Here is a 133,400-nt window from a genome sequence, read left to right as displayed (position 1 = left end):
TGAGTGGGCAGTTCAATCTCCACTGGTACCCAATCAGAGACAGATGGCCCAAGGCTATCACTAATTAAGCGGTACGCAGTGAAGAGAGACGGCTCAAATGTGCCGCCATCTCGTGGTCTCTAACCCTAACACAATATATTTAATGTCTGAAATAATGTGGGTTCTACGGTCGATTTTCTTGAGTTTACAGGACGAAAAACCCGAGTTTCCGGGAGGAAAAACCTGCTTGCCCGTGCCAGAGATCGACTAACTCGGGAACCGGTCGAAAAAAGGCTTAGAAAAATTTCCTCTAGTCGCCGACTAGACTCGAAACCAAGACTTCCTTCGTGCGGCCTAGCGCGGTGGTGTGCAAACGCCACATCCACTGAGCTACACAGGCTCTAGAGGTTTAAAACTAGAGCGGTTTAAAACTACTACAAAACTAAGAATTTGAACCGCTGCGCCATCTGTACATGTTTTCGAAGGGCTAAAAGGTGTATGTATTTTGAGCGCACACCCGGGCTATTAACGCGAATGTGATGCAATGTTTACGCGTCGAAAAGTGTCCTTTTCATTAAACATTATTATATCGCGTTTACTTTTAGGAATCATGCGAAGGTTGGAAACAATTAGGGAAATTTTTAAGGGGAATAAATGCAAAAATATAATATCGGTGATATTGCTATTCGGTGGATGAACACCGCACACCTAGCCAGTAGCGCACTCACGATTTAATCTTGAGGAAGGGGGGGGGGAGTTCAGCAGACGATTTGAGAATACACACTAAGCATAACATACGACCTATGACTGCGCATCTGCAACGATCGCTAATGTATAGAAATAGAAGACACGACACAACATAAATAATTTAAAAAAAACGAATGTACTCTTCTATTGTAAATTTCATAAACATGCAGAAACTTCTATCGCAAGCATTATCACAAGCAAAACAAGTGTTATTACATAATGAACAAAAGACAATCGATAAAAAGATAAATTCACCGGGAATAATTTTCGATGCCCTAAAGTTATTTCACAGTGAAGTTATTCTTGTCACTGGAGCAATTGAAAATGTATTTTGCTCTTCATGAAAAGTGGTAATTATTATTGTATGAACGAAATTAAAATTGGTCAACAATTTTTCCTTAAAATTCTTAGATATCAAATATCATCAGAATCGGTTCTCGTATCTTGAAATTGTTTTATACAAAACTACTAGACGTATAATGCAACAAATAGAATCTATTCTCATGCAGAAAAAAAAAAACATAATAATTAAAAATGAAATAAATAAATAATTATATAGTTCGACACTCACCTCATATCACCTCTAATACTTGTACGTATGGTAATATCAAGTTTCTAAGCACCAATGAAACGATATTTATTTACATATTTAGAAAAATACAATGAGCATCGTAATATTCATAATTTCACCAACACTTCTTGCTGATTTATATCATCTGCAGAAATCACACTATTATAACATCATCTCTATTTAAATAAGAATTTAATTAACGATGAATATCTTAGGTAATATTAGCGATAAATTTTAAATGGCATTCATAAGCATTCCAAAAAAAAACTGTTCTTGTTTAGAACCTCAGGAATAACGTTCTCTGACTAAAAGAAAATTCCATACATCATTTATTACACCCATGTTCGCCTTACAGTGCGTGAAGCGCAGTTACCCTCTTTCATATTTGTAGGAAAGCCACCACACCTGTCTTATTCACGAACTAAAGCCACGTGTCCTTATTGAAGTAATTCGTGACTGAACAATTCACCTTTACGGGCCACATACTTCGTACACGTTCTGTTCAACTTCATATGCAGGTGTTCTCCATCCGCGGTTGCAATGTCCACTATTGATAAGATGTCTAATCTCGTGCTTTATTAGAACAATGTTTCGGAGCAATGTTAAGAGAGCTCTACCTATTCCGAAAGAATAGGTAGAGCTCGCTTATCTCTAAACTAATGTTTTTGGAAATCGGTGTGTACACGGTCTGAGTGCTCAGTTAACGGCAGTATTTCAGTTCATGGTGTCCAATAACCTTGAAAACCTCGATGAGAGGGTATGACAGATCACTGCCTCTATGTAGTGATCCTAAATGGTATTATTATGAGTGTTTTCTAAATATATATTTTTTATTTGCCGCCTACAAATTCTAGTTTCGAGGAGAAAATCTTTACTTGTCTCTTCTAAATCTCAGGTAACTCGTAACTATCGTAAAAAAAAGACTAAAAAAAAATTCCACGACTATTATTATTATTTGGCATTATAAAAATAATTTAAATTTATGTTAAAGCATTAATTGAAGGACAAACATCTAAATGAAAGATGTTTTATTACTTATGTTTGAAACATAAGTTTTCGGTTTCAATTCATTTTAATTTCACATCCCTTAAAACCTAAAGAAACATAAGAAATGGGATTGTTCTTAAATAACAATAAAGCGCACACAACGAAATGATTTTTTTTATCAGTATACGACGAAGTAATTTAGAGAGAAGCCACTATGTTTAAAAGTTAAAACGTATTTCATATTTCTGGATGGGGTAATTTTATACCCCATTCACATGCTCATACTACTGTTTCTAACCATATCAACTGGATTCGAAAGATGAAGGAGACTTAAGACATTGATTTCCCAGGGAGAAAGCAACTCTTATCTCTTGTTGACATAAAATATTTGAGTTTTGTTCGCGTTGGAATATACTCTTATGAGCCAAAACGTTATGACCACTTATCTAGAAGTATGTTCGACTCTCCTTTGGCCAAGATAATCGCTTGTACCTTGGCATTCACTCCCCTAGAACACGGAAGGGATCTTGAGGTATTTTGGACCAACTAGGCAGATTAGCATCCCAGAGATGGCGTCCGAGCGAGGTAATGGCGTCGACCGGCGAATTCTACTTTCCATATGATTCCATAATGTTTTGGCACTGTAGACTGAACAGGTACGTTTATCCTGCTCGAAGACTTCCGGAAGAGTGTCTGAAACAAGGCAAGAGTCTGTTGTTTTCTAACTCAACAGTGAACTTTATGGCGGGAATGCATGTTGCTAAGATGATGAAAAAAAGTCTTTTAAATGTGCTGCTCAGCGGAAGACGTATGATGAATATATCACTACATAGCCAAACCAAGATCATATGTTTATGTAATATTTGTTATGTGGGACAAACAAGCTGGTCAAGTGAGATAAGCATGTCAGACCGCATCACAGATGTAGAGAAAAGAAGAAAACTTATATAAATCAGGACTAATAGCAATTACGACTGAGACAAAAGCATTGAGTGTTTTAGCAGTGTATGGAAATGAGTTACATTGATTACAATTTCTATCTCAGAGCATCCAAAGAATCATTTAGAAATGTTAACAAAATCCTAATCAGTAAACAAGAAATTATCAGTATCGCTTCGGTCAGAATATAAACTAAGAGAAATATCGCACAACTCAAAAAAGATAATCTACCAAGTATGAACAAAAAACTACCCACACAAAGTCAACAACAAACGATGTATTTTCCACCCGTAACAAAACTGGAGCTGAAGGAAGCGCTTTTACAGCTAAAACCAAAGACCATTCCAAGAATAGACAAAATCTCATAAACATTTTAACACACTTTAAAAAATAAATCCAATACTTTCGAGACTCGTGACATAATATTCGACACTGGCATTATTCCACAACAACTAACTGCGATAATTACGCCAATTTGCAAATATAGTAAAAGAAACGATACACAGAACTACAGACCAATAGCTATCCTACCACTCATCTCAAAAATTCTAGAAAAAATAACCCACACCAGACTACAGAACTATTTACAGAAGTACAACATTATCTCACAAAACCAATACGACTTTCAGAAAACAAAAAGCACCATCACTTTATTAGAAGACATCGCCGACGCCATAAACAAAGCCTTCGATAAAAACAAGTACGCAGTCCTTATACTGCTTGATTTAACCAAAGCTTTTGATACACTTGAACATGGCATACTGTTCTCACTATCTCTCAAACAGAACACAAGTAACAAAAATAGGTACATGTTACAGCCGGGGTATACAACTAAAACACGGTGTCCTACAGAGCTCAATGTTATCACCTACTCCATTCAACATATACATTAACGATGTTCATAACCTGGCCTCACGAAGTCAAATATTTCAGTACGCAGATGACACCACACTACTAGCGATTCGCACAGACATCAACACGACTCTCGCTAAAGCACAAGACCTAAATGAAATCATAACTTACTTCTACCAAAACTCAATTGTAATCAAAGGCACCAAGACGCAGATGTTAATTATACATAATCCTAGAATCATGCACCCGCACCACTGTCGTTACACTGTCACACATACAGCTGCATTAACTAAAAAATTCCTGTCAGTGTCCCGAAATCACACCTGTAACACATGCAAAATACCTTGGCCTTTACATAGATTGCCACCTTAAACGGACAAAACATATAGATTACCTACATACTAAACTCGGTACCGCAACAAAACTCTTCCAAGTTAAACAAGCGATTCCATCTAAAGTAGAAAACCTTTTATATGACAGTATTTGCGAATCTCTACTCAGATACGGTATAACGGTCTGCATAAGCACATCAAACAGCCACCTTATACACAACAGCAAATATCCGAAACGTTTATGGCGACACACAGAATCCTGAGCATTAAAAATCTGAAACACTACACAACGTTACTAAGAAATTACTTCAACATCGCCTATCGTAACGACAGAGACACATATTGCATAACAACTCTTTACATCCCCAGACCCTTCAGCAACTCATACGGTTCTTTTGTGAGATTACATCCGATATCCACGCTACTCAACAACCAACCAAGAAATTTAAAACAGATAGACAACTACAGAACATTAAAAAACGAACTCTGGAAACTATACAACGCAGTTAACATAGCATTAATACGTATGTACACATGACAAATCACCAGCATCCAACGCCTAGATTCCATCCATATACAGTACCAAACAACATAAATAGCGAAGGCTAATCCCACTTTCTTCATAAAAGACAAATGCACAATTGTGTTCATGTAATGTATTATAAATATTATATATAAATAATAAGGCGATTGAAAAAAAAAATCATCATCATCATCCATTACAAATGCCGTTAGCTCACTTGTTGCAAAACCCAGTCATATCAGTTTAATCTTTTGTATTTTACTCCCTTAAAAAGGTGTACTCTATTATGTACAAGCAACTGGTCAAATTAAAACTTACGTCTATCAGTCTCTACGTTGCTTAGATACCGGAGATAAGCGTTCAAACGAATGTAAATGATTTTGATAAGTTGCCGATGCCATGCTATAAAACAAAATTTACCAGGTTTTTATTTTGCAATTAAATGAAGAAATTTTTCTAGAAACAATAATATGGATATTACTTATATGGATATAATATTTTTAATTAATTCTTAAAAAATGTAAAAAAAAAATTAGATTTTTTAAAAATGATAATTAATACACCTTTACGTTTTTAATATCATAATGTACTTATTACATTATGACAAAAAAGCAACAATCCATCCATTTCAATAATACATTGTGTTGTGAAATGTGGAATACGTGCGTTGCGTATACATGATTTCACTTGTTTTTGTTTAGGAACGTTTTATAGTTGGTACTAAAGTTCATTTCTTGTGTGTTTAGAGATCTAATTAGGGTCTTCCAGATCATGTTCAGTGTTGTTTTGTAATAATTTATAATTAGAATACGTTGTGGAGTCTTCTCAATATTTCGGCGTGAATTAAGTTATATATATATATATATATATATATATATATATATTTCAAAAAATAGATTTAATGGACTCCAAGACCGAGATAACATATAAAGATTTTAATGATAAATACTACTAGTTTCGGCATATAGCAGCCTTCTTCAGGTATTTATAAAGGAAAGGAATACTAATAAACATTGAATTATTTAAATAAACAAACTGGAAATTACAGGTACAAATTGCCTCACATAATCGATACATAAAAACGTTGTATTTTTCAAGTTGTTCCAACTGGCGTGCCATTGTTTGTTGCAATTGTGCGTGCAAGTTCACGTGAACGCCAATATTGAATAACTGCAGCATGGCTATCTGGGATGTTATAACTTAAATTATTATTTAAGTGGACCGGGTTCAGTAGGATTTCCCGTGATTCTACGATTTTTCTTTCAAACTCATCTTCACAGCGAAAAATATTTTCTGATCTATTCCAGCATACAGAGTGGCTTTGTTGGTCATCATTAGGATTATTTGAAAAAAGAACATGACTGGATAAAGCAGTTGCATGAGATCTTTTGTATGAGATGTCTCTCTTATGCTCTTCTATGCGTTGTTCAATAGATTTGTTAGTTTGACCAAAGTATGGGATATTGCAATCACACCACAATTTATATACTCCAGGGTACTTAAGGTTGTGATGAGTAGGTTTTGGATGGCTGATTAGAGAGCGGATTTTTGGAAGTGTGGTGAAGAAGGTCCTGATATTATATTTTTTAAGGACTTTAGCTATTTTCTTAGAGACTGTGCTAATGTATGGAATAGAGATGCTACCTTTAAAATTAATAGTCTCTGTTGTGCACTGCTATATAAATTGTGGTGTGATTGCAATATCCCATACTTTGGTCAAACTAACAAATCTATTGAACAACGCATAGAAGAGCATAAGAGAGACATCTCATACAAAAGATCTCATGCAACTGCTTTATCCAGTCATGTTCTTTTTTCAAATAATCCTAATGATGACCAACAAAGCCACTCTGTATGCTGGAATAGATCAGAAAATATTTTTCGCTGTGAAGATGAGTTTGAAAGAAAAATCGTAGAATCACGGGAAATCCTACTGAACCCGGTCCACTTAAATAATAATTTAAGTTATAACATCCCAGATAGCCATGCTGCAGTTATTCAATATTGGCGTTCACGTGAACTTGCACGCACAATTGCAACAAACAATGGCACGCCAGTTGGAACAACTTGAAAAATACAACGTTTTTATGTATCGATTATGTGAGGCAATTTGTACCTGTAATTTCCAGTTTGTTTATTTAAATAATTCAATGTTTATTAGTATTCCTTTCCTTTATAAATACCTGAAGAAGGCTGCTATATGCCGAAACTAGTAGTATTTATCATTAAAATCTTTATATGTTATCTCGGTCTTGGAGTCCATTAAATCTATTTTTTGAAATGTATAACAACCGAGTAAAAACTAATCGCCACATATATATATATATATATATATATAACTTAATTATATATAAAATAATAATAATAATAAAGATAACATAATATACTAAAATAAATAAAATATAATATAAAATGGAGAAGTAAAATCCATCATCCAACCTACCAAATCCATCATCCAACCTACCAGAATATACTGCGTACAATATTATGAACTTTTTATTGCATTTATGCAAAGAAGTTTTGAAGACTACACCCGTTACGCATCTCAAATAAGATATATCTTCAATTCTTCTGTCAAAAACGTTATCCTTGAGATGTCGCTTAGATTGTTTGAGCAACACCCTCTTCTTGTGTTACATATTCGACCAAAATGAAGCATGAAAAATAAAACGTGTTATCTTTCTAGTAGGTTGTTAGCTAGTTGCTAGACATTATGTACTAGCAACTAGCTAACAACCTACGGAAGCTTAACCGCAAAATGCAACCAATCTTCTTATTCATCTGTAGTTTATTTATGTTTTTTCTAGAAATATTTAAATCATTATAGATCGTTGCAAAAACGTTCATTTAACTATTAACCCATTTTTTGAAATAAACGGGAAAAAAAGTACGTCAAATGGACCTATTCATTGCTAATGAATCTAAAATGAGACATTTTAAGTGTTCGCGAAACAAACATTCTCCAAGGAAAAAAATTCGTAATAGGAAACAACCCCTTCCTGCTGACATTAAAACCCGGTAATTTCACAGCAGGGTGTGGGAATTAGGCGACACCTATATAGGCGTTAACTTGTGTTAAACGAAGCAAAGGCTTTTCTTACATTCCGATTTAAATAGGTGATTATGTTGTCAGGTGTTCTGATTTCGCAATTATCGACGGATGTCGCTTCTCCCTTCGCGAAAAATGTAGGTTGTAGCTGGTCAAGGTCTATGGTGTTCCGAAGCAATGAAATGTATCGAAGAAGAAGCTAGAGGCTGTTCTAAGGACGCTTCCTGGTCTTTTATAAGGAAGTCGTAATAGTGAAGGTAGGAGGTAAAGTAGTCAATAAACTTGCATCGCTTCCGTGAGCAATTGGGCTACTACTGAAGGTGGGAGAAGGGTACGAGTGAAATGATGCTAGCATTGGTGAAAGAGGACAATACGTCAATTATTATTTTTCTTCTTTTAAATTGACGAGTGCAATACATCATTCTTACTCATATGATTTCTGAACCTCTCTTAACCATCTCTAATGCTATTATTTTGATTCAGGATTTTTGATAATATTTTACCTCTTATTATTTTGATGTTTTGATAATATTTCACCTCATATTATTCTGATAAAGGATTTTGATAATATTTTACCTCATTATTTTGATAATATTTAACTTCCTATTATTTTCATACAGGATTTTGATCTTTTGATGATATTTTGTTTCCTATTATTTTGATACTGTTTTACCCCTTAATATTTTAATATAGGATTTGAATATTGATAGTATTTTATCTCCTATTATTTTTGATGTTTTGATAATATTTCACCTCATATTATTCTGATAAAGGATTTTGATCTTTTGATAATATTTTACTTCATTATTTTGGTATTTTGATAATATTTAACTTCCTATTACAGTATTTTCATGCAGGATCTTGATCTTTTGATGATATTTTGTCTCCTATTATTTTGATAATATTTTGTCTCCTATTATTTTGATAATATTTTGTCTCCTATTATTTTGATAATATTTTACCTCGTATTATTTTAATACAGGATTTTGATAATATTTTATCTCTTATTATTTTAATACAGGATTTTGATAATATTTTATCTCTTATTATTTTGATACAGGATTTTGATAACATTTTACCTCTTATTATTTTGATACAGGAGTTTGATAATATTTTACCTCTTATTATTTTGTTACAATATTTTGATAATCTTTTACCTTATTATTTTGATACAGGATTTTGATATATTGATGCTATTATTTTGATACAGGATTTTGATATATTGATGCTATTATTTTGATACAGGCATACTCCGGTCATACGATACGTTAGTTTCTAGACCATATAGCAAATTTCGTCGTAAGCTAATCGTATAGCAAATTTCGTCGTAAGCTAATCAGTGCTTCCCCCCCCCCCAACTTGTAGACTTGTAATAGTTTCATAATGTTTTTAAGCAGTCTATGCACGTAAATTACATAAAAAATAGCATCACTTTACATCAAGTTACGCAAACGAAAAATTTAGAAGAATTTTCGCAAACATTATTCTGAATAGCTCGGCTTAAGCAAATATGTCAACCAGAAAATCTGGTTGACATGTTGATATGCAACAACGATAGTGTGACATAAAGTTTTGGAAGCTCTCTTGTTTTTGTGTGCTTCCTAATAAATCATGTAAGCAAACGTTCGTGTGTGTGTGTGAAGAAAATATCTTTAAAAAATTTTTCAGATGTCAAAAAACAAACAAAAGAGAACTGTATTATTATACAAATATTGCGCTATACTATATTTCTGTTATGTATAACAAATTAAATTCTTGTAGGCAAAAATATATGAATGAATTATGTTTAACGTTAACTGATTTTTAGATGATTTATCAAATCATCTCGCAGTCCAAACCTTACAATCCAAAACATCTTTTAGTGAAGAGACAGAATATTGCGAAGAGAACACTGTTTGAATAATTGCTAGGCCATCGATATTACTATCGAAGACCGACACGTTCCAGAGACATTCTGCAATCAGAATTGCCAAACTGTTGAGATTTGATCCCATCTCAACAGTTTGGCAATCAGTCGTAGTATGTCTACCATCGAACCAATAAATACTAGAACAATGGCAATAACTGCTCACTGGAAAGAATGTTTCACCAATAGTATTGATATCTGTGAAAAGTGGGTGTACTTTAACTATACGAAAACAAAATCAATACATTAAATCGGAGTGAAGAAACGTTTCCAGTGCTCATAAGAAATCAGTTCGAGAACAAGATGTTGTACGTAGACTACTTTGAGTCAGCTTCGGAAGGGTGGGCCATCGATGACACCTATAATATGAACAACTAGAAAGAGTGCACGCTGTTGTTGTGCTGTACCACAAGGAAAAAAAAAAAAAAACAATTGGAGTTATGGTACTTCTTCCTCACCTGGCATATAGTGATAATCAGATATGGATCAACATATCTTATAGGAAATCTTGCCTGGGTATCCAGAGAATATTTTGCCTTTAAGAAAGTTATTGTTTGGACTTACCAAACCAACTAATGCTACAATATTGTGTCTATTAATTGAGAATGATGAAAATCCTTTTACCCCGTATGCGACTAGTTAATTCCAATTCAGCAGTCCTTTTAAAAGATTTGCAACCAAGACGGAATCAGAACCAAGCCTTTCTAGCAAAAAAGGCATCGTCAAATCTTCAAAAAAATTGATCAAAAATTAGAATGTTGTCTATAAGTCATGCGCGAAACTATCATAAATTTTCCAAGACATTAAACGAAAAGAATTAAATATAAAAAATTCTAGTGGTCAAAGCTTGACGAGCATTCAGTACACAGAGATTTCATTAGAATAATTACTGACGTTAATCTAACAAATCATTGACTTTTATGCTTGTCTTCTTCTTCTTCAATCTTTTGGTTCTGTACTGCTGGGGGAGATGGTCTTCTCCATGATTTTCCAGACCACTCGGTTTTCTGCCTTTCCCATCCATCTTACTACTGCAATTTATTCCAGTTCATCTCTCCACCTTCTTCTCGGTCTTCTTCTTTGTCTTGCTCCATCCATTGGTCTCCACTCTGTTGTTTTTCCAGTCCATCTCCCGTCACTGCATCTGGCAATATGGTCAGCCCATCTCCACTTAGCCTGTTTAACACTTTCATTGCCAAGCTGAAAATTGGAATTTCGTGTGGTGGGCAAATTTTTTTTATTTTTATTTATTTTTTTTATTTAGTTAGCGATGTCCACGCGATAACACGTGATCGGACGTTTGGTGAGAACTCGCATCGCGTGATCGCGCGATATCGTTCATTGCCAAGCTGAAAATTGGAATTTCGTGCGGTGGCCAAATTTTTTTAATTTTTTATTTAGTTAGCGACGTCAACGCGATAACGCGTGATCGGCCGTTTGGTGAGAACTCGCATCGCGCGATATCGCGTGATATCGCGTGATGCGGCAATGAACGTGTTAATGTATTTTACAATGTCCATGACACTTGTTTGAGATCTTATCCAGGTATTTGTCTTCCTATCTCTTAATGTTATTTTTAGCATACTTTTCTCCATGCGATGTTCATAAGCCATCCATCCAAGGTGAATTCTTCGTTCAGTCTCTTTTCTTTGGCAATCTTCAAAGGATAACAATTGGCCCAAATATACATATGAAGTAACTTATGCCTGCCTCTTATTTATTTATATGGAGTTTCCTCCCTTTTTTCTCCCCAGTCCCTATTGGGGCGAGTTCAGCCCCTCATGGGGGGTAAGTATTTATGGCTGTAGATCCGCGTGTGTTCACGGGGTCGGTTTGCCTGCTCGCGGGATGAAAAACGCCAGATAAACTGGCGGAAAAGACCCTACTGTCGACGACCAAGACCGGTTAACTTCCTTGGCTATGGCCGAGGAAGATTCTCAAATTCCTCACGTGTTCGACGGGAATCGAACTTGGGACACTCCTTCCCCACTCATATGGTTGCGAAGCGCACAGCCACTAGGCTAACCGCGCGGACAAAACCTTATTGAGATATCCATAATATTGGCTACAATATAGGATTCTAGTCAATTAAACAAATGGTGATTGATTATGATAAAACTAATTCCTGAACGAGTTTTTAATAATAATAATAATAAATAAATAAATAAAAACAGACTTGCAAATTAGTTGTCGTTTATTTTTACATTATTCAGACGATGCAACGTAAATGTTAAAGATATATAATGATAAAAAAGAAGAGAAATAAAATTGATAGAAAAATTGCAATAACAGTAAAAATCTGCAATGAATATTAAGCATTTTTTTCCCCTTTTTTTCCATTTTTCGTTTTAAAATTACATGACATGCGCATTGTTGCTCTCAATTATCATTTGTGCGCAGTACAGCATTTCATTGAAACTCTATTGTTCGTCTGCTTTCTCTTAGCATTGGGAATATGTTTATTGACGATAAAATACATGCACAAAAATTATTTTATATATTATTATTTATTATATATAATACATAATATTGTATATAATAAATATTATATATAGTACATAATATTATATATAATAAATATATATATAATATTTTATTATTTATTATGTATAAATTATTATTAATTGAGAAAAGAGGTTTAAATGACTGACTTTTTATTAGTAGAAGGAAGAACAGATTTGTTTAACCCTCATGTCGTTAGTTCCGTGAACACTGAGGTCAGATTTATTTTCTCTTCCTCTCTATTATCGGGTACTTACTGGTGAAGCTAACAACTAACGCACTGTAAAAGCAGCATTGTTTGGTATGAAGATAATTAAGTATAAAATGTGTTTTCCGAAAACATACTATTAGTTACCTATTTTAATCTTCATCATTATTAACTTATTTCACATTTTCTGTTTAATAGTGTATTCCAAAGGTAACATCCTATTCTTGACTTACATTGTTTATTCAAGTATGTAAATTGGTGTACTTATTCACAGGTGATACATTGAGACACTTATAAAAAGCTCACTGTTACGTAGATCTTTTGAACTTCGTTCTTCCCACTCCTTACCTTTTCACCTCCCCCTAAATATAACCCCGAAATAGGCATTTAATTACTGCCCTAACAGGTGCACCACTATATTTCACGCCTAAGGTCCGCCTCTTTGAATACATCGCCACTACCTGTGACCTGTGTAATCTGGGCTTCTTTTACGGGTCATGAGCGCCGCTGGTCGAGAAACTTGTCATGCCTGCCCAGCCCTGTAATTGGCTCAAGAGTTATGTGACGTCACATAGCCGTAATGGAAGTTCACGATGGTCTGTCAGAGGGAAGTGTTTGTATTCACGGTGGTGTGTTAAGACGTTGCAATTACTGGATTACTCATAGTGACGGTGTGCTTTGGGTGCAGACTGGAATATGTGGTTCTTCCTTTTAATGTTGGTCACTGAAGGTAAGTTCGTGTACTGGTTGGCCTTTTAAAAAACCTAGAAACTTTGTAATGATAGGGATAGTTTAATAAGATTTATGTTAATTGATGATACTAAATGATAATTTTTACAATTAATCTTATTGTAATATTATGCTGTTAAAATACCGGTAATTCATTAAAATATATCTCTTTATAACAGTTTCAAAAAAAAAACAAATTAATCTCTTCTATACATTATAAAACATTCACATATATACAATATTATAAAATAGATGATTCCCCTGTATATATCGTAAAATAAATTATAATATACATGAGTACAAAACAGATTAATCTTCTATGTACATCATGAAAAACAAACGATCTTTCTCTAAGATTCTTTGCTGCAAGTACCATTTTCTTTTACTCTTTTATGTGTTGGTTCTTTCAGTGCTGTTCAGGATTCTCATCTCCGCAAAGTCTGTTTGGATATTATCCTTCCTCTAGGTTGAGGAGATCTGGATATCAATCTCCTCAACCTACAGGAGGAGATCTATAGAGTTACTATAGTTCTTGATTATGTCCCTTCTTCTCCTCATTCTTCTGTGGTGTTATCTCTTACAGGTCCAAAGACTTTTCTAAGAATTTTATTTTCAAAGATCTGCAAGGATTTTGCTTCTTGCAGATCTTTGTATGAGACAAAATCCTTTATTTTGTATATTTCTATTTTAACTCTGCTTAATCGAATTTTGAAAAAAAAAAAAATAAATAAATGATGTATAAATGATGTACAACTTGAAAAACAAATTATGAATATTTTTTCATGCACACTGCTTTTTTTTTTTTTGCTAGATGTGTAAAGCAAGAATGATTTTCATATTTCTATTTATTTGTAGAAGGAAATGTACGGATGGGGTGTTGTTGAGCTATAAGCTCTGGTCTTGGCGGAGTAACAGCAATAGCAGAGCCTCAGTCAAAACTTCATTAGATACAGTCCATTACTCTCTGGAATCCTTATAAGGACTGGCTTAAAGGGGTAAAGCAAGAATGCTTTCATCTTCCCGGTTATCTGTAGAAGACAGTATAGGGATAAGGTGTTATTGAGCTATTAAAGCTCTGATCATGGCAGGAGAGTAACAGCAATAGCCGAGCCTCAGTTAGAACTTCATTGGCTATAGTATTGCCATCCATTACCCTCCAAGGGTCGCTAAATCCTGTCATCTCATATCTGGAATCGCATAACGCATAAAGGTACTGACTTGATGGGTGAAGCACAAATGCTTTTCATATTCCCCTCCATCTGAAAAGGAAAGTTCTTTGGGTGGAGAATTATTGAGCTTGAAGCCCACCCTGAAAGGGCAGTGAGATTAACTGTGTTCAGATGAGCATAGAATTGACTCGGGTCTCTTGTATTTGCAGAAATCTGCTTCATTATAGTCTGAAGCTTGCTTGATCAGTGGGTTCGGATGATTAATTGTCCTATTTAAGAACTTTTCAGCTAGATCATGAAGAAGAGATGTGATGTAGGGAATGCTGACGTCTCTGTGAATTTGGGAGTTTCTGATAAACCACGGAGCATCCAAACTCATTCTCAGACATTTGTTTTGTATTCTCTGCAGCTTCTGAATATTTGTTTTCGAAGTATGACTCCACGCAGGAGATGCATAAGTTATGACTGGGCGTATTACCATCTTGTATATGAGCAGTTTGTTTTGACTATCGAATTTGCTTTTTCTGTTGATCATGGGGTAGAGCTGCGCTATTGCTTTGGATGTCTTTGAGCTTATGTGTTCTATATGGTTGGTGAATTGTAGTTTTTTATCCAGAATTACTCCAAGGTATTTGACTGTATTCTGCCATGGGACTTTAACACCTAGTAAATGTATATCTTCCTTGATTTGAGGCTTTTTTCTGGTGAACAGTATGGCTGAGCTCTTCTGTGGATTGGTTTGAATTCTCCAGTCCATAAACCATCTTTCCAGCTTGCGAATGTGCTTTGGAGTCTCTTAATAGCTAGTTTGGGGGTGAGAGATCTTACTAATAATGCAGTGTCATCAGCATATAATGCAGTGATGTTGAACTTAGGTTTTGAGGGACATCAGCAATATAGATAGAAAACAGCAAGGGGGCCAATAGTGAACCCTGCGGCACTCCCGCCAGAACCTTGCGTCTGGTTGATACAGTTTCATTTATTTTGACTTGCATGTATCTGTCTCTGAGGTAAGAGTGAATTATTTTAACTAGATTAGTAGCCATATTGAATGTGATGAGCTTGTAGAAAAGACCTTGATGCCACACCTTTCAAAAGCCTTTGCAGCATCTAAAAAGACTGCAGCTGTATGAAGGTTCCGGTTAAAGCCTCCAGAGATGTATTCGATCAGCCTGTGGATCTGCTGAACGGTGGAGTGGTTTTTTCTGAATCCAAATTGCTCATTTGGGATTATATGTAGTTGGTCCGTTTGTGATTGAAGCCTAGTAAGGACTACTTTTTCTGCAATCTTTCCAAGGTTAGACAGATGACTGATAGGTGTGTAGTTTTCAGGGAGTTGAGCGTTTTTCCCCATCTTTTTGATTGGTGCGACATCTGCCATTTTCCATGTTAAAGGGAAATACTGTAGTCTGAGAATGGCATTAATTATGTTGACTAGATGTACAATGGCTTTTCTGGAGAGTAGTTTAATTATTTTGTTTGTAATTCCATCTGAGCCTGGAGCTTTATTGTTGTTCAGGTGGGTTATAATGTTTATAACTTCTGTTGGACAAGTAGGTGTGAGAGGTTCTAGGTCATCTTTTTGTTGTGTTATGGCCTGTCTAACTCAGTGGTGAATCTTGTAGATGAGATTGGTGTTCAAATTTTCATATCAGGGGTTGCATTGACTTTCCAAGCTGTCGGCCAGAGCCTCTGCCTTTTCTTTATCAGTGTGAGCTATTCCTTTCGAGGTTTGAATTGGGGTAAAAGTTGTCGTTTGGTGCAGAAGGTTCTCAGAAATTTCCATATGGAGTTGTCTTCAGGGTTTAATTTTGTTAGCTTAGATTCCCATTCTTGGTTTCGATGTTTATGGAGGGCTTCACGTACTTGTCTGTTTAATTTATTCAAATTTGCTTTATCTTGAGGGTTATCTCTTGTGTTATGATACCTCTTTCTGGTTTTGTTTTTCAGTCTAATTAAATCCATAATTTCCTCGGGGATCCGTCCACTGGGGTGAAAGACTGTAGTTTGGGTAATTGACTTTATTACATTTTTAATTTGACTGGTAAAGTTGTTTGCAGCCATTTCTATCTCCTCTTTAGTGTGAATAGTAGGGACTGGGCCAATGTGATCAGGTAGGATTCTGGAGAGTTTGTCCCAAGATATGAAAGAGTGGGGGAGGGGAGAATTATTTTTGTGTACCAAGTTGAAGCAGAATAGGGTTGTGATCTGATGAAAGTTCATTTATTGTTTCCAGCTGATATTGATATCTGATGTTTTTGAGGACAACTATGTCAAGTACATCTGAACTTCCAGTTGATCTGTGATGGGTGGGCTCTGTGGGTCCGGTTACCACAATAGAATTTTGCGTTGAGTAATGATTTAGAATTCGACCTTTGTCGTTGATTGTGGAGCTATGCCAGGCTGTATGTTTGGCATTAAAGTCACCAGCCATGATGATGGAGTCAATGAAGTCGAAAATGGAGTCCAAGTGAGATACCAGCAATGGAATGCTGGGTGGATTATATACAGCATAGATTTTGATATTGCCGGCATTGTTGGTATTAACTTCAAAGCCTGTTGTCTCTAGGTTCTTGGTTTGGGGATTGGTCAGAACATTGTGGCTTAAGTAGTTTTTAATGTATATAGCTGTTCCTCCTCCGCTCTCGGTTATTCTATCTGTTTTGTACATAGTATAGTTCCGTAATTTGGGGTTATTAGCTGGTCTGAGATGTGTTTCGTTTACTAGAATTATATCAGGAGTGTATCTGTAAGTGAATTCTTGTAGTTCTAGAATTTTGTTTTTGAGTCCGTTGGCATTCCATGAGGTGATCAAGAGAGAGTTGGGATGGAATTTTCTTTTATTCATTATTGAGGGCTGTCAGAATTGAGTGGGTACCTTGTAGGATTCTTTTTGTGGAGGATGGCGAAGGATTCGTCATACTGAATTCTTGTAACATGGTAGCTAGTGAGACAGTTAGTACTGATGTTAGATTTGAGCCTATATGGTCATGAGATGGAGTAGCCTTTGTTCGTGCTGCCTCTGCATATGTTTTAGGCATTTGTTTCCTTTCTTGAGTTGTTGGGCTAGAGATAGTGTGGACTGGAGTGTGAGTAGCACGGCTGTCTTGAGCATCGTTGAATTGTGTTGGAAGGGTAGTTTTTCGTAACCCTCGGTTATTTGGGTGTGTAATGCATCCCTTGTAGTTTGCGGGGTGAGGTCCTCCACAATTGGTGCATTTAGCTGGAGTGGATTTTGGTTTTGTACATATGACGGTCTGGTGGCCCTCGCCACATTTTAAACACCTGTAATTTGCCTTGCAAAGTTTTTGGGCATGGCCAAACCTTTGACACCTATGGCAGTGCCCAGCTGTCGACTTCTTTCTTAATGGTTCAGTAGAAATTCTGAGGCCACATATCGTTGTTAATTCATAAATCTCTTTCTGTGTCTTATCAATTTCTACGAGTATCAGTGGCATTGGCCGTTTATCTGCCCTGAGCATCCTGCTCACTTTCACAGGTGTTAGGTTCCGACTCATAAGATCAGCGGTGACTTCTTCACAGGTGACACCCTCGGTCACTCCGCGAAGCACAACCTTGAGATTTTTCTCACTGGGTAAAGCAAAAGTATGATATGGAAGACTCTTGTTATCCATTAATCTTGTCAGCTGTCTGTAGTCAGTGACTGAGGCTGGTTGGATTTTGACTCCTTCATCTCGATTTTTAGCCCAGGAATATGCAATTTTGTGTTCCTTAAGGGCTGTTGTGACAGTGGTCCATTTGTCCTTGTCCCTTAGTATTACTGGTGGAACCTTTTCGGTGTTCCTTGGGACTTCTAATGTTGGTGCGTCTTCATCCATCTGGTCTTATACGGTTCTTCTTCTTTTGTTAGAGTGCTCCCCCTTGAGAGATGTTTTGACAGGGGGATTTTGGTGACAGAGCAGCAATGAGATCCTCTTGTGAGATCTCATTCTCCTCCTCCTCTCCATCCTGATTATTAGAGTGAATATATTCTTTTATGAATCCTGGGCAGTCAGATTCTAACTTGCTTATTATTAGTTTGAGTACCTCTAGAGACTGCTCCTTGTTAAAGATCTAGATGTGATCTTTGATGGTGTCCATCTCAAAATGGCGATTTCCTGCCAGCAGATATGGGTTAAAAGCAGTATAATAATCCCGCAGGGCCGGGGGCCTGCCAGCAAAGTATCCTGTAGACCTAGACGGACTACTAGCAATGTATAATCCCGCAGGGCTTTAAGCCTGCCAGCAAATGTCCTATTGACTGAGTTGGTCTACTAGCAAAGTCTTCTTAGAACCTACTAATTTGGGAAAAGGAGTATCAATATCTCACTTGGTCACAGTTAGAAACCTACCTCCCTATAAAACCTTAATACCACCACTGGTCCTCATTGCGGGTGGGGGTCTGCCGGCCATTTGACCTCTTGCACATTTCGTGCAGAGGGGGAGACAGGAATCACACTGTGTTAGCACCAGTGCAATGTGAGATTACTGAGAAACCTCGTATACAATGTAATCAGGCTCAGTCTAAAGTAACACGTCAGTTCTCATCAAAATCTTCGCGCCTTCCTCTCTGGAATCGCAGGACGCAGGACATATATGGCGCAGAGGGTGAAGCTTGACGCTTTTCATATTCCCTGTTGTCTGTTTCGGGAGCAGTGATGGGAGAGATTTGTAAGCTATTTTAGTTCGCCCTGAGTGGGCAGAAGTGGTTATACGTCGTTGAGTGTTAGGATGGCTTTCGGTCTTTTATGTTTCCAGTGGTAATTACCGTCATAATTTCCGGCTTGCTGTATTAGTTGGTTTGGATGCGTAGATGTCTTCATAAAGAATTTCTCTGCTAGGGAGCGTAGTAGTGAAGAGATGTAAGGGATATCTATGTCCCGGTGGATCTGGGCATTCCTTATGAACCACTGGACTTTAGAGTTTTAGAGAAGGAGAGTGGAGTGATGGCGGTTGCCAAGTGTTTATATATATGATCAGTGATTTTGATAGTTGTTATGAATAATATGGAGTGTTGATTCAGATTTTTGATATAAGCGGAAAGCGAAAGTAAACAAGTAGCTGATGGTTGTGTTGTTAATTAGTGATTGCTGCCTCGCGATAATCCTTTAGTGTGTTATATTTTGTGCTTATACGCTATACGGAAGTCCTTGAGATCTAGCTCAGGTAAGCATATATTTGAATATTTTAAACATGAGCAGTTTAAGTCCCGACGACTTTATCCAATCGTTTGATAAGAAGCTGGCGCTCGACCTCCTCAAAAAACTGTTGAAAAAATTTGAGATAGAGTGGCCAGGGTTTCTAAACCTATATTCAGCGACAGATGACTCCACAGAAGGGGACAACTCAACATCAGGAGAAGAAGGGAAGATGAATTTGATAATCTCTGCTCCTACTCCAAAACATGATACAGAAACCCATGCTCGGAAAAAACGTAATACAGCGGAGACTCAGATAAACGAGGGGATGGAAGAAGATACCCCAACACTGACCTTCCCACACCCAACAACGAAAAAGTTCCTACGGGAAAAAGAACGTTGGACGGCCCTTAGGCCTATTATGCAAAACCACCAAATTGCCTATTCACGGGCAAAAAACGTAGACGACAGAGTTAAAATCCAGCCTTCCGCAGTAGGCGACTACTGGCACCTCACAAAAACCATGGACGAGTCAAATATTAAACATCATACTTATTCACTGAAGTCGGAGAAAAAATTAAAAGTTGTACTCAGGGGAGTAACAGAAAACATCTGCACAGATGAAATTACTGAAGACCTCTGCCTCCACGATCTCCCACCTGTCCAGGTTAGCAGAATACTACTGGCTGACAAGAGTCTAATGCCCCTAGTACTCGTTGAGATACTAGGGGCATTGGACTCTTGTCAGCCAGTAGCATTCACAAGAACCCAACACACACAAGAACATATAAAACTTAACAACGATCTGTGGTCTGAAAATCACAACAGAACCACTAAGAAAAAGAGCCTCGTCAGGCCAGTGCTACAGATGTCAGAAGTACGGACACGCACAGAAACTCTGCGGAGCAGACTACAAATGCCTCAAATGTGGGCAAAACCACCCCACAGCAACCTGCTCAAAACCCAGGGCCTCACCAGCCAAATGAGTGAACTGCGGGGACCCCACCCGGCAAACTACAGAGGCTGCAGTCACTACCCTAAAAATAAAACAGACAACAAAAGGAAACAGATCTCTCAACCCTGTCCACAGGCACCAGAGTTGACGGCTCCCTAGTTGCCTGACACCCAACAAAAGACAACAAAATACCAGCTCTCACAAATGGAAAATACCAACAGTCTGGAAAGCCACCGTCGAAGCAGGACATACGCCGCAGTAGCCCGCTCATCCAAAGATATCCAGCAGGACCAAATTCTTCCAAACATGACAACAGTCATCACAGCCTCATTGGCAAACATGCTTCAAGACTTCAGTAAGTCAAACCCTTCATCAAACTCCACAAAAAGATTTCTAAAAGAAACTCAAACAATATTATCAACTCATTTAAGACCTGCGGACAATCCAAAACTGAGAGGCTCTCTGGAATCCTTATAGTCCTTATATAAGGACTGGCTTAAAGGGGCGGAGCAAGAATGCTTTTCCTATTCCCCCTGTAGAGGACTGTGTAGAGATAAGGTGTTATTGAGCAATTAAAGCTCTCATCATGGCAGGAGGGTAACAGCAATAGCCGAGCCTCAGTTAGAACTTCATTAGCTACAGCATTGCGATCCATTACCCTCCAAGGGTATTGAATTGAATGAATCAATCACCGTCTCTCTGGAATCAAGATCGAATTAATCTTATATAATAATTGATAAGAAAATAATAATGGTTTATGATATAATATTTTAATTGATTTCTAAAATTTGAAAAAAAATGTAGAAACATTTTTAATTTTAATATTATATTATAGTACACAAAATATTATATTTGTATTTTTATGTAAATTTTAAGATCCAATCCATATAAGATAAAAAAAAATATTTATATTCGCTTTATTAATCTGCAAGTAATAAAATCTTAAATAAATAATGTGTTAGAAAGCCGTCTTCATTTATAAACATTCTAACATCGAATACTATAAAAAACCGATTTTTTTTTCTAACAGAAAAAAAAAAAAAAGTAAATATTAGTGGAAATTCGTGAATGCAATGAGATATAGGAATGGACACTGAAACATGAGCTTAAAACTCTTTAAACAAGATGGCGGGTGAGATTCTAAAAGTCGTCTGCCATCAGAGAAAAAAAAAAAAAAAAAAAAAAAAGAAGGAATACCATTATTTATATATAACAAAAATAAAACTATAGATTTATGCTAGCTAGGTAATACTGTTTGTTGACAAATGATGGATTTTACCTTTCTCACAAGATAAATATTCTTTTTTTTTGTGAAAATAATATTTCTTTCACATTAAGATAAAATCTTGTCTGCTTTTTTATTGGGAAAAAAAAAATTTTTTTTTCATTCTCAAATATTTCTTTTTTTTTATCATCGACTATTTGTGGTCTCATTGCTTAGTCTACTGCATCTGTTTGGCCTAATTTAGATCCCTCGTCACTCCTTCAAATATGAACTGTCTAGGTCGACATGCTCCATTACCAACTGAATATCATTTGAATTTGCAGAGCGACTGGTTACGCCTGGATTATTATTGCAATGTCTTAAACAGTCAGAATATTGTTTGCTTTGTGTAGAGTTTGCCTATTTTGAAATAGTTCCCTCTTTTTTTTAATTCTTTTATTAAAGAATTATTTATTTAATTTTATTAAATTTTCAACAAGATAGTGTATTATTTAGGTGTCTTTAAAAGTTTTAAGAAAACTGCACGCTGAGGGAGACCAGAAAAGTCACATACGTAGAACCGGTTACTTCATTCCAATACTTCCTCGGCTCATAACTGTACTATATATATGCACAGTTTTTAGCTGACGACAACTTGGATGTGATCCTACCACTCCAGAATATTCCACAGCAGTCCAAATATCCTTCATAGTGTTGCCAACACACATAAAATACACTGCCGACTTGCTGGATTATTATTTTACAGGTGTTTCGACATTATTTCTTCTTTTGTAGAACTGCTTATTTAACTTTTTGGCTTCACTATGAAATTCTGATGTTTGAATTCTCGCAGAAAATTTCACCATATACGTAACTCTCAGAATTAATCAATAATTTCTTCCTCATTTGTCATAAAATCTTAAAGATTTTGTATAATCTTTAGTTTTTTCACTTATAATAATTGTATATTTGAGTCTATAGTTTATCTCCAAAAATTACGCGACTTTGATTCTTTTAAAACTTTCTTACACCGTTTTCTTTATAATATGATATTCAGTTTTATTCTAATCAAAATTTTTGTTTGCTGTTATCCTTTTTCCATGGATACTTCTAATTGTATCCATCTATATCCATATGTCACCTTGTTTATTTCATTTGTAACATCATGTTTGTGTGTGGTTTATGGAAATACAGTAACGAAATTTGTTCGGTTAAATCCCAGATTGCCAATCGTTCCTCCTTTATTCTTGTATCCTAGAATCGTAATAAAGGAGGTCACCAAGTTAAGGATTAATATTGGGTCAGAAGCCCCAAATCTGTTCTCAGCCAGCATCATTTACATACTAAAATAAGTATTGGAATAATACCACTTCTAAATGCTTTGTAGATCAATCTCGTGATGTTCTTTTCACCAGTATAGTCTTTGAGTGATTATGTCTTCGATTCGTGTGCTGAATCAGTGCTGAGATTTCTGTATGTCCCTTCGGAACATTTTTTAATTATATTGTATTGATTTCCGTTCCTGTTTTTTTTTTTTTTTAGCAAAAATATTATTTTGTTATAATATTTTAACGAAGTCTGTAAATTCGTTTTCATATGTCACATGATAATATACGTATGTAGAATCTCTTTTATAGATATTTTAATCCATCCTATAAAGCAATATGCGTGCTATGATGTTTCATTCTAAACTAGGGTTGAATATTCCAAGTTACTTATTTCAATCTAGAGTGCCTTGCTTAGTTTGCAATCACAGACAAACTTTAAAATACTGCCTTTATACCTGGCTATAATTTGTTCTTACCCGATGTAGTAAAAAAAAAAAAAAAGTTGTAGACTGCACGATTAATTTTCTTGCTAATTGTTAACTCTGTAACATTCCACACGTTTAAATGAAACCTCTGAAAGAAAGCTGATTAATAATTGAAATCCTTGGATTCGAATAATTAAATTATCGTCACAACGTCCGCAACTGCATAATGTGTAATTTCGAAAATCATAGTAAGTACTCCTCATTAAAAAAATCGTATTCGCTATAAAGTTCATTTTGTTTTTATACGATTTATCCAGAAACATTATTTTGCTTATTTTATTTTCGTAAAACTAATAGTTAAACTTAAATTTGAATAAAAATCTTTAAATTGTTAAAAATACGAAAAAAAATAAAAAAAATATTAAAACACCTTTTAGTATTTAATATCAGTTATAGTTTTAATGAATTTCATATATAAATTCTTTGAATAAGTAAAAGGCTGGTTATATTCCACCAATTCGAGTACTTCTAGATTCTAGATATTTTTTCAGTGTTTTGGAAATGGCGTTCTAAAGCACCTATTATTATGAGGACAACTTTCGTTTTCTTTTGACAGATTCTTTCGACTTCGATTTGCAACTCCTGATACTTTGTAATTTTTTCTGTTTCTTTTTCGGCAATTCAGTTATACTGATATTTCTATAAACTGAACACCCTCGTTTTCACCTTTTTCAACTACTGTGATATAGGCACTATCTATCACGCAAAAAAGGAGGTAGAGGATTATTACAAGTAAAGCAAGTTATTGAAGAATTTGAATGATTATCTGCAGCAAACAACGTAAGGTCTACCAACGGAAAGAGGGTTTAATTAAACCGATGGAGACAAAATTGGAGTACCAGACCAAACAAGTAAAAGTGAGAACTGAAAGATTGAAAAATAAGGCATTGGATGGAAAATACCTTCACAACATAGAGGACAACGCTGACAGCAACTTGACTTTGCAATGGTTGAGAAATAAAGCACTAAGAGTTGGTTTTTTGCAGCACAAGAACAGGCCATTAAAACCAACATTACGAAAGTAAAAATACAAAAAATTCAAAAAGAAAGACAGTAAATGCAGATTGTGCAAAGAAAAGGAAGAAACGGTAGACTATATTATAAGTGGGTGCGACAAAATCGCGCAAATTGAGTACCGTAAAAGGGCACGATAATGTGGCTAAGATAATTCACTGTCATTTATGTATAAAGTACCGGTTTAAAGTATCTAGTGTCTATTAGAAGCATAAAGTTGGCCAAAAAGTGATTGAGAATGAAAAGCTAAAATACTCTGGGATTTCAAAATCCAGACTAACAAAAGCTTGGAATGTAATACGTTGTAATGTCACTGCGAGGATTGAGGGCATGGTTCACTATCATTAATTTTCGAGTTTTTTGGTCTAAATTATCCAACTTTAGTTGGATCCATTCAACAATGCCTGCTAAATATTTCAGAACAGGTATGGCCCAGGTATTAATTGCGTTTATCAAATTTCCAGCGTTAAGCATTGACTTAAGGAGTTTTCTTAGTTTGCCTTATGTATTCTGCTCCAGTTTTTTTCTTTGATCTTTTTGTGTAGAATTTCTAATGCTTCTAAAATTCCCAAATATTTGTAGCCATCTTCGAGTTTTATTGCTTTGATTTTTTTCGCCATTGAGCAGCTCGATTTCGTTCAGATCTTCAAACTTTCCTCCTGTTATTCCAGCAATTGCACATTTGTCGAAGCCAAAATCCATTGATATATCTTGACTGAATATGCACACAGTATTAAGCAATGATCCAAGTTCATTCTCTGATTTTGCGTACACCTTCAGATCGTCCACGCATAAAAGGTGAATATCTTTGCACTTTTTTTTTGCGCAGATTGGTAACCATGAGCAGTTTTATTTAAAATTCTAGTTAAGGGAATCATCGACAAGATAAACAATAAAGGAGATAATAGATAATGAGTCTCCTTGAAAGATACCCCCTCTTTATGTTTACCTCTCCAATTTCTTCTCTATTCAGAACCAGCGCTGTTTTCCAATTTTTCATGCTGGTTTGGAAACATTTTGTACATTTTCACTAATACCGAATAGTTTTGTGCATTCATTTTAAAATCCAGTTATGAAGCACTGAATCAAATGCTTTTTTATAATCTATCCAAGCCATATGAAGGCTAGTTTTTCTACGTTTGCAATTTTTAAGAATCGTTTTATCAATCAGCAATTGGTCTTTTGTGCCTCTCGAATTTTTGCTGCTACCATTTTGTTAAATTGGGAAAAGAGAACTTTCTTTAAGATAGCTGCATATTCTGTCAGCTAGTATGCCTGTGAGTAGCTTAAAAGTTGTTGATAGGCAGGTTGTTGGTCAGAGGTTTTCTGGCTTTGGAATTTTCCTTATCCTTTATGATCCAAAACATCTTCAGCGAGCCACTCTTCTTTGCTTTGTCCTTCTAAAACATCGTTAAATTGGTTAGCAAGTCTTTCGTGTAAGCCTGTCAGATATTTCAATCAGTAGTCATGTAATGCATCCTTCCCGGGATGTTATTTTCAGTTGGTCCATTTTTCGTTCTTGAGATTCGTTCGTAATTTGTTCAATCCACTTTGCCTTATTATTGTGCCTCTTAGGGTTGTCCCATAGGTTTTGCCAAAATTTAAGTGTATTTTCTTTGTCTGTATTATTTATATTTTATTTAAGATTATCATTCTTGCAGCAATCAATTTTCTTGTAAAACTGGTGTTGATTCGCGCAAAACATCGAACTTTGCTTGTACTGTTCAATGCGTGCACTGTATCTTCTTATTTTACCCCCAACTGCAACTATTTTTTTTTGTTTCAGTTCCTCTAATACTTCTTTTATAGGTCGTGTTCCAATATCTTACCTCTTTATGAGGTTATTTCGGGTTTTCGTGTTTTTCAGCTTCTTTTCCTTAAGGTTTTTCAAATTGCTCACGTGTGCTCTGAGTTTAAGAATTTTATTCTCCAGTCGATGCTTCCACTTTGCTTTTTGAGCCTTACTGCTTTTGGATTCACTAATCGTATAGCCTAATTCAGATGTTACCAGTGGTAAGCTATCATCGTCGAGAAAAAAAAAAAAAAAAAAAAAAATTTAGCTGTCATTTTTAAACAAATATTTCATGATCTAAACATGAAATATTTGCACACAATCAAGTGTGTTGATTTATCTTACATAAGAAAAACATTTTTTAACTATCAAAATATAATAAGAATGAAATCTTTTATAATCTTTTAAAACATTTGATTGGCTACTGGTTTTACTATACGATTGTCTACTAGAAGGGAGAAGGGTAAAGATAGCGCATGCGCTTATATTATTTTCAAACTTGGGCACATTCGTTATAGAGAAGTTGAAACAATAATTCCAAATAATGTATACACTGCCGAATAGAGTAATGTTTGTTAGGTTACCGTATGAGTTTGTCGTTTAATATGTTTAAAAAAAAATTTTTTTTTGAAAAAAGAAAAAAGCAAACAAGAAGAACAAGGGGTTCGCAAATTTGAGAAAAATTTAACAAAGGGCCCCCGCGATCCCCTTATAGCTCACCACTGGATGTTACTATGTAGGCTATTGAGTATATAAGTTGATTCGTTTGTCTAATTGATTTATTGGCTTGCAATAAAACAATTGCAAGCTTCATTGGCTTCTTGTAGAAGTTCCTGCAGTTTTTGTTGAGGCCTCAATACTGGAATCCTAACTCGTTCCAGGTTGTTGTTCATTTACTCGATAATTTTTGTGGGGAGTTTTGATTACTAGTTCTTTATTTTCGACATTTTCAGCATTCTGCACGTTGGAATCTGGTTTTACTCCGTTCATATTCTTGATCAGTTCAGGGCCAGTACAGTCTACTTTTACAGTTTGAGCTTTCAGTGCTTCAAGCTCAAGTTCACTAAATATCTTGCACGACGACCGATGCGGTAGAGAGTTACGATTTGTCTTCACCATTTTTAAGTAGGGGTGGGCGGGTTCCTGAGGGAGAAGGTAGACTCCCACTGCATGAGGTGGAAAAATAGGAAAGAATCATCCCTAGCCCTCGAATACTCTAATAGCATTGGGGGGGGGGGATGAAAAGAAATACAGAGGGAAAGAAGAGTAGGGACCAGTCTACAGATAATAGAACAGGTGCATATTACATGAAGTAAGGCGTAGTCTTGACTACTGTGCACAGATTTGGTCACCTGGTTTCTTTGGAGACCAAGAGGTTGTCGAAAAGATTCAGAGATCAGTGACCAAGATGGATCCATGTTCGATCTCTAGAGCAGGATTTCTGGACTATGTAAAAAAATAAATTTAAAGAATACATAAAAGTAACAAAATACTTATTAAATGCAGACAGGTGACAGGCCTGTGGAATAATTCCTACGATGATAGGTCGAAGGTTTGTGGATTACAAAGTCTAGTTGACAGCCGGAAAAGAGGGAACATGAAAGATACTAAAGATATTAAAGGGGTTTTATAAAATTGATGCAAGTGAAAATTTTCAATAGACAAATAGTCAGAGAACTAGGGGCCATCCATGGAAGTTGTAGCTTCCAGATGGCCCCTAGCTGGTGAGTTCCCTGACGGTGAATGGATTCAAGAAGAGGTATGATAGGATTTGTGTGCATAAATGATTGGTTTGGATCTCCCGTGATGAGTCTCCAGATTCTCCCCCCCCTTTGTCAGATTCGAAGGTCCCTTTCGAGATGAAATCGTCACCATCACATAGGAGTTTTTCATACGGTTGCACTAATTCCTATGAACTGTTTCACTCTCCCTGTAGGCATTTCCCTTATTAAAATTGTCGATTAATAATACATTGCTTTTTTTCATCTGTCACCTGCCAACAATATTATTTATCTGTAACTGCCAATAGTATACTTTCCCTATTACGTGTTCCACTACAGTAACACACTCCCAACCTCAGCTACACAACGCTATCCATAATAAGCATCGCACTGTCCTGAACTCCTCCCTAATAAGCAATATCGTCTCAACTTCTCTTATCCCTCCGGCCTCTTCTGACTGTTATGCACTTCGATATCAGTAATGTCCCCATTAAGCCAAGACTCAGAAATCATGACTACCTTCAGTTAATAATTTAAACCACATGAACTTACGTTTTAAGTTTTGTGCCTCAGTATATAAGAACGCGATACCATCAAAGTGCGTATTAAAGTCAATGTTCCTCTACAGTTAACGAGAACAAATTCCTAATATTACTTCGACTAACCCTCGCCTATACTGCCTATCAACTGTCATGAATTTTGTTTGGTTTTATTGCGAATTTTATTATTATTATTATTTTAACAATATGGATTTTATGTCGTTAGCGAACTCAGTGGACCCGTAATTATTTTAATGGATACCATTGCCACCAAACCATTTCCTATTATTAACAAACTAATCTCGTAAATTAATAAAACCAAAGTCATAGTCATTAGCACATCATACTCTACTTAGCACCCAATTAACTTCAATTGCTCTGACCATGGAGTCTTCAATGTCAAACCTAGGTATTATATTCATGACATTAACATTTCTAATTCTTAATTTGGTAGCTCACATGAGAGCCAAACCTCTTGCAGTCTTTTAAATAACCTTAGTTTTAAATTGTTGTTCGGTGTTGTAATAACATTATTTAGAATTCTTGTTCTAATTCTAAGTAAAAATACACTCGAGTGACATTCTCTTGATCTGACCCAAATAAAATATTTCCTACATCTCTCTCTCTCTCTCTCTCTCTCTCTCTCTGTTATATCCACTACTTTTAAGTACTGTAGTCCTCATCAGTTAAAGTTTTATATTTGTTCGTTTTCCACAATTAAGTAAACTAAACCCGTATAACCTTCAGTGACTTTCTGTGAAGGCTACATTATTAATAAAGGTTCCAGCAATATTTCTATCTCTAAGCATTGCTTGTAAATAAATCTATCTCTAAGCATTGCTTGAAACCCCACAGCGTTTCAAGCATGCTTGGATTTCGTAACCGAAGTACGAGGATAGGATGGTCACCCCTATGCCTCGAAGTATTCCTGGCTGTATCCCTGTCTGTGTGTTCACGGGGAAGGTTTGCCTGCTTGTGGGATGAAAAACCCCGGATAAACTGTCGGAAAAAACCCTGCTGTCCACTCCCAAGACCGGCTAACTTGGCTATGGCTGAGGAAGATCCTTAAGCTCCTCACGTCTGCGACGAGACTCGAACCTAGGACACTCCTTCCCCAGGCATATGGTTGCGAAGCGAAAAGCCACTAGGCTAACCCCACGGACAATTCAAGCATAATGATCTGGTATATTTCGTTGTGCTATCACAATTAGTAAGTACTGTTTTTGTGTAAACGTGTTTATATTTATATTTATTTATATTTTTCAAATATAAATAAAAAAGAGCTGCCTATCGAATTGGACATCGAATCAGTTAATAACAAAGATTTCTCTAGTTCGCCCAAGTTATTTCTATAACCTCAGAGCGACTGAAAAGTCAGTGGCAGTTAAAAGAAACGATTTTTTGTTTGTAAAAGAAAGCAATGTAAAACCATTTGAAACGTTTTTACATATTTCTCTGCATTTATGAACTCCTTGGAAAGAGGTCAACCGACATTGCATGGGCAAGATGCATCGTGCCATCTCACAAGTGACGTGTTTGTAGCCGGTATAAATTGGAGGAATATGATGCTCCCAAGTCGGTGCAACTGCGTCTGGATGAAATGGTTGCGAGAAGGGAACTGATGGAGTTTGACACACGCGTCTTGATAGTATGTCATGTTCCGAGCCTATCTGTTCTCAAATTGTTCATCAGTTGTGCCATCCCAGGTAAACAATCAGTGATATCATACACAGATGGGAGAGTAGGGAGCCAATTACAAGTGCCACCAGCAGTGAATAAATCACCACACTCACCTGTAGGGTGCTACGAAGGATAATTGCAAAAAACGCCATTTCGACCGACATGCTGAGTGAGGAGTTCCAAGCATCGACTGGAACATGAATTGGCACAAAATAATTCAGAACCGACGCTTACAAAATGAGCTTCCATAAACAGGACCGCTATATGCAAGTCCTTCATTATCCGAACCAACATTCATCATCTTCTTCAATGGTACAAAGAGCTTGTATAGTAGGACAAGGAAGCTTGGAAACCTCTGTTAAAAAGCGACGAATTACGCTACACCCTCTAACGAGCAGATGGACGTGTGTGTGTGTGTGTGTGTGTGTGTGTGTGTGTGTGTGTGTGTGTGTGTGTGGTAGTGTGGTGGTATGGTCCTGTTTTTCTTGGTTTCGCCTCGGACGTCTATTTGTGGTGCCACGAACAGTGAACTCAGAGAGGTATCTGAACATTCTGGACAATTCAATGCTTCCCACTTTGTAGCATTTCTACGGAACTGGTCATTGTCTCTTTCAGCAAGACAATGCACCAATTCGTAAGGCTGCTGCTGGAACTGCCCCAACTCAACTCAACACTATTGAACATATGTGAGATGAACTGGAGTGTTGAGTGAAGTCAAGGGACGTCCGTACCACAACAGTCCAGGACCTCATTACATGCCTTCAGGAGGAATGGTTCAAAATCGCTATCGTACACTTGTGGAAAGTATTCCATGTAGGATTTCGACAGTCATCGCAGCGAAAAGAGGTCCAATATCTTCTTAAGGTTGGCCCTATGGCTGTTTGTTCCTCACACTATGGTGCCCGTTGACTTCTTTCCAAAGCAGTGTATATCAAATGCATATTTAACTTCTTCAAAGTATTTCCCACCAACCTTTAACATAACCAGTAATGTGTTAGTATCCAAACAAGGTTAGGATACTAACACAGTTTTAAATAATGACAATCTAAGTTCTTATAAACATTTCCAAGTGTATTTTTAAAATTTAAGTTCATTGGCAATGTAACATATAAGAAGCCACTTTTTAATACTATTAAAAATAATAAAACAAAGCGAATAGATTAATTACGAACTTTTGTCGTATTATTTAGAGATCAAATGGGCTTTTGGTCAAAAGTGATTTGACAATGGATTTCATGGTACTTTCAGTTGCATTTGTTGCTGGCTTCCAGCCAACTGAAAATTATGATTTCGTAAAAATGATAATAATAGTGTTTTCACTAAATAACAATTTTCTGTTGGCTGGAAGCCAGCAAGAAGTGTAACTGTTCACAAACGTTCCTACAAAAATATTTTTTTTAATGTAATTCTGACCCACGAAAGATTGTAAACCTATAGTACAGTACATCAAAATTGATGGACTTAGGATTTTATATTTCTTTGTATTTTTAATCATTTTTACATAATCCGAAAACCCTACTGTAGAGGCTAAACGTGGAACTTTTTCAGGTCATTTCAAGCCTACCATAAGGAGAATGATGGTCTAGCATCAGGAGATTCTCTCCATCTGTTTCTATCCTGAGCTTCTTGGTGCCAGAGAGTTTCAACTGTTTTTCTTAGACCTTCTTTCAGGTCTTCCAGTTGATCTTTTAACTTCACAGGGCTGCCATTCCAGTAAAACCATTTTCCATCTATTGTCCTTGAGTCTTGCGATGTGTCTTCGGAAACCAGCTTGTTCAGAACGTTGTATTGAATCAAGTCTTGTTTCTAATCTCTTGGTTATAATTCTAGTGAAAAAGCTTATAAATGTAGGAAAACAAACGAACACGTCTGTCGTTTATCTAGTTTTAATTTACTTCCTTTTTTATGCAGTAAAATAATGTTTTCATTATTCCATATTTGGGGCGTGTTTTTCCGTTTTTGATGCATTCTCTTTAAGAATATTCCCATCTACTAAATTTAATCATCTCTTATTAAACCATCCTCTCCAGCAGCTTTGCTTTTTCAATTTCAAAGATTTCTAATGGAGGTATATCAGAGATATTGTCATAATCCATTTTTTTCCTGGAGTTTTCTTTCTATCTTCACTTTTATACAGATTCATGTAACAGTTTTCTTCAAGTGTAGTCTCCAAGAGTAATTCCTTCTTCCAGATGAAAGATTATTTATTAGTATTTCTTTCATGCCATTATCACATTAACTGAATCAAGAGCCTTTTTTGGGGGGGTTCGTTTTGCAACTGGTAATGATGATATATATCTTGCTTCTTCGTAAATTGATATTTGTATCCTCTTCTATACAAAAAGTTCGGTATGGTCATTGTAAAATTCATTATAATGTAGACTGGGAGAAGAAAATTCATTATGGTTGTGCAAACGTGGACAATAAAATGCGTACCTGACACTACAGAATACATTTTTATAGAACTAAGATTTAGATAATCCAATTGGAAAGACCTGGATTCGAATCCCGAAAGCCAACAACGTTCATAAGGTTTTCGGAACTAAACATCAGTTAGTTAGTCATATATGAAGGTGGCAAGGTTTTTCCTCTCCCGGAATTTTTTTTATTTTTATCCTACTAAAAAGACAAACCAACCGAAGAACACATGCAATTTACAGACATGACACAAGTCTGATCGTTGTCATTTAAAGTAATTTAAATAATTTCGAAGTAATTTAAAATAATTAGCTTAACGCTCTGAAGATCAAACTGGGAACTTCGCTTTTCAGTAAGTTGGATGTGGTAGTTTTTCGCTACTGGATTAGTGTGTGAACATCTCTAACCTAAAAAGCTACATACCTGCATTTATTAAAGGCCACAGCGTATTCTAGATGCAGAAGGCAAATAATACAAATTAAGAAAAAATGTAGATTTTTTTACACTAGTTTGTTGTTGTTTTTCTCATACGAAGTCATTCGTTACTGAACATGAATTTTTTTACCAGATGGTTCGTATGCAAATTGAGAAGGAAAGCATGTCAAACTTCATTATATTTTCAGATCCACCAACAGATGGCAATGTCATCAAGCATGAGTCACGTTTTATATATATATATATATATATATATTTTTTTTTTTTTCCCTTGAGGAGAAAACACACGAACTTCTTGCAAGGCCAAATTTTCTATTTAGTTCGAACTACTTTCTCTGTACAGTAATGTTACTACTATTTCAAATTTGCGCGTGACAGGATGTGGTATAATTTATCTGCCGTCGTGAAAAAGGTTTGCGAAGAAAAAAAAAAACCCGGCTTCAGTTGTCAAACGAGCTATCGAGGTTAATTTATACTGTTTTACTAGGTGTAGGTTCCTTCTTGGTGTGGCCACCTGCTGGCGTGACTTTGTCATCTGTCTAAGAGGGCGAATACAACACGCACTGGTTGTTTACCTGTGACGTAGGAGCGCGTGTGCGCTGAATGAAGGAAACTAGAACAGCTTATCAATTTATCCCTTTAAATATATACATTAAAATAAGACTAATGGCTGTCACAATTTGTTGTGAAATTTGACATGATATTGTGTTACCATAGTAACAAGCCAAACAGCAAAAGGAAGTAATTTGCTAGATTTTAAATTGTCGTCTGTATCTGTATTTCAATTTGTTGTGAAATCTGACATGTTGTGTTGTCATGGAAACAAGCAAAACAGCAAATGAAGTCGAAATCATCTGGATTTTAACCTGTCGTCTGCGTTTTTATTTCATTTCCTTTATTATAATATCTTAAGTCTGGTAGCAGATAACGTAACGAAGCGGAACTAACGCACCTGATTTTTCTTTCTTTCTTTAGTTTCACGTATTCATCAAGAACATTTAGAGTCCATGAACCTGATCATTTATTGTGCTGTGATGCATAAAGACGACTATGTGCTCATGCTACAAATCCTGAACGAAGGTTTTGGGGTCACTTGTTCTGTATATATCTAAGGAAAGAAAAGTGTCTCACTCTCATTGTAAAATAGTTTTGTGAATTCCGACCAGGAAGCAAATTTTTAACGTGAAAATGAATAAAAATTCTTTGAAGCTTATCATGTGAATAGTAGAGTTACGTCATCAGTTGGACAAGATTCTGACCGAAGACAGACACATCTTCCGGCTCATTGACATGTGAAGCTCTTAAAGATTCGTCCTGGTAAATTCTTAGGTGTACCATGACTAATTTTAAAGACAATGTTCGTATTAGAAAAATACAAGTCCCCATTCGCTCCATTACCACTCCTAAAAAAAAAAAAAAAAAAAAAAGAGCTAGGCCTAACATACTTCGTACGAATGTAAACCCTCAATGTTGTAAATATTCAGCTATTATCAACTTCCATGCATACATTTGAGATCAAACATAGTGGAAGATGATATGATGGCTATCATGATGAATTACTTACGAATAAGCCTATTTTGCTAGCGTTTAATTGGAGGGTAGTTTCAGGTTGTAACTAATGTACAGGCCTTCCCACACGCAATTACCAGTGATTCATTACAAGCAGAGTTTCCGAGTCTCGGCTATTTTTCTGTTCCCGGAACTCGGGATATTTTTTATTTATTATTATTATTTTTTTTTTCGAGTCTGGAAATATACAATTTCGCTCATTGATTTTTAAGTATATCTGTTATGTATTATTTATTTATTTATTTTATAAAATGCATCAATATTGATGAATGAAATGATTAAGACAGGGCAAATTTTCACATCCGAAGTCAACTGCGTTATTATTTATTATTATTATTATTTTTAATTATTCTAAATCTTGCATTCCTCAGTCAACAATATTTTGAAAATGAGTCAGTTTAAGAATTTTTTTTTTCTTTTTCGGATATACGAACTAATCTAATTAAAAATTTAATTAATTTTTAATTAGAATAATTAGCAAAATCTTTTTTGCATTACTGTCACTATAAAACAGGAGAATAATCACTCAAATCTTTCTCCATCTTCATTACCTTCCCTATGTGAAGGAGCAGGCTGCAGCTCTTCTGGTGTAACCATCTTTTTTTTTTTTTTGATGAAAATGCCCAGTGTGCTTTGATTATTCCTCTTCTTCTTTTCATCATAAATTTGTTTATAACAAGCAAACGCATCGTGTACTTTCCTTTCTATAGCGTTCAACATTGGGATCCATGTCTTCAACCATTTTGAGAGCATCGCTAACCTCAGAGAACATTTTTGCAAGACCCTTCACTGTAAATTGTTTAACTACTTCTTCCTGGTTCTCTTTTATCTCTTCCTTTTCTGGTTCTTCCTTTTCTGCAACACGTGTTCCTCCAGTTCGACCAATTCTTCGTTAGTCATCTCTTCAGGGGCACCTTCTATGAGTTGAACTATGTCGTCATCATTCACTTCGAGATTCCGATTGTTTGCTAGGCCAACTATTTCTTCACTCAATTTACAAAGCTTTTCATTTTTTTTTTCACACTTCCAAAATGGTGCACAAACCTTTTTAATGTCTTTTTCCTTATTGTCACTTATACATTGATAGGGGTTACTTCATCCCAAACTACAGCAATATTTTTAATAGCATGATAAACATTGAATTGACGTTATTGATCTTTATTTGTCTTTTTGTTTTATTGTCCAGATTTCACTTCCATACAATAAGACTGGTAGGGCTAATGTATTGTATACTTTTAGCCTGGTTTGTTTTTGAACTAGGTTTGGTTTAAATGTAGAATTAATTACACCTGTTATTTTGAAATATTTTGCAATTTTTACGTTTATATCTTTTTCATTTTCATATGTGATCATACATCCTAGGTAGTTAAATGAATTCACCTGTTCTAAGATCTTGTTATCTATTACGATTTTAGTTCTTACTGGATCTTGTCTTTTTAAAGGCCATCGTGTTTGATTTTTATGTTGATATTATCATACCATAATCTTTCGCTATTTCATTTAAATTTAGAAAGGAATTCTAAATGAGAAAAAAAAAAGTATGTGGTAACATGTTGCAAGTGTGTCAGCGTGATAAATTTGTTTACATTTATTTATCGTTTCCTACATTTTATATTCGCATTCCACGAAGAAAATTCCCAAAGTTAAAAAATAAAGGATTAACTAGATGTGTATAGAAATCCTTGTAAGGTATACATCTGATAATACGTGTTCTTACAAGTTTAAAATCGTCAGTATCTGAGACTAATGTAAGGCAGCGTTTCTTCTTGATTTTTAAATTAAGAATACAATATTAGTAAACGAATCTATTTTGGAATAATCTGGATTTAGTATTAAATATTGTTTATTAGAACGACTCGAGTATAATTATCTACTGTTCGTCATTGTACAAATGTGAAAATTTCAAGTATACTCTATTGATACATGACGATATAAATGAAATATATTCTCTGTATGTTAACTGTGTCTCCTCCTGTTATTTTTTATGGTCTTGCAGGAAACGCTATCAGATTTCAATGGGAGTCCCTTTTCAACCAAAGGGGAATTTCACATTTCCTGGACAGTGCTCTGTATCTTCAGCTCGCTCCCAATAAGTTTATGTTAATAACCTCTCACTATGGGAAACCTAAAGGGAGAAAAAAAATTCCGATTATTCAACCGGATCCCTCAGATGGAGATTATCCACACAGAAGGCTCCCCCCTCCTAATGGGCAAATATCCCGCACTCGTGTTCCCTATCATATATTCTCAGGATCCAGTTATTCTGCCTCATTTTTTTGTCCATCCACAAGGCTTTTCCTTACGCCTATCCCATCACTACACCCTTGATTAGCTTTCTCTGTGATGGATGCGCCAGGTTTCAAGTACTCCAAACTCTGTGTGTAGGAATAATGGTGTGCTTCCTGTAATCATATCCTCCTTGCATTCATTACTTTGTACAACTCAATTAAAATCTAATGCTTTCATGACTCATCTCTAATCCTAACATACTTACGTGATACCAACACACAATGGAAATGAAAATCTGCGTCGCAGATTGGAAATTCAAAATCCTATTGATTTGGTCGAAGTCCTCTTTGGTCTAATTGTTGACATTCCATAGATGTATATGACGATATCAAAGGTCAGATGGATTTGTGATTACTTACTTGTTCAAAGATAAAGTATTGCAATGAGAAAAATTTCAAGTAGAGAAATCTATAGTCTGTCCGCAGTTGAGAGAACCTTAGCTGGCAGAGTGCCAAGTCACTTCATGTTGAAGGGGAGAAAAGAATAAGACGATGTATAAATTGGTCGCCAACACCACAAATCACGTGCTTTATACGTAACATTTTCCAACTGTTATACAAGCAAAATAGTTACCACTTTAAAAACTAGACTATTCATCAAAGAAAAGTTAATTTTCCGATGTATAATAACAAAAACTCATCCCACGAATTTTATGACCCCATTATCGGAATGGATTCACTTTCTTTTGCCATGCGCAGAAGTGTAAGGATTCTCTCATCTGAGGTCGAATCTTGTCCAGTAAGGTTTTTAAGCCTCGGCTCATTTTCTGTTCCCAGGATTCGAGATACGTGTTTTTCTAATATACGAGAATTTCCTGTGGACTATGCATTTTCCATGCATGAAAATTATTTTTTAAATATATTTATTACTTATTATGTATTTTTGAAAAGTGGGCCAACAACTGCTAAATGAATAGTATGATTAAGATAGAGTAAATTTTTACATGAATTTTCACTTCCAAATTTTTGCATTCTCGCTTTATTTGTCGTTATAACCACAATATGTTTTTTATTTATTTATTTATTTTCAAAATGATTCCAAATTGTGGTATATATAAAGTTCCTAAGATATCTCACTGGATCTTTGTTAATCCATAATTCTGCGTTGAAATTATTTCGCGTATAAAGGAACTATTGGCAATTCGAATTGAGATTCTATCTTCGGGCCAATCCAGTTCTAACTCTCTTAATTTTCTTATAAAAAAAAAGTTTAAAATTGACTTTTCTGAGATTAAAATTTTTGATACTTGGAAGTTCAGTATTTTCCTTTCCTTTCTTTTTTTTTTTTTTTTTTTAATTTTCATTAAACTATCAAACCGCCTGCAAACAGGAGTCATTTTCGGAACGAATCGATTCGAAGGTGCTAAGTGTAACAAAAATATCTATTTGTGGCTGTTTCTTTGGATTTGATTTACAGTTCGATAATAATATTATTATATTATATTTAAGCGAAACACAGATCAACATAAAATAAGATTTTGTATACAGCGGACAACTGCTGTGGCCTCTAAAAATTCGGGAGCGGAAGTCCTCCTCCTGAAAAGCTAACACCGATTTTTCTTCTCTGTTATTATTGACGTCACCTATGTGTTCTTTTTGCCTAATTTTTCTGAACCCCGACAAAGACAACGAGGTGATATACGTCTCTACCATCGTCATTCCATACTTAAGGACAGTTTCCAATAAGATTGCAAGATTCCTTAGACCCCCACAAAATAAGAGTGGTGGCCTTTAAACCCACAGAAACGATTAGACAATTCTTAAGATCTCCAAAAGATAACCATCCTTTCTTCAATTATGCTGAAGTTTATAACATACCCTCCTCGTGCGGCTTGAATTTCATCGGCCAAACTTCAAAGAGTCTTGAAATTAGGCAAAAAGAACACATAAGTGACGTCAATAATAACAGAGAAGAAAAATCGGGGTTAGCTTTTCATTTCTCAAGAACGAACCATACCATAGAGTGGGATAGAAGCACAATTCCTTACATGGAGGAGGACTTCCGCTTTCGAATTTTTAAAGAGGCTACAGCAGTTGTCCGCTGTATACAAAACCTTAACAGGAACCAAGGACTAATCTTGCCCGTGATCTGGAAGATCCTTCTTAGATCTCTCAACTCACCAGAACTGAATTACAGTGCCAACTATAGAACGTTCCTAAATAACAAGTGAGATCATGCACGCTCTATGCATGTATTGTATGCGCTCTGTTCTTTGTTTAATATATTTGGAATCGGTTGATTATAGTTTGTAACAGTTTTTTACTTTTTAGTGCCTTATGTACCCTGAAGATGCCAACAGCTTTAGTTGGTGAAACTAGTTGGTATAACTAGTTTATTATGTGCACTTGATCAATATAATCCCATTAAAAGTCATTCCAGAGCTTTTTTGGTGAAGAAAATTAAACGTTTTAACAGAAGCTTTTTCTGTTTTAGATTTGTAAATTTAAATTTATCAACGGGCTCAAGTCTCGAATGTTTTTTTGCGGGACTCAAGAGACAAGAAAGAGTAGAAAAAATCCTCAAGTTTCATCCCGGAAATTCCCGATACATCCTAATTACAAGTAAATTGTGACCACATCCACAGAACACTGGCTGGTGGGAAAAAGGCTTAGAGATATTAGCACGCATTTAATAATAAATTCAATTTAGTAAGTATAAAAGCTAAAAATGAATCTTCTTCCTCTGCGCGTTTATTCAGCTCAATGCGGGGTCCGCGTGTTACATGATACGGCTTTCTTAGTACAACAGCTGTAGTGCACCTGACCATAATCATATCTTAAAGTTTCACTATTTATCCCCCATTTCGAAACTGGTTGATGTAATCCCAATACATAAGCTAGGCAAAGACCTACACCAGCCTCAAAATTATCGTCCCATCAGTCTCATCTCCAACTTGAGTGAAATTGCAGAGAAACTCATCCTTTCACCACTTCAAGCTTCAGTAAATGAACTAAACATCCTTCCAAAAGAACAATTTGGTTTTCGTCAATATCATAATACTACTACTCAACAAATTCTCGGAATACTTGAATATATCACCCAGCTACAATTGGCATCAATACACTGGAGCTATTTTTCTTGATTTATCCAAAGCATTTGATAAAATTTGGTACTTTGGATTGCTACACAAACTTATCTCAGCTGGTATCTCATTGAAAACGGTACGCCTAATTAGATCATATCTACAGAATAGAAGCATGCAAATCAAGATAAATGGTACAGTCTCAGCCCAGCGCCATATCTTGACCGGAGTTCCGCAAGGATTTTTACTGGCTCCATTACTGTTCTCTATATACATGTCAGACATTCCGCACAACCCAATGTCGTTCATCAGGGCCCTTTACGCAGATCATACAGCATTATTAGCCAGATCTCTTTGGCCACACCATGTAACTAAAAAAGCTTCAAGAAAACCTTCTAAAGTTAGAGAAATGGTTCTCCAAATGGAGACTACAAGTGAATCCCCCAAAAAAGGCTCAGCCGTTCTCTTCACGAAAAGATCGATATCTCCTGCAGGAGACGTCTTACTATTCAATACTAAAATTCCCTGGCAGACAGAAACAAAATACTTTAGTGTCGTGCTGACAAAGATTAACTTTTAACCAGCACATCAAAACTACGTGTCAAAGGCATCTAAAGCCATCGCCCAGATCTACCCCCTAATTAAGAGGAACAGCAAGCTAAACATCAGAATTAAATTGCTTTTATACCAGCTGACGATTCGTCCCACAGTCACTTATGCTTCTCCAGCCTGCACCCATACCTCCACTACAAATATTATCAAACTGCAACGTGTACAAAACAAGTGATTCTAAAAGCTCCATGGTTCGTCAGAGATAACCAGCTTCATCGAGATACAAATATTCCTTATATCTTATCTTTCCTACTGTCTTTAACAACAAAGTTTTTCCTAAAAGCGTCCATACACCCCAATGATCTGGTTCAGAAAGCTGTATCCTACGATGCAGCAGATTTATTCATACTTAAAAGAACAAAAGTCATTTTAATTGCCTGTAGCGAATTCATAATCTCCATACCCATTCAGGGCGAGCAAACTGCTCATAAAATTTTTCCTACACTGTAGCCCTAACAGATAGTGGGGAATATGAAAAGCATCTTGATTCATCCCTAAAGCCATTAATGTCAATTGTCAAAAATTCGATGCAAATTTGGGGAATGTTTTGTTCTTCGCTTGATTGACTTGACACCACAGTCTCAAATTTTTTGATAGTCTGCACACTAGTTATAAAAATGGAACGAAAAAAAAATTTATATTTTTATTTTTTATTTTTATACTTCTTCACTTCATCCTCTGTTTCCTACACAAGCTGGCATTAAAACACAAGCTATTAGCAGACGTACTCCATAGATATTCATTTGAAATATTTCCTAATTCACCACTTATTCGTGTTTCAGCTCGTGCCTGTGGCTACCCTGGTTCTCCTGCGCATTCAACAGTCACCTTCTCTACAGAGGTCATAACTTCCGGGACGATATGCACATACACCTGCGAGCCTGGTTTCCAGCTGCTGGGACCCGCACGACGCCTCTGCTTCGAAAATGGAACGTGGATTCCTTTAGGAACCCCCGTGTGTGGTAAGTTGTTCTCTGTCTGTCATTCGGTTCACGAACTGGGAGGTTATTTGTCAGAGAACATTGATGGAGCTGTTTATATTGTGATAACCTCTCCTGTTCGTTGTTCTAGTTAGGCGTGTCCTTGGGTGCTTAAAAATTGTAATTTATCTTTCAAATAATCATCATAGCATTTTTGGTAATTTTGTTTCCCGGCGTCTGGAATGTGAAAAGGCGTATGGACTAAAGAGCCACTGTCTTCTGCACAAGAAACTTAAAAAAAAAAAATTGAACTTATGATAAATAAATTCATATAAAGCCTTCGTAAAAGAAGATGAACCTGCTAATGCATTAATTATTACATAAAAACTCGATTATCCAAAGAAACTACTTGAAATGCTAAAAGAGATGAACACGTCAGCTCCTGGGCAGAGTTCGAGTCTTTTAAGTACGTACTATAAACAAAAAAACAAAAAAGTATGTCGTATTTCGACATTACAATTAAATCCTTTAATTGTAATGTCCAAATATTTAAAGAGACGGAGTAAACACGATAAGCACTACGAACACTCTACTACTGGCGCAAACTGCATATAAACAACAATGGAACTGCTCGACGGACAGTGCCGCATTGCGCTAATAGCTCGCATCTCACTATGACGTGCATATGCTTGCGTGCGTGGCAATATAGTTTGCGGTAAACACAGTGCTGCTAGCATCTTTCGCTCTCCTAAGTGCTACAAGATGGATTTTTATTATTATTATTATTATTTTTTTGTACAAAATAAGAGAATTGTATAAGATTGTTGATGATAAAATTAAATATTACAAGCAAATATAAATAAATGAATAAATATATTTATATATCGAGAAAAATTGGGGGTGCTGCAGTTCCGCAGTGCCATGCACGAACCGCCCCTGATTATTATTATTATTATTATTATTATTATTATTATTATGGGACAACCTTCATACGGTTGTATGCTTATGCACAGAGTGGTAGATCAAAAAAAAAATTTTTTTTTCCCTTCCAAAGCTTTTAATTTACTGTTGAGCACTTTTATTGGATTTGTTAGTTTCTTGATGTTAATTCTTATGAGACAGACTAATTTCATTTAGATAAAGGTCCTTAGAAAGGGTCGTCACATCGCCGAGGTGAAAGACACCATAATTACTAACTGACCTACGGAAGCTTTCTACCTCTTATATTGGTTACTTAGATCAATAGACCTATATATCGAGAGGTTTTTCGTAAGATGGGGCCAATCATGTATTACCGCAATGCCATAACATTCTTCGAGATGGTCGAAACCAATGAGGTAGGCTTAGTATGAAGCAGTCGACCCATCGGACTGCTGTTGTCTCCAGGATTTCAGTTCGTTGACTCGTTCACATGCTTCGCTTTAGTTCGCCTCTTTAGAGAAGAGGCGGAAGTGATCTGATATGACGCATGACAGAAAGATTAGGTCAAGGTCAGGCAACATCATTATGATAAGAAAAGCCGAGTGTCTGAGCGCGTCCTTCCGCCTATTTCACAATTAAAGAAAGTGTCCTGTTGGCAACCCACCGTTTATGGAATTGCTTTAGATGGAATAAAACTGCATTAACCAAATGCTACTTTACTTCCTTTTCTACATAAATTAATAGTAATAAGTGCTCTATTATAATAGCGTACTTTTGTTTGTTGGGTAATTACGGAGACAGAGGGAATTTTCTGACAAAAGAAGAATAAAAAGCATTCAAACTTCTTGTCAACCAATGACAGGCAATTCATTCAGTCTGTATGTAATATTCCATTGTTATCATTACAAATCCAGCTTTATACTCGCGATATCATTTTGACTCGATCCAATCAGTATACACAGAATATACTGATCATTTAGGCTTAGCTGCTTTTGCTGTAATCCAACCTATCAATAAGAACCCATAAAGATTTTTATGAGACCTCTTTTTTAAAACCCCTTTGAAAAAGTAATGGCAGAATCTGCTGAGTGTTGCAGTTTGAGTCAACATTTTACTGCCACATCGTAAATAGTGGCGCTCCTAGTGGATGTGTTAGGATGACGTCAGTAATTCTACATGCTATAAAATACATTTTGAAGTTCTCTTTCATTACAGAGACGAATTAAGACCTCAGTTTTAGGGGTATAGTTATGATTTTGAAGGAGGCAATTAAGAAACACGTTTTCTTTAACCTTTTAAATTTTATTAATATAATTAATTTCAATTTTTTACTAATTATATTTATTTGTTTATTTAACTAGAAATGGACGTTATGTTGTTAATGTTGGTGTCCCTCCCTCAGTTTTTCGGCTACCTTAGTTTCTTTATTCTTTATTCTTATTTTATTTTAACAATAAACTTAATAAATTAACTCAAGTCACATTTAAATCACAAAGCGACTGTGTTCGAGAGTATTCAGTATTACAAGAATCCACTAACCGTTACAAATCTAGGAACATAGAAATGCTATTCATCTACATTACCAAAATTCGATTTTATTTTATTTTGACCCATCTAATCACTTTCTTGTTCCACTTTTTGCTCCTCAGGTTCAGCATCGTTTTGAGCTTACTTTACAAATGAATGCTTTACTTTATAAATTAATCTTAGTTACCATCCGAATTCGAAGCATAGGGATTGCAATCCACAAACTGCTTCTTTCAGACCAGATAAGCTATCCACTTCGTCAGTGAGGTCGGATATTAACTGCTTTTTTTTTTTTTATTGACAAGTCAGTCTTTTCGCATGACAAACGTAATAATCATTTGAATCATTTACTTTCAACTGTGAATCCATTAGAATGAAAGATGATCCTTTATTGTCCATGGTATATGCTTGGAAAGAAGTCAAAGGACACCATACTGTGGGGAACAAACAGCCATGATGGCCACCTTAATAAGATGTAGGATCTCCTTTCCCTGCGACCACTGCAGAAATCCTACGGAACATACTTTCCAGAAGCATAAGATAGCCATCAATGAGAATTTTGGACCATTCCTCCTGAAAGCATGTAATGAGATCCTGGACTGTTGTGGGGCAAACGTCCCTTGACCTCATCCGACGCTCCAGTTCATCGCACAGATGTTCAATATGGTTTAGATCAGGACTCTGAGAATTCCAGTCGAGTGTGGCAACGTTCATGTCCACAAACTCCGCAGTTAAAGCAGCAGCCTTCGGACACGGTGCACTGTCGAAAGAGCTTTCGTGGCACCACAAACAGAGGTCCCAGGCCAAACCAGGAAAAGCATAGGACCATACCATCATACTACGGGCTTCGAATTTCATAGTTGGGGGTTCGTCGCTCCGTAACACAGCTTTCCTAGCTTCCATGTCCCACTGTGCTCGCTCTTTGCTCTACTGATGCCATGTTATTATTATTATTATTATTATTATTATTATTATTATTATTATTATTATTATTATTTCGGGCGACTCCGGGGAGTCCTTAGACTCATCGAGGGAGGCCCTAAACATCATATCCACACAACTATTTGACATTCTCACAGTATCTATCATACCTTGCAGTGAACTCATTCACTGTCATAGCACCCGCAACAGATTCTGGCAGCTTATTCCACTCACTTACCACTCTAAAAGTAAAGAACCCAGCTCTAACACCCTTGCTAACCACACTCTTGCCCAGCTTGCATAGATGTCCCCTAGTTCTTCCACCACCAGTCCTGATCTCAAAAATATCCTTTGAATTAATCCTATAGAAACCCTTTAGCAATTTGAATGTCTCAATCATATCACCCCTCCTTCGCCTAGCGACCAATTTCTGCAACCCACAAATCTTCAACTTCTCATAAGGTTCATTCCATAGAGTTGGAGAGGATCCAGAGGCGAGTGACCAAGATGATAGGAGGTCACTCGCCTCTGGATCCTCTCCAACTCCTCCCCATCAAGAAGGAACCTAGATGACCAAATCTGGGCACAGTAGTCGAGATGAGGTCTTATCAAGGCTCTGTATAGAGGAACAATAACTTGCTTGTCTCTGCTCGTCAAAGTATTTTTCAGCAACCAAGTGATTCGATGAGCTGATTTAGCCACCTTTGCAATGTTCCCCCTAAACTTCATCTCCCTATCCACCAACACTCCCAAGTCCCTGGCCTCATCAATCTCCTGTTCCATCAATGTGGTATACCGCTGCTAATCTGTGGTTCAGGAAATGTGAGGTTTGCATATTGGGGTCCTACCGTGGAAACTCATGTTATGAGCCGCTGTTCTCAAATGTTTTTGTGCAGATTCGTGTTTCAGTCGATGCCCGAAACTCCGTATTCAACGTGTCGGCCAACAAATTGTTGTTTTTACATATTATCCTTCGTAGCACCCTATGGTCACTGAACGTGACCATAGGGTGCTATGGTCCCTATTTCCATCCCGCATTTCCATCCCAGTAAGGTATCACTGATTGTTGACCTGGGATGGCCATATTTGTCTACAGTTTAAACAGATACGTCTGCAACGTGGCATCCTATCACAATGTCTCTTTTAAACTATGTCAATTTCCTTTTCACAGGCATTTCACTCGATCACAGTTGCATTGACTTGGGACCATTAGAGCCCTCCAAAGAAAACCGGCTGGAAACACGTGACTCGTTACATGGCACGATTCATCTTGCTCATGGGGGAGGCGGGGGGAAAGGTCCGTTCACTTCTTTCTAACCAGTGTATGTAACGAAGGTTTCCTTTTGTTTTTCAACAGTATAAACGAACCTCGAGCAAAATTTTTTCTATAAAGCTTTGGTTTTTTATTATTTTTTTTATCTTTTTTAACCGCATTTAACACATATAACCGGGTGAAAAAAATCTGTGCTCTTTGCTTTCCCTTAAACATGCTTGTCTGAATACAACATATGTATTCGACTTTACTACTTTCTTGAAGACGACAGCTTCAATATTCAATCGCAACCAAGACAAAGAATGAATACCCGTTATAAACTACGTTTATCCTTTTCTTAAACTCGCAAGACTGGTTGCTATTACGGAAATGGATGAAGAAATTAATGTACAGATCTGAATATGTAATAAACACATGAGTGGTTACCATACATATATCTGAGTAAACGTCTTAACAGTTCTGTTAGTTGGTCTCTTACTGAGATGGAAGGGTTTTTCATCCCCCAAAATAAGCAAAATGACCAGGTGTAGACATACACAATTTATTATTATTATTACGTGACACCTTCAAGGAGCCCAAAGACTCATCGAGGGATGGCACCAACTATACAATCTCCTCTACAATATTTTTAACTTCTGCTAAAATTGAACTTCTCGCTCAACATACTTGTTGGCAGTATTAACTGATCGTTACAGAACTTTTTGATTCTGGGAAACTACTTTTTTTTGTAGTTTGTTTGCCACATAAAACAAACTAATCACATTTACAAGGTTGAAACTCAACTGCTAGGAACGTGTATTAGAATCTTTGTCCATATTTCAGCTCATGTGATGCATAGTTCAGTTTTCACCAATTAATAGGTCGTTACATCTACCGGGTTGGATATATATAGCAGAAATATCTCCCTTCCTTTTCAGCATTTACAACGCGATCAACGTTATACTGGTGGTATTAATATGGTCCTATGCATGCTTTGTATAGCCTTTAATAGATTTGTTCGGTTGGATTTCTTCTTTTCATTTTATATTTTATTTCAGAGGATTTGCAGTTAGCCGAATCCACAGACCATGAAGGGCAGGATGTGTCATAACAAAGCGTCTTGAATCATCTTTACTGGGAAAGACCTGGGTTCGATTCCAGTCTATGACCTGAGGAACCTTTCTGGTCTCTTTCGACTAAAGGTAAATTAGCCGGTTTCGCACGGTGGTAGAGGGTTTTTTCATTGGCAAACTCGAATATTTCTTTCCCCAGAACAGGCAAACTAGCCCATGAACACACACACTGATTTACAGTCATAAAATATATATATCTAATCCCTCATTAGGAGGACTCAACCCGCTCACCCACCCCAAAGGGACAGGGGAGAAAGAGGGGAAACCCCAAATCAATAAATAAATCAATGAAAGTAAGTTAATACAAGAAACGTTTTCTTAGAAGGTTTTGCAGACATCAGTTCATGACTAAAGCATAGAAAAGGGATGAAGGATATTAAGGATCCGTGCATATTTTATAACCAAATAAGACAGAAAGAAACTTAAAAGTTTCGAAATTTACTAGAGAGCTTATGAGAATGTATGAGGTATCAAAGTTGCCTTGACTTGCAGTACGTAAAAGACCCAGTCTCTGGAAGCCTGTATGTTTGTCTTTTATTAGTGCTTAAATTAGGTTCGACTGGCCCGATAGCTGTTTCGAACTGTTTGGTTCTCTGCAGACACCAGGCAAGAAACCGAGAGAGAGCAAAAAAGTCTTCAGAAATTCTAGGTCAGAAAGTTAAATTCATCATAAGTGAACCTTCTGTGCACTCTCTAATTATACAAGTACCCACAATATCGTAATCGGAAACCATACAATGGAAAATTCTACTTGCCTTTTATGAGATTGACTAAATCAGGAATTGGGGGAAAAAAGCCTAGAAAAATTTATAGACGCGACCTGAATCGAATTATAATAGTCTTTGTTTTCCCATAGCATTATGGAACTAGCAATACTTTTACAAAGCAACGTAGTGTACTCTTTTATTGAAAAAAAAGTTATTAATAATAAAAAAAAATCCGCTAGCGCCTTTTATTCTCCAAAGGTAGCATGCAAGATCATTTTACTTTACCTGACTCCTGAGTACAAGGGTATACGCTAGCGTATATTCTTAGTCAATTACACAATAGCTGACCCAAGACTGACTTCAATTGCCACTCAATGAGGAGAATATGGCAGCCAACTTCCACCATCTAGTTATCTCAACCCTACCACTGTATATTATCGGAAATAATGTGACTCCTAGGTCGATTTTTGGAGTGTATGGAATGTTTCAAGGAGAAAAAACCCTGCTCGACCATTCCAGGGATTAACTAACTTGGAAATTGGTAGAAAAGGCTTGCCAAAAATTCCTGTAGTTGTTGACCAGAATCGAACTTACTACCGTCTTTCTTTGGGTGACCTAGTGCTATGATGCAAACATCATAACTATTAATTTTTTCTAAAATAATAGTTATGATGATTAATACTTTCCTAAATTTCGGCAATGTTACATTGCCATCATCAAGGATCACAAAAAATGATATCTACATGCAAGCACTAATACTGGACAAAAAGCAGAGGAAATGCAACCAAAGTCAGCCTAAAATTCTAAAAAGCACCCTAGTGGGTTGAATTGAGTAATCTTGGCTGTTGGGCTAAAGATACGAGGGTTAATTCTTCCTAAATTTGGAGCAGTCTCATGCACCCAAATTTGTTGAAGTTTGGAAAGTTTTTCTGGGTTAAGGCAGATTCGAGGAACAGACTTTCATACTTGTATTTGCTGCAGTGTAATAGAGTAGCCTTCTTCCGTGTTCTGTGGTGGGTGTCCAAAGCATAGTTAGCAAGTCCTGAGTGGTTGTACTGATGGAACCAGATGTAGTCCTTGCTTTCAGATATTCTGATATTGGTTGTCCTGCCTGTTTGGACTAGCAGGACAGTTTGCAACTGCAAGGAACCTGGTAGGTTTAGGGAATGTGGCTGGTCTTTGGTGGAGCGGATAAGGGATGCCACTTTTCTGTGGCATGCAAGTGATTGTAAGGGTGTATTTCCTTATGACTTTTGTCAATTTTTTGGAATTGCCCTGGATATATGAAATGGTGATAGATTTTCAGTAATCTCTGCTCTGAGGGGGAGGGGGGCTTACGGTTAAAGGGTTTAATATATTTTTTGGTTTATTTGGGGGGATAGTATTCATTGGCTAAGAAAGTGTTGAGAATATGTCCAAATTCAGTAGTTAGGGCACTGTTATCAGAACTGATTAATTTTGCTTTGTTATATAGGATTTTTATATTCCCATATTGTTTGGAGGGCTGGTGACAGTATCTATTAGTGTACGTGGGTTTTCTGTAAACGGAGAATTCCAGGGATCCATCAGGCTGGCGTGTGTCTAGGAAGGGAAGACGTTGTTTGCTTTTTAACATGCCAGGATCCAGTTTTCTAAGGTAAACTGGATCCTGGCGTATTGACTGTGTACATGTCTTAAGAAATTGTGAGCGTATCCAGGCCATGTGGCTAAATGAAGAACAGATCATGTACTTAGGGTACACAGATAGTGGATTTATGTGGGACAAAGTTTAAGGCTTTTTCTTCAGAGGTCTCCATGAATAAGTGGCCATGTATGTAAACGTCATTTGAATAGGGCTACACAGTCTGATTATTATTACTATTATTATTAATTTAGTTGTTAAAGAATGTCTTTTGGTAACATTTGTCAACTGAAAGAAGTTGTCAGAGCAACTCAGAAATATAGACAATAGACTGCACGCCATATACATTCCTTTATAATACTAGTTACGATTAGTAACACCAGATGGCAGCATTGCTGCATGCAGTAGGGAAATGCTGCCATCTCGTGTTTTTATCTTACATATGTTCATAGTTTAGATTTATTTATTTATAACTGAAAAAAAGCTACTTAACAAAAATTTAAATGAAACTCAAGCGACTGAAAAATCGGGATCTATGTGTTTGACATTCAGTATGCCTTAAAAATTCTGCTATTAGTGTAATAATGTTTTGGAGTTTATATTTTTAATGAATGATGAACATATTCCTAGTTGATTTCCTATTAGCGTTTCCAACTAACGGAAATTAGACGTTAGAATTGTGAAATTGGAAATAAGTAAACCCAGTAACTGTTTTATTTCTAAAATAGATAAAAGAAAGAAAGAAATGATAAAAAGAACGTAAACAAAGAGAAATGCATTATATCTGAGATAGTTTGTTTGACTAATCTCAGATGGCGCCACGTACAAATTCTGTGTCTGATATTATGCACGAATTCAATTTGCACTGGAAATACCAAGAAAGATCATTAAATTAGAAGTCAAAAGTTGAGCGTTGTTGCGTACCCTGAAATTGACTGAAACAAGAAGATATTCTTGTTTCAGTCAATTTGACAAAGCCTTATCAATTAACTAGAAGCGATAAACAATTCTCTAAAATGAATCCTACGTTGCGTTTACATAACCCTAGCATATCGTATTAGTTGCCTTGAAACAAAAACAAACAAAAACATTTCATATTTTTAATTCAAGTGATTGGAAATTCATTATATATGATCATATTCATATAAAATATAAATAATAACTCATGCTTTGTTTTGGTACATTTCAGTTCTTAATGTTGCTCTTGAAAAGGCATCGATGCAATCATCCGTAGCAGGAAAAGGAATTCCCCAAAAGGCAGTAGATGGCAGCACAAGTCAGGTATTTAATTACGAAACATGTACCATGACAGAAGTCGAAAGAAATCCGTGGTGGTACGTCAATTTATTGGAACCATTTCTGATACAGTTGATTCGTCTCGATTTTGGAAGACCGTGTTGTGGTATGTACATGTATACATATTATTATTATGAAGGAATTGATATTATAATTATGATATATTGTTCATCTAACAATCTCTTAATGCGAAGCACTACTCCGCATTAAGAATGATATTCATTTGTTTGTCCGATGTGTGATTTCTATAGAGTCATTAGCTATTCAAAGGTTAAACAATATCTTTAAGCAAAAGAGAAAATGCACTTTTGGGATGCTGAAGAGGTGATATCTGTAACATTTTTATGCCAAGAGAGATTAGAGTAGTTCCAAATTCTTATCTAGAAATTGGGATTTTTTCCTCAAAAGTAAGACTGGAAGAAAATTTATTTTTGTTTTCTGTGATATAAAACAGGATCGAGTTTTGTATCATAGAACTTAAGAAGGTTGTTAGAATTCCACTCCAGAATTATTTGGTGATTAAAATTTAGAATTTTGTTAATATATATTGGAGAAGTTTTGGGCTTTGTGTGGTGCAAGGTTTCTCAAATGAGGAAGACGATTGCAAAATGTACTCTCGTCAGTGGAACTATGGAGTAAACTTCCAGTTAGCCGGAAAAGAAGCTTGATTCCATCAGCCTTGCAGTTATTTCATAAACTGTAGACAAATCTCGAGGTAACTATATTGAAAATGACCAGTAGGTCAAAACAGGCGTAAGAAAACTCCGAAAAAATAACCTCAAGAGTTTTACTATGACGGCCAAAAGATATTCTGTGCACTGGAGAAAATGTATTGCAAGGGAGGGAGATTATGTTCGAAAAGAAAATCCGATAACACCCATAATTAACATGCTTATAATAGCAATGTTTCCATAAACTCAACGAAAACGTAAATGCTTATGGAATCAAAATTATGGAGAGGCTTGTCAAATGATAAAATATTAGCTTATGTAGAGAAATGCAATGTGATATCTAATACGTAATAAGGATTTAATTAAAAGAAAGGAACCACCATCCTACTGAATGATCTTTGTGAAACCATCAGTTCTGCTCTGAATAAGGATGGTTTGCTATTCTGATCTAAAGCATTTCATATATACTTCAAATATCGAAAATTCACAAAGCTTCGATCCTGGCTTCGACAAGTAAAGCCAAAACAACAATTTGAAGTCTCCTGATGTGTACCGTCTTTGGCGTGGTTTCTCGAAGACCATCAATCCACTCTCAGTAAACTGGGATAAATCCGAAATGCTACTCTTCTGCTATTCAGCTATGGCGGTCGCGAGACCACGTCCTTGTGCGCGAGAACAACAGCGCAGTTAATCAGCGAATTCATTCACTGTCTAGCGTAAACTTAATCTATGAAAAAAAACAAAACAACAACAACAACAAAAAATATATATATATAAAGTGGTGGAAGTAGAGTACATATTGTACACATCTGGTTACATCCCATTTATTATTATTATTATTATTATTATTATTATTAATTGTGCATCGTGTGTCTTGATTCAGGCAGTTCAAATATCTTCATATAAACCAAAGACTAGCTTTGAAAGATGTATATAATCTATACTTACTACCTTCTGCTACTAATATTATTACTTTTATCATTATTATTAAGCATGAGTGTAAAGAAAAATGAATGTACTTAGCATTTTGTGCTGCATGTTAACAAAAAATATAATTGGAGATTATAAAGTGTAAAATGTTGTTTAACTCTATATACGTTTAATTTAATTTTATTTATTTATTTTATTTTTGTGATAATGAATAGTTGTTGTTTGCACTTGTGTACAAAACTTAGGCCTCATATGGAGGCAGCATGGCTTTTTCTACCTCAAACTCAGGTTTTTCTTTCTGCATATAGACAAATCAGTCACCTGTTACACGATTTACAGACAGGAATAGTGAACGACAGATACTCTTAGTGGACAATAGATGGCGTTGTGTGTTGGTGGTTAATGTTGTTCTGTGTGGATGGTTGATTAAGTAGAGACAGATGATGAGTTATATGGAGTGGAGTGTCCTCTGCGATGAGTCCTTGGACTCCATGGGGTACCATGTAATATTACTACTACTACTACTAATTTTTTTTAAACATTTTTTTATTATTTCTCAGATAAATTACATACATTATATGAAGACAATTATGCATAACAAATACTTTCTCGTACATAAAGATTTTTTAAATAATAATAATAACAATAACAGTTTACAACGTATATTATTATAATATTCATAATAATGATTATTACAGATGTTTCTTTGCACTTTTTACACTGTATATATACAATATCAGTGGATATAATCACTGTATATTGCATACTTTTGTTACAGTTATTACATACATTACATACACACACACAACGCCATCTGTGTGTGTGTGTGTGTGTGTGTGTGTGTGTGTGTGTGTGTGTGTGTGTGTGTGTGTGTGTGTGTGTGTGTGTGTGTGTGTGTGTGTGTGTGTGTGTGTGTGTGTTTACATGTGATACATACATTACATGCACCTGGTTACATATGATACATCTTGGATGAGAACTAATTTCTCTGCTTTCATCCTCGAAGCTTATATGTAAGCTTATGTGAGGATGACAGCAGTTGGTTATTATTTATTGGTTTTTAGCTGTGTTGGGAAGCTACGAAATCTTTGATTGAGAAATTCGCACGCGCACACACACGCACGCACACGCACGCGCACGCACACACACACACAAAATAACTTGAAATGTATTGATGCGTCGCTGAACTGGAAGGCTTGAACGAATATATTGTGTTTCATTAAGTTTGTATGGTATTTTGGGTGCGTGTTTCTTGTTCATAGTATGTCCTTAGAGCTCTTTTCAGGCTATTGTACTTTGTAAGGTTTCTGTATTCAAAAGGTAATTTGTTTATCATGTCTGGGATGTAGAAGTTTCGCGTGGCCTTTCCGTAGTGATTATTGTATTTATATGTGATATAATTAGTTGTCTGATGTCTTGTTATACGGTATGTATTTCTGACTGTCGTGTAGTTGGCATCGAAATAATGTTTTAGCAAAGCTGCATAGTGACATAAATGTTTTGCTGTCAGTATTTTGTGTTCTGACATTGCAGTGTATATAAAGTCGTTATTGTCTCTTTGTTACCAAAAGATCAGTTTTATCATTTTGTACTGTAGCGACATTAATCTATTTAGTTTGTAGGGTGCACAGAAAGCATATGTTGTTATAGCGTATCTTAGTATATTTTGGCGTAGTGCTTTGTATGTTAGTATTTTTAGGCGTATGGGAACTATGTCTTTTAACCTGTAGAGTTTGCCACTTATTGTTCGAAGTTTGTTGTGTAGATGGTTTATGTGGCTATTCCAGTTCATATCTGCATCGAGGTAAATTCGAAGGTATCGTATTGTTTCAACCTGAGTGATTGTGGTGGTTTTGCTGTTCTGTGTGTTTTTTGTGTTGGAAAGTGGATGTTGGATAGTTATATATTTGTTATCACCTGGTCGCGTCAGTGGATTTCTGAATATCATCAATTTTGTCTTTTCTGAGTTCAGGTGTATGGAGTTTTTCGTGAGCCAGTCTATGATCAGATTTATGTCATGTTGCATATTTGTTTGGCTATGCTTGTGTTATTGTGGATGGATATTATTGCTGTATCATCTGCGTATTGGAATATCTTACCTTTGAGTGGTAGCTGATTAATATCTTGCGTGTAAATGTTGAACAGAGTTGGGGAGAGTACAGCTCCCTGTGGCACTCCACAGGTTACTGGTAGCTCTCCGCTTCGGTTTGATCCGATACGTGTGATATGCTTTCTATTTTGAAGGTAGTTTGTGAACCACCTGTGAAGAGGCCCGTCTATTACAACATGCCTCAACTTTTCTAACAAGGTTTGATGTGTGAGTGTATCGAATGCTTTAGTTAGATCAATAAAGACTACCATGGCAATTTTGTTTTTGTCTAAGGCAGTATCAATTACGTCTGCGAAGTCTTCCAAGAGAGATGTTGTTCCCTTATTTTTCTGAAAACCATATTGTGTTTTGGGGATAATATGAAAGGTCTCTGTGTATGCTGTGAGTTTCTTCAGTATGATCCACTCCATAATTTGATTGATAATTGGTAATGTTGCTATGGGTCTGTAATTGCTGATAAAATTTCTTTTTCCATGTTTGTATATGGATGTAATTATGGCGGTCTTTAGCATACTTGGTATCTGTCCTATTTTAAATATTTTATTTATTAATTTTAGTAGGATAGCACTTAAACTAGTTGCATGTTGCTTGATATCTTTAGGTCTTATACCATCGATTCCTGGGCCTTTGTTTGGTTTGATTTGATGTATTGCAGAGAGAAGTTCTGCTTCTTTTATGGTTGGGAACCATAATGTCTGTTTTGATTGTGGTCCAACTGGAGGGTCACATTTTGGGGGAATATTTCTGTGCAGTTCTTGGATGGAGTCTGCAAAGTATTGGTTAAAATCATTTGCTAGTTGTTGGATAGGTTTTGTGTCTTTCATAAAGCTGTGTTTTATGGTTTCGGAGGCGGTGGTGTTGGGAACACAATCTAGCATCTCATTGATCAGATGCCAGGTTTGTTTTATGTTGTTTTATGCAGAGGTTAATTTGTCTGTGTAGTAGCTTCTTTTTGCATTTCCGATTTGTGTTGTAAGATGATTCCTTGTTATCTTATATTCAGTTTTTAAAGCTGTGTTATTTGGATATCGCTTTAATTCTCTCCATAAAGCGACATTTTTGTGTATTTCTAGGATTACGTTTTGTGTTATCCAAGGATTTTGCGTTGTTTTTGAACGAATTCTGACTTTCTTTATAGCTTTCTTATATATTTCCTTCAGTGTGAGTTTAATGTTGTTGTATAACATATCTGCTGAATATGATGTCAGGTGTTCCCAGTCTGTTTTTCTTATTTCGTGGTTGACTATTTCTTCGTCTATTATTGTTTTCTGTCGCTTTTCTTCTGTGTGACATTGCATGGATATTGTCTTGGTGTGCAGGTTTAGAGCGGTGAAGTAATGGTCTGCTACTTTGCACTTTATGACTGTTTGGTAGTGCTCGGACGTTTATATGATCTAGACAGCAGGCAGTGACAGTATTTCCGAATATTTCTTCTCTAGTACATGATGTTATTGTTGGTATTAGATTATACATAACTAGCGTGTCTAGGTATTGTACAGTGATGTTTTGGTTTTCGTTTGCAATATTTATGTTTATATCGCCAATTATCATTAGGTATTTGGTTGAGCATATTTCTTGGGGTGAAAGCCAGCAATTGAGTTCGCAAGAATTTTATCATGTTTAGGTTTGGTGGCCTGTAAATAGCATTTAGTATTATGGGATGCTGTCTATTGGTGGTATTAGTGATTTCGAGGCAAAAGTTTTCAGCATGCTCAAACTGATAGGCAAACTGATAATTGAGATCTTCTTATTGAACTAAGTTGGTGTCTTTTCTTTCACTCTGGCAACCTATCTATATCTTCCGAGCTTTTTATTTGTATAGACTTTGAAGTCTGTGACTTTCTCAAGAATATTTTGCCGTCTTTGATCCATAACAATTGATACTTTTTTTCTGTTTTTTTTTCTTTTCTTGCTTGGTTCAAAAGATTCTGATTGAAAGGTGTTAAATACTCAGATAGAAAGATTGGCGTATTGTCTTGCGATGCATTTACATCCTTGACAACTTGTTTTTTCAGTCTGCTGACTTTTATGAGATTGTCTCTTGTAGCCTTGCTGGTCAGACGGATTATTACCGGTGCGGGTCGTGGCAAGCCTTGTTTTTTGTTCTTCCTGGGAATCCGATTTATGGTCTGAATATCATTATGCTGTAGGGGGATGTCAATTGCATGGCCTAACTTTAAAACTACGTCTCTGAGATATTCTGTGGATTCAGTTTCAGGAAGACCGTTTATGACAAGGTATTCTTTATGTTGTTGTTGTTGATTTAAAATTTCGCATTGTAGTTTCAGGGAATTAAATTCTTGACGGAGTTCTGATGTGTCTTTTATCAATTTGTGCTGCCTGTCAGTTAGTGCATTAATGCTGGTTTTAATGTCTTTTACTGTTTGTAAGACTTCTACTTTTGAATTATTAAATCTAACAAACTCTTCATATTCGCTAATTTTTTTGGTTATTTGTTTATTCTGTTTATCAAATAGTTCTTGGACAAGATCTACCAAGCTGGCTTTTATATATTCTAAACCTTTTTCTAGTAATAAATTTACGGAACTCAAATTATAAGACTAACCGGAATTTTTTTGTCTGTTCAGTTCATCGTCCGATTCTGCCTCCGGTGTAATCAGTTGCGTCGTGGGTGGCGGCGTTTCTTTGTTCTCTCTGCAGTATAGGTATTTCCATTCCTCTCGCTTGGCAATGGATTTGCGTTGCCATGTTGTTTCTGAAAGTACGGAACATGTAAAGTGAAGATTAATATGGCATTTCCTGCAGGTTATATAACATCCGTTGGACGATAATTCCTTCAGGCACTTGTTGCACTTCATGGCTAACCTTTCTTCCCTTGGACAACTGTAAAGATGGCGACATCCTTTGTTCTATGCTCGTTAGTGACCACGGTGAACTCTGCTCAACCCTCAGCACACTCAAAATTTGGGTTTAACTTGGCCGATTGCGATGAATTATATATCACTGTCTTCAGCGCGGCAAGAAGAATCACTTTGTGACACTTTTAAATTAACAACAGGAGTTTGAACCACATTAAAGTATAAAAACTGGACCAGCGATACAACTATGCAACCGTTCGTATGCCTACACAGCGCCCTCTCTCCATATATTAATAATAATATACGGAGAGAGAAATAATAATAATAATAATAATAATAATAATAATAATAATAATAATAATAATAATAATAATAATAATAATAATAATAATAATAATAATAAACAATGAATTAAAATGATTTTCAATTTTCATGAATTTGTTTAGCCATAGAAATTTGTATAATGCAGTTAATGGTTATAATGGTTGAACATTTTATTCTGAATGTCTACTTCAATTTTTCGATTCAATAAATTTTAATTTAAACTGAATAACTTTTAATCTACAGTCATGAAAACTCAGTCATGGAAAATTATATCAAAACTAAGCAACGCATCACTGTTGTCAAGGTAAAACATTAACAGAAAGCTTGACCCAATGTTCATTTCAATAAGTAATAAGATTTTGTCAAAGAACGCTTCATCAAACTTATTATTGCTTTTATTATTTATACTTATAGATCAATCGAGAGATGTCGCAGTGGTAGTTCGTGTCGGAAACAACAGACCAGATGTGGCACTGAATGCTGTCTGTAATCGATATACGGGAAGAATAGGTAAGCTAAAGTTCGGTGTAAAATTTAAACCCGTTTTATTTCATTCAAGTTCTAACCAGTATCTCTACTTGCAATTAGCCGCTAAACACATTCTTCTAATAATTCACATTAAAACCGTAGTTAAGCACTGGAACTGATTTCGTGTATCACTAGGATATCTCACCAGATGGCACCACCAGCCATACTACAAGTAAATTTCGAACTCATCAACAATGAATCTTTTTCGCATCATAAATATGTTTGCTCTTATTCAAGGCGTGGCCCAAATATGTTAGCATCTCGCCATGAATGCCACATATAATTGCCTTTATTCACGTGCCTACTCTTTTGTGTAATGAAATAATAAAGAATTCAGAGGTCTATAGTAATAACCTCAAGCTTTCAAGCTAGTTCATCGGCGAACAACGTTAATGACCCCTCATCAAGCGTTCATGGGCAGTTACTTTCATCCTCCTGTAATTCCCTCGAGTCCTCTGAGCTCATAAATCCTCTTGGAGACTTAAAGCTCCTAGTCAAAGCTCGTGCTTCGATTTTAAGTAAGAGTTTCTCCATTTTCACGCCTCTTGCCAGCGTATTAGGATTCACCGTCGCTAAGAATCGCACTTTATAGTCTCTATATGCGAGATTCCTGGTTTTATCTTCTCTTTCTATCCGTATCTTGAGGTCGACACATCGTACGGAAATTTTTCCCATTGTACTCAAGAAGGGGGGGGGGATGAAAGGGGCCATATATCAAAACTTATCTTAACTGAAGTCGGATTACTTATTTCAGCGCCTTTGTTTTTCTTGCAAATCATTTATTATGCAGATCACATTGCTTTAAGTATCCATCTAATACACGAAAAAAAGAAATAATAATAATAAAAACAAAAACACGTTAAGCCATGGTTTCCCGAACAAGTACAAGAGATGAATCATTCATCAAATATTTATAGGTATTATTTCTGGGAAAATTCCCATGTTATTGTTATTATTTTATTATTTAAATTTAAATTTAAATTTAAACTGAATAGCTTTTAACTGTTAAAATATTTATATATTTATATTAGTTATAATCTACTTAAAAAGCATCAGTCCTTAGTTCTAACTACTTCTTTATATATTACTTTTTTTTTTATTAATTTTTCACTTTAATGTCAATAACAACATAATGTTTTCCATTTAAATAACTAGCTTAGTGAAATATATCAATTTATGTTATGCTCCAAATATAACTTTCAGCAATTTTTAATCAGTAATTTACATTTTATTTTTATGTAGAAGAAGGGCGCCCTCTTTATCTTCCTTGTACAACTCCGGTTTTAGGCGTATTTGTTAGTATCCATTTGGAAAGTTCCCATCCTGCAACTTTATCGATATGCGAAGCTTTTGTATACACTGAACAAGGTGAGATATTTTGGATAATCGATAGCTCAGTTACTTGATCCCACAACACATTATGTTTCATTTATACAGCGATACTTATATGTTTACATGCAAAGTTACTTATCTATCTATATGTTGTCACCTATCGGCAACAGATAGAACTAAACTCATAATGCGAAACTATATCACTGATCTTAGTTTATTTATTTTTTTTATTATTATTGAAAGTTAAATTCTTATTTAATACAGTAAACCTAGTGATTTCGACAACTCCAAACCATTCTACTTAAAAAGAAATCAATAAAATAAAGTAATTGGTGTTAAATTTATTATTAAGTTGTATGTTGAAATAAATGAATGAATATCAAAACTTAAATTATAACACGGAACTCTTTGAAAAATACCAACTTTTAGTATTTTTTTTTTAAATATTATTATTTTATTTATTTTTGTATTTTAGCTCTTCCTGTTCACCAATGTCCATTGTTCAATGATCAGCCTCCACGCAGCAGCGCCACCTACAATGGCCGATGTTATTCGTTTTACAATAATCATGCACGCACCTTCGACAGTGCGAAACGATTTTGTGAATTACGAGGAGGAACTTTGATAGACGACAGTAATCCAGCACTACAGGGATTTCTCAGTTGGGAACTCTATCGACGTCACAGGAAAGATCAAGATGGGGACTACTGGTTAGGAGCTATTCGAGATCCTGTTAACCGTAGGAACTGGAAATGGATTAATGGTGAGAAAGAAAATTATTAGTAACGATATTTATTCTTATGTTTGACAATATGCTCAATAGATGGCAGCACAATGAATATATTTATCAATTATCTGTATTTTAAGAAGTTATAATAATAATTTTTTAACACTTTATTATGTCTTGCGTACTTATAATAATTACATTATAAATAGAAATTAAAAAAATTATAAAAATTACATACATATAATACGTTTGTATGTATTATATATTATGTATTATATAATACATATAAATACATATATAATAATAATAATAATTGTATTTTTTAAATTCATTGATATTTTGTTATTAAAATTATGAGGTCTACTTTTTTTTTTAATTTTTTTTAACAATGAATTTCATACAAATTTTCCTTTTTTTGTATAATGTATTAATAATAGTTACTATAGATGGTAATTTATAGTTGCAATTGAATAAAATTAAATTTCTATAACAGTATTTATAGTATAACAATACGTATAGTATAACATATAGTACAATTTTTGCTTTTAATGTATAAAATGCGCTGTAACTACAACACTTCAATGTAATAAATGGATTTTTTTCTCATTCTGTTGATCTCAGTTGCGATGTAATGTCTCTGCTGGCATCCTCGAAGCTTTTTAATAAGTTTATCTGGGGATGACACCGGTTAGATATTTTTTTACTGATATGGTTGCTGTGTTGGAAGTAGGCTGATGTTTGAGAGGTCAAATGAGTGAGCTGAAATGTCTGATTAAAGTGAAATTGCAGATATATTCGGGTGTTATTACATCTGTCTTGATGATTCACATTCATTTTTATAGTGGTCTTCTTTTTGAACTAATTAGGAGACTTCCCCCCCCCCCCCCCACTGTGGCAGCCTTTCTATGTCTTCTGCGCTTTTGATTTGTATCGATCGGCTTTGAAGTTTGTGACTTCGTCAAGTATATCTTGGCATCTCTGATCCACAGAAATTGGTAATTTTTTTCTGTTTATGCTTTTCTTGCTTGGTACAAGATTCTGGTTGAATGGTGTTAAATATTCGGATAGGAAGATTGGTGTGTTGTGTTGTAATGCGTTCAAGTCCTTGGAAACTGGTTTTCTCTGTCTACTGGCTTTTATGAGTTTGTCTGTAGTGGACTTGCTTGTAAGACAAACTATGACTGGTGAGGATCGTGGCAAGCCTTTTTTTTTTTTTTGGTCTTCCTAGGAATCCGATTTATGGTCTGAATGTCGTTATGCTGTAGAGGGATGTCGATTACATGGCCTAATTTTAAAACTACGTCTCGGAGGTTTTCTATAGGTGCAGTTTCAGGAAGACTGTTTATGACAAGATCTTCTTTATACCATTGCTGATTTAAACGTTCGTTTTGTAGTTTTAGGGAATTAAGTTCTTGACGGAATTCGGATGTCTCTTTCATCAAATTGTGTTACCTGTCAGTTAATGCGTTAAGGCTGATTTTAAAGTCTTTTACCGTTTTGACCAAATCCTTATATTCGCTATATTTTTTTATTTGTTCGTTCTGTTTATCAAAGAGTTCTTCCACAAGATCTACTAAGCTGGCTTTTATAGTCTCTAGACCGTTTTTCTATTAGTATATTTAAGAAGTTCAAATTATAGGACTCTCCTGCATTTCCTTGTTTGCCAGCTCGTCGTCTGATTTTGCCTCCGGTATAATCGGCTGCGCCATAGGTGGCTGCCTTAGGTGCATTTCTTTGTTCTCTCTGCAGAGTAGACACTTCGATTCCTCGCGTGTTGCATTGGATTCGTTTCCAAGTTGTTTCTGAAAGGCTGGCACATGTAGAGTGTAGATTCCTAGGGCATTTCCTACAGGTTATATGATTCCCATCGGACGATATATCCTTCAGGCATTTGATGCATTTCATGACTCACCTTTCTTCCCTTGAGCAACTGTAGTGTGATTGTAAAGATGGCGACGTAATAATAATAATAATTTAATGTTATTAATAATAAAAAGCAACTCAGGAAACTCTAAACCTTTAAAATGTGAGGTAATTTGTAAATTAATCTTTGGATAGCCTCAGAATGGTAAAAATATTTTCCAAATAATGCTGTAAGTATTGTGAACAGTTAAGCTGGACTATCTGATGTAGTCCTTTTTTACCGATAGAGGTACCTGGGATAATGGCAACATAGGAATAAACACGCGATGTACAATAAAAATCTAACTGCAGTTAAAATGAAGGCATCATCCCAAAGGTAGACAAAATGCAAGCACATGCAATCTGGCATAGTAATATTTCAACACTTTTACATTACCGTTTTTGTTTTTGCACAATAGTCGAAATTGAAAAGAGAGGTTTGGTGCTGTTTCTAATGTTTCATGTAGAAAAAAAAATCAATGTGTACATTTTTCAGCGGTAATACATTAGAGATTCTACGAGAAGAGAAACGTTTGTGTCTGGCGGAATATGAAAAGATGGGATGCATTAAAAATATTGGTAAGGGATTTAAACAGACCCAAGCACTAAAGATAATACTTTGGTGTTTTGCAAGAGATGTTTATAAAGAAATCACTGAAATGCATCAAATATTCTAACGATCTTCTTTCCAACAGGTCAAGAGATCGGTGTGTCCTTTTGGAATGTCCCTCCAGGGAAGGGGAACTGCTCTCGATTTGACAAGTCTAAGGGGTGGCTGTGGTCTGATGTTGACTGTGATAGCAAGCTTAATTTCGTCTGTCGTCACAGTAAGTATTTCTCTGTTGACTTTTAAGAATTAATGTGAAGTACATATTTTATTTTTTAATCTCTCTCTCTCTCTCTCGATCAGATTTTTTATTTTTATTATATTTATTTCTTTGCTTTCATCTTTTCTCTCCACGTTTCCCAACCTTTTGAGATAATGCAAAACAGTGGACAACAAATTTACATTCAATTTAGCACTTATCCTCTTCCTAAATGCGGGTTGTTCACCATAGATTTGCTATCTTTTGAATTTCCAAAACACTTCAAAACGGCACTAATCATGTTAGGAATAAACTATGTCACCTCTCTATAGAGAATTATTAATATTTTATGTTTCGTGAAGAAAAGCATTCTTTCAATATTAGAGAGCATTAATTGAAAAGTCGATTCGATGTATAAATAAGTTCACAAACAAATTTTGTGCAAAGAAAAGTCTTTTATGTATACGTGTGTGTGTGTGTGTGGGGGGGGAGGTGAATGGGTTTTAATCGCTTTTCATGATTAACTACATCGCCTTCAATATGGATAAAATACGTCACCCTTCATACCCTTCGTTTCCATCATATATTTCGATGTAATATCGATGCCATTCCAATTTTAATATGTACTTTGCTTCCATGGTAACCTTGACGTGTATATACGTGATGGCCAGTCGAGTGTCTTTTTAATATTATTAGTAAGCTGCTATCGTGTGTTAACTCGCTAATTCTTTCCCGCTGCTTATAAAACAGGGGAAAATAAAGGAAGAAAAATTCAAAATACAGAAACGCTTTTAATACACTCGTTGTGCTTGTAAAAGAGCAGTAACTCCACCAGCTGCGTGGCTTTTGGTTCGTTTTCTTCTACATAACGGCACGGAAGATATCAGAAAACCAAATTATTGATCGTCGCCACTGAGAAATAAGTCACAATCTGGCCTGACATGTCTCGTCTACTAATGAAAAACTTCAGGTATACTTCGGCAAAGGAGCTAAAGTGGCTCTTGTCACATTACTGAAAAGTAATTTACAATGGCTCTGTATATTCTGTGTATCTTTTGACCTTAACTGTTACGCCTGACCAAAAATAAACGAATAAATAAAATAAAATAAGCATCCAGACCTACTTTTTTTGTTTTAGCTGACGCTCAATGCTGTGATATGTCTCTAACGCCATTTATTCCCGTTTCAGCTCTATTTAATTTTTGGAGACTGTGCGGGCAGTTCAGTCTCCACTGGTAGCTATTCAGAGATAGCTGGCCAAGACTATTACTAATTTTAAGCGACAGCCAGTGAAGAGACGGCTAACAAGTGCCGCCATCTTGTGGCTCCTAACCACAACACAATATTTTTAATGTCTGAAATAGTGTAGATTCTACTGTCAGTTTACTTGAGTTTACGGGACGAAAAAAATCCGTTTGCCCTGCCAGAGATCGACTAACTCGAGAACCGATCGAAAAAAGGCTTAGAAAAAGTACCTCCAGAAGGCGACTAGAATCGAATTTTTATCTTTCATCAGTTTTATCTTTCCAGCGAAGAAAGTAATTAAAACTAACACGCTTTCTTTTAAATGCAAGAAACACGTACGCTATTAACCAGCATGCATGGTACGCACTTATATGTTTTTTCTGATTGAATTTTTTTTCCTAACTGGTCATAAATGATTATTTTTTTTAAACGTGCTATTAAGTTAACGCTATTTCGATACTTTAATACACTGGCTTGCGGATACTCCACCTTCCTGTCACTTAATACGCATGTCAAGTTTTGCTAACATTACACGTAGCCCTTCCTGTTTTTCTCTCTTCTTTTTTTTAAAGTTATTTCTCCTCTTCACTCTTGGCATTGTGCTAGCATGCGCGTGTATTCTCCCCATAACAACCTAGAGCTAGTGACAGCATTTTAATTTCAATTTTTTTTTTTTTCCTTCACTTTTCTCCATCGGTAAGTATCGCGAACTTTGAAAGCCTTCTATCGATTCTCACTATCCGCACGTTTCCATACTCGGAACACGAGAATAAGGAAATTAATTTCCACTAGCTTAACTTACGAACATCCTTCAGCAATTATTTTTAAATGCCTCAATTCTTTAAAAAAAAAAAAGTAGTTAAAAAGAAAACCGCTACCAATTTTGGAAATCTCCTACTGCCAATAAAATTATCGTTCCCATAATAGTTCATAGTATTCAAAATAAATACTATGCTGGTGGTGTATTTGTATTTCAACAATTGGGCATACAATGCAACTGATTCTTTTATTATTATTATTTTATTTACATGATTGATACACTGTCAAAATACGATATCATACAAACAAAAATTTGACAGTTGATGCAGATGATTGATGCAGAACGATTCAGATGCCACCCAAGAATCTAAGAATAGTCCGTCAGGTAGCGTCGTAAAATATGGACTGTTCCAAGTAATGCTGTTTTTCGTAGGTCATATGGGGTCACTTCGTTGATGTTTAATTGTTGTAAATAGTTGGACAGCTTCTTTGAGGTTGCACCAAGTGCACCGCTAACTATTGGGATGACTTTAGTGGGTTTAAACCACAGCCAGTCGATTGTCAGATCTCGATATTTAATTTTTTTTTTTCAGTTTATTTTAACCCACTAAACAAACCTACGTATCTTCAGCATATATCTCAGGTCTTCAAACTTATCATTACGAAACCAAATGAATGACAAAAACTTGAGCATATTAATATGAAAGCCAAAAAACATATCAATTCATTTTGCAAACACTTAAACTGATTTTCTAAGATAAATTTTGAAGTTTTTATGCAAATTTAAAAATACCTTGAAGAGAATTCTTCTTCTTCTTCTTCCTATGGCTCTAAGGCCCCAGATTACGCCTTACTTCAGGTTTTGTTGCATTTCTCCTCCAGTTTGGAATCCTGACTAATGGCGTTTATCCATCTTGTTCTAGGATTTCCTCTTGGTCTTTACCAAGGGGGTTTCCTAATACTGTCATTTATCATACGAAAAACATGTCCTGCCCACTATAATTATTTTTTTAATCTTGGTTAAATTTCACATTTTGGGTTCATATTTTGACGTCAATCTGAAGGAATCGAACCCAGGTCATTCCGACCAAAGGGTTTTGTCTATATCGACTGAGCTACGGAGGCTCGGATGAGTATGCTTAGGAAAATTGTTAACAAAGAAGAAACAAGGAAGAATGGAAGAAGCGAAAAGCAGAATAGGAATGGGATGGGATGGTCAGCTTTTTGGAAAATTGAAGAGATTTTTAAACAGCAAAATAAAACCTGAGAACAGCGGAAGACTGTTCAATCTATGTGTATTGCCTGTTATGACCTACGGAGCAGAAAACTGGTCATTCAAAGAAGGAAATAATAGATAAAATACAAAAATCAGAAAGAAGGATGGAAAGATGTCTACTAAACATAAGGCTCAAAGATAAAAGTAAAATAAAATAAAGGAATATAGATGAACAAAAGTTTTACCGGAGTGGCAACCACACGAAGGTAAAAGATATGTGGGAAGACCCGAAAGAAGATGGTCAGACATATAAGGAAAACAATTGGAATTCTTCGCTGGGTACCAACAAACTTAGAATAGACACAGATGGAGAGAAATGGGGAACATCTACAGCTAGAAGTCGCTGTAAAATGGGTTAAAAGAACAAAGAAGAAGAAGGGTTCTTCATGGAGTTGGTATCATTCATAGTTCTATCTGATCCTCCAGAGACCATTATCATTCGCTGGCCAATATTTTTCTAAGGATTTTCCTGTTTATAGCTGAAATCAAACTCCTCCTTCTTATCTGTTATATGCAGGTTATCATCCATAAGCAGCAACTGGACGAACTAGCGATTTATATAGTTGCAGCTGAGTCTTCCAATGGATATCTTTTGACTGCGCTTCTATCATCTCGATTTCAAGGTTCTCAATTTTCACAGGTTAGAAAAACATAAAAGAGTGCTATTTTCAGTAATGTGCAGTGTTTGTAAAGTAATAATGTTCTATTCATGAGATGAGCAGATATATATATATATATATATATATATATATATATATATATATATATACAGGGTGTTCGGGATAAATTTGACATATTTATAATTAATTATATTTTTCCGTAAGTTACATGTATTAACACACACTTCTCTTCATTTAAAAGTTTGGACCCTTCTTCATTCACATACAAGATGTCAGAAAGGATGGATAGCTGGAACCCACCTGAATCATGGAAGAGAATAACTTGTATCATGATGATTCGTGCCCGCCATCAAAATAAGGATATTACGACTGCTGCCCAATGCTCCCTGAATACAGTACAAACAATCAGGCATGAACTAGAGACTTGCAATGGTGACTACGAGGATGTAGCAAGAAGAAAGATCCCTAGCAGACGATCTGATTGCGTTCGTACAGCAGAATTCCTCGCAAATCTGCAGGAACAGGTGTTGAAGAACCCTGGCATTGGAATTCGGGCTTTGTTCGTGGAGTTGCTAACTGTAGTCAAGCCCTGGATAACAAGGGTAGCCAATGGTAGGCCGTATGTATGGCAGCAGGATTCGGCCCCTTGCCACACCTCTGGGAAAAGTCAAAAATGGTTGTCTGAAAATTTCTACGACTTCACCAGTCCAAATGTTTGGCCTCCAAACTCCCCAGACCTTAACCCCATGGATTATTTTGTATGGGGCGCAGTTGAAAAAGACACCAATCGCACTTCCAGTAATACAAAAGCCCAGTTAATGGATAAAATTAAAACAGTTTTTGCGGCCCTTCCCAGGGAGACTGTAGCATCAGCTTGTTCGAGGTTCCGAAGCAGAATTGAAGCTGTGATCGATGCTAATGGTGGTTATTTTGAGTAAATCTTGTTGATAGTATTGTAATTAACTCTGCCTGTAATGTTTTTTTGTCAATTCATTAAATTTAATAGATACAAAGAAGATTTTCTTTTTCCTTACGAAACTGTCAAATTTATCCCGTTCACCCTGTATATTGAGGTAATGCAAACAAATGTTTTTTTTTTTTTTTTTGCAGAACCCACTTCTTGTGGATCTCCAGAAAAACCTACGAATACTACAGTTCTAGCTCGAAATTTTGATGTCAACTCGGTTGTTGAATATCAGTGCGCTCCTGGACATCTTCTTGAAGGACCACGAATCAGAACTTGCCAGTCGAATGGATTCTTTACCAACTTTCCTCCCAAGTGCACGTGTAAGTAATATAAATAGAAATTCAATAATATTAATGCAACTAAATTAACGCTATTTCATGTTAATAGATGGCAGCACAAGTCTGTTAAAATTTGGGCTTCCAAATTGTATTCATATTTTTTGCCCCGATGTGTTTATAATTCATCTCTTTTTAACGTTTATCTTCAAAATTAGTATTCTGTGTTATAATATTGTAAAAAAAAAAGGAGATGTCTACTTGATGTTCTAAATTTAGCCTCGCTTTGTCTAAGAATGTATACTTCAGATACTTAACGATAAAAAGTAAAACAAAGTGATTGTTTCTTTCAGATCTTCAGTGTGGATACCCAGCACCAGTTGCTAACGGTGGTTACAACCTTCGCAATGGAAGCAGACATTACTTAAGCCGGCTGGAGTATTTTTGTCAGGAAGGATACGTACTGGTGGGTAGAGGAACACTTACGTGTGACGCAGATCGCAAATGGAATGGTCCACCACCGAGATGCGACCGTTGGTAGCTTTATGTTATCAGTTAAAAATTAGACTAATCAGTCAAATAAAATTAATACAATCGTTTTATGGAAACTGCATGACGCAGTTTTTAATATGAGACATGAATGACATGTAGATTTAATAAAATGTTTTCGAGCCCATTTTTATTAAGTATGCCAATGTTATAAAATTAGATAATTTTATTTTAAACATAAATATTTAATATATTAGAAAAACTATTCATAAATTAAATTGTAAATAAATGATTAACATTTCATTTATTTTTTTAACAAAACATTCCCACACCTTAAATAAATTATCATAAAAATTGTATAACTAATAATAAAAATTGAATTAAAAATTGAAAGAAGCGTTGAATTCATTTAGAATTAAATTCTAAATTAATATTTTAATATTTGGAATTTAATAACCGTTTTCTAACTTTCCACATTAATATTTTCTAAATATTTAAATTTTTTAATTGATATATTGATATTTAATAATTAAAGGTCAATATTTAAAAACATTACTGTAGAATTATTATTTTGTAAAATTTTAATGATATGCGGAGGTGGTAGAGTTTTTCGTCAAGCGTATAGACAAATGGATCTAGTACTTACACGCGCAATTTATCTACATAAAATACTATACTATTAGTGACATAGATGGCGCTGTGTGCGTTGATGGACGTTTGTGTAAACAGTGGACGGTAGGTGCACGTCCTCCCGAGATGAGTCCTTGGACTACTTGAAGGTGTAAGATAGGGTGACCAGATTTTCAAAACAAAAAAAAAGGGATATTTTGAATTTTTCAGCAATTAAAAAAGGGACACTTCTGGTATGCTCGTCCACTTGAGCGTTTGTGTCCTTCCATTCTTCCATCTTGGAATTCACAACATTATTTATATGGCTGACCTCATCGAATAATTCATTTTCATCAGCAACATCGAATATTTTGCTGTCAACATCACGGATTGCTTTTGGGCTGCTTTCAACTTCAGCCCAAGTTAGTGGCGTTTGCAACTTCGCTGCATGAAACGCAAACAAACCTTCTTGAGCTGCAAGACATTTACTTTCGTCAGTTAATTTCTCTTTTGCATTTTTCGTGAAAAATGATGTAACATCTTGACTTTAACTGCGAGCAGCGACTGCCAATTTATTGTTTTGCTTCGTCAAATGCTGTTTTATATCAGAAGGGCCTCCATGTTCAATTGAAAAAAAAAAAAAAAAACGAACGACACATAGTACATCGTACGACACACTATACTTCCTTTTCCGCATGATAAAATCTGGATGAAATATCACCACTCGCAATATATATACTCGCTTTAACTTTTACAATTACTAACAGACCGGCATAAGAAGCACAATGGTAGGTAGAGAAAGTAACCTTTTAATCCCCTGGATGACGCAGTGCCTTTACTGGTTGCAGCATTTTCATCCTATCATATCAGAGAGCATGCATGTTTTCGATCTCAAGCTATCAAATGTCACCAGTAGAGACATTATCCTTTCCATATTCAAACATACAAGAATAAAGTCATGCCACGAATTCAAAAAAAAAAAAAAAAAAAAAAAGGAGAAAACGGGACAATTAGCGTCCCGTTAAGGTTTTGTTGGGGAAAAAAAGGAGACAATCCCGTTAAAAAAGGGAGGACGTCTGGTAAAATAATAATAATATATTTACACATTCTAAATAACTTATATTTTAAAAATTTAATACATTTATAAATTTTGATAAAATGCTCATATATTCTAAATAATTAATAATAAATTTGTATAAATACCACTAGAATTTATTAAACATACTTAAATGGCATTTATTTAAATTCATATTTAATCACGTTTGAATATCGCGAACTTATCACACTATTGAAAAAACTCAACGTATGCCAAGTAAGAGACATTTCAATAGCTTATAAATCATTTATATTAAATAATAAAAATAATTTAGATCATATTTAATTGCATTAAGAGATCTATTTACGTATTGTCAACTTTCACTATCTTAATGCTAGAATATACTGTTCAAATTTAGAACGTTGACGCATTTGCAGTTATGTACTTGATAATGATCTTGTGTGATCTTTTCCAGCTTTGTTATGCCATTCACCTCCGTTGATCTCCAATGGTAACGTGACCCTCATGGCTAACATTACCCTGGCAGAAACAACCGCAGAATACTTTTGTGAAGCAGGTTATCAGCTTTCTGGAAATGCACGTATTATTTGTATAAATGGCTTCTGGGATTCAGAACCTCCCGTGTGCGAAGGTAAGACTAAAATTCTCTAAAAGCACTGATACGTTGAGTTATTTACTGTTCGTCGTTCTTTAGAAATCGATATTGATTTTGCCAATCGCAGACTGATTTGGAGGTTTTTACATTCGCCTCAAAATGTCACCATCGTAAACACTCGAATGAGAGCTATAATACTGTTTTCCCTTAGATGTCTTGGAATTAACCCTACATAACGAATTCATGTGAATCACATGGATAATACATGAATCGTTAATTTCGGACATATCTATTATCTAAAAAACTAAATATATTTTTTTCTTCGAACTAACATTAAATATCTTCATTTTTAATATGATTCTGCCATCGGTTCGCTCCCTCTTATTTTTCTCAGAACTCTATTATCTGCGATCGCTAGTCTTTGATCAAGTGCTTTATTTCTAACTCAATTCTTAGATTCACAACTTAAAACTGGTTTAACATGTTCATTGCCAATCACGCGATATCGCGCCCTCACCAAACGGCCGATCACGCGTTATCGCGTGGACGTCGCTAACTAAATAAAAAAATAAAAAAAATTTGGCCACCACACGAAATTCCAATTTTCAGCTTGGCATTGAAAGTGTTAAACAATGTCTTTTATGCTGTTAGTTTGGTGTTTTGGCTAACTTCTCTCCTATAAATTTATTCATCTGAATACCCATCATGCCAGCTTTGTTATTCTGTTGCCTATTTCCATATTTAACCTGCCTTCTTCACTAAAATGTGCCTAAATTGCTGAAATATTTTGCTTGTTTGTTTGTCTCCATTCAGAATGCAGCTGAAGTTTCTATGCTCCTGCCTATCTTCGTAGTTTTGGTCTTTATATTGCTGATTTTCATGCCAAATTTATTACATCTGTTTCTCAATTTAGTTAGGAAATCCTGAAGACTTGCACTAGATGTGTTTTGGAGTACAACATCATCTGTATATTTCTTTCATCATGTGATCCATTCAATAAGAGTGGAGATAATGTGTATCCTTGTCTTACCCCTGATTTTATATTAAACCATCTTCCTGTATTTCCTTCAATTCTAATTGCTGACTGACAAAAATAGACCATGTGTTGCTCTGTATAATGTTCTATTCACCCCATACAATTGAATTGTTTGAAAAGGTTTCTCTGGGCACCTTGTCGTATGCCTTTTCCAGATCTACAAAACTTAGGTAGAGGTCCTTGTCATATTCTCACGATTTCTTAGCTATTTTCCTTAAAGTGAAAACGTTATCTTGATAATCTCTGTTTGGTCTGAACTCAGCTTGTTCTTCTCCAAGTTTCTCTTCCACAAGCTTTCAAAAAATTTTAATATATATTACCATATTTTCAATATGTGTCTGGATGTTATGCCTGTTATTATTAAGTAGAAATAGCCACCCTACTACTAAATGATCCATAGAACATTCAAATGCACTGGCACACTCATTTTCTGCTATTATTACTATTATATCCTGAATCTCTCTCTCTCTCTCTCTCTCTCTCTCTCTCTCTCTCTCTCTCTCTCTCTCTCTCTCTCTCTCTCTCTCTAGTACATATGTATGACTTCGACTTCAATGGATAGTCTATCTCTAATATCCTATCTTAATTCTGGTAGCCTGTCAGTGGATGTGGCGTTTGCATCCACAGCGCTTGACCGCACGAAGGAAGACTTGCTTCTATCTATTCTTTTTGAATCTAGTCTGTGACTAGAGGAAATTTTTCTAAGCCTTTTTTCGACCGGTTCCCAGAGTTAGTCGATCTCTGGCCCGAGCAAGCGGTTTTTTCTCCCGGAAACTCGGATTTTTCATCCCGTAAACTCAAGAAAATCGACCATAGAACACACATTCTTTCAGACATTAAATATATTGTGTTAGGGTTAGGGACCACGAGATGGCGGCACTTGTTGAGCCGTCTCTCTTCACTTCTTGCCGCTTAATTATGATAGCCTTGGCCCAACTATCTCTGATTGGCTACCAGTGGAGATTGAACTGCCCACTCAGTCTCCAAAACTTAGATAGGGCTAAAACGGCCTCACCTACTCCCTATTTACGAGAATAAAAAGGCGTTAGCTGATTTATTTTTATCTTAATTCTGTGTCTGTTTCCGAATGTTTCATACATCATATTAATTTCTTCATAAAATCTTTCCAAATATTAAAATTGTGCCATATCATCATCATCCGTTTGGATGTCATTCTTATTATTATCAGAGAGGAAGAGCTACCCCTTCCATATGGACTGAATCTATAAAATGTTCTAAGTCAGCTCTCATCGACATATTGAAGCCACTTGTTTTGCTCCAAAGCACACAACTTCACTTCATGAGACAGCATGTAAACACATCGCTGATCTATTATGCCTCATCTCAGTAACTTGTTTAGAATCATTCAGTCGGTTATAACTTTATTTTACACATCTCAGGCAAGAGTGTGAACTACGCGTTCCTGTACGTGCTGGAATACAAGTAGAAAGAGAGGATGAAAAATTCGACATGTGAGAGTCCGGTCCACCTTTTGGAGCTTCCAGCTTGCTATCACCTTTTCACCAGTGCCATACAAAGACGATTTTAGACTTTATCGAGCAGTAAATGGCGAAAATATCTAATAAAACTAAAAAAAAAACCCTCCAAACTAATAGAAGATATCAAAAGATATTTTAAAAATCTAATAACAGGTTATGATTTTTAAGAAAGATATTTTTGGATAAAATTTTAAATAATAAATAATAGTACACTCCCATTTGTCTTTTGTGTGTGTGTGTGCGCGTGTGTGATTATTTTCGCGTTGCTCTATTGTGAAGCAGTGATTATGTGGCCGCAAGTATGTCCGAAGTCAAGCGTGCGTAGATTGGGACTGATGACCGGTTGTGCATTACACCGAGGTGTCAGCCGAGAAGTGTGTGACCTGCATTCACTGTTCCACTGTCACCGTTCGTTAGTCGAAAACCCCTACCTTAACATATCCCTACCATCAGCGTTTCCTCCCGACATTAAATCGACGACTGCACCTTTCGAGTAACCCGGCAACGAAGCAAATAACGACACTTTTATAGCGGCAGTACTTAACTCGACCGAGCAAGACACGTTTCTCGACACTTGACTGCTAACAACCGGCTCGTGCGACTACAAATGACTTCGGTCGTACTAGTCACCGTAAATCGCAGTCGGCAATAGGCTGGCCGAAGCGTTTTTTCGTAAATGGGGCAGAGTCGAAAGAACTTGAGTGAAATAGCGGAAATCTTGGATAAATGACACCCCAAAGTGAAAGGCTCGGGTGGATAGCCAAACTGAACTAAAATAAAAAAATAAGAAACGAACTGGTAGCTAGTGGCACTTATCGTAAAAAGGAGGAACTCCGTGAAAATAGTTCATTTATGCTTGAAATACTGTCGTACCAAAAGTTACGGAACACGTGTTGATTATATAAAACAAATGTCCTCCCCATCTTTCGATGTTAATCTCTTCAAGTCACCTACATGTATTTACCGCTTGACACGGAGTGTTATCGTAGTCTTCTTCTTCTTATTGTGCTATCTTCTATCGAAGGTCAGCGACCATCTTGATGAACAAACTGCGCTCTTGCGCTAATCTGAGCAGTTGTGCACTGCTCTTTCCTGTCCACGTCTTGATGCTGTCAAACCATGATATTCTTTTTCTTCCTCTAGTTCCTTTGCCATCAATTCTTCCTACCGTTATCGTAGTAGAGTAAACAATTTGTTCTCTTAAAGGTGAGTTTTACAAAATGTGTAAGCACTCTTACATTCGCTTTGTTGGTCCTTATTTGTAAGTTATGCCAAACACTGTGGATGGATGAATTCTAAAGAAATTTTATATTTGGAGTCTTTGAAAATATTTACGGCTTTTTTTTTTTTTTTGGTTTCAGTTTGACATTCCTAGTGTCACGAAGAAGAAAACCCGGTACGAAATCATACATTGCAATAACTCTGTTCTGGTTGGATGAAATTTGGTACAATTTCTGATTTCCAATGTACACAGCACGGATTTCCACGTGGTTTAGATTTCGTTTCGATTAAGTCAATTTTTATTAGTAAAATGTGGTTAGATTAGTAAAACATTATGAGTGACAGGTGGGATATCGCCCAGTTGCATTTATTCTTCGATCAGTGGAACTCTAAGCTTACCAACAAAATAGCACTTTTGTTCGTCCAACATACTAATCCCGGATGGTCCTCACTTATGAGCAGCGACTACCGTCTCAAGATTCATGAAAATACTTCTGTTTTGCGCTGAATGTTCTCCTTGTAACAGAAGCAAATATTAGGATTGTTCGACCTACCCGTGTGTGATCTAGGCCTAAAAATAATGCACTAAATATGACTACTATTGCTAATATATATACTCTGTGTTTCATGGTCGTCATGTTTCAGTATGAATAGCGGGCGTGTTATAATGTTTAATAAACACAAGGGAATATTTTAATAAATTATTTTTTATGGCCAAAATAATTGGGGATTTCAATTATACAGGTACTATAACATTCTGTTTCTTTTATCTGAAATAATAGTGTAATTAATGTGAAGGAGTGCTCGTTCGAAGATGTATGAAATACCCTGTGAGAAAACAGTTCGAAAAGAGACTTCAGAGCTGTCAAAGTTTATTTAAAAGCTGCTTGAAAATAAAATAAAAAAAAAGCACGAATTCTTTGCTGTTCGCGAACAAAACCCGAACGCAAACTTGCTTCTGTGATATGTCTCAAGCGATGTTTAAAATTCTGCTTATCCAACAACATTTCTAGTAAGAGGGACTGTTTAGAAATATGAACAAAAATAAAGCAGATTTAGTGAATAGCAGACACAGCACGATCATTGAAGTTGTGTGTGTGCGTGTGGAGGCGTCTAAAACCCAGCACTTGGGCACACTTAACAGTTAAGCTAATGTCCGACCCAACAGGAAGCCGATATAGAGCGGGTAAAGTTTGTTAAGCTTGTTATATACGCTGCCCTAAAACAAAAGAAAATAAAAGTTGACGATACGAGGGAGGTTCTCATAAGTTGCACAACCAATAAAAGTTTAAGCATTCATCTTTCTATATATCCACAAAGGAGAATTATATCCCCGTTTGGAATATTTCCCAGAGACTCACAAATCCGAAAATGCATCGCAGTGAGTATTAAAGTTAGAAGAAAGTCAGTCATCTGAATAGTGTGCTTATGTGCTTAGGAACAATCCTATGGAGTCATAAATCGAAGTAAGCACCTTTTGCGACAGTCTCCTTCTTGTGAAAATAAAAGAAAATTTCGCGAAATGACAGATTTAAGATTCCTGCCATATTTCGCAGACGTTTGCTAGCACGTTAGGTGGAGGCGAATGACAAACTGGAGATTTTCTTCATATTTCTTGTAGATTTCAAACAGTGTCAGATGAAATGCGATCTTCTCAAGCTGATTGGTAACCATAGAAACAAGATTCCATTACAATTCCACGATATTTCACCTAGCAGGTGCGAAACATACTCAGTGGTCATCATATATTATTTCAGTGAACGCAGTGATTATATATTTCAAAAATATAAAAGAAAATAAGAATAAAAATGTGTAGAATCAGATTCTGTACTGATATACAGTACTTAAAATTGCATCTACACCGAAGTATCACAAGTAAATGAATAGTTCTGTGATTAATGAGAAGTCTTGCATTCCATATCTGTATATAAATAACATGCCATACACTGTTAAAGAATAAAAAATTAATTTTAATGATTTACAGACGAAAATTATCTGAGTGGTCCTGGAAACAGCGGAAGACCTGATGGAGGAAGAGTATCAAAGCGAAACAGAAGTCTCTTTAGCGCCCGGCTGAATATGGGTGAGTTAAAGCTACAATAATTACTTAAAGAAAAATGCTTCAATGAATTTTTTTGTTGTTTAAATACTAAATATATAATTGATAACGCTAGCCAACGTGGCATCCTTATGTTTTGTATAATTGTGATAAACGATATTTTCTTAATCGAATAATTCGTATTTTGACTTCTAATAATATAGTTTCTCTTTTTCCTCACCAGGTGGCATCATTGCTCTCGGTGTGTTTGGCGGATTTGTGTTTCTGGCGGTAGTTATATCTATAATTGTCATTATAGTAAGGAGGTAAGATGATCATCTGATTTTAATCTGTAGAAAAAAAAAAGAAAAATGTTTGCCATTCCCAAAAATTATACATCAGTACATTCGGTAACCAGGTTATTAGTTTTTTTTTTTTTTGTTAGACATTGATGTGTTCTTAAAGCAGTAGAATGCATGTTTTGTAAGCTTGTGTATGACGCATGCGTAGTATAATGCTTTTCAGTAAACTGATATTCTTACGCATGCGTAGTGTAATCTCTTCAGTAGACTCGCCTATCATAATGTTGCATGATTAGATTCTAACAATATGTTAAATAGTGCATGAAAAAAAAATTAAAACTAGCGTATTAGAGATCAAATAATATCTCGTTAGACTAACTTTTGTCAGAGCCCACTTATGTAGGAGGAAAAAGAATGGAAAAAAATTACCAGGCCGCCTACAGCGGAGTCGACTTGACAGAAAAATAATATTACTTAATTATAACAAATTTATTGATCAAACTTATAAAAAAAAAAAAAAAAAACTCGATGAAACACAAAGGAACGTTTAGTCTTAGCTCCATCAATGGTTATTCGAGTATGTCCTATTTACACTATGTTGTAAAACATAGTGTAAATAAATAAATAAGATATCAGAATCGTATCAATTGCTTGTGTTCCGGGCGGATTTATTTACCACGGGAGGAAAAGTCTACCCACTTCACATGGACACTAATAAACACTTTAATCTTGCGTCTTTAGTATGAAGAGAGAGGTGTATTTATTAACCTAGAAAATCTAATAAAATTAAAAAAAATACATAATGATAATTTTTAACGACAACTCACGTAATATTGTTAAGAGCATATATCAAAGGGTTATGCTGTAAAATTGCTAATACCTTACCTTCAACTCATAGATTTGATCTATTTTCTATTATTTATAAGTGCATATGAAATAATTTATTAAATTATAAGATTAAAAATTAAGAAATATATCATTTATATTAGAAACTTTGAGGAGATATTCGCACACCTTAACATTAGAAGTTATATTTCATATATTAAAGGAATTTACTCCATCCTCGGTTCCACGGATTCTATAATTATAGCTGGAGACCTTAACTCGAAACATACGGCCTGGTTCAGTTCGTCAATCAACACCAAAGGCCGTACCTTATACAACTACACATTACTCAACTCATCAATAGTAGCTGGACCCACTGAGTCCACCCACTACAGTCCATCACGAAGTTCTGATGTATTAGACATAGTTATCCTCAGAAACATCAAATATCAATACCAGCTGGAGACAGTAGAAGAGCTTAACTCAGATCATATATTAGACATAGTTATCCTCAGAAACATCAAATATCAATACCAGCTGGAGACAGTAGAAGAGCTTAACTCAGATCATAATCCCATCCTGCTCAGGTTAGGACTTCAAGACCAGCTCTCTCCCCATCATTCTTTCATACCATGGGACAAGCTCTCTAAGGTTCTTCCAATCCACATCCGTCCTCCCCCTGTCATTCGTAAAAAAGAAGAAATAGATCAAGCTGTAAACAATTTAACTAGGCAAATCAACACAGCAATATAATCAGTCACTCAAACCACTGTCTTCCACGCTCCTAACTGGATCCCAGAAGAGATAATGGACCTGATTAGGGCCAAAAACAAGGCCAGAAAGCGATATCACAACACCAGAGCCCCGCAGGACAAAGCAACCTTAAACACTTTGAACAGACAGGTTCGAGAAGCCCTCCAGGTCCACAGGAACTCCAAATGGGAAACCAAACTGAAGGAAATCAACCCAGAAGATAACTCCATGTGGAAGTTTGTAAAATCTCTTCGTACCAAAAGACAACCACTTCCCCCTTTAAAGACCAATCTTGGAGTTGCACACACAGATGAAGAAAAAGTAGAAGCCCTAATTGACAATCTGGAAAATCAATGCAGCCCATCTTATGCAAACTTAAATATCAATCTTATTTACAAAGTTCATCGTAAAGTTAGAAATGCACTAAGTCAGCCTAAGGATGATTCAGAAACCATCACCCCCACATCTCCAACAGAAATAATAAATATCATTTCCCATCTGAAGAATAAAAGGCCCCCGGCCCTGACGGCATTACCAATAGGATAATAAAGCTACTCCCACAGAAAGCCATAATTCATCTAGTTAATATTACCAATTCCATTTTAAGATTCCAGTACTTTCCCTCTGATTGGAAAATCGCAGAAATTATACCTCTGAAAAAACCTGGTAATAACCCACAACTTCCCCAAAGCTACAGGCCCATCAGTCTTCTTTCCTGTCTTGGCAAAGTAATAGAAAAGGTCATCCTATCAAGACTACAATCAGCAGTGGACCAACAGAAAATAATCCCAAATGAGCAATTTGGGTTTTGCAGTGCTCACAACACGGTGCAACAAATTCACCGACTAACAGAACATATCACTCATGGCTTTAACTGGCACCTTCATACTGCTGCTGTGTTTTTGGATGTTGCCAAGGCCTTTGATAAGGTCTGGCATCAAACTAATTGAAAACAATATCCCAATTAAACTAGTGAAACTCATATATTCATATATCGATGAAAGATACATGCAAGTAAAACTCAACGGAATTGTTTCTTCAAGGCTCAAAATCCTGGCGGGAGTACTCAAGGTTCTCTTCTGGCCCCAATACTTTTCACAACTTACATGGCAGATATTCCTCTCAACCCCAAAACAACTACTACGGCTCTTTATGCCGACGACACCGCTATTCTAGCTAGATCGCTCAGCCCTCACCTGGCAATCACTAGACTCCAAGGAAGTATCAATGAGCTAGCAAACTGGTTCACCAACTGGAGAATTCAAGTAAACTCCCTCAAAAGCTCAACCATGATGTTTTCAAGAAGAAAGATCTGCAACAAAGAAGACATCCTGCTCTCTGGTTAAAAGATCCCATGGCAATCAGAGACCAAATATCTTGGGGTATTGATGGATAAGAAACTCCTTTTCAACAAACACATCAATCTCATTTGCTCCAAATCTTCCAAAGTCATAGCTCAGCTCTACCCGTTGATCAACCGCAAGAGCAAAAAATTGAACCTACATAATAAATTGCTTCTTTACCGGATGGTGATACGTCCAGTCATTACCTACGCCTCACCTGCATGGAGTCACATTTCAAAATTACAGAGAATCCAAAACAAATGCCTTAGGATGATCCTCGATGCACCGTGGTTCATCAGAAATTCACAAATTCGCCGAGAAACCGGCACTCCATACATCTCCCTTCTTCGTGATCTTGCAGAAAAATTCTTCGTGAAGTCAGGTTCACATTCAAACCCACTAATCTTGCAAGCTGTCAATTACAATGAGACTGATTACTACAAACACAAAAGACCGAAGGCTATTCTTCTCTCAACTGATCATAGCTAACACTACTGCCCTCAGAGGGCGAGCTTAATTGCTCACAAATCTCCCATTCCCAAATAACTCTCATTACAGATAAAGGGGAATATGAAAAGCACTTGTGCTTCACCCATCCTGTCAGTAACGTCAATGGTCAATGGGTAATATTATTGTACAGAAAATTATCGTACATAAAACTCTTTTATATATTTTATATATATATATATATATAAACGTATAGAAAACACTTTTATTTATATATAATATATATATATATATATATATATATATATATATATATATATATATATATATATATATATATATATATATAAACGTACAGAAAATATAAACGTACAGAAAACACTTTTATTTATATAACGTACAGAAAACTCTTTTATTGCACGAAAGTCAAATTGAACCCGCAAGCGATATATACAGTGAATAGAAAATTTTATATATTTTTTTAAATAGTGAGATATATTATTTGGAGTTTTATTTCTAAAATATAAGCTTATATCAAATAGTGGGCTCCGACTGTATTTAGAACTTGCAACAAGTAGATGGTAGTGTTGCATTCATGTTATCATCCTAATCTTCCTGTTCTTTCTTCCAAGTACCTCAACTATGGATAAATTACGCTTTCATTCAAGATGGACTTTGAGACGCTATCCTCCAGCTGGAAGGTTAACCGCATACAAGTAGTCCAAGGTAATCGCATGTGTAGTGATTTGCTAACCCACCCCCTGAAACTGCACTTATTATTACAAACGAAATAAAAACTCACCATTCGCTGTTCTGTTGCGTGATTTGTAACAATTCATTAGATGTGTAACGTGCTAGAAGGACGTATTTAAATATATTTCACTATAGCGTATGCTATTATATGCTTTCTAAAGATTTTTTTGTTCTATTTTTGCACTGTAGGGTTTGTTTGAGGGGCCGTAGCGAGGAAAAAGAAGAAGTACCACTCAGAGAACACGAAACGAGATAAAGGTTTAGCGTTTGATACCCTCAGAAAAGGAAACAATTTACAGTATTGGAAATTCTAGTCGCATAGGCAATGAGTCTGTTACGATCCGTCCATTGTAAAAGCTGAAGGTGTTGAAGTTGCTTTTCCCAGTCGCAAGAAGGACGAGAAATTGTATGGGGTAATGGTGCAGTAAATGGGATTTTGTATTAAGTATTCCAGACGTGGTTGGCATTTAGTAACATTACAACGTTGCTGTTAATTTATATGAATGTAGGAAACCTGTAAATACTTGACAAATAAATTATTTATTTTCTCTATACGTGGTTATGTCACTCGTCACCATTTTTTGAATTTATATTTATTCGTTGTGGAATTACTTCTGTGTTTAGCGAACTTTATAGCTATCTGAGTGTAATTTAGTTATCCATCAGCGAACACAGACGTCCTTTTCATTCAAGCTGTAGTTCGTCTGAGTCGTTATCGCATTCCTAAAGTACTCTAATGGATGCGTAGAACACAATGACACTTCCCCTCATCTGAAACTATTTCATAATACACATTTAATAGCACTAACGAAAGCTATGGATACCAGAGAGTGGTCATTCAGAAATTGTGGAATATCCTCCTCCACTTAGAAACAGATTTTAGGACGTTAATACGGTTTAAATGCTGGTAACAACACGATAGTACAGTATTCCATGGAATGTAGTATCATCTAGCGTGCGAAAGGCAGTTGAGCTTCAAACTGTTATTTTCTATTTTCTATTTGGTGTTTATTTTAGAACAAAAAAGAAAGCTTTTTGTTCTGGTCAATAAATGCAAAGATTAAGCATTGTAAAGCGTTCAAGTCTGGACACCTGTACCATTATTTTATTTAGGGGGCGTCATCTTATTTTGTATGGTGTTATTGACTTTGCTCCTTTTCTTTTTCTTAAAAAGAACTTATTTTTTAACTTCCTCGTTCAGATACAAGTGTTTTCAAACAAGTATAGTTATGTGCTGGCGCATGCGTGCTTGTCTTTCTGTTCATTGGATTTCATGAAATTCTTATTACCATCAATTAATCTAGTGATCTAGTTTTAAATTTGTGTCTTTATTGTTATTTTTTAGCATATTCTTGATTAATATAGTGGATTATTTAAGCTTCCTGTTTTATATTCAAAGAAATTATATTAATTAAAATGGATGAGTATATTATGGATCAAATCCATATTTTATAGCTAAATATAGAAAGAAACTTGAAAAGTTTGCCATTTACCAGAAAGCTTATGAGAATGTAACTTTCAACATCACAATTTTCTTAGTTTACGCAGACTCAGTATTGGAAGTCATATAAAAGGCGAATAACTAAAGCAATTCTGATGTTTAAGGTATATTCACTAAAGATCTTTAGTAAATTTCGAAACTTTTAAGATGCTTTCTATATTTGGCTATAAAATATGGATGGATCTGTAATTTCGACTATTGTAACATCTCATTTATGCCTATTTTTTAATATTATATTGTTATTTATATTACATTACATAAATGTTTTGTATTCCAAAAAGAACACTGATTTGTGGTGTTATGTAAGCTCTATTATGACTATGTAATCCATGATGTAAAACAAACGCGTTTCTCTTATTTTGTTAGTAAAAGTACATCGCATATTAAAAATTCTTTAAATATATCAAATATAATTTATAATTTATATCAAAAATTTATTTGCATTAACCCAAAGAGATATTTGATAACTCAAAATATCTATTATTTCTATTATTATTTCGTGAATTATATTTAAATAGTATTTATTAAAAATTATTAAAAAGGTGCATTAATATTATTATTATTATTATTATTATTATTATTATTATTATCTGAGACCTCCAGGGAGTCAAGGACTCATCGAGGGAGGCTGTAAATTACCCAACCCAGCTATCATACCGTACCCTTAAATTCATTTACACTAGATGCACTCACTCTCCCAAGGGAAAATTATTCCACTCACTCGTTGCTCTCTGGGATAAAAACGTAGCTTTTACTGACTGCAGATAAATTTAACTTCCATGGATGCCCATGTGTTCTCTCCCCACCTTCCATATAACGAAGAATTTCATAAGTTGAAATGCTATAACACCCATTCAAAAGTTTATAGACCTCTATCATATCAACCCCTCTTTCTCCTGTTAATCAGAGTCTGTAATCCACATACTCGCAATCTGTCCTCATAATCTAAATCCCATAATCCGGATATAATCTTTGTAACTCTTCTTTGCACCCTTTCCACAGCTACTTTATCCCCTTGGAACACGGGAGACCAAATCTGAGCACAGTAATCCAAGTGTGGTCTTATCAAAGCTTGAGTTGTATTTACAACTTTTGCTATGTGAGCTTTGAACTTTAAATTCTTATCCATCAATACACCATGATCCCTTGCCTCTTTAGTTTCTTGCAGCATAACCCCGCTAACATAATATGCCGCTGGATCTCTAATCACGCCAAAGTGCATAACTTTACATTTACTAACATTAAACTGATAGCCATTTTCGTTGGCCTTGATTTCCAGTCTATTCAAATCATTTTGTAATTGCTGAATATCAGTAGCATCCCTGATTGCCCTGCCTATCATCAGCAAACAATTGCAAATCTGATGATAGACCCTGCTTGATGTCATTAATGTATAGATTGAATAATAATGGCTGAAGGACTGAACCCTGAGGTACACTACTGCTTACCTTAAATCTGGCAGAGTCACACCCGCTGTATACCACTTTTTGATATCTGTCTGTCAACCATCCCCTGATCGAAGTCAATAGATTATGTTTCAGTTCCATATTCTCCAGTTTATGCAACAGCCTATCGTGTGGTATCCTATCAAATGCCTTGGAAAAATCCAACATTATCATATGAATCCATTCCCTTTATCCAACTCGGCCGTAACATTTTTATAAAATCTGAGCAAATTGCTAAAACATGACCTTCCTGTAGTAAACCCATGCTGTTCCCTGCAGAGTATAGAATGATTGTCTACCCATTTCTGTATGCAAGTTCTTACCAACTTCTCTAAAATCTTCACTACCATACAGAATACTAATTGGTCGGTAGTTAGACACATCCATATTTGCACCATCCTTGTGTAATGGAACTATATTACATTCCTTCCATTCCTGAGCTGAGACTCAAATTATACAAATGTGTGAAAGGCCTAGCCAATTCCGCTGAACATTCCTTTAACAAACGGGCAGATATTTCATCTGTCCCTATTGACAAATTCTTATCCAGGTTATGCAAGAGCTCTTCATCCGACGTAGCAGTAGCGACATACTACATACACCTGGTTGATATATCTTAGCAAAGTGAACACTCATTAACTGAACAATCTCCTTAGCTTCCCACACTCGCGTACCGTCTGCATTCAATAAAGTTATTCTTCCACATTCATTCTTTCTTTTGCTTGCGTCATAACGATAAAATTCTTTTGGATTGCCTTTAGCTTGCATGGCCAATTTCTTTTCCTACTCCGTTTTTGCTTTTCTCACAATACTCGTTACTTTTCTGGCCTGAGCTTTATATATTTCATAACTCCTCTCACTCTTATTCTCACGATACTCTTTCCACATCATCTTCTTCTTGTGGATTTCTAGCTTAATAAGGCTGCACATCCATTTCACACACAACCTACGTACTCTCCGATCACTAGGGATACATTCAGATACCGCCTCATTCAAGCACTTTTTCAAAACTTCCCATGCATTGCTGACATTTTTCATTCAGTAACTGATAGCGTGGGACCAAAGATAATATTCTTCTAAGTTGATCATAATTTCCAGCTTTGTAATTCAGCATGTAGCCTGATTTAATTGGAGTTTCAATACAAGTAGATACTTCCCAAGAAAGAACAGCATGATCGCTCTCACTAATTGGTGGTAAAATAGCCGTATTCTTGACAGAGATCCCTTCTGACGCTATGAGCAAATCCAACGCTCTTTGACCTCGAGTTCCTTCTTTCATATGCTGCTTGAGAAAGTTATCTTGCAACAATTCAATAAATTCCTGTTCTTTCTGATCATGAGATTTCTCTTCTACCCAATCAATGTTTGGAAAATTAAAGTCACCCATAATGATCATTCGTCCGCGCGGTTAGCCTAGTGGCTTTGCGCTTCGCAACCATATGCCTGGGGAAGGAGTGTCCTAGGTTCGATTCCCGTCGGAGACGTGAGGAGCTGAAGGATCTTCCTCAGTCATAGCCAAGTTAGCCGGTCTTGGGCGCGGGCAGTAGGGTTTTTTCCGCCAGTTTATCTGGTGTTTTTCATCCCGCAAGCAGGCAAACCGGCCCCTTGAACACACAGGGATACAGCCAAGAATACCTTGAGGCATAGGAGTGACCATTCTATCCTCGTATTTCGGTTACGAAATCCAAGCATGCTTGGAAGGTTGTGGGCCTTAAAGGCCTGTTAAAGCCATTGAGATAGATAGATAATGATCATTCGCTTGGTACCCATGAGGCTAAATTGGCGATGCATTTCTTCGTCCCCTACAACTGAGCTGCCAGGTCTGTAGCAACACCCCACCATATATTTCATTCTGTTAACTTCCACTTTACACCAAATAGACTCAAGCTCATTGCTACATGGGACATTGTTACCATCATTGTTTTCTTGTATCTCTACTCTAACTGGACTTAAGTCATCTGATATCATTAGTAGCACTCCTCCTCCTCCTCTCCTACTCTTCTGTCATTCCTAAAAATAGTATATCCGTTACACTCGATCCCACTTATCATATCTGATTCTGACAGCCAGGTTTCACTAATGCCAACAATCTTAGGCCACATCGTATTCAATAAAGCAACAAACTCAACCCCTTTGTTTCTAATGCTGCTGGCATTTGTGTATAAACATAATAAATTACTGGCCTATTCTTATAATTAGATATGCAATGTATTTGGTCTTGTTCTAGAATTTTCTCTTTTCCCTCCCCAGACATACTTAAAAAGTTCGAATCCAAAGCATATTTTTCCCCTCCTACGCCACATACATAACCATGTTCAAAGGCATTTATATCTTTATCACGTTTGTATATATATGTTTCAGAAATTGAAATAAATTTTCTTATTTTAATAATCTTTTAAAAGTTTTATTTTAAATATTAACGTGCAACTATTTTATTAAAATAAATTTATCTGAAAAGTAAAAATAGTTATAATTTTAACTAAACTTCTGAAGATTTCTATAAGATGCTTTCAAATAAATATTTGAGAGAAATAAAAAAAAATCGGCCAATCGATAACGTTCTGTGCAAGCTCATCACCGAAATTTTCTTCCTTTTTTTATCTCCTGTTTTTAAATTTTCCTGCTATAATTACGCTTGTGTTGAAGGAAAACAGTCTCGTGACGTACCTGTCTGGTGGGTACTCGATTGTTAGTCTTATTTCGTTGTAATTATCGCAGAGCATTTAAGTGCAAAGCAGCTGTATTATAGCTGCGTATGTTCTCCGGGATATTTATATCTATTGTGGGATTATAACAAAAAAAAATTCTTGAAAGCCTGGCAACCTCTTAATAAATACATCTGATCCGAATTTTACAGAGCATTATAGAAATTATAACGCTCTTTGTTTGCTATTTTGTATTTCCAATTCCTACATTTAAGAAGTGATTAGTTGTAGACATTTATCTACATACAAGTCGCGTTAGCTGTAAAAAACAAACAAAATTGCAAATATCAAGAAAAATGCTAGATTTCAAAATAATGATAATTTTTTTCTAATTTTCTGACAAATTACAATACAATTATATAAATGAAATTATAAAATTACTAAATTAGAATGTATAATCAACCACAAATTTAAATACACCATAATATTAAATTAATCGTAAAATTTAAATTAAAGAAGTAATAGAGATTCTATTTATTTTTATTGAAATTCATTCGGTGTTTCAGTTTTTGTCTGAAATTATCTTTTTTTACATTTCCCTTCCTTTGTTCAAAATTTTGAAATATAATCTGAATAATGACCGAATTAGTGATGTAATTGAATTTATTAATTTCGTTTCATTTAATGCTCATATGTTTCTATTTTTTTAAGTTTTTCTCTATTTTCATCTAAGGATTTCCCCCAATTTTTTTATTCAATTTTTACTTGTTTGGAAACTCTGTTCTCGAGACTAAACACGGAACTTTTTCAAACGACTTCAGGCATCCAATAAGCAGGAGCGGTAGTTCCTCACATCGGTCGATGAAATTCATCTCTCACCTAAAGAAAATAACCTACGTCTGTGCCCACAGCAGGATTCGAACCAGATTGGAGAGAGAAGATACACCAACGGATGCGATACGCAAGTGGAATTGGTTTTCTCCGTTGCTCTCACGTTTTTCAACTCGCAAAATATGCAAAGCAGTCAAGAACATTTCAATTTATTATTAGTAGTATTTTTTTTAATTAAAAAGAAGTTCATCAATGGCAACCGTCTAACTCTGTGGCTTGTAGATTTTAGGAGGATTAGGTGTGGATTAACGATATTACAGTGACTTTTATGACTGAAACAGGCATAATGGTTATTTGCATCCTGTTGGACAGCATTCTATTTAAAGATTGCGATAAACAAACAAACAAAAAAAACGTGTGTTCACTCTGTCCATTGAGTCCATCCATTAAACACATTGAAGCATCCGTACTAATAATTCCTGTAGGCCAAGCAAAAAGAGGATATTTACTCTTTATAATTACTCTTCATATCCTTATCATAATCAATTTTCATATTCCATTAGGGCGGTCTTTATAAATTATTATTTCTTTTTGCTTCCTATTTTGAAATTTCATTTCCTGAATTTAAGAAGTGATTGGTTGCAGACATCCATACAGATCATCACAGGATTTTGAGTAATTAAGTCATCATAGGCTATTAAAAATTCCATACTCCAACATTTCCTTATACTTAGATTCGTTCTTAAAGAAAAATGTTAAATTAAAGTAGTCATTTAATGCTTATAGTTCTGTATTAGTATAACGAAATAAAATTCAGTGAAAATAAAATTTGTAGTTATCAATACAAAAGAGAAATATTGCAAATTTTAAAGAATTATTATTATTATTAAGAAAGATCTCCAGAGAGTCAGGAACTTATCGAGGAAGGCCACATACTTCACGCACCAGCTTTCATATTTATTCTTGAATTCACTCACTTTCATTCACTTTTCATTCATTCACACTCACATCATCCAATGGCAACCTATTCCAGTCACGCACCCCTCTATGAGAGAAAGCTCTTCTCCCCTCTCATAGTGAAATTGATTTCCAGCTTCCAAGAATGCCATCTTGTTCTTTCCCCACCTTCCATGAAATGAAAAATTCCATCAACTGAGATCCTGTATGAACCTTTCAGAAGTTTCTAAGTATGAATCATATCACCCAGTTTGCTTTTGTCTATAGTCTACAAAGTCTCAATCTGTCTTCATAATCAGTATTCCAAATCCTGATATCATTTTTAACAGTCTCCTTTGCGCTCTTTCCAATATATCAGAATCACAACGGAAACCAGGAGACCAGACCAGCGCACAATAGTCCAAGTGAGGTCTTATCAAGGCCTTGAAAATGATATCCTTATCTATACGTGATAAAGATAGTTTCAGCATTGCAATTATCTTTTGAATTGTATTTGCAATCTTTGCTACATGGCCCCTGAAGTTCAACATCCTCTCTATTAACACTCCAAGATCCATAGACTGATCAGTTTCTTCTAGCATAAAATCACCAATATAATACGACATTGGATATCTAATCACCCCAACGTGCTTTACATTTAAATTTACTGACATTGAACTGACATTCATTTTCCCATGTCCACAATCCTGCAAGCAAGTCAGGAATGTGCAGCATTCTTGATTACCCTACCTATCTTTGCATCATCAGCAAATAGCTGTGGCAAATCCTTCTCAATATCATTAAAATACAGATTGAATAACAATGCACCACGGACTGATCCTTATGGTGCACTACTAGTTACCTTAAATCTTGTAGACTCACAATCTTGGACTATTCCACTTTTTGATATTTGTTAGTCAGCCATCTTCTTATCCACGCTAATACAGTATTTTATATTCCAAACCCATATTCTCCAGTTTATGTAACAGTCTTCCATGCTGTATTCAGTCCAAAGCCTTACAAAAATCGAAAAGTATCATGGTGTATGAATTCCCATTGACTAGTTCAATGGTAACATTGTTATAGAATGTGAGCAAGTTGCTAAAACGTGGCCTTCCCTTAATAAACGCATCTTGTTCATTGCAAATTAGAGATTCACTGTCGATCCATTCTTGAATGCGAGCCTAACCAATTTTTTCCAAAATTTACTAACACTCCTGAGATACTAATTGGTCGATAGTTTCGAATTTCAATTCTAAATCTTCCCTGTTCTGAGACTAATATTAAACAGCCTATAGCCAGTTCAGCTGAATACCTTTTTTAACACCCGTGCTGCTATCCCATCAGGCCCTATTGCTGAATTCTTATTCAGTTTGTGCAACAGCTCTAATACCAGGTCAATGTTCCATACACCTAGTTGATAGCTTTTAGCAAAATGGGAATTCATTAGTTTAAAATCCTCTTCTACATCTATCACTCTTACACCATCTGCATTTAGAAGAGTCATTCTTTCATATTCATTATTTATTTTTTTTTTTTTTTACTTGCAGCATATCGATAGAATTCTTTTGGGTTGTCTTTAGTTTGCATACTCAGAATTAGCTTTTCGTGCAGTAGCTATGACTCTTCTGGCTTACTGCTTATAATTTTCATAGCGAACATCATCCTTATGCCCACGGTAGTATTCCTTCCACATCACCATTTTCTTACGATTCTCTTGCTTAATAAAATTACACACCCACTTAACTCCTACCGTACTGATTCTTCGATCTCGGGACACATTCTAATATCGCATAATTAAGGTATTTTTTAAATGCTTTCCATACACCATCAGTATTCTTCCCATTCATGAACCGATTCCACTGAACTCAGTATACTCCTCAGTTGCTCATAATTTCCTGCTGTAACCTTTATTGAATGGAACATTCAGAAACTTAGTCACGTCCCAAGTAAGTACAACATGATCCCTGTCACCAACCAGAGGCAGAATAGTTACGTCTTTATCCGAAAAGCACTCTGACACTATAATCAAATCTAACAGTCTTTGACCTCGAGTTCCTTCTGTCACATGCTTCTTAGGAAGTTTTCCCGCAATACCTCAATAAATGAATTTTCATTCTTCTCGTGAGATTCTACTGCTGCCCAATCAATATTTGGATAATTAAAGTCTTCCATTATGATTACTCTTTTCGTGCTCATCTTTTCTATTTGGTGATGCATTTCTTCATCACTAGCAACCGAGCCACCAGATCAGTAACAATACTCCACTATGTAATTAATCTTGATAAATTCCACCTCACGCCAGATGGCTTTAAACTCACTTGAAATATTTTAGTAGTAGAACTACAATCATAGGTCTCAACTCTAACTGGATTTGTCATCCAATAGCATTAGCAGCACGCCCCCTCCTCTCCTATCCACTCTATTCTTCCTAAAAATACTCTACCCATGACACTCGATACCAGTTAGTAGGTCTGATTCTGATAGCCAGGTCTCACTAATTCCTACAATCTGAGGTCGCAACATATTGACTAAGGCACCAAACTCTACCCCTTTGTTTCTGATACTCCTGGCATTCGTGTACAGACATAATAATCTACTTGCTTGTTTGCAGTCTGTCTGACACAGTTGGACAACTTGCAGGTCTCTATTCTTCTCTAGTGTCTTATACATGAAGACATCTTTGCACACATATCATGGGTCCGAACTGGACGAACACAAACCCGAAATCGTTCTCGCCTCGTCAACATTTCCATAACAAAGTCCATTCCCGTCATCAACACAGTTATATATAGACCATTGTCGCTCTTACACTCCCATTCACACCGTTCCTCCCTTTATAATTTAGATTCCCTGACTCTGTATTAGGTTCATACCAGTTATTAGTTTTTCTAGACTCCTAATACCAAACACATTTAGGTGTAAGCCATCTCTCTCTCTTATACAAATCCAATCTTCCCCTCAAAGTAACTCCACACCATCTAAAAACTCCCATCCATTCCTTGTACATACCTACGCATCGAATCGTTTGCCATCATAGTCCTTTTTAATTCATTTTTATCATAGGAAGGTAAAATAGTGACGATTTTGACTTTCTCACTCTTCACTCTCGCCTCTTTCAACAACCCTTTAATCTCCTCTCTCATACTGAACTTATCGCTAGTTAAGTCGTTAATACCTACTACAATTACAATATCGTTTACTTTTCTGTTCTGTTTTTGAATTGCACGTGCTATATTTTTAATTTTCGCTCCTGGAAATAACTCGCTCATCAACAGCATGTTTTATGATAGAGTCGCCATACCAAATAACAGAAGAATGGATACAATACAAAAATAATGAAATAAAAATAAATGAAAAAATATCTAAAAACTAATATTAAATCGAGGTATTAAATATATTATCCTCTATCTCCAGATTTTTTAATATTTATAGTAATGCAACACAAATGCAGGTGAGCACTTTAAATTTCCAAGAACTTCTGACATAAGACGAAACATTAGCATTTGCTTTCAAAACATCAAGATGTTGGGAAATACTACTTGCACGATCAATCAACGTTAATATTACACCTGGATCACACTGTATCACTCTATCGCCACTAACATAACGAACAAGACCTCCTTCCGCTCTCATAGTGCAGGAGGGAAGAGAAAATTCCCCACCTCCATTTTCCTGCAGGCATCGTTTGATTTGTGGAAGCTGGAATCTCAGTGCATCCCATACGTCAGAACCACCAAAAACTATTGTAGCTGAACCGGATTCAAGACATATTTCAGGATCTAACCCTGACATAGATAAATACAGAGATACTCCGTTAGTAAGAACGTACTTAGCACTAGCGTTAGACATACTTAGAGGATTTCAAGAAACAATTCAAGAACTTGACAGAGTTCGTTATTTATATAAAAAAAAAAAAACACAGTCACGTGACTCGGAGAGAAATGCATGTGACCTAACTACATCCAACCCCGAGTCAAGGTGTGTGTGTGGGGGGGATAATTGCTTTTTAATAAGGAGGGAACATCGATTAAAACTACGCTACAAAAGAATGCTATCATGTGATGCTTTCAAGTGGGGGGAAAACACATAACCCCTTTAAAAGAGAAACATCACGACGTCAAAACTATCATGTGACTAACTACAACCAATCACAAATACTGATAAGGGGGATGAATTAAATGACTTTTAATAAGAGAGGAAATAAAACATGCATTAAAACTACGCCCTACCTGTGAGGTTCCATAACTGGTTGCCAAAAACGACACCTGAGTATTAACTTCAAAAACAAAAACAAGTGTCGCTACCTTACCCTAAAAGCTTTTAAGAGAACTGATTTTGAGGTCATCAGACATATAGTCCGATGACCTCAAAAAACGTACATGTAGACAGCCTTGAGTGTGGACATGTGGACAGGTGAAATCATCTATTAAAAATACACAAAAAACTTTTAGTGGGGGAGCACATGACCTCGACTCGGTTCGAAAATAAACCAAGCCTCCCCCCCCCTAACGTGACTCTCTGTCCCATTGGTTGCAGTACAACCACGGTAGCCTATTACGATCTCGAAACAAAAGTCGAGGGAATAAATTTAATTACTTTTTGATAAGGGAAGGAATTAAAACTACGCTAGAAATGATGATGTAAGAAAACGATCAACGTCACACCAGCTGGTCTAAAAAGACCAATCAGAAACCAGTTCAGACCGTTTAATGTACATGATGTCATACCGTTCAGTCTCAAAGCGCGACCCTCTATGACCCAATTAAAACAATGCCGTCGATAAATAAAACTTCGTCCCTGACGTATTATACTACTGGTAAGGAAACTTTATTTAACAGCACTAACAAAGGAAAATATTTGAGCTCCTAGAATTTGCCTTAAGCAGTGCCATATCAAGCAATTCCGCTAACGAAGGTTATTTTCTGAAGATCTCTGATCAGGTTAGAAACTTTTTAACTTTCATGAAATCCTTATGCCAAAGTTAGAAAATCTGCACGCAAACTTGAATATGTCTGAGGTGTCTTTATAGACAACGATCTCTTTTTCCACATGTGGAGAGCAGGTTTCTTAAATGCAGAATAACAAATGGACAAAGAAAGTAAAGAAGTGGATACCAAAGGGGAAAAGAAGTTGAATCCCCCACCAAGGAAAAGATGACCGGATGGTCTTCGAAAACAGAAGCACCACAAGCATTTGTGCTTAATTTTAAAAAGAAGTTTCGCAAGTTGCGTTTATAAAGCTATACACTGCTTGAAAAGAAGTCATCGGAAACCCCATTTTCTTTGAACTTCATTGTATGGATCATTGAAATCGTCATCCTTTATTTTGTTGGATTCGTTCTTGAAATTGGGAATCAGAAAACTCATTCACACAAGTAGAAAACTTCTAACTCCTAAATATTTCACTCTCGTGAAATCGAGCTTCTTAAGCTTTTGGATAATTGAGAATTTCCATCCTCCTTTAGAAGGCTAGAATCTCTTGACTAGCAGTTTTTAATAAATCAGGGAACGAAACAAAAGGTGGCTTCCAGATTATCTATCCCTTAACCTAGATGGCTATAATATATACTACATGGAAAGAAGTCAATGGGCCCGATAATGTGAGGAACAAACAATTATGGCGCCCACCTTAATAAGATATAAGACCGCCTTTCGCTGCGATGACTTCTGCAATCCTACTAGGGCATACTTTCCACAAGCGTACGATAGTCATCAACGGGAATTTTGGACCCATTCTACCTGAACGCCTGTAATGAGGCCCTGGACTGTTGTTGTACGGATATCCCTTAACCTCACCTGACTCTCCAGTCAATCCCACAGATGTTCAACAGAGTTGAGGTCAGTTCTATGGAGGTCAGTCAAGTATGGTGAAGGTGTTGTCCACAAACTGCACAGTTAAAGTCTTATGATACGGTGTATTGTCTTGATGAAAGAGACAGTGGTCATTTCGGTAGAGACACCACAAAGTAGGAAGCATTGCATTGTCCAGAATGTTCAGATATCTCCCGAAGTTCAATGTTCGTGGCACAAACAGAGGTCCAAGGTTAAACCAGGACAGAGTGCGTCACTCCATGAAATTCATCAGAAATCCGGTACACCAACACTGTCCTTCTGTTCAGTAGATGGTCAAGCTTGATTCGTCGTCCATATGATGACTTTCCAAGCATCCATGTTTTAGTGTACGCTCTTTGCACTATTCAATACAAGAATGTGAGGATTGCATATTTCGTGTGACCATGGAAGTCCATTTTGTGAACCTCAGTTCTGATTGTTTTTTGAAGATTTATGTTCCAGTCGACTTGGAACTCACGATTAGTGAGTGTGTCGGATAGCCCACTGCGGGTAACGCTTGCAGTTGATTCCTCGCAATTCCATTTCAGTATGGTATCACTGATTGTTGACCTAGGATTGCCCAGTTTTTTCAACAATTTGCCAAACAGATAGGCCTGCAACAAGGCATCCTATCACAACGACTCTTTGGAACTCCATCAATTCCCTTCTCTCAGCCATTCCTCCTGAATTCAGTTGCACTGACTTGGGAGCATCATATTCCTCCAATTTATACCCACTACAAACACGTGACTCGCTACATAGTACGAAGCACCTTGCAAATGGATGTCCACTGATTTCTTTCCAAGCAGTGTATAAAAAGTTTTTTTTTTCTAAGAAATTATTTTTCATTGATTTCGAAATCAATTAAGATTAAATAATGAATCTTAATTCTTTAAATAATAATGAAATATATTCTATATTGTTATGGCTTTTACCTAATCTTTAATATCGCAAATTACCATAATAGAAAGGTTTTTATTTTTATTTATTTTTTAGAGATCACTAGCACGATTCAAACCATACTGAAAACATTGGCATAATTCTAATTAAATATTTTAAGGCGTTTCTTACCTTCTTTTGGGACCACGGGCTGCACTGGACCGCGTGTGGAGATGGCGGCACAGTGGTACAATTTTGCATGCAACATAAATGGCCAGTCTGGTTGGCCGAGTGGTTAGCGCATCCACTCTTTAGCCAAAAGGCTACGGGTTCGAATCCCGCCGTGGGCATGGATGTTTGTGATTGTCTGTGAAAATACTAGTGGCGGTTGGTCGGCTGTAGATGGCGTTGGCGTAGTTAGTGGATTGAGTGGTGGAGATAGAGTTGTTCAGCAGGTGCCCTCCCTCGAAGAGGCTTTGGATTCCCTGGAGGTGTCTAATAATAATAATAAATAACACTTTTTAGCAGATAGGTTAAGGTTGCTTCAGTTAACTTCAAAAGAGTTATATGTTCCTTGCAAACATAAAAACAAGTTGGGGAGAGCTGGACCGGGAGGTCTCTCCCTAAAAGGGTTCAGAACCGCCTCGATGTTGGCCTTCGCAGCTTGTGTTTGATCAGGCCAACCTCCCCACATTGGAATGGTTTAAAAAGTCATAAAAACAATGATGCTACAAATATATGCACTTTAATTCTCCTCTGTGTAATCTGACATATGGTTGGTGGCCTACCCCATCTCCTTAGGAACCGTTCTTCGCTCAAAAGGTATCATTTCTGCTCCAGGAATCGAGGCAGATAGGCGGAGAAGCAGTTCCCAATTCGATGGCAGATTCTGTCTTCCTTAGTGAGGAGATGTTGTTTATGTATTTTCCATAGGTGATATTTTATAACATCGATGAGAAAAATTAAGCATTTTTTGTTTTTTTCTCACCGGTGGAGGAACTGCAATAGTGAAGACTTTATAAAAGAAAGAAGAGGACAGCTCCAACTTTTCGAAATTAAACAAAAGTCTAATATAATATAGGATAAAATTCTCAGGACTATTCTATCAGATTCCATTGATGTTTCAATCTTTCTCTCTCTCCCTCTCTCTCTTTCTCTCCTAATACGCTAGTGATCGATTTTTTTTTTTTTAAAAATTCCTTTCTTATATGCTGACTTTCTCCAATACAGCTTTTCTAAATAGTAAATGTGTTTTTCTTGAAGAGTTTAATGTTCACATAATTTGGGTCAATGAATGTGGATTAGTTCTAAATAAAGTATACCAATTATTAACAGCCAAAGAACTTACAATCATAGATTAAAATTCAAATAAAAATAACGCTGTTCTATTACAAATGAGTCAGTGGAGATGAAGTCAATTTGTGTTTCAACAAATCAAAAAATAAAAAATAAAATTCAGGTTTCAAAAGGACCTTCAGGGAATTATCGTGTTTGCTTTCTGGTGAATAACTTGTTTCAGTAGAATCTTCAGTAGAATATATATATATATATATATATTCTACTGAAGGAATATATATATATTCCTTCAGTAGAAGGAATATATATATATTCCTTCTACTGAAGGAATATATAGATAGAATACTGAAGGAATATATATATATAGAAGAAACGAATATATATATATATATATATATATATATATATATTCGTTTTATACGAAAAAATGTTAATGTTGCGATAAAGAAGTGAGAAAGTCATCCGAGTAGAATATTATCCTAAAAGCTGGGGGAGAGGAGGGGAGAAGACAACATAACGTGACTCTCTTTCCCCATTGGTTGAGATACAAACCATAGGTGCTATCATGTACTAACTATAACCAACCACAGAGATGAACGTACATGATGTCACCCCCAGGTTGTCCTCAAAAACGGTACCCTGTATGACCTAATTAAAACATTGCCATCGGCAATTAAAATTACACCGTATACAGCCATTACTACTCTTACCAGATGCTTCAAACTTTTTTATGTTTTATATATTATTATTATTTTTTTTATTAGAGACTAGCAGAAACCTGTGAGCAATAACCCTACATTAGACACTGCTGAAACTTATGTCAGAATGTATGTGAATTGGCGAGCTATTAAAGAAAGATTTTCTACTCATCTTTTTGCTAACTAAAATTATTAATGTCATATATTTTTCTAATATTTCATGTAATTTTTAATTATAAATCAATTTTAAAATTAATACATAAGAATATTAAAATTAAAAAAAAAATTTAAGAACAAATCTGATACACCATTTATTATTGAACCAAATATTAATATATAAAATTCAACATAGTGGTTTCGTATTACCCAGCCATGACTAGAGCTTCGAGATCGAAGCTTTTTATTCTTGGTGTTTGCATGCATTATAATTATTGATTGGGAAATTAATAATTTGAAGCCTACATTTTTCTGTCTCTTTCACTTTACTCTGGTTGATGGCGATGAAGAAATAATTTTGATCCGATATGGCTTCTACAGTTGCGTGCATGGACATGGATATTGTTAAAAAACATTTCTTATAATGTTCGTTCGTGTTGATTAGGATTAAAATTGGTTTTATATGAAACACTATATAGAAACCATAGGGTTAAAAAGCTTTCTAAGTCTTGCTACGCGTTTTTTTTTTTTTTTGGTCGAAAATCTTTGTTTCATCCTACAGTAAACCCGAGATAGCACAAACAGAGATAATGGTATAAGTTTTAATAGTTTATTTGCAAATTGTATGACACCACATTCCATAGAACACGGTACTATACTGTTAGGTGATTCAGTATTTAGCGTCCTACAATTTGCTTCTGGCCCAAGGAGAAAATTCCACCAGTTGTAAATGACTGTGGTAGCGATACCGTTCATTAGGATTAGACTCGACACTCAGGGTAGCCCCTGAGTTTCAAAAAACGTGACATAAAAAGGCTTATCATTTTATATATATAGGGTAGATTTTATAATCATGCATCCATTGCTTACAAACCGAGTTACAAACACCGTGTGAATCACATGAGTTGTAAATTTCGCTCTTTCCTGAAATATACCGTGGAAGTTTAATACTTATCTCGTTTCTATGGTTACCAGGAAGCGTGCAAGGATCACATTTCATCTGACACTGTTTGAAGTCTACAAGAAATATGAAGGAAATCTCCAGTTTGTCATTCGCCTCCACCTAACGTGCTAGCAAACGTCTACGAAATATGCCAGGAATCTTCGATTTGTCATTTCGCGATATTTACTTTCGCAAAGGTTCTTACTTCGATTTATGACGCCGTAGGCTTGTTCCAGAGAGCACACGAAAACGCACTCGGAGATGAGTGGCTTTCTTCCAACGTTAATACTCGCTACGGATGCATTTTCGGAGATTTGTGCGTCGCTGTGAAATATTCCAAGCCTGGATATAATTCCCTTTTGTGGATATAGAAAGATGAATGCTTAAAAGTTTACTCGTTGTGCAACTTATGAGGACCCTCCCATCGTTAACTTTTATTCTCTACGTTTTATGACAGCGTATAGGAAGTGTAACAACTGCCAGCAATTTCTATTGACTCGGAGAACAAACATTAGCTTAACTATTAAAGTATGCGTAGGTGTTGATTGGGTCGTAAACTAGTGACGTATTAACTGGTATGAGGATGAGTTGTGGTGCGTAAAACAGAACTCCCTCTGTCTACTCCAACATACAATGTGAATAATAAGAGTTAGCTCCAAGCTTACGATATGCATAAAGTATAATGTTTGTGTATTGCTTTTTTATTTGCTTTAGAAACTATATATTTTAGGCCCTTATGTCTACAAAGGAAAGCATCTTGTTTTAGATATAAAACAAGATGCTTTCCTTACATCGTTTGACATTGTCGTATTTGTTATAGTTTGCTTATGAATAACAGTATCCTATAGGCGTGTAAATATCTAAGAGCTAGTAGGTTTAGTATGATGTATTTATTACACATGTTACACATTGTAGTATCTTTGTATTTGTTTCTAGTTAAGATTTGAATTGCTTTATTCTGAGTCGAAACTGAAAGTTTCAGGGTAGTGCGATAGATCCCTCCCTAACTTAATATACCCTACTGTTAATATGCTTTGGATCCATGCAGACTATAATATTTTTAACTTATTTAAATTTAAGAATATTTATATAGTAAAGTCTGTTTAACATAATCCTCACTTTATTTACGACATTAATGATGTGCGATTGCCAATTCCAATTACCGTTACATTTTAATCCCAAGTAATTTATTACATTGACTTTTTCTATTTCCTTACAGTTGCGATTTGAATTCGTCTTGCAATTCCAATCATACAAACTTAACTGTGCAGTGAAGTTCATTTTGCTTGTTGTATTTCGCAAATTAAAATTTACGTATTTAGTTTTTGAGACATTCAGACTGAGTTTATTTGAATGGAACCAATTTGTTACTTTAAAAAGATCAGCATTCACTATGGTTTGCATTTGTTCATTTGTGTCTATAGAGAAAATTAGTACCGTATCATCTGCAAAAGTATTTATTCTACTGTTTAATTTAAGATTGCAGAAGTCATTGATAGAAATATTAAATAAAATTGGCCCTAAGAAAGATCCTTGTGGTACATCACAGTCTACTGTTTTGGAGCTGCTGTTGTTTATTTTTACAATTTGTGATCTGGCATTTAAGTAGTTTTTGAACTACTTTAGAACAGTATCTCGTATTCCTATGACTTCTAATTTTTTATTAAAATTTCATGTGGTACAGGGTCAAAATCTTTATATATATATCTAAAAATACTATTTATGTTAGTTTATGTTCATCTAGGAAGGTTTAAACTGTGTTTGTGAAGTTCAGTAAATCATGTTCTGTGCCGAACTAATCTTTTGCCTAAACCCAAATTGATTCTTTGAAAAGAAGATGTTTTTGTCCAAAAAAATCACATATTTTTTCATAATTTCTCTAATATTTTAGAAAAGACCGGTGGAAGGGAGATCGGTCTGTAATTTTTCAAATTATTTTTGTTTCCCTTTTTGTATATAGGTACAACTACGGCCTTCTTAAAATCCGATGGAAACGTCGCTGTCATCAGTGATAAGTTTAAAATGTACGTTAGGGGTTCCATAATGTACATTTGGCATTCTTTCTCAAATGGTGTCAATGCCATCGCATCCTGAAGTGTTGGTTTGTTTTTAGGCTAGCTAACACTTTTGATTTCGTTTTCATAAGTGGGAAAAAGATATATGGAGTTATCAATTCTGTTGGAAGTACAACTTTGAGGGGGTGGTTTTAGCATTTTTCGGAATGCTTTCACTGTGCGTGGCAAAGTGATTATTGAATTCTTCAGCTAATCCTCTGTCTCCATTTTCTCTATTCCTATCGATATCTTTAAGTATGGAGAGTTCTTGTTTGTGTATATCTTTGCCGATTAATTTATTCACAATCTTCCATTGATTTCTGTGGTTTCCTTGGCATTTTAGGAATTCATTTCTGTAGTATTCGTTTATACTTTCTTTTAATTTATGGTGTATTAGATTTCTATAGTACTTGAAACTGCTTTCATAATATTGATTGTGAGCGTATTTGTTATGCTTTTTATACACTTTATCTCTAATTTTCATGTAGTGTGTGATTTCCTGTGTAATCTAGGGCTTAGTTTCTTTCATTTTGTCTATTATTTTAACTTTAATTGAGTCTTGTATTTTATCGTTTAATATCGCAATAAATTTATGATACGGGTATCAATATTTGTTTCTATCTTTATCTCTTCCCAAGAGACAGTGCTTCTCAAGTTACGTTTCAATACTCTGGAGTCAATGGTTGTACAGGGAATGTTTTCGTTCGTACTCTCTGTGTGCTATACTTGCAAACGCAGTTTAAAACTGACTGGAAAGTAATCTGCGAGAGGTTGGTGCAGAACTGCTAATTGGATTTTGTTTCTACTTAAAGTTCTCCCGAATACCTGATCTAGGCACGATCTACCACCATTGAATTCTCTCGTGGGAACGTTAATATATTGTTCGAGTAGATCTAGATAATAGACAATAGATCTAGATCTAGACTACACTCGCGTTCTTGTATAAAGTTTGATCTTTGTAGCAATGCGACTTATATACAGCCATTATACATGTATTATGATGTTCTAAATATAAATTGATTTTTCATTTTTATGTTAGTAATGTTATTAACAGATACAGAATTTCGAATAAAGATCTTGTATATGGATCAATGAGGTACACGTAGAATTCGCAGAGTTTCAGAAGAAAAACGGTAGATGTCGCTAGGATATGATCACTTTTATGATCTTTTTACCAAGAAGTTCTTCTTTTGAACGAGAGATGCCACTAGTTACCTGATGGATTTATTATTTCTTCTTCTTTTTTATTGCTTTTACGAAAGTGCAGTTTGGCGATTCACCCCAATTGTTCCCTTTGCGGAATTATTTATCCAAGGTTCCCGTTTTACTCAAGTTCTTTCGACTTCTTGTCCTATTACGAAGAACGCTTCGGCCATCCTATTTCCGGCTGAGATTCATAGTTTCCTGCAAGACAACTATCTCCCCGCTACTGTAGAAGAAGAAAAAAACTTACGACCGAAGTCATTTGTAGTCGCACGAGCTGGCTGTTAGCAGACGGGTGTCGAGAAACGTGTTTGATCGGTCGAGTGAGGTATCGCCGATATATAAGTGCCGTTATTTGCTGCGTTGCGTAGTAACTTGAAAGATGCAGTGATAGGTTAAGGTAGGGTTTTCCACTAATGAATGCCGGTGAGGTAACAGCGAATTCAGGTCACACTTGACTTCAGACACGCTTGTTATTCACCACCCAATCAGTGCTACACAATGCAGCAACCCAAAATCCATCAAAAAAGAATTCAAGTATCGTACAGTGTTAATTAAAGGTTACTCTCTCTCTCTCTATTTATATGTTAAGTAACCTCGAAGACTTAACCCTCTGATCATTGGTCACACGTCGTAGTATGTTGCAACAGACCGTACATCTTCTTTGCCAATTAGTATGGCACACAAATTCTCTGAGCAAAATTCGTCGTCCAATCTGAACTTCGTTTCACTTATGGTTGTAATTTTTTTATTAAAAATAGGAAAGGAGTATACATTTATTGTAAACGTATGACGTATTGGTTGCACTCTTTAAAAAGATGAAATAAATTTATAAATTTCTTAAAACTTTTAGACCATCACTTAAAATTAAAACCATTAAAGATTTTTTTTTTCCAGTTTCATTAGAATATATCTTCCTACACCATTTATTTTTTTTAATTATTTTATTATACATTCAAACACAAATTGTGTAATTGATTTCCAGGAAGATAAAAGTCCTTTTTAGATCTTCCAGGGTAACAAATGGCAATGCTAGCCAATGAAGTTTTAACTGAAGCTCGGCTATTGCCGTTACCCAGCCGTGATTAGAGCTTTTTAGCTCAATAACACTCCATCCACACAGATTTACTTCATTCAGATGACGGGATAAAGAGTCAAGGACTCAGTCCATCGCCCAGTTCTTATAATAATAAATAATTGATTTCCAACAGGAGGATGCAAGACAAAATCAATGAAACAGTCTCAACCCAACGGAAAATCCTCGCTGGAGTTCCTCAAGGATCACTGCTAGCCCCGATCCTGTTCAACATCTATATGGCAGACATCCCTCAAAATCCTCCCACATCCACCATCGCCCTTTATGCTGATGACACGGCTATTCTAGTCAGATCTCGTCACCAAAAAACTACAAGACACCATCCTGAATCTAGAAAAATGGTTTAAGACAGGCGACTACAATTAAACCCCCAGAAGTACAACGATACTCTTCACAAGAAGACGAGCATCCCCCAAAGGAGACATCACCCTGTTCAGCTCTAAAATTCCCTGGAAAACTGAAGCAAAATACTTCGGAATACTTCTCGACAAACGATTATGCTTCAACAGCCACATCAAGAGCACATGCACCAAAGCTTCAAAAATTATCGCCCAGCTGTACCCCTTGATCAACAGAAACAGTAAACTAAGCTCAACAAATAAAATACTACTGTACAAGACAGTGATCCGTCCCACAATCATATACGCCTCCCCAGCCTGGAGCCACACCTCCAAGACAAACATCCTCAAGCTACAAAGACTACAGAACAAATGCCTGCGAATGATTCGGGATGCCCCGTGGTTCATCAGGAACGCCCAGATCTACTGGGACATAAATATCCTCTACATCTCTCCACTACTACGCTCCCTAGCAGAAAAATTCTTTATAAAGACATCTACGCATCCAAACCAACTAATACAACAAGCCGGAAACTATGACGGTAATGACCACTGGAAACATAAAAGGCCAAAAGCCATCCTAACACTCAACGACGTATAACCACTTCTGCGCACTCAGGGCGAGCTAAAATAGCTCACAAATCTCTCCCATCACTGCTCCCGAAACAGACAACAGGGAATATGAAAAGCGTCAAGCTTCACCCTCTGCGCCATATATGTCCTGCGTATAATCCTGCGTATAGCCTCTTGCCATGATCAGAGCTTTAATAGCTCAATAACACCTTATCCCTATTCTTGCTTCGCCCCTTTAAGCCAGTTCTTATAAGGATAAAGTGTGATTGATTAATTAGGAAAAGTAACGGCAGATTGATTGATAGGAGCGAATGTTCAGCCTTAGCTCGAGATACTTGAGTGAAATTACCGCGTTCGACTAGATTTTTTTACTTTCAAAAAAGGTGTTTCGACATTCTCACATTGCACTGACGTTGACGCAATTGGAAGTCTACTGTTTCCCCCTCTTCAAGAAAAGTGCATGAAGTCTTATGGCTGTGTGGGCCCCACCCGATACGATGACCAGTGGTGGATATTTGATATCTCAGGGAGAGTAGGATTGGATTTGTGGCCAAGTGAGATTACGACGCCCCCTCCCCAGATCCCGGGGCACTCTAAAACTTAACGCTGCTTTGCAAGTAGACACCTCTGTAGGTCTACAGGATTCAGCTACTGGACCTCACGCTAGTGGAGCGTCGGGAACTGCAAGTAGACCCAGAAGGCTCCAGAATTGATAGGGAGCCAACTCTCTACGCTAAGCACCGGAATTTTCTTCAGATATCAGGAACCGGGCGTTCTGAAATGGAAAATACTAATGACATAAGCGATTTAAAAAAACTTAAATAGAGATCAGGCACTCAACCTATTTAAAAAAACTGTTAAACAAATTTGAAACAGAATAGCCAGATTTTTTGAACATATACGCTCAGACTGACGATGCGGAAGCACAAGATGAATTCTCAACCTGCCACTCACCCAAGAATTCCAAACTGCCAAACTCCAGGGGGGAGTGCACACAAACCAAAGACGGACGACAGCAGATGAACAAATGGAGGAGGATCCTATAACACATGACATCCAGGACAAAATAAAAATGTCCCATCAGTTATCCTACGGAAAAGAGAAAGTGAATCGCAATTTCACAGTCTCGCCAAAAACACCGATGGGGGAGGGTGAAGTTTAGACCTGCACAAAATTATGTAAAGCAGCCTACAGATGCGTGAAATGCGGTGAGGGCCATGAGACCAGTACCTGCACCAAGTAAAGAATCACGCCGGCCTGTTGCGCTAACTGCGGAGGACCTCATCCTGCTAGCTATAAAGGGTGCATCCTACACCCTAAAAATCGTCGGGCAACAAGAACGACTCAGTCATCTCCCCAAAGTGCCATTCGTGGCATCCTCAACCATCACCTTCGATCCATTATCCCTACACCACAAACAAATCCAACGCCGATAATTCCTCAACGAAACAAACCTCTATCCACAGTCAGAACCTATGCGGATGCAGTCCGCTCCAAAAATACAACTCAGGAACAAACAAGCTCCAACTTAACAGCGATATTAACTGCCTCTTTAGCTAACATGCTTCAAGAATTCAGTAAAACGTCCATGCCATCCTCCACTAAGATATTCCTGCGGGGAAGCCAATTAATTTTGATAATCCTTACTCATGAATAAAAGCAAATTCAAACCAAACTCCCTCATGATCATAGCCTGGAATGCCAATGGCATGACCAATAAGTTACTTAAGCTGTGAGAGTTCATTCACAGATATAATCCAGACATAATTTTAAACAGTGAAATGCATCTCAGACCAACTAACAATCCTAAACTAAAAAGGTTACGCAATATTCAGAACGAACAGATTGAGAGCAAATGGAGGAGACACAGCCATATTCATCAAAACCTAAGTTAATGTCATAACCAATCCTCAACCCATGAATTTAGAGATAACAGGCATCGAAGTCCACTCTAACAATGCCGGTAGAATCAAAATTTATGCTGCTTTCAATCCACCTAGCATTCCAATATTGACATCTGATTTAGACTCCATCTTCGGATCCACAGATTCCATTATTATTGCTGGACATTTTAACGCCAAGCATACAACGTAGTCCAGCTCCACAACCAACAATAAACGCAGCACCTTATACAATGCAAAACTCTGTAGTGATAGCTGGACCCACTGTGCCCACCCATCACAGCCCATCTGGTAGCTCAGATGTACTTGACATCGTCATTTTCGAAAACATCAGATACCAATATTAGCTGGCGACGATGAACGAGCTATCCACAACCCCATCCAGCTTAAACTAGGTACGCAAGATCAACTCTCTCTCCCCTGCACTCCTTCATAGTATGAGAAAAACTCGCTAAAATTCTTCCTGAGCACATCGGCCCAGTCATCCACAAAAAAGAAGAGATAGACACAGCTGTTACCAATCTAACCACCCAAATGAAGAAAGCAATAGATTCAGTTATGCAAACCACTGTCGTCCATCCGACCAGTCGGATCCCTGAGGAAATCATAGACCTAATCAGAATAAAAAACAGGGCTAGAAAGGGAGTCCACAACATTCATGATTACGGCGTTTTTGAAGAGCTACAAAAACACCGTAATCACGAATGGGAAACCAAATTAGCCAATATTAACCCAGAGGGTCGCTCCTTCTCGAATTTGTTGAAACTTTACGCACCAAAAGTCAACTCATTCCCCATACAGACAAAGAAAGAAATTGCTCCCGTTGATACAGAAAAAGCAGAAGCTCTAATAGATAACCTAGAAACATAATGCAATCCGTCTTATGAAAATCTCAACATCAACTTCATCCACGTGATACACCGACAGGTCAAGGAAACCTTATGACAGCAAAAGGATAACTCAGAACCTATCACCCCAACTACTCCAACAGAAATAATAAACATCATAATTCATCTGAACAACAAAACGGCTCCAGGACCTGATGGCATCACCAACCGAATAATAAAGTTAATCCCAAGAAAAGCTATAGTTCATCTAGATTCCAATTCTTCCCTATATATAGCGTGGAAGACTGCTGACGTCATACCTTTGAAAAGCCAGGAAGGAACCTTCGGCTCCCCGAAAGTTACAGACCCATCAGTCTTCTATCCATCCTTGGGAAGGTCACCGAAAACGTTATCTTCACAAGGCTTCAAGCAGAAAGAGATAAGCTTGAAATTATACCAAACGAACAATTTGGATTTCATAAAGGTCATAGCACTGTACAACATATATCCAGACTGGTGGAGCACATTACAAAAGGCTTCAACTGGAACCTGAACACAACAGTAGTTTTCATTGATACTTCTAAGGCTTTCGATAAGGTGTGGCATCAGGGTCTTCTTTTTAAACTGATTAAATTTAACATCCCAATAAAGTTGGTAAAAACAATCTATGTATACCTTACAGACAGATATATGCAAATCAAAATCAATGGAATAATATCAAGTAGACGTACAATCCTGGCAGGTGTTCCACAAGGCTCTCTTTTGGCCCTCTCTACTATTCTCAATCTACACAGCTGACACATCCCACAAAACCCCAAGATCAACCATTACTGCCATATATGCACACGATACTACAATACTAGCAAGCCCTCTCAGCCCACACCTGGCAATCAGAAGACTTCAAGGCAGTATCTATAGATTGGAGAAGTGGCTGGCGAACTGGAGGATCCAAAGACTCCCCCCCCCCAAAAAAAAAAGTTGAACCGTAATATTTTCCAGAAAAAAGGTACACAGCAAGGAGGGCATTCATCTCTTATGAGTCCAGATTCCATGGCAATCAGAAGTTAAATATCTCGGAGTACAACTAGATAAAAAACTCCAATTCAGCAATCATATCAAACTCATAAGCTCGAAGACGTCCAAAGTAATTGCTCAACTCTACCCCATGATCAACCGCAGAAGCAAACTAGATATACAAACTAAGTTGCTCATCTACAATATGGTAATACGTCCGGTCATCACCTACACTTCCCCAGCATACAGCCATACCTCTGAAACAAATATTCTAAAATTGCAGTGAATCCAGAACAAATGTCTAAGGATGATTCGGGAAGTCCCATGGTCTGTTAGAAACTCCCTGATCCATAGACAAGTCAACATTCCTTACATCTCTTCCCTTCTTTGTGATCTAGTACAAAAGTTCTTCACCCAGACAAGCAATCACCATAACCCCAACGAAGTGGAATACTGCAAATACAAAAGACCCAAGTCAATCCTACGTCCAGCTGAACATAGCTAATCTCATTGCCCTCATAGGGCGAGCTTAAAGCTCAGTAATACCCCATCCACAGATTTTCCTTCACAGATAAAAAGGAATACGAAAAGCACTTGTGCTTCACCCATCAAGTCAGTAACTTTCAACATTCAACGTGTAATTGTACATCTTACCTCATAGCTGTTGATATGCGAAAATAGAGAGTTTTGACGTAGGTAATTTTATAAACAAATTTTTTTATTTTTCATTTTCTTGTAATAGTTACCTATATGATTGTTTGAGGTGAGCTTCTAATTACATTTAAATAAATTTTTTAATTCCTTTATCTGGTTTTGCAGTATTTTATATATCATTTTGAAATTTGGCTTATTATGTTCCAAGTGGAAAACAAATCTGCATCTGCAACATCTGTGCAATGAAGTTGAGCTCGGGTAAGGTCCAGGGACTCTTCCCCACAACAGTCCAGGATCTCATTACATGCCTACAGGAAGAATGGTCACGGATTCCCATTAATCGCTATCGTACGCTTATGAAAAGTATTCACCGTAGGACTGCTGCTGTCGTCGCAAGAAATTGACGTCTTACATCTTGTGAAGGTGTGGGCGCCATAGCTGTTTGTTTCATACACTATCAAGCAGGGTATCTGACAGTTCTATCACTGACAATTCTAGGGTATACGCATAGAACTGAAATATAACATATAACAGAATTAAAATATCAAGTTATTGTTATTTTTATTTATATATTTATTATTTTAAATTATTTAGGGTGTACTGAGATGTTATTAAAAATTTTGGAAACTGTTTAAAATTTTCAAATATAAATTATTTAGAATGAACGATCATTTTAAATGTTAATAATATGTTTATTTATTTATTTTTAAATACAGACTGTAAAAATTAATTGCTGAGAGATTTATTCATGATTTGTTTATGGAATGATGCATCAAAAAATATATAGCATCAATAAAGGAATGTTCATATCTTTTTCATTTGTAAATGGGAAAAAAGCCGGTTTTCTGTATAGTTGAATTACACATAACTTTTAACTAAGTTTATCCTAATACAAAGGGACAGGAAAAAGGAGAGACTGGAATTTAAATGAAAAAATTTTAATTAATTTTTCAAAGTTTCATAGACATACGACAAATTAGTTAATTAACGTAAATTAATGATTATAATTAATTACAGCTGTTAATAAATGAACTCAGAATTAAAGAAACGAGTAAATTAAACTCAAAACAGGAATGATAATATTATAAAAATAATTAAAGTAAATGTATTATGTCATGCTGGTACTTGTGTAGTCTTATAGTGTCTTATGGCATTCGAAAAAGACCGCTATAAGACTGATTACAAACTTTCTCTAAGCTTGCTGAGGATTTAACTAATAATTGGTTTATTCAATACACCAGATACACATCTGTTATCTTGTGAATTGCAGTAAACAAACAATAATTAACAGAAGTTAATCATAATACTGAATAATATCTAAAAAATGAAGACTATACTACTTTATAGTTTCATATTATGATTGTGGACTTTTCCGTGTGCGCAAAAATTGATTGCCATATTTTGAATCGATTGCTCAAGGATGGATTACAGGTTCTCGAAGCAACCAGTTGAAATAGTCTTACTACAAAGTGGCATCTTATGTTGTTTTGAATAATACATGTTAAAGAAATGTTAATTTTAAAATTAACCAATTACTAAATGTGAATAAATTTTTGGTAGCACAAAATTCAATACATTTGTGCTGCCATCTATTGACTTAAAATAACATTCATTTTGTTGCATTAATATTATTTCAGTTTGTATGAGTTTGGGTTTCACAAAAAATATTAATGTTCCATAAGCAAGTTATTACAGTGCATACATTGGACATTAACGCACCTTAGTCTTTATATAAGGACTGGATTAAAGGGGAGAAGCAAAAATGCTTTTCATCTTTCCCGTTATCTGTAGAGGATAGCGTAGGGATAAGGTGTTATTGAGCTATTAAATTGAGCTATTAAAGCTGCGATCGTGGCAGGAGGGTGACATCAATAGCCGAGCCTCAGTGAGAGCTTCATTGGCTACAGCATTACCATCCATTACCCTCCAAGGGTATATTAATCACCTCATCTCGCGATGAATACTACCATCTCCAATTTAACGCACCTTTGAACTTTGAACTTAATTGGTTGATGGACTGAGTCCTTGACTCTTTATCCCTTCATCTGGATTTTAGATTGTGGGTGATGAGATTATTGTGGGTAATTTACCCGCTCATTGTGAGCATTGAGGCTGTATCAGCTTTCTCTTGCGATGGAGGATTTCGGTTTTTTATGTTTGAAACGATCTGAGGGCTTGTAGTCCGCTGCCTGTCGAACTAGCTGATTTGGGTGATTATCCATGATTGTGAAGAATTTCTCTGCAATGCTTGTCATGTAGGTCTTAATATCTGGAAGGTTGGCTTCTTGATGTAATTGGATGTTTCTGATGAACCATGGGGCATTAAATGCCATTCTTAGGCATTTATTCTGTATTATCTGAAGTCTGTTGATGTTACGTTTAGTCGTGTGACCCCAGGTTGGAGAGGCATAAGTTAGTTGCGGTCTGATTACCGATTTGAAAAGGAGGATTTTGTTGCTTATGCTTAAGAAGCTGTTCCTGTTCAAAAGTGGATATAGCTGTGCTATAGTCTGACTTGCCTTAATGGCAACACTATCCATATGTGACTTGAAGTTTAGACGTCTATCAAGATGAATTCCCAGATATTTGGTAGAATTGCGCCAAGGGATGATTTTACCAAACATTTGTATGCTTGTATTCGGTTCTGCTTTACGTCTGGTGAAAAGTACTGCAGAGCTTTTGTTTGGATTAATTGCGATACGCCACTTGGTGTACCAATCCTCCAATTCATTGACTGCTCTCTGCAGCTTGATTGTGGCCAGGTGTGGACGGAGGGATCTGGCTATAATGATTGTATCGTCGGCATACAGAGCGGTGATAGCTGGAGACAGTTTGGGGAGATCTGCCATGTATATGGAGAAGAGTAGGGGAGATAGTAGAGAGCCTTGAGGTACTCCGGCCGTGATTCTCCTCTCTGTGGATCTGATACCGTTGAGTTTTATTTTAAATTTTCTGTTGTGTAGATATGATTTGATAGGTAGCACTAGTGGCAATGGAATACCAACTTCGTGTAGTTTAAAAATTAGTCCATGATGCCATACTCTATCAAATGCCTGAGTGATGTCTAGAAAAACTGCGCCAGTGTGTTGGTGCCATTCATACTCTTGGGTTATATGTTCGATAACTCTGTAAATTTGTAGCGTTGTGGAGTGATATTTCCTAAAGCCGAATTGTTCATCTTGAATTATATGGTTGCTATCTGTTGCCTATTGAAGCCGTGTGAGAATAGCACGTTCGGCTATCTTACCTATGCATGAAAGAAGGCTGATTGGTCTGTAATGTTCAGGAAACTGTGTATTTTTCCCAGGTTTGGGAATTAGGAAAACGTCGGCAATTTTCCATCGTTGTGGGAAATAATTTAGCCGGAGGATGGCATTAATGATGGCTAGTAGATGCATAACCCCTTTACGAGGAAGTAACTTGAGTTCCTTATTTGTTATTCCATCTAGACCCGGAGCCTTTTTGTTATTTAGTTTTCTTAAAATCTCATATACTTCTGTTGGTGACACGGATTTGTTATTGGATTGGAATGAGGCATTTTGAGTTATTTTACGCACTTGGGTGTGAATTTTACTTATGAAATTTATATCTGTATTGATATAATTGGGGCTGCATTGTTTTTCTAAACTGTTAGCAAATGCTTCAGCTTTTTCCTCCTCGTTGTAGACAACATTAGATTCACCTTGGATTGGAGGAAATGTAAAACGCTTTGAACGGAGTGATTTCATCATTTTCCATATTGATTGATCCTCTGTGTTTAATTGGAGAATTTTGTTATTCCAGAGTTGGTTACGGTGGTCCTTTAGGGCATATCGAACCTGGTTTGTTGCTCTATTGACTGCTTGTTTATCCGCTGGGTCCATTGTTCTCTGATATTGTCTTCTTAATCTGTTTTTCTCTTGGATAAGACGTTTTATATCCTGTGGAAGTTTATTTGATGGTGTACATTTGGTTATATTTGTTACCTGTGTTATAGCTGTCAGCAGTTGTTTTTCAAGAGTCTTCACTGCTTTTTCTACATCTTCAGCAGATGTTATATGCGGTATTGGACCAAGGTTTTCCTGGAAGGCTGAGGGAAGTTGTTTCCAATCTATAAATGTGGTGGTGTTTTCTGTTATATCTGTTATATCTTGTATGGTGCCTAGTTGTAAAATGATGGGGTTATGATCAGAACTTAAGTCGTTGATTGCTTGTATCTGATAGCTGTGCGCTATGTTTTTTAATATAGCTATATCTAGTACATCAAGACGACCGGTAGCTCCATAATGTGTGGGTTCATTGGGTCCTATTACTGTTATATTTCTTGAAGTGGTGTAAGAGTTGAGTATTCTTCCATTAATATTTGAGTTTCTGCTGTTCCAGACTGAGTGTTTGGCATTAAGATCTCCGGCTATAATCTCTGCTCTGCCTGTATTTAGTATCACCTCTAAGTCAGATACAAGGAGTTTTTTATTTGGGGGGTTGTAGGCTGCATATATCGTAATGCTGCTTGTGTTTTCCATATGTATTTCTATTCCTGTAGTTTCCATGTGTTCTGTTTGGGGTTCTGCTATTGAATTATGTTTTATGTTACTTTTCACAAAGATGGCAGTGCCTCCACCTCTAGCAAAGCATCTGTCTGTACGGTAAGTGCTATAACTATTGATTCTGATTTTGTCACTTGGACGAAGATGTGTTTCATTTATGAGGATGATGTCTGCTTGAGTTTCTGCTGCAAACTCCTGCAGCTCCTGTAATTTGATAGATAAACCATTTGCATTCCATGAAACAATTTGTAATGATTTCGGTTTTCTTTTAGATTTATCCATTAAGAATTTCCATAAAGAGTGATTGTGTATGCCTTAAGATGATATCTTTGGCTTCTTGAGTTGGGTTGGTTTGTTGGAGTTCAGCAAGCATTTCACCTAAGTGGCTTGTTATGTTCAGTAGGATAGGTTTGTTGGTTTGCTGTGACTGCTTTGGTTTTGGGTCCTTTTGGAAGGTTGATCTTGTAACTTCAGCATACGATCTTCCATCCGTTGTGGAGACTATGGTTTGATGGGAAGACGCTTGTTCTTGAAGAGGTTTACTGGTTTTGAGGAAATGCTCTACAGCCCCTATAGTTTGCAGGGTGTGGTCCTGCGCAGTTTGCACACTTTGCTGGAAGTGTACGTGGTTTATGGCATTCATTTGATGCATGTTTGCCACCACATTTAACGCAACGAAATTCAGCCTTGCAGCATCGTTGGGCATGCCCAATCTTCTGGCATCTATGGCACTGGGTTGTAGTTGATTTATGTTTCAATGCCTCAACTTTTATGACTAGATCACAGATGGTTTGGAGATTGTATATACTGTATGTTATTGATCTTTGCTTATTTCCAACAGAATTAGGGGATAGGGTGTTTTATCAGCACTCCGCATTCGGCTCACTTTAATTGGGCTAAATCCCTTAAGTTGGAGGTCTGCAGTGAGGTCTTCTATTTGTAATGTTTCAGTTACTCCCCTTAACACTACTTTTAAATTTTTTTCACTGTTGAGTGCAAAAGTGTGATATGGCAAATTGTTGTTGTCTAGAAGTTTGGTCATTTTTCTGTAATCTGATGATGTTTTAGGTTGTATGCGAATCCCTTCTTCTGTGTTTGTGGCTTTAATGAAGGTGATATCTGAAGATTTCAGTGTGGATGCAACGGACGTCCAGTGCTCCTTGGCCCTTTCTTTAATTACATTATCTGGTTCTATCTCCACTGTTTTGGGTGTATCTGCAGTAGAGGAGATTTTCCTTTTCTTTTTGACTGTTTGGAATTCTGTGTTGGTTTCCAAAAACTGCGGAGTATTATCCTGAGATGCAGCATTCTCTGTATTCGTGGAGTGACTTGATTCTGGTTCAGTCAACATACTTCCTTCATTAGAATCATCCATCCTATCTTCTGTGACTGCTGTAGGGGGGAATGTATCTACCAGCTTTACTTTCCCTGGCCAGTTGTCGCTCAAAAGTTTTCCTAATCTTAGGAATTCTTTGTAAACTTCTTCAAATATGCCTTCATTGAGAGGTTTGGTCATGATTGATAGAAGGCAACAACTCTATTAGAATAAAGTTTGAGAAGTGGGACCTAGAGCCCAATGTAAATATCCCGTAGATCAAGTCGATCTACCAGCAAAGGTAGTAAATGTTTCACAGAATGAAGAACACTTACCTCTATATATAAATATCCCGTAGATCAAGTCGATCTACCAGCAAAGGTAGTAAATGTTTCACAGAATGAAGAACACTTACCTCTATATATAAATATCCCGTAGATCAAGTCGATCTACCAGCAAAGGTAGTAAATGTTTCACAGAATGAAGAACACTTACCTCTATATATAAATATCCCGTAGATCAAATCGATCTACCAGCATCAGTAGCAAATATTTTACAAAATAAATTTTTCTTCAGAAAATCATAACGACTATTTAAATCACTGATCACATATATAAACACTTGGCAACCGCCATTAAGCACCGAACCCCGATAATCGCTTTTTTGGAATGCTATTAAGTCCTTATGTAAATATCCCGTAGATCAAGTCGATCTACCAGCAAAGGTAGTAAATGTTTCACAGAATGAAGAACACTTACCTCTCTATATAAATATCCCGTAGATCAAGTCGATCTACCAGCAAAGGTAGTAAATGTTTCACAGAATGAAGAACACTTACCTCTATATATAAATATCCCGTAGATCAAATCGATCTACCAGCATCAGTAGCAAATATTTTACAAAATAAATCTTTCTTCAGAAAATCATAACGACTATTTAAATCACTGATCACATATATAAACACTTGGCAACCGCCATTAAGCACCGAACCCCGATAATCGCTTTTTTGGAATGCTATTAAGTCCTTATAAGGACTGGCTTAAAGGGGCGAAGCAAGAATGCTTTTCATCTTCCCCGTTATCTGTAGAGGACAGTGTAGGGATAAGGTTTTATTGAGCTATTAAAGCTCTGAGCATGGCAGGAGGTAACAGCAATAGCCGAGCCTCAGTTAGAACTTCATTGGCTACAGCATTGCCATCCATTACCCTCCAAGGGTATTGGATTGAATGAATCAATCACCGCATCTCACTAGAATGCTAATTCGCCTTAAATAGAATATTAAAATTATAAATAAAAGGTGTTTTTCAATAAATGCATTTATTAAAAGAAAATTTTAAATTAAATCGTAATTATAAAACAATTCAGTTCAGAGTTATCTTTTACATAGTTTATAAAAAAAAATTATTTTAAATACATTTTAAAGAGGTAATAAATATTTTCAACATCAGCTTCTTTTGTAGTTGATTTGCTTTCTTTATTAAAATCTGGCTCCCCATTCACAAAGGTTTGTCATAAGGATTCTTCATACTGTAAACACAATTCTGAACAGAATTCAGACAAGTGAAACTCCAAAGTTATTTGTCATTTAAATTTCTCAATCCAGTTTCGAATTCTTATGAAAAAAAAAACATTTTCTGTCACTTGGTAAGCTTTTAACTTAAAAAAGTGGAAAAAACTGTTTTGCTGCTTCTCTAAAAACCGTATTATTCTCTACTGCAATTTAAATAGATTATGTTACTATTAATAAATCGAAGAGAGCTATGAATATTCATCAGTTAATATTATCTTTCGTCTCAGTAGGACTGCTAATATCATCAGTAGAAGGGCGGCACTTTGAACATGATCAAGATAAAATAAGTAATCGTGACGTCAATTGTTGATAAGAAGATGACGTCATTGTGTGTGACGTCATGTGTTTGGAATGTTTGGAATTTCCCTGTGGGGCATACGTGTCAGTGAGGTGAATTCTTGTGTTTTGGTACGCGTATGGAATTATGGAGGATGGTAGAGATAATGTGGCACCAGAAATAAATAGTTATTTATTATCATTATTAATTATTATTTCACTGATTATTAGCTCTGATCGTATATTTAATGTTAACTTTCTGTTACAAAATTCCAAACAATTAGAACTTTTCACAAAGAAACTTTCAAAGAATATTCTGGCTCACCCATTATGTTTAAAATTCCCAAACAAGAAACACCACAACACAAAACAGCAGCTGCAGTGGATGAACGATTACCTTAAGTCCAAAGTCACTCGACTCTATGGTATTTTCTTATAGTACTGTTTACACTTACCATCCCCTACCCTGACCATTCCTTCAAAAATGAACCTTTTGCAAAGATGACTCAATGACATGTTTTCACATGCTGCTGGATATACTGTTGGTGTGTTTTTATCTTACTTTGGGGGGGGGGAAGGTAAAAATTATATATGTGTTATCTGGAGAGTACAAACACTTTTTCTATACCAAACCGTAAGAGTTTAAGTCACGTTTTTGGGTTAATTATCTACTATCTCTCTGTAAAACGACCAAATTCTAACAGTTCGGATTTTCGATTATGTGAACGAATTGTTTTCAGATAACTCAAACAGTGTCAATAGGCAGCATTAGACAATTTCTAAAATAATCAATACATAAATATCAGTTTTCAACACTTCCCTCCCGTTCCTGGCATTAATTTCATAGTAGTGAATTTTCTTAAAAATAACTAAACATAATTGCATTATGTTATAAAGTTGTGGATTTAAATATCAAGTTCTAATCAGAATAACTGAGTAAAAAATTCACTGTGGAAAAATACAACGACAAAAGCACACATCTTTGTTCATTTAAGTTTACAAATGCATATTTTATTTTGCTGAATTACTATTTACAAGTATATTCACTGAGAAAAATTCGAAACATGTAATTACCTAAAATATTTCGCAATATTTAGTTTAGACTCTTAACATTTTCCAAAGAGTTCTATGAATAAAATGTTTGTTACTCACTGTTTCTTGGTTACATTACATCAAAATAGCGGGTCATGCAAAAGTGTTTTTAAAACAGTTATCATGGTAACCACACTTCCATACATTTGATATTGTGTCAGTCTGGAAATGACACCATGCCTCCCTAAACATTCTGTGTATTCTTTTGTCAGCAAATATACACAAACAGGTTTTGTAAAATGTTCGTAAATGTCCCAAAATAAAGAATCTTTATCGAATTGGATAAAATCTTGAAAGTCTAATTTTACCATTCATGAATTTAAATGATGAGCAGTAATTTTCCCCATGATACGAATAGATGATCATTCAGTTTCCAAAAATAGTAAATGATTATCAATGTCATACATTTTTAGTGAAAATCACCCAGCTTCTTCACAACTAATAAAAAAAACTTTACTTCCATCAGCTCCTGTATCATCAAGTATTAGTTCTCCATCTTGACATTTCAGTATATAAAACTCACAGAGGTCAATTTCATAGTCAACTCTTCTTTGCAAGTAGCCGAGGATATCAGACCACTTCCTGCATAACTTTTCCCAAGTGGTCCTTAATAAATACATCACATGTACATGTCTTCTAAAACAATAATCGGTTTCCATTCTTTTAGAGCTAGGTGAAGAGTTTCGTCTCGTGCTATTTTCCTGAAGCAATAAAATTTCAATGACTTTTGTGGCTCACCCATTATTTTACTTTACTTTCCTGGATACCAATCACCACAACACAAAACATCTTTCCGCACTTGCTACACTAACAATTTCTCTCACTCATATATCCGAAATTGTTGGGATGGGAAAAAAGTAGCATTAGGCGGTGGAAGTGAAAAGGTCATCAAGTGGGTGACAGAGGTTTTCCTTGCAATGCTTCCCCCGCCCCTAACCCCCATCACCCCCTATTCACTTCCCTCTCCTCCAGAAGATGTCTGCTCAGCCTAGCGGAGATGAGCGAGCTCATCTTTTGCGGATATCTTTTAGTGATGTCGCCTCCAACTGATACTGATAACTTTGGAGGAAAAAAAATAGCATTAGGTGAAGGAAGTGAAACGTTAATCAAGAGGGTGACGGAGGTCTTCCCTGCAATACTCTCCCCTCGCCCCTCTCTCCTCCAGAAGATGTATGCTCAGTCTAGTGGAGATGACCGAGCTCATCATTCGCAGATATCTTTTAGTGATGTCGCCTCCAACTGATACTGATAACTTTTTAGGAAAAAAAAAATAAAAAAGCGTTTTCTTTATTTTTATTTAAGTTATCAGTATCATTTGGAGGTGACATCACTAAAAGATATCTGCAAAAGATGAGCTCGCTCATCTCCACTATGCTGAGCAGACATCTTCTGGAGGAGGGGGGGGAGAATGGGGGGTGATGGGGTTAGGGGTAGGGGGGTCTGCTCACATGCAAAGAACACGACGCCCGCGGGCGGCGTCAGTTCTTTGCATGTGAGCAGACAACGTGTTAAAACACGATGTCACCATTCACGAAGGATCACGAGCTGCTCGTGAAGCATTTAACCTTATAAGATATCCTACTTTCAACAATTGCTTAATCCTGACCAGGGAACACGAGAGGCATTTGCTCTGCTGTTTCCTGCTCGGAATGAACGAACAACAACTGGCCTTTTCTGGAGTGACGAAGCTCCCTTCCATCCGGACCGTGCGTCGAATATGCACAACTTGCAGAATTTGGACAGCCGCAAACCCACACGTCATGTGACACATTTCTTTTTATACCCGGAAGGTCACCGTTTGGTGTAGTTTTACAGCTGAACACAGAACCTTATTTCGAATCCAACGTCATTCGGGTCATTTGACATTTGCATAAATGGTACGGCTGTAGCGCTTGAACTGCAGACAGGAGTATCATACATAATTTATATATTGCACGGTCATGTATTGCGCTTGTGGCCATTTTTACAACTAACGTAGGTTTTTGCGCAAAATAAAATTCAATTGCAGCAAGCATGTAAAATATTAAATGGTTCCGCTGAGTAGTTACCCCGTTTCTGCCTTTCGAAATGTAAACTTTAATTATAATTACCCTGCACATTCGACTACATAATGTAGGATTACATCTGTTTGCAGTATGAATGACGACCACCATGTAGTTTAAAATAACAGGAAATTTTTTAATCCACTTTTATGCGCAGTTTGTTTTAACAAATTTCATTATCGATTTTAATGAATGTACTTTCCAAATTCAGTGTTTTCTTGCATGAATTACAGAAACCATACTTTTTTTTTAAAAAATTCAAATTATTATGGAAATTAATTTTCACTAAGAGATAAAAAGGGGAACCAGAGTTAACATATTAGAAGTTGGCAGGGTCGTCTCCAGAGTAGATCGCGCCCTGAGGCAAACAATTAAATAACGCCCCTTGTGGATTATAAGACAAAAATATAACAACATCTCCAATTGCTATTTTGTTTTTATTGCAAGAGAAACATTAATGCAAAACGATTTTATAATAATATTAATTAAATGTTTGCTCTACGGGAATATCGCACAATAAAACTGTTTATAAGCTCTTCTAAATTTAATTAATGAATAAACTGTATCCACCTCTATCGATATAGTTGCTAGACCAACCAATCTTTCTTGAGTCATTGCAGTTCTCAAAGAATTTTTAATCAATTTAAGTTTGGAAAAACATCTTTCCGCACTTGATACGCTAACAATTCCTCTTAGCGTAGCGACGGCGCCTACCTCAATATGACTGAACGAGGGCCCTTATTAAGCCGCGCAGTGAGGCTTAATAAGGATGCAATGATAATAATAATAATAATAATAATTTATGTTTAGAGGAATATGTCTTAAAAGATAAGAGTTCACATCTCGTTTTTCTGATTATTATATTATTCTTTATTATTGTGTTCGCCCAATCAGGCTATGGACTATACATTCTCTCTGATAACTGGATACAACCGATTTAAAAAATTAATTATTAACAATTATTATCATGTACACTCAAGTTAAGTGAGCACTGCTTTATTTGGATTAAAAATTAACACACTCATATGTAGAGAATCAATGGGGTATCTAAACTGTCTAGAGAGCATACTGAAGCATGGGCTTGAGAAGACGTGTTATCATTATTTCTATTGACATTATCTTATCTGGACACTGATAGTGTAACTCAGTGCTATCGATATCTTGTGCATTGCACAGTATGCAACATTATCAGCAGATGGAAATAGAATGATGACAATTCTGCCAATAAGAGGGAGGTCTTACACCAACATACCAATGCGGATGCTCGGAAGGATAGTGCAAATCTCATCATTTCAAAATATGAGCGATAAATCAGGAGTTCCGGGTTTACTACTGTTCAGGTAAGTACAACTACCCCATCTTGAGAACAACAGCTACAATTGACCTGCAAATGAGGAAAAACATGCAGTTGACAGCTCAGACTACTTGACTATAAGTCTATGGAAAGAAGCAACAAATCACGCTTAGCATTTTCCAGCTGGATGAGCGAATATAGATGTGTTTTATGTCTGAGAAAATTTTATGACTAAGAGCATCTTCTCATTTGGTAATAATTATTTTTTATTTATCTATTTCTTATGTCGGCTCCTCTCACGAAAAGATACAGAACTCACAGCACAAGAATGCCGTGTGTGCAGGCAAGTAATAATGAAGAAAGAAAGAAAAAAAAATCATATTTTTATGTATCTCTTGAATGGCTGGAGACGGTAGTATTGGGAGGAACAGAATGAGGAAGTTGTTTGAAAGAAGCTTAAGATATTTTAACTCATCTTTTGATATTTTAACTCATCGATAGATGTCCAGACAAAGATTCCTCACTTCACTTACAGGAATCGAACCCACGTCTTTCCGACCAAGGGGTTTCGGTTATACTGACTGAGCTATGGAAGCTCTACAATACAAATGCAGTGCACTTATTCGAATATACTGCGGTCTGATTGGCTCAGTGGATATGGTCACCTCTCTCTCCAACCGACAGGTGTTGGGTCCCAGTTCAACAGTGGGGGGGGGGGACATGGATGTCTGTGAATCTATTTTAAGTGGTCACACGCAAAGATTTGTGTGTATTTCGACAGCCTGTTGTATCCATTACATTATGAGACGTGAAAGGCTGTGTATTTATTGGGAAGCTTCGAAGTTCGTGTTTGCATATTCCAAGACATTAAATATGAATTGATATATTTTATAGACTGTTGTTGCCATGAATGAACTGACTGTAACGGCAAAAAGCAAACTTAAGCATTGTGGGATTATCTCGTTTGATTATGCTTTCTCTTTGATCTACGAATATTGTCATCATTAATCAAAAAACGCACTTCATAAATTCTCCGTATCCCTTCCTTTACTTCCTTATATCATACTTTAGACGAGCACGGTTGCGCACGCGCGCGCACGCACACACACACACACACACACACACACACACACACACACACACACACACACACACACACACACACACACTAAAATATAAGCATGTAATACATGATTTTTCAGATGAGACTTTGCTGTTAACATCACACAACTCCAAACGTGTGTAAGATGCTAAATAATTCTCTTTCTATTTTTTATTGGTATGTTCTAACCCATCACCGTAATGAGCACTCTAATTAGTTATTTGTCTCACCTAACAAAATATTTACGGTAATCATTTGGTGACAATTAAAAAATGGGAGGTTTTAAATGCCTCTATATATGGTAATAGTAACAAACACTTGATCATTATAAAAACCAATACTTATTGATTGTCTTAAGAGATCTTTGATTATTATAAAAACCAATACTTATTGATTGTCTTAAGAGATCTTTGATTACCCTCCATAATTACCAATTAAATTCATTCAAATAATTCACAGAGATTAAAAAAGAGTAATATTATTTCAAGAATCCTAATTGTTGTTGGAGAGGAACATCTACATTCAGGGCTGAGCTTCGTAATAGGTGGTTACATGTAAATATTTCGGAGATCAGTCCAAATATTTTGAAAGTAATCACTTAATACGCAATATGTTGGCATTCGTGATGAACTTTCTAGAATTTTGATTTCAAATGAAAATCAAAGACCAAGAAGCTGTCTTACAAAATAAACATCTTGTAAATGAAAACACATTGACGCACGAGCTCATTTAGATGTTCTGATATCGCAGCGGTCCCTCTGTGACCAGAAAAATTTGCGAATGCGAAAAAACAAAAAGTGATTATGTATAAACCTTATACATGCAGGATCACACACACACACACACATATATGGGTTTCAAAATTTGTAGTCTGCGTTGATACGGATGTGTATGTCACTGAGATCAATTAATTCGTTGAAAGAGTGTGAGTTCGAACTATCATTATTTGTGCTCAGTGCAAAAACCTCTTTGAAAGTGTAACACTGTGTCCTAAAGAACTTTTATTATTATTATTAATGACAATAATTAAGCACTTGTTGAATTTTTTTACCAGATTGTTGCTGTACTAAGATATTCATATTTAAATATATTTTGTTAAGTGTTAAAATTATATCAATATCCGTCTTGTTAAGAATAATCTATTACGTGGTAAATGAATATTAATATAAATCCTTTTAATAAGTATTAAAATATCAGAGATACTTAACAATTGAAATTATAATCAAATATGGCGAATTGGTTAAAAGACAGTATTTATTTTTTTGTAGTATTTATAGTCCTTATAAGGACTGGCTTAAAGGGGCGAAGCAAGAATGCCTTTCATCTTCCCCGTTATCTGTAGAGGACGGTGTAGGGATAAGGTGTTATTGAGCTATTAAAGCTCTGATCATGGCAAGAGGGTAACAGCAATAGCCGAGCCTCAGTTAGAACTTCATTAGCTACAGCATTGCCATCCATTACCCTCCAAGGGTATTGGATTCTTCAGGTTTCTCTTCTACACTCTTCAGAGGAATGACATTTCTATCAAAATTATAGTAATAAAAATAAGGTGTTGTAATAACATTTACTGTTATTCATAATATTTTGTTTTAATTAATTTTTTTTTGAGAATTATTTGATAATTTCACTTTATGTTATATATCGTAAATCTAGTTTTAATCAGTAAATTTAGGCCAACTTACTTATTTTCTATTATAAACGATTTTAACGTGACCTTGTGTCATGACATGACACATTCGGTGTGTTAATGGAATCCTTGCGCTCCTATAAGGAAAAAAACATTAAAAATTCTTGCCGTTAAAACTAAATTGACGAGATTATTATGATTCGTTTCCTTTAAGTGAATATGACCTAATATTTTGGCTGCCTTGAATACTTAATACAAACTCCAATATTCTACGCAGCTTGTTCAATGGATGGATTTTAACAGACTGGTATTTCTCATGGCACCAGAATTTCCAACACTGCTACGGCTTTTCTTTTTTTTTTTTTCTTTTTTTTTTTTTTTTTTTTTTTTTTCTGGCGGTGGAGATCTAACTGTAAACCGACATTTCGTGTTGTGTTCTCGGAGTGGAATAGCTTCCCATTATTCGCTCTGCCCCTCAATCTATAAAGCCAAGAAGAGATCTTTAGAAAATATATAGATTGCACACACGCTCTAATAAAATTACGTCTTTATAATAGTAATACGTTGTAGATCGAGCGAATTATTATACAATTTAGGAACCAGAACAGCAAACAGTTGTTCTTTTTTATGTTATAATGAACTCAGGTGTGTGTGTGTTTCGGGTGTGTGCGTGTGTGTGCGTGCACACGCACGCACACACACACATGCACACACCCGAAACACACACATGTATACGTATATGAAAACTGGAGTAATATGATAATTGCCATTGTTGAAATCAAAGGAGATTCTCTACTGATTGAGATCGAAAATGTCAATACTGATCACACTTAGTTCCCTTTTTAAAATAAATCTCTTTGTGCTTTACACAACATAAAACATTTTATTGCAATTTTTCGTTTCTATATAATTCTTGCTGAACCCCTGAAGAGAGTTCGCTGAATTCAGTTTGGGAATCCCTGCTCTACAGGAATTATGTTAACTCACCTATGTTCAACCGAGCACAAGAGATTTATGTTTCGCTTTGCCATCTTCCCTCCAATCTGGTCTATTGCTGTGGTCTGGACCACTCAGGTGGCTTTCCTCTCTAAACAACATCAGTTACTTTCATTCTTCGAAACAATGTTTTACATGCTACTTACAGTTTTGAATCTATTTTCAGAATTATGTGTTATTCTGTTTTCGAAAAACACATCCATTGCTTTCTTTCTGAGTTCTTCTTCTTCTTCTTCTTCTTCTTCTTCTTCTTCTTCTTCTTCTTCTTCTTCTTCTTCTTCGACCTTGTGGTTCTGTCCACTGCTGAACAAAGGTGTCCCCGATGATTTTCCAGATCACTCGGTTATCTGCCTCTCCCATTCATCTCACTTCTCCCATTCATTTGTTCCAGTTCATCTCTCCACCTTCTTCTCAGTGTTCCTCTTATTCTTGCTCCATCCATTGGTCTCCACTTTGTTGTTTTTCTAGTCCATCTCCCGTCACTGCATCTACCAATATGGTCAGCCGGTCTCCACTTAACCTGCTTAATGTATTTTACAATATTCATGACACCTATTTGAGATCTTATCCAGGTATTTGTCTTCCTATCTCTTAATGTTATTTTTAGCATTCTTCTCTCCATGCGATGTTGTGTTGTTCTCAGCTTTGTGTTTAAGGCTTCTGTTAAAGTCCACGTTTCTCCTCTATATGTTAGGACAGGAAGTATGCACTGGTCGATAGCTTTCCTTTTTAGACTCATAAGGATGTCACTTCTGAATGTGACTCTCATTTTCCCATAAGCCATCCATCCAAGGTGAATTCTTCGTTCAATCTCTTTTCTTTGGCACACCGCAAAGGATAACAATTGGCCCAAATATACATATGAAGTAACTTGTTCCATTTCATGGTTTCATCTTTGATAGTTCTATGGTTTATGTATTTATTCATTTATTTTTGTTTTTTCTCTATTTATTTTTAATCCAATTTCTCTGGAGGCTTCATTTAGCTGATTTAGCCTTTCTTCCAGATATTCAAGATTATCTGCTATTAGGACAATATCATCTACAAATTTCAGATGATGCAGCATTTTTCCATTTATGTTTATTCCTTTTGTTTCCCAATCAAGGCTTCTAAAAACTTCCTCTATTGCAGCTGTAAACAATTTGGGAGAGATGGGAGATGGTGTCGCCTTGCCGGATGCCTTTTTGTATTGGGAACTTTTCACTGTTTTTATATAATTTAATTACAGAAGTTGCATTATTGTAAATATGTCTTAGTGTTTCAATATATGGTTTCTCAGTTCCCTGGGTTTCAAGAGCTTTGAATGTTGCAGATGTTTTAACTGAATCAAATGCTTTTTCATAGTCTATATAGGCCAGACATAAGGGTTTATTGTATTCAATTGATTTTTCAATGAGCTGTCTTAATGTGTGAATATGGTCCAAAGTATTGTAATTCTTCCTAAATCCAGCTTGCTCACAAGATTGCATTCCCTTTAGTTTAGATTTTATTCTATTATTTATAATTTTTGTGAAAATGTTATATATGGTGGGGAGTAGGCTTATAGGTCTGTAGTTTTTAATTTCTTCCTTATTGCCTTTTTTTAAAAATTAATACTAGAAGTGAATTGTTCCAAATTTTCGGAATTTTGTTCTGTTTTAATCATGGTCTATACTGAGCTACAGAAAAATAAATGCTTAAACTTTTACTTGTGAAACTAATGAGAATCCTAAAGTCGTTAACTTTTATTTTCTTCGTTTTAGGACAGCTTAGCAAGCTTAACAACTCTGCCTGTTTCTCTATTGGTTTCCTACAAACATTAGCTTAATTATTTAAGAATGCCTAAGTGTTGAATGGGCTACTTGAATTTTAACTATTGAAGGAAAAGCAGAGTCGTAAAGGCAAAAGAGTCAAAGCAAAAAAAAAACATTGCAATAAAAGATAATAAATTGTTATTTTATAGTGAGTAGGTAAGTAATAGAGTGCGACCTGCCCATCTCTTCTACTACTTACGCACACACGTACATATGCACGAACAAAACGGGACTTCTTGTCAGGTTTTGTCTTTTTAATCTTTTTGTTCCAATGTGGTTAAGTACATTGCTGAGGTTAGCGTGTCGTGTCTATTAACCGGAGTGTGCTTGTGACCATTGTGCTGATTTATAAGAATCCATCTGACTTACTTTCATTACGAAAGCCTTTAAAAATAGATTCTTCGCGTTCTGGACGAGATCCTGAGCTAGTTCGTTCCATCGAAAAAAGAGTGTCGTCTGTACCTACTTGTGTATGGACCATATGGAAGTATGGTCATAACTTTTCCGTTGCTCTTAGTGCAAAACAAAACACACCGATAGATACCTACATGCTTCACCTCACCACTAACCCCCCCCCCCCCTAAAAAATGGAATTATTTCTACACTAGCTCATCGGGCGAGATCCTTGCTGTCAGAAGAAGAGGACCTTCATCATGAACTTAGTTACCTCAAAAGGACTTACTTAAATAACGGTTACTCTTTGAAAAATATCTATAATCGTCTTAATGTACGTAATGAACAAAATAATGAAGACAACTCAAACCGCACAGCCTACATCCCCTAAGCTGGTTAAAATCCTGAAGAAATTTAACGTTAAAATATTTTTCACCACCCCTCTAAAACTCCGATCTTGCCTCAGTCTACCTAAAGTAAAACACAACCTTCTTCAGTTCCCAGGAGTTTACAAAATCATTTGCATAATAACCGCGCGGAGTTACCAGCACTTTAGAATACATTCTGAAAAAAAAGGACCTAAACGGAGGAATAAGCATAGATTGTGAAAAATCTATGCTACAAATCCTTGTTTGACGATGATCATCATGTTAGAAACACGGAACTAAGAGAGCGATCAGGCATAAAAGATGTAGTAAACTACAGTATATATGAAAGCAAGATGAGATGGGCAGGTCGCATAGCCAAACTCAGAGATAACAGATGGACATATAGAATATTCAACTGGCAACAAGAATAAAGAGAAAACCAGGAAGACCACCTACAAGATGGGAAAATCCACTACTGAAATCTATGGGTATAACATAACATGGAAAGAGGAAGGCTCAAGATCGAGATCGTTGGAGGTATCTTTGTGAGCTGCACTCATGGAGAAATCCTGAATGAAACACAGCTACATCACCTATTTACTACTCTTCAAATTATTACAGCACAGCAAAGTTGAATGGAAGACTCCACGAACTATCAATCAATCAATTAATCTCTCAATCATCATACATAGAGAACAATTTGGAGAGCAACGGAAAACAGTTTTCGTTATAGATAGATGAAATCATTTAATTCGTTTTAAGTAGAATATTAAAATTATAAAAAAAAGGTGTCTTCTAATAAATGCATTTATTAAAATTAAATTTGAAGCATAAATAATAACTATAACATAACTAAGTTTAGAGTTATACACTACATTGTTTATAAAAGAGAAAATATTTTAAAATAAATTTAAAGTGGTAATAAATATTTTCAACATCTGCTTCTTTTGAAGTGGATTAGATTTCTTTATTAAAATCTGCATCCCCATTCACAAAGTTTTATCATAAGGTTTCTTCATACTAAGTGTAAACACAATTCTGAACAGAATTTAGGCAAGCTAAACTCCAAAGTTATTTGTCGTTTAAATTTCTCAATCCAGTTTCGAATTCTTGTGAAAAAAACAAATCTTTTTCGGTCACTTGGTAAGCTTTTAACTTAAAAAAGTGGAAAAAACTGTTTTGCTACTTCTCTAAAAGCCGAATTATTATTCTCTGTTGCAATTTAAATAAATCATATTAATATTAATAAACCGAAGAGGGCTATCAATATTCATCAGTTAATATCACTAATCGTCTCAGTAGGACTCCTAATATCATCATTAGTTCTGTCTGATCTCTTTGATTTCCTTTGTTGAAATCTCTTGATTTTCCCATTTACATTTCCTAATAGAAAAATAAACTGCCTTCGAGATTTCTTTCTTTTTTTCGAATTGCACACATGCCAAGACATCTGCTATCACTTGAGACCCCACTCACATCATGAGTAAGGATAAAGGAAATGTTAATGAATAGCTACAATGGAACCCAAAACTAAGACTTTTTCTTCCTCTAGTTTGCCACAACGTACAGAGCATTGCATTTTCCCAAGTTTTGCATATACAGGAAAACCTTGCTTAACGTGAATTCGATATGAGCGATAATCAGTTAGCGCGATAGAGTGAAATGATACTATTTCAGGCTTTAAGCGAGTGATTAATCAGTAAACGTGAATTTTTTATGTTAGGCGAAATTTCATTGGTTTTATTAGTTTTAATAACTGAGCTGATCGCATTATTGAAGAAATCAGCACAATTGGAAAAGAATTCGGATTTAATGAAAATGTGAGAGGAACTTGCTCGATTCTCATTCAGAACACTTAAGCGAGCATCTCCTTCACCTAGAAGAACAGCGTGCACTGAAGAAGAAGAAGAAGAGAAGAAGGTAAGGAGCGCGTACAAGAAGAGAATGTTACGACTAAGAAGCTAACTGCAAAAGAACTTGAGCTAGTTTTCAATCACATTGAGTTTGCTAAGGAGATTTTGTTTGATGCTGATCCTGATATGGACGAAGCTTCGAAGTCCGCCAAAATCTTGGTGAAGCGATCGCCAGCTATCGCAAATTTTATAACAAGATGAAAAAGTCGAGCTCGATTTAAATCTCTTTACTTATTTATTTTATTATTGTTTTTTTTTGTTTGTTTTTGTAAAAAAGTAGCTCAATCAAATGTTTAGACATCAAATAAAAATTTAAGCAATTGCTTTTTATTAAGTTTGATAATTTTATCCTCTAATATAGCTTATAAATTTATTTTTCAAATTTACGCTAACTGATGGATGAATTATAATTATTCCTATTGTTAATTGCATTCGCTTAACGCTATTTTGCTTAGCGCGCATTAACTGACAGATTAATTAATCGCGTTAAGCAAGGTTTCCTGGTTTTCGAGGTTTTTCTTTATATAATGAACCTTTATCTCTTTCTACTAAACGTGAGTTAGCTGATCTCATATGAGGTAAGGTTTTTTCACCCGGAAACTCGGGTTTTTCGTCCCTTAGCCCGGACAAACCGGTACGTGAACACACACACACACACACACACACACACACACACACACACACACACACACACACACACACACACACACACACACACACACACACACACACACACACACACACGTATCTACAATCATAAAATAGATACTTAATCCTTCATTGGAAGGGCTCAACCAGTGCTAAGGGACGGTTGAGGAAAGGGTGAACCCCCACACGAATAAATAAGTAAACCCATTTTTATGTTCATAAACTTCATCCACATGCCATTGAAAGTATTGAGAGGTGCAGGTTGATTGTAATTAATTCACATTTCGAAAGGCTGTAACTGGCTGTAATTTTATTTTGCGCAAAAAACAATGTTAGTTTTAAAAATTGCCACTAGAGCTGTACGTGGTGCTATAATACGTAATGGGTAATTCCAAACGTCACAAAACGTAGTATATACACGCGCGTTGAGTGGGTTCAAAATAACCTATTGATATGCTGTCCTCCGTTGAATCACAATTGCTTTTTTCCATTCAATTGGGGTGATACCAGTTGAATAAATTTTATTTAAAAATAATAAGAATCTTTCTTTGTGTATTATTTCTGCGTATTTATATAGTTCTGAACCTAGCTTATCTTCTCCAGGTGATTTTCCGTTTCTTGTTTCTTTCAGACTGATTTCTAATTCTTTTTTAGTTATTTCGTTTTCATTTTCGTTAATTGTTTACCAGTTGTCTTTTTTAAAATATTTGTCTGTCCACAAGTCTGTAGTAATTTAGAAATTCTTCTAATTTCAATTCGGTGTTTATTTTTATGTTTTCTTTGTTATATACATTTAAGTGTTTCAAAATCTTATATACATTGGGTCTTATTTTATATAAATCATGTTCTAAATGAGAAACAAATTTGTTGCACGATTCTCTGTCTTTTTCTGACTTCTCGCTTTTATTCTTTTACATTCTATTTCATTTTCTAATCTTTTACTGCTTAACCATTTGTGATAGTCTTCTTTTTTCTTTTTGATTATTTCTTTGATTGTATCATCCCAGATCTTCAGTTTTTTCCTTTTATTGAATTTTTTGGTCTTTCATTTGCTGCTGCATTTAGTATCGTTTTTATATTAATCCATTCTATTTCTATTTCTTCATTTTTGTTTCATTTTATCTAGATATCGGTTAATTTTTTGTTCATATAGCCATTGTACATTTGTGTCAGTCAATAGTCTAGTTTTGTAAACAAATGTTTCAATTTTTCTTTCTGTTCTTGTTACTTGTAGCCATTTAGGTGGCAATCTTAATTTTATTTTAACGAGGAAGTGGTCACTGCTTATTTCATATCCTCTGTGAACTCTAACATCTAGTGAAAATTTTGATGTCTTTTCATTTAATATAAAGTAATCTAATATTGATTTCCATCTTCCTGCTGCCCTGCCGAAGTATATTTATGTATGTCTTTATGTTTATAGAAGGAATTCATTATTTTTAGGTTATTATAAACTACAAAGTCAATCAATTTTTTACCATTTCTGTTTAGAGTGTGTTCTCCATGTATTCCTATATGATTATTAATTTTCGTGTTTCCAATTCTTGCATTTAAGTCTCCTGCTAAAATTGTGTAATCATTTTTATTTATTTTATTATATATGTTTTGTAGCTGATTATAAAAATCAATATTATCCTGTTCTCTTCCTTCTTCTGGGGCATATAAACCAACTATTGCTAAATAGCCTCTATCTATTTTTATTCTAGCTTCTATTATTCTTTCATTCCATAATCTATAATGTTGTAACTGTTTTGAAAGGGCGTTATGAATCCAAATATGACTCTTGCTTGTGCTCTTTGGTCTCTGTCAACTCCACTGTATATCACATTAAAAGTTTCGGTTCTCATAGTTCCTTTTAATTTCTTTTTTGCTTCTGTGATTACTGCTATTTTAAAATTCCTTTCATTTAATAGGTGGTCTAATTTTGTTTCTTTATATGCTTTTCCTCTTACATTCCAATTTGCTATATATATCATATTTTGTCGTTTCCATTTTTGTCTTATTTTGTCCATTCCAGGGTCGTTTCCCATAGATTCAATCCGGTTATCTTTTTCTGTCAGCTTACAAGTAGAATTATGTTCTCCATGTCAGGGGACTAGTCAGACGAAGGAATAGTTCAGGGGTAGGGCTGATACCTTAAGGCTTCTGAACTAGCCTTCTCCCAAATTTAAATGTATAGGAGGAATAGGGTATATTGAAGGGGGAAAGAGCAGATCATAGTAGAATTATAGTAAGGTTTATAGAGAGGGCATAGTTTTAATGTCAGAAATCCAAGGACCCCATGGCCCTCGAGTACTCTAATAGCATAAAGGTCATAAAATAGGAAGAGTTGGCTGATAAAGCCTTATAGGAAAGATTAAAGTGAGTGGATCTTCCTCAAAGAAGGGATAGAAGAGGATAGATCCAGCTAGGGATCCATGGGAGTACAGTACACACACACACACACACACACACACACACACACATATATATATATATATATATATATATTTGTGTTTCAGGAAAAATGTGTTTCAGGAAAGAGACTGCAGAAATTTCTTTGGATTTCAGATTGTCCCTCTAAATACCACGTACCTGTTACAATAATATAAAAATATGTGTTAGTACCAAAAGCGTATTTATGCATGCACAGAAAACACTGTGCTCTAAGACATAACCATTTTGCGGTACAGTTACTTGGAATTTGATATCCATCCACTGAACATTCCTCTGTCTTCAGCTCTACTGCTGAGGAAGATTGGTAAGAGTACTACAACAGGTTCCTTAATAAGTTAATCGAAATTGACATGCTAAAGTGTCAATAAAATTTAAATAATGCGTGTAGATAAACCAAAAATAAACATGGAAACGAAGGAGATCGCATTCAACCAGTTCTTTTTCACTTTTCAACTAGCATGATTTTCCCTCCATTAAGAGCCTCTCTTAGAGGGTCGTTGTACCTCAGTCGGTATCGAGTGATTCCCTTTGGACGCTTAATAAAAGCTCAGGATGATTATGTTTACTGTGGTTTGTGTGTGGTGTTCATTATTTGTGGACATATAAGTAAACTTACTGCACTTGATATTTTAAATCCCGTTTCTTTAAACACGTGCCTTTTCGAAATAGAACATTGCTGTTTCCAAAATCAAACTGATAATTTTATTCTCTTTTTCCAATAAACTTTCCTCATTAAAATATTTATTCAGTTGGACAATAGACTTTTCATGAATAATATGTCATGAATTATTTGTCGATTTTTTACACTCTGTCCTTATAGTCCTTGTAAGGACTGGCTTAAAGGGGCGAAGCAAGCATGCTTTTCACCTTCCCCGTTATCTGTAGAGGATAGTGTAGGGATAAGGTGTTATTGAGCTATTAAAGCTCTGATCATGGCAGGGGGGTAACAGCAATCGCCTAGCCTCAGGTAGAACTTCATTGGCTTGTTCGATAAAAGTATTTATCAAAATTATTGAACCGCAAAAACACAATAATTAAATTTTATCATATACTATTTATAAATTTTCTCATATCGTTCTGCGAAAAAAGGAAAAATACAGCTTTATTCTCTGACTTATTCTTAATTCTGTGATTTATTTTAAAGACTAAGGACAGAAGATGAGATGAAAGAATGTTCGCTAAACCATTAAAGTTTGTATTAAGCGAATGGAATACTGTAGTTAAGTTCAAATAGTGGATGGATATTCTTTGAAGTAAATAGAAAAATATTAAAACCTCACTTGTTTCAACAGCTGAACGAAAAATCCATTTAATTTCTTATTTAATTTTCACCACGTGTGAATGCAAAATTATTGTTAGCGACAATGAATCAGGGCAGTGATTATTCAGGTAAGATAAATAACACTGAAATGCGCAAAGCAAATTTCTTTTCACCGTTTTGGGGAAACATCAAAGTGATGGCAGTCGAGATTAAGACGTAAATGTGTCGCTTCTCAATCTTTTTTTTTTTTTTGTTTATTAATAGTATCTGATACATTAATAGTATCTGATTGTATCTGTATATGTTGCGTATAATATCTGTATATTCGTCAGCCAGTAGATGAATTTACTTGCTGGTGAGACCTCCAATCCTGCTTAGTGGAGGCCTAAAGTGGCTTGGAAAATACCGCGTTTGATTTTCAGAGCACTGTTGCCGTTTTAGCTAACCTTTAGCCTACCCAATGTACTAGCTCATGTTCTGTATGCTAACAGAACTTCTTGGGTGGGATTCACATTAAAAAAAATCATTTTAAGACTATCTGAAAACACTTTATTAGGTATTTGAGCATTTCTTGATTTTTAATAGTTTTTTTAATAACTTAAATTAGTTACAAAAAAAAAGAATTATAAATATCCTTCATTGTTGAAGCAGGAAAACTATTTTTTCCTTTTTGA

General features: G+C 35.8%; 1 protein-coding gene across 1 annotated transcript; it reads left to right on the top strand.

Annotated features, from left to right (window-relative positions):
• Positions 1 to 13,290: 13,290 nt before the first annotated feature.
• On the top strand, positions 13,291 to 81,514 carry LOC150098555 (seizure protein 6 homolog). The gene is made up of 13 exons (XM_090405271.1): positions 13,291 to 13,325; positions 41,477 to 41,656; positions 50,886 to 51,098; positions 58,261 to 58,356; positions 59,617 to 59,742; positions 60,182 to 60,469; positions 63,031 to 63,162; positions 68,152 to 68,328; positions 68,637 to 68,816; positions 70,893 to 71,069; positions 76,774 to 76,872; positions 77,072 to 77,153; positions 81,440 to 81,514. The coding sequence occupies exons 1-13, from the start codon at positions 13,292 to 13,294 to the stop codon at positions 81,504 to 81,506; spliced, it is 1,851 nt and encodes a 616-aa protein (XP_090261397.1). The 5' UTR covers position 13,291; the 3' UTR covers positions 81,507 to 81,514.
• Positions 81,515 to 133,400: the final 51,886 nt, after the last annotated feature.

The sequence above is a fragment of the Typopeltis vanoorti genome, chromosome 15 (genome assembly GCF_054136105.1).
Source record: "Typopeltis vanoorti isolate ZY-2024b chromosome 15, IOZ_Tvanoo_1.0, whole genome shotgun sequence".
Classification (NCBI taxonomy): Eukaryota; Metazoa; Arthropoda; class Arachnida; order Uropygi; family Thelyphonidae; genus Typopeltis; species Typopeltis vanoorti.
Note: the sequence above shows the minus strand (reverse complement) of the source record. Positions and strands in the feature narration are given on the sequence as shown.

Coding starts and splice junctions, on each gene's coding strand:
- LOC150098555 (XM_090405271.1), top strand. CDS start 13,292: ATGTGGTTCTTCCTTTTAATGTTGGTCACTGAAG. Junction 58,357..59,616: donor TCGATATACGGGAAGAATAG/GTAAGCTAAAGT, acceptor ATTTTTATGTAG/AAGAAGGGCGCCCTCTTTAT. Junction 63,163..68,151: donor TAATTTCGTCTGTCGTCACA/GTAAGTATTTCT, acceptor TTTTTTTTGCAG/AACCCACTTCTTGTGGATCT.